This window comes from Adelges cooleyi, unplaced genomic scaffold, assembly GCF_023614345.1.
Source record: "Adelges cooleyi isolate 19-005CV unplaced genomic scaffold, UGA_ACOO_1.1 ACOO_flye_CR_arks_rails_tigmint_CR_PRNA_376, whole genome shotgun sequence".
Classification (NCBI taxonomy): domain Eukaryota; kingdom Metazoa; phylum Arthropoda; class Insecta; order Hemiptera; family Adelgidae; genus Adelges; species Adelges cooleyi.
The window spans coordinates 5,810,522-5,926,838 of NW_026096053.1; the positions used below are offsets into that span (position 1 = coordinate 5,810,522).

At 28.9% G+C, this 116,317-nt stretch overlaps 16 protein-coding genes across 25 annotated transcripts; 6 read left to right on the plus strand and 10 right to left on the minus strand.

Moving 5' to 3' along the window:
• Positions 1–998: 998 nt before the first annotated feature.
• On the minus strand, positions 999–3,371 carry LOC126840547 (N-alpha-acetyltransferase 20). The gene is made up of 6 exons (XM_050576376.1): positions 3,175–3,371; positions 2,343–2,367; positions 1,908–1,998; positions 1,423–1,552; positions 1,213–1,349; positions 999–1,131 (listed from the first exon to the last, which is right to left on the minus strand). Exons 1-6 carry the CDS (start codon positions 3,225–3,227, stop codon positions 1,046–1,048), a joined length of 522 nt encoding a protein of 173 aa, XP_050432333.1. The 5' UTR covers positions 3,228–3,371; the 3' UTR covers positions 999–1,045.
• Positions 3,372–7,319: 3,948 nt separating this feature from the next.
• Positions 7,320–9,788, minus strand: LOC126840433 (ATPase ASNA1 homolog). The gene is made up of 6 exons (XM_050576161.1): positions 9,384–9,788; positions 9,173–9,320; positions 8,962–9,116; positions 8,188–8,443; positions 7,726–7,929; positions 7,320–7,661 (listed from the first exon to the last, which is right to left on the minus strand). Exons 1-6 carry the CDS (start codon positions 9,506–9,508, stop codon positions 7,527–7,529), a joined length of 1,023 nt encoding a protein of 340 aa, XP_050432118.1. The 5' UTR covers positions 9,509–9,788; the 3' UTR covers positions 7,320–7,526.
• A 1,484-nt stretch (positions 9,789–11,272) lies between these two features.
• LOC126841135 (midasin) lies at positions 11,273–36,017 on the plus strand. The gene is made up of 56 exons (XM_050577440.1): positions 11,273–11,445; positions 11,603–11,669; positions 11,927–12,142; positions 12,221–12,440; positions 12,512–12,656; positions 14,170–14,297; positions 14,844–15,137; positions 15,197–15,437; positions 15,530–15,701; positions 15,778–16,102; positions 16,193–16,409; positions 16,478–16,688; positions 16,761–17,220; positions 17,282–17,525; positions 17,601–17,809; positions 19,020–19,305; positions 19,393–19,503; positions 19,580–19,696; positions 19,769–20,083; positions 21,016–21,143; positions 21,230–21,408; positions 21,485–21,664; positions 21,732–21,889; positions 21,955–22,286; positions 22,429–22,626; positions 22,867–23,133; positions 23,200–23,421; positions 23,552–23,677; positions 23,751–23,889; positions 23,959–24,161; positions 24,224–24,435; positions 24,863–25,680; positions 25,760–26,042; positions 26,104–26,262; positions 26,392–26,537; positions 26,610–26,974; positions 27,060–27,244; positions 27,313–27,697; positions 27,776–27,949; positions 28,051–28,251; positions 28,318–28,502; positions 28,576–29,320; positions 29,404–29,630; positions 30,077–30,497; positions 30,558–30,686; positions 30,788–31,176; positions 31,252–31,408; positions 31,472–31,606; positions 31,710–32,519; positions 32,587–32,772; positions 33,021–34,140; positions 34,207–34,397; positions 34,457–34,837; positions 34,907–35,209; positions 35,269–35,658; positions 35,724–36,017. Exons 2-56 carry the CDS (start codon positions 11,620–11,622, stop codon positions 35,892–35,894), a joined length of 14,961 nt encoding a protein of 4,986 aa, XP_050433397.1. The 5' UTR covers positions 11,273–11,445; positions 11,603–11,619; the 3' UTR covers positions 35,895–36,017.
• Positions 36,018–36,516: 499 nt separating this feature from the next.
• Positions 36,517–38,520, plus strand: LOC126840487 (persulfide dioxygenase ETHE1, mitochondrial). Its single transcript, XM_050576255.1, has 6 exons — positions 36,517–37,016; positions 37,081–37,225; positions 37,313–37,498; positions 37,572–37,754; positions 37,936–38,052; positions 38,115–38,520. Exons 1-6 carry the CDS (start codon positions 36,885–36,887, stop codon positions 38,162–38,164), a joined length of 813 nt encoding a protein of 270 aa, XP_050432212.1. The 5' UTR covers positions 36,517–36,884; the 3' UTR covers positions 38,165–38,520.
• Positions 38,521–45,566: 7,046 nt separating this feature from the next.
• On the plus strand, positions 45,567–51,896 carry LOC126840569 (protein lin-28 homolog). The gene is made up of 4 exons (XM_050576417.1): positions 45,567–46,244; positions 50,295–50,527; positions 50,584–50,744; positions 51,305–51,896. The coding sequence occupies exons 1-4, from the start codon at positions 46,193–46,195 to the stop codon at positions 51,615–51,617; spliced, it is 759 nt and encodes a 252-aa protein (XP_050432374.1). The 5' UTR covers positions 45,567–46,192; the 3' UTR covers positions 51,618–51,896.
• LOC126840570 (uncharacterized) lies at positions 51,159–54,503 on the minus strand. The gene is made up of 4 exons (XM_050576418.1): positions 54,325–54,503; positions 54,142–54,262; positions 53,090–53,184; positions 51,159–52,132 (listed from the first exon to the last, which is right to left on the minus strand). The coding sequence occupies exons 1-4, from the start codon at positions 54,407–54,409 to the stop codon at positions 51,942–51,944; spliced, it is 492 nt and encodes a 163-aa protein (XP_050432375.1). The 5' UTR covers positions 54,410–54,503; the 3' UTR covers positions 51,159–51,941.
• A 2,431-nt stretch (positions 54,504–56,934) lies between these two features.
• On the minus strand, positions 56,935–67,872 carry LOC126840213 (DNA repair protein RAD50). Of its 4 annotated transcripts, none has more exons than XM_050575817.1 (22): positions 67,749–67,872; positions 65,522–65,749; positions 65,314–65,442; positions 65,134–65,249; positions 64,815–64,927; positions 64,372–64,714; positions 64,040–64,236; positions 63,726–63,973; positions 63,515–63,654; positions 61,838–61,963; positions 61,680–61,773; positions 61,405–61,614; positions 61,197–61,334; positions 60,979–61,130; positions 60,326–60,902; positions 60,038–60,244; positions 58,932–59,105; positions 58,523–58,850; positions 58,364–58,452; positions 58,159–58,292; positions 57,935–58,063; positions 56,935–57,061 (listed from the first exon to the last, which is right to left on the minus strand). In XM_050575817.1, the coding sequence occupies exons 2-22, from the start codon at positions 65,744–65,746 to the stop codon at positions 57,016–57,018; spliced, it is 3,915 nt and encodes a 1,304-aa protein (XP_050431774.1). In that variant the 5' UTR covers positions 65,747–65,749; positions 67,749–67,872; the 3' UTR covers positions 56,935–57,015. The 4 variants fall into 4 exon arrangements, with proteins under 4 accessions (XP_050431774.1, XP_050431775.1, XP_050431772.1 ...); XM_050575818.1 differs by lacking the exon at positions 67,749–67,872 and adding an exon at positions 67,344–67,492; XM_050575815.1 differs by lacking the exon at positions 67,749–67,872 and adding an exon at positions 66,713–67,332.
• LOC126840215 (acylamino-acid-releasing enzyme-like) lies at positions 67,758–73,455 on the minus strand. Its single transcript, XM_050575819.1, has 13 exons — positions 72,798–73,455; positions 72,502–72,719; positions 72,039–72,202; positions 71,793–71,941; positions 71,454–71,721; positions 71,215–71,363; positions 70,786–70,960; positions 70,458–70,709; positions 70,272–70,400; positions 70,005–70,213; positions 68,296–68,375; positions 67,986–68,201; positions 67,758–67,881 (listed from the first exon to the last, which is right to left on the minus strand). The coding sequence occupies exons 1-13, from the start codon at positions 72,804–72,806 to the stop codon at positions 67,770–67,772; spliced, it is 2,130 nt and encodes a 709-aa protein (XP_050431776.1). The 5' UTR covers positions 72,807–73,455; the 3' UTR covers positions 67,758–67,769.
• Positions 73,456–74,370: 915 nt separating this feature from the next.
• Positions 74,371–86,555, plus strand: LOC126840201 (HIV Tat-specific factor 1). 2 transcript variants are annotated; one of them, XM_050575792.1, is made up of 9 exons: positions 74,371–74,608; positions 75,647–75,895; positions 76,284–76,576; positions 78,263–78,479; positions 78,560–78,765; positions 85,337–85,509; positions 85,592–85,778; positions 85,931–86,067; positions 86,124–86,554. In XM_050575792.1, the coding sequence occupies exons 2-9, from the start codon at positions 75,679–75,681 to the stop codon at positions 86,290–86,292; spliced, it is 1,599 nt and encodes a 532-aa protein (XP_050431749.1). In that variant the 5' UTR covers positions 74,371–74,608; positions 75,647–75,678; the 3' UTR covers positions 86,293–86,554. The 2 variants fall into 2 exon arrangements, with proteins under 2 accessions (XP_050431749.1, XP_050431750.1); XM_050575793.1 differs by lacking the exon at positions 74,371–74,608 and adding an exon at positions 75,192–75,570 and having other exon boundaries at positions 86,124–86,555.
• On the minus strand, positions 79,615–84,761 carry LOC126840202 (killer cell lectin-like receptor subfamily B member 1A). 2 transcript variants are annotated; one of them, XM_050575795.1, is made up of 3 exons: positions 81,804–84,760; positions 81,528–81,740; positions 79,619–80,096 (listed from the first exon to the last, which is right to left on the minus strand). In XM_050575795.1, exons 1-3 carry the CDS (start codon positions 81,859–81,861, stop codon positions 79,843–79,845), a joined length of 525 nt encoding a protein of 174 aa, XP_050431752.1. In that variant the 5' UTR covers positions 81,862–84,760; the 3' UTR covers positions 79,619–79,842. The 2 variants fall into 2 exon arrangements, with proteins under 2 accessions (XP_050431751.1, XP_050431752.1); XM_050575794.1 differs by having other exon boundaries at positions 79,615–80,096; positions 81,528–84,761.
• LOC126840204 (trafficking protein particle complex subunit 3) lies at positions 85,317–87,823 on the minus strand. 2 transcript variants are annotated; one of them, XM_050575797.1, is made up of 5 exons: positions 87,723–87,823; positions 87,576–87,600; positions 86,911–87,105; positions 86,653–86,835; positions 85,317–86,559 (listed from the first exon to the last, which is right to left on the minus strand). In XM_050575797.1, the coding sequence occupies exons 3-5, from the start codon at positions 87,055–87,057 to the stop codon at positions 86,440–86,442; spliced, it is 450 nt and encodes a 149-aa protein (XP_050431754.1). In that variant the 5' UTR covers positions 87,058–87,105; positions 87,576–87,600; positions 87,723–87,823; the 3' UTR covers positions 85,317–86,439. The 2 variants fall into 2 exon arrangements, with proteins under 2 accessions (XP_050431754.1, XP_050431753.1); XM_050575796.1 differs by having other exon boundaries at positions 85,325–86,559; positions 87,576–87,800.
• A 215-nt stretch (positions 87,824–88,038) lies between these two features.
• Positions 88,039–90,048, plus strand: LOC126841048 (peptidyl-prolyl cis-trans isomerase E). Its single transcript, XM_050577275.1, has 2 exons — positions 88,039–88,284; positions 88,382–90,048. The coding sequence occupies exons 1-2, from the start codon at positions 88,156–88,158 to the stop codon at positions 89,147–89,149; spliced, it is 897 nt and encodes a 298-aa protein (XP_050433232.1). The 5' UTR covers positions 88,039–88,155; the 3' UTR covers positions 89,150–90,048.
• On the minus strand, positions 89,440–91,630 carry LOC126841050 (eukaryotic translation initiation factor 4E-like). 3 transcript variants are annotated; one of them, XM_050577278.1, is made up of 5 exons: positions 91,513–91,630; positions 91,234–91,433; positions 90,901–91,063; positions 89,794–89,927; positions 89,440–89,663 (listed from the first exon to the last, which is right to left on the minus strand). In XM_050577278.1, exons 2-5 carry the CDS (start codon positions 91,416–91,418, stop codon positions 89,543–89,545), a joined length of 603 nt encoding a protein of 200 aa, XP_050433235.1. In that variant the 5' UTR covers positions 91,419–91,433; positions 91,513–91,630; the 3' UTR covers positions 89,440–89,542. The 3 variants fall into 3 exon arrangements, with proteins under 3 accessions (XP_050433235.1, XP_050433236.1, XP_050433234.1); XM_050577279.1 differs by having other exon boundaries at positions 91,234–91,421; positions 91,513–91,621; XM_050577277.1 differs by having other exon boundaries at positions 91,234–91,421; positions 91,480–91,605.
• Positions 91,631–91,650: 20 nt separating this feature from the next.
• Positions 91,651–95,874, minus strand: LOC126841049 (eukaryotic translation initiation factor 4E-1A-like). The gene is made up of 5 exons (XM_050577276.1): positions 95,693–95,874; positions 94,290–94,489; positions 93,900–94,077; positions 93,666–93,811; positions 91,651–92,007 (listed from the first exon to the last, which is right to left on the minus strand). Exons 1-5 carry the CDS (start codon positions 95,699–95,701, stop codon positions 91,896–91,898), a joined length of 645 nt encoding a protein of 214 aa, XP_050433233.1. The 5' UTR covers positions 95,702–95,874; the 3' UTR covers positions 91,651–91,895.
• A 148-nt stretch (positions 95,875–96,022) lies between these two features.
• On the plus strand, positions 96,023–105,383 carry LOC126841047 (putative autophagy-related protein 11). 2 transcript variants are annotated; one of them, XM_050577273.1, is made up of 12 exons: positions 96,023–99,295; positions 99,359–99,443; positions 100,460–100,671; positions 100,746–100,871; positions 101,630–101,885; positions 101,952–102,086; positions 102,280–102,449; positions 102,723–102,870; positions 103,382–103,508; positions 103,679–103,743; positions 103,933–104,039; positions 104,870–105,383. In XM_050577273.1, the coding sequence occupies exons 1-12, from the start codon at positions 96,580–96,582 to the stop codon at positions 104,980–104,982; spliced, it is 4,260 nt and encodes a 1,419-aa protein (XP_050433230.1). In that variant the 5' UTR covers positions 96,023–96,579; the 3' UTR covers positions 104,983–105,383. The 2 variants fall into 2 exon arrangements, with proteins under 2 accessions (XP_050433230.1, XP_050433231.1); XM_050577274.1 differs by lacking the exon at positions 103,933–104,039 and having other exon boundaries at positions 104,870–104,997.
• Positions 105,384–107,330: 1,947 nt separating this feature from the next.
• On the minus strand, positions 107,331–113,139 carry LOC126840581 (putative pre-mRNA-splicing factor ATP-dependent RNA helicase PRP1). The gene is made up of 14 exons (XM_050576430.1): positions 112,808–113,139; positions 112,030–112,113; positions 111,806–111,946; positions 111,568–111,744; positions 111,294–111,495; positions 111,048–111,224; positions 110,715–110,969; positions 110,536–110,648; positions 110,318–110,463; positions 109,982–110,173; positions 108,852–108,974; positions 108,301–108,491; positions 108,072–108,234; positions 107,331–107,747 (listed from the first exon to the last, which is right to left on the minus strand). The coding sequence occupies exons 1-14, from the start codon at positions 112,858–112,860 to the stop codon at positions 107,620–107,622; spliced, it is 2,145 nt and encodes a 714-aa protein (XP_050432387.1). The 5' UTR covers positions 112,861–113,139; the 3' UTR covers positions 107,331–107,619.
• Between the last annotated feature and the right edge of the window lie 3,178 nt (positions 113,140–116,317).

The following is a 116,317-nucleotide window of genomic DNA, read 5'->3' on the forward strand; positions in this document are numbered from 1 at the left end:
CTATGACGGTTAATAAGTTTAGTAAAAAAATTTTCTTAATTTCGTTGATTTAACTCTACTACAATACAATATTATCAGATGTATTGAAAATCTACTATTTTAAAGATAAAATAAGTACATTTAATTTTTGCGTTTAGCGTGATTTCTCTGAATTTCTTTCAATTTCTATTGAAGTGCAGAAAATGTATTACAATCCAGTGAAATTTCAAACGAATTTTATATTTAATTTTGTTTTGATAATGTTGAAAGGGCAATATTTTCTAGAAACAAACGATGACAGAATTATTTCATTTTATACTTCAATGAACACACCAATAATTATGATAGTAATATGTTTATTATTCGAGCACTGGGGTGTTTAAAAGTTCTGCTATCCCTCTCGTGCATTATTTGTACCGCTCTCAATCTTGTCTGTGACAATTTGACAATTTTTTTTTTTTGCATTTTTTGTAACTAGATCTAGACAGTCCAGCCAAGTTGACTTCTCACATTTTGATGTGGTGCGTAATTTTTAAAAAACTTATGAGCTCTTTAAAGTAAAATTACTATAATAATTATGTACAATAGTTGTACAATATTATTTATTACTAGTTTATAAATTATTTAAAAAATCATCCAATTATCGTACATTGTTTTCCTTACCGATGCATTAATTAATTCATGCATTTTTTGTTATGTATTTAATAAAAAATAAAACGATTTATGAACAATTTTAAACAAATACATACATTTTTGTAATAAAATTGATCAAGATTTAAAGCAAATTTATTTAATATAAAGTAATTTTTAATATTTAAAATAAACATTATTAAATAAAACCATTTTTAAAAAGAAGCTATTAGATATTATGTTTATCAACTATTAAAATTTAAAAGAAATTTAACTATAATATAAAGAAATAATTTAATTTAATTTAAGCACAAATTAGATAAGATCAATATTGTAGTTTTTAGCAGCTAAATTCACTTTTACCAAAAAAATGGATTAAGCACTCAGAATTTAATCTCAAATTAAAATATATATTTATAGTATACGTATTGACAATCTAATCACAGTCATCTAATCTCACAGGATGTTCTAAGGGTATTATCGACTTTTTTTCTACGTCTCTGGATAGCGCTTTTCTCATATCTGAAAAATACAAATTATCGTTATTAAATTAAATTCAAATATTACAACAAAAAAAATATGAGACAATAAAACAAATTTTACCATATGCATCTTCATCTGGGTCTCCTGAATAGTACTCCAACACGGTACGATAAACTGTATATCCAAGACTCTTGTACATAGATATGGCCACTGTGTTGCTGACTCGAACATAAAGATCAACAAACCACGCGTCTTTCCTAAAATAAAATAATACATATATATAATTATTATTTATTAATTACATTACTTATAAAATAATAACTTTTTTACTTTTCAGATATTTCTTCAAGCCAATTCATTAAGAAGCCAGCTACCCCCAGTCTACGGTATTCTGGAGCGACAGTTAATGCCGTTACATGACCATGCCAGTTGTCGAGTTGTCCTTCAGCTTTGCCCATAACTAAAATAATACAGTTTTAATAAATATTAGCTTTGATGTGGAACGAATACATTATTTAGACCTTCAAACAACTAATAAATAATGAAGAAAAATAAATATTTGTAATTAATATCAAAATAAATTTGTGTAAAGGAATATTGAAGAACAAGTTAATATTTAATTTATTGTTTCATATAGATAGAAAGTAATAGAAGTAATGCCCCTCCGTCCGGTTTATCAGTCGCACTTAAATTAAATGTGACCTTAGGTAAACTTTTCATGTCAGTCACAAACTGTATTATGTGACTGGGGTAAATTTTTACCCCGCGAAACCTATATAAAATAGTAAAAAATTGTACTGCAGTATATTACTTACTATAACCCATTATTTCTCCAGTAGGTGATTCTGCAACTTGGAAGTACTCAGGCCAATGAGCTAAATATTGCATGTAAAAAGGTATTGCATACTATATAGTGAAAACTAAAGTCAAGGAATGGTATTTGATTTTTTTTTTTTAAATATAATTTATTTTACTATAAACTCATATAAAGCCCATATAAACCTGAAGATAGGACGAGCCAATATTAATAGATCTATTCCATGTTAGATTTATGCAACATATTGGGATTTTAGATGTACTTATTGGTTAATATTTTATAGCAAGTCACATTTAAATTAGTATCATATCTCAGAGATTATCAGATATGAAAAATACTTATGCCTCATGGCCAACAAAAAAATCAAAAGTATTATCTTTATTTAAATAACGTTTAAAAAATAATAATAGCAATAATAAAAACAAAAGGATACGGTTTCTGTAAGAGTGTCTAAATTGCTGAAAAAAGAATAAAACATTAATAAAATAACACTAAATTAATAAAAAAATTCAAAAGATCACTTCATATTAGTTTGACTTATATTTAAAACAAAAAAATTCAAAAAAGCAACTAAAACAAGAAAAAAGTGTGAGGTTAAATTGTGTATTATTTTATGTTAAAAACCCTTATTTTTAAAACTAAAATTGATAATTTCATTAAAAGATTAGGCAAATAATGTGAAAATGATAATAATTCAATGATGCTCAGGAAATATGTGCTAAGTCTAAAATTAAAAATTTAAAGTACAAAAATGTATACAGTATAACAACTGATCAAATTGTTGTACGACTTGGATAATTTTAACCAAAAAAAAAAAACCTGATTTTTTTTTTAATCTAGGTATGAAAAACTCATTTTTGATATAAGTAAAACAATTTTTCTGACGAACATCAAATAACATAAAAAATAAACTAAGCATAAGTTGATAAAATATACTCATTTATAATATCGAGGAGAACGAGTGGATAAGATTGTAATGTACAGGGTTATACAGGGTTATGTACAGGGTAATGTACACTGTCATAGCCTTTTTTTATTGTACAAGAAGTCGACTAATGGAAAGGAGCCGCTATCCTCCTCTACCGCGACAGATAAAAGAACTGTCTCAAAAACAAGCAAAATCATCACTGCCTCCTCTTCTGAGGAGACAGCGATGGTCTATTATGGGTAGCTTAAGTTTTAATCAGAAATATTAAGTATATTTTCTTGTAACAAACAAATATAATTATGTAAATAAATATCGAACATTGGCTTCAAATACTTACACATTATTAAATTTAAATAAATCGTCACAACTGAAAGGTCGTAAAGTAGTCATCTTACGATTTTTTTTACAAAATCTTCAATAGACGAAACGATTTTATGTAAGTTATCCGAATGCAAATTGATCACAGAATTACAAGTAATAAGTAAGGCTCGCAGCTTGTAGCCTGTAGGTATATTAAATTATCCAAGGATTGTTATCACCAGACACCAATGTTATCAAAGACCAACTAGTTTTGGTTAGCACAAGAACAATGTGTAGCAACTGTAAAGCAAGAGCATCTTTCATCTTTGCTCATGGTCTTTGAATATTGCTTTGCATTTTAAATTTTGGAGTAAAAATATTTTTGAATCTTGCGAAAAAAAATTGCATTATATTTTACAGTACTTGCATAGTTGCATACAATACACTAATGTATATTTATAGTTCCTAGACTAGATACGGGTTGATAATACAATTTAGTCTCAGCTTTATTAAGCAATTAAAATAATATTAGTACCACCCATTTATGATATAAATTTTGTATAAATAAGTTGACAAGAAACCAACTAAACCTGGTACGTTTCCTTTAATAAATCTATACCAATAACAACAACAGTAGTTAAAAATGTAATTTTACCACATTCGAATGATTTAATGAGAAAATAAATAACTTTTAATATGTTATTAAATTCTCAGCTCAACAAAATATATATTTTTATCACTGAAATTAAATATAGAGGAAAAATGGTAACTCTTATAATAATTTTGAAGACATGTATACATCACAAAAAATTGTTTTCAACTAATTATAATAAACATATGTAAATCAAATTTTATTTCCAATCTCAAAAATTAATATTTGTATTATTATTATTATACAATTGAAAAAATAATTTTTTTTAAAATAATATATTTTTATATTGAAAAGTTATTTACAAACAAATGTTATAGATTTATTTATTGTACACAAACCGTAATTTTTACAAAATAAACTCAGGGTGTTCTTTAAAATACTGAATTAAACACATGATGACGTCTTTTATACCAATTTGTTCAATGTTAGCATTAAAACTTACATATATTGGTATTGTAGTTTTTAAATTTTTCGTCAAAGCAATGGCGATCGACTCAGATTTACTATCTGGATCTGTACTAAAAATAGCATTAGATATTATGTTAGCACTATTTCGTTGCTTCATTGCTAAAGACAGACATGAAAAACTATTATCTTGACCAATTATAATAAAAATACAGTTATTGAAATGAAATATTTGGTTGTATAAATTTACACCCAATATTGTTGAACTATATAACGCAGACTTGATTTTGGGTTGTACATATTGTATTATTGCAACATCTTCAGTATTATTTGAAATATCCATAGTTTTATATTAATTAATCTAAAAAAAAAAAAAAAATTAAATCAAATAAGTTTATAAACATAACAATTTAAAATTGAATAATCAGATCTTGAAAAGTTCATGATATTAAAACTATAACCAAAAAATACACATGTTTATGAGTTACACAAACATAGCACTTCCAGTTTTATTTCACCATTTTTTTTATAAACTAAACAAAATTCGGTTTAACAGGAAATGTAAAATAAGTATTTTTTATAAATAGAACATAACAAAATATAAGGGTCAGTTAAAAACCTTAACTTGGCAATGACTAATTTTAAAATAAAAAAAATAACAAAAACAATTTTTAATATGTTAGTTATGACTAGAACTGAAACGTAGTTGCAAACTTATAAACTATTTGGTCATAAATAATCGAAATTACTATAATGTAAAGTATATGTATATATATATATATATATATATATTTCTTTTTGTTAGACAATAAATTAACATTTTTTTCAAACAGTATGGCAATAACTTATAAGATCTTTTACATAGTTCATTTAAAATCTTAACTTATTAAAAACATAATTTAAAAATTAGTTAATACTAATAATGTTAATATTCATATTTTTTTTAACTCATTAGATGTAAAATTTTTAAAAAAATATGGCATACTAACACTTCGTTGTCAATATATTATATGTAACAAGCTATTATAAAGTTACTTACTTTAATTAGTTGTTTTATATTTTTTTTATTTTTTTAACATTTCCATCAACGACGACTTTATTTATAAAATATATTTTCTTTTAGCATAAGCCTTTTTAATTTTTAAAAATCATTCTCATTCAACAGATTATTCATATGTGAAATGTGAATGAGGATAAGCGATAACACTACAAATAATCAGCTCCGTAACTATTGATAAGAAATTGGTTACCGCAATGATTACCTCGTACATTGATTAAATATACATGAATATACATAAATATACATTATGTATATTTAATCAATGCCTCGTACGTTATGTTGCACTTTGTTAATGGTTGTAGGCATTGATTTTAGAATATTTTAGTATATTCTAAAATCAATGTTGTAGGGTATACCGCCGTTTCGATCAAAACTCTTTAATACAAAATTATGTTGATTACAAAATAGATAACAAACCTTGAATAATTTAAGTTTTAACTACAGAACGACAGGGCCTCAGAGTGAAATATCGATTTTGATTTTTACACTGTTGAAAAACTTGGCCTTTATGAGCAATTGAAATAATAAAACACAGTGCTTAAAAAAAATCCCCATTTCAGCTGTAACGCTCTTAGAACGCATACCGTCCGGCAACATGCCGCTATGTAAATTGTCATATTTTTTCACACAAAAGTCAACTGAAATATTAGGTTCACTTGCCCAAATTGTCTGTAAACAAGAGTCATACCGTTTATATTATTCATATAAATAAATAAATTTACTATTATTTATCTTACAAAAACGTGTTCCTTATACTATAACAATGCTAATCCATTATATTTTTTTAACACAAAATATAGATAAAAAACTGATAGGAATATCATATAACAACGGTTTTGATGAAAGTATACAACCATAATATTATATTACACTACAATTCCTATCAGACTTAATGACAACTTATTTGTTACGGTAGCCTCCCCCCCCCCCCCAATGAAAAATCCTGGGTACGCCACTGAAGACAATAAGGATTAATAAGTGTTGACATTAATAAAAATCAATTACCCAGTCCTAGAAAACGTTAACAGGAAACAGGTAATTATATAGAGGGATATTTTAAAGAAAACAAAAACCTGCATTATTTTTCGGACAACTCACAAAATCCACCTCCCCTCTTAAGGGGGCTTAAGAACTAACTTTTGGTGTAAATTGTAATATAATTATCTTGAATTTGATTTTAATTTGTCGTAAATACGCAAAAATTCACTATTTTTTTGTTTTAACATTTTCTTTGTGAATACATTAGTAACCACGGATTTTAATGTAGTTTTTTTTTATTCACAGGTTTTAGTGTGAATACATTTTTGTGAATAGGTACAATTGTATTAGTATTCACGTATGTGAATACAAATGAGTGAAGTATGAATAAATTCGAATTCGTATTTATAAATAGAATTATGCCCAACTCTGGTTGGAGGGAAATAGGTACTGAGGCAACACAAATAAATTATCATTGACCTTTCCGTATTTTCAATTATAGTATTTGAAAAAATGTAAGCACAAAGTAAATTAAATCACATCATACTTATTAGCACGAACTAAGATACTAGTTAAATACTAAATTATTTTAATGTATTAGAAGTAACATTACACTGATTGATAAATGAGAAGTACGATTATAAAGAACTTCTGTTATAATTCTTCATATTTACTTTAATATTATTCTTTATAATCGTGATAAGATCCATTAAATGTCTGCCATGTTTTTTAGATGATAAGTTTAACCAGTGTTAAATTTTGAATGTTTACCCCCTGATTTAATTATTTGGTTTTTGTAGTGCCAATTTAATTTTGATATATTTGTAAGATATTATAATATTAAATGTAATACCAAAAGAAGTAATTACCAAAATAGTAACTGATTGAGTAACAATAAAAAATATGTTGCGTACATCTCATCTTACACCAGACAATAATATTGTAACCAATATAATTACCCTTTATTGAAATGACAAACAATATAATGTTAAGTATTAAGTGCTTGAACTCTTAAACTCAAGTTTCAGTTAGAACTGTAAAAAATAAACTTATACAATAGGTTTATAAAATAATCATCAGTCCAAAATTAAAGATATTATTTTTTTTATTTACGACTCCAACTTTAATTTGAATGTATTTGTAACAACACGAAAATATATTAATAACTAAATATTTTTTACAGTAAAGATAACAACAATACACCAAAACGATAAGAAAATTAAAAAAAATATATTTTGACATATATTATTGCATTATATCAAAATAAAGGGACAAAATGTTAAAACAATGACTGCTATTTATTCACGTTGAACGCATAATTCGGAGTAACTAGATACTTAGAAAACTCAGAAATATCTTTGACCCCTCTGACTTCTTTATCTAATAGTGGAAGCTTCGTAACGTGGAAGTCGAAATATAGATCATTAATCTGAAAAATTAAATAGTATTATTAGAAAATTTTCAAAATAATTATTTAATATTACAATGTTTACCTGCACAAGGTATGTGCGCTGCAATGCACGTCTAGACGCGCATTTTTTACAATTTGGATCGGAATCTCCATTGTTCATGTACAATTGATTAACGACAATATTATGAGTATCAATTCTGTTCTTAGTTAGCTCTTGTACCAGTCTTTCGGTTTCATACAATGACAAGAATTCAGCAATACACACACACACAAATGTTGTTTGATCCTAAAAATTGAAAACTTTTAATTTTTAAAAATAATTTATATTGTCACCCTAATTCACAATTGATTTAATTCAAACTTTTTAATAGTCAAAACAACTTTTAATGTTAAACACTTAAATATCATTGAGAAGGACGTTTGAAAAAGTTTTTTCAGACTTTTTTCGACACCTTTAATTAGCAAATGACAAGAAACTTTGGCTGTCATTGCAAAACTTTGATTTTTATTTTTTTAAATGAATACAATTTTTTAATGTACTTACTGAATTTTTAAACTGTTGATTTACAGTCTTAATAGTGGCCAATAATTCTTCTAACTTAGCTGATATATTGTCAATATTGATACCTGCACCAAATAGCATTGACATTTGATTCAAATAAGGGCCAACTCTGTTTTTTAGTTCTAATATTTTTCCTAATGCTTGTTCAATCATCAGTGGAAATGTTAGAAGTCTCAGAGTGTGACCAGTTGGAGCTGTATCAAATACGACAACAGAAAAATTCATGTTTTTCACCAACCTATTAATAACAAACATAAATATTATTCTAGTATATCATATTACTTTTACATTTATGTTTTAATTTCAAGTAGAAAATAATCAGTTTTAACTAATAATAACATATAGATTATAAGAACGCTATTTGACTATTTATATCTTTAATTTCCATAGCTTATCCTTATGGATTAACTTGAATCTTATCTTTTACTTTTTGTCCGAATGTTCTTGACCCTTTGACAAGCAATGCTGTTTATATATGTTCTTACCGCACATGTGTTGTTGTTTTCTTTATTTTATAGGTTGTTATTTAATAAACTGACGTTATAATACCTAGGACAAATTATCTTCCTAACTCTGTTATGTATATATATGTCATTGCTCCGAATTCTGTATTCTTAATTCACTCATCAATGAGTTAAAAGGCTAAGAGGTTTTTAGAATGACCCATATATAGTGAATATATACCATTATTCTTATTAACATAATATGTTAGAATAATCTACTAGATATTAAACACTGAATATGCACTAAACTTACTTCATTACTTGGGCATAACTCATGGATTCATCAATACCGGGAAACGCTCCAATAATGTCTTGCATAATGCTTTTACCCAGTTGTACGGTTTCAGAATCATCATTTCCGCTCAATAAGTGCTCCGTTTCCGTATCGTGAACAGATGGATCTACCTCCTAAATCAGAGTAAGAACATCAATAATCCATTTTTCACCTACTTAATTCATCGTACCATTGCGAATAAATTGTTGAATCCATCGACTTTGGTAGGTGCTTTGGTGAATCGTTGTCCAAAAGCATCGGATATATTATGTGCGGGGTCTGTTGAAATGAGAAGAACCGATTCACGCACCTTAGCCAACTGAATGGCTAAACTACAGCTGAAAAATGAAAATAATAATATATCAAACTTTATTTTATTTCTACCGGGTGCTGTTACTTACCTGCAAGTCGTTTTACCGACACCTCCTTTACCGCCAACAAAAATCCATTTTAGTGTCTCTTGGTCGATTACATTTTTAAGGGACGGCTCGAGTTGGTCTTCACTCAAAAGTTCACTATTATCCATGTTTATAGTATACCTATTACCTAAATACTTGGTAGGACTAATTAGCCGATAAGAAATAACAATTATTTTTAAAGCTGTTTCTTATCTAACCATTAAATCTGAAATTGTAGTTATATGTCTTAATTAACTACAACTAGAAGTGTATACAAAGCTTTAAACTACAAAAGCATAATTGAAATTGAATCACACGAAATGGAGTAATCAAAAAGAATAAGTACAGAATTTGAATCCCGATAAAATTATAGTGGCAACTTTAATAATATTATAGATTCATAATAAAAATGTTATACATATCTATTATTTATGGTGACGACGACATTACAAAATTCGGGTTGTCGCCAATTTTACCAAACATCACTTTTTCCTACTAGAAGCTGAGGTACAAATGCAGTTTAGCGCCAAAGCAATATTATTTTGAAAATATAGGTATGTTTATGCTACTTAAAAATATGCATAGAACTTGGAAGACGGAAACTGACTATCAGACTTACTTTATAAGTAAAAACTTTGTTTTTACTGTTTTTTAAATTGTCAATATTTGATATTTTCAACACTATTTTTTTTTCAGTCTACTCGTATTTTTATTTTTTAGTCTGGACTCACAATATATTCTAAACCCCTGAACCGATTTCTTCATGTAGCTAATCTATAGATCACTGATTAGATATCGTACTTAAAGCGTACGCCTACACAAACAATATTATTGCACAGTATTGAAGGTCTAGACTCTAGAATAAACAACAATCTTAATTGACTTAATATCATTGTGCGTGCAGGGGCCGCTTAAAAGGTACTTTAATGAGCGAATCATATTTCATACAATTCGCTCTTTCCCCTTCAATTTTTTTTATATTTTTCAACTAAAACTACTGCGCGCAAAAGCAACAGTTTTGAAAACTCGGAAAATATTGGAAAAGACGATAAAAACTATGAACTTTATCAAGGACCATAATTTATATGAACTATATTTTATAAGAACAATATATTATATCAATGGTTTTACATAACGATCTGCTAAACAGTTTTGTATACTTTTGGTTTGATTTAATTTACGTTATTGTTTAAGTGGACGTCACACACCCGTTATTTTCTTCAAAAAACCAGCCTAGCGGGGATTAATTTTACAAAGACTGTAATCAAAACTAAGAAACCAAATTTTCACATAATATAGACAACATTGTCTGTGCTCTACCATGGCCCTTTTTTTTAAATATTTCGACCAGTTAATGATTAATTAACTAATTAAGCGTCGGTTTTATTAGGTATAACGATAAAATACGGACGCTGGAGCACAGATAATTTTGTCATAATATATAATATGTATGAATTTCTTTCCTTAACTATATATTTTGAAGCCTGAGAAAAATTAATCGGCGTAAAACTCAATTCAACAGACATTTTTTTTTAAATCGCTGTCAAGGATGCTGTGATAGTCTGAAAAATAATTTAACTACCAAAAAAGAGTCCCACTGACTAATAATTACACATCACAGTTTAAACTTAAAGTTAAGATTTTGTAAAAAATTGCCTATACTTTACTTCTTAAAAATGGTCTGTGTGGCGTCCTCCTAACAGTTATACCATAGAGCAGGGTCTTAGAAAATATCTTCTAAGACTGTGCCATAGAGTATTTTTCAGTATAGACATCGTTTCAGAATAATGCTATTTTGATTGCTTAATTTGGGAAACACTGTTGTTGAGGGAAAAATTCTATCATTTCTGGTATTATCATTTAAAGTATTTGGTGATAAGCAGCACGTGTGTTCAGCTTGAATGTTTTTCGATTAAATAATATTCCGTTTTCGGTTTAATGTGCCTTCGATTTAATTTTTTACTAAAAACAAATTGATTGCTATCTATTTCATTGTTAACTATGTGTAATTTTACATTTTGAAATTCTCATAATCATTAATTCATACCAATTTAGATGAATTTGTGTAAGTTATTTTATAATTTATTGTTAGTTGTTAATTCGTGCTTGTGCTAAGTAAACAGTTTTTTTCCGGCAATCATTCAACTTGTTTTTCGTATTTTTACTTGGTTTAATTTTAAATCCAACAATAACTGTATTCTTATGTATCTGTTTTTTACTAGGTATACTAAATTAAAATATGATGGAATCCGAAGATCATACTAAATTTTTCCATGTGGACGAGTTAAGGTAAAGCTGATTATTTTTTATTAATTATGTTTGTTAGGTATCATAAGCATCTAAGCTATTGATATATATAACATTATATTAATATGACGTCAAATAATTACATTGAGTCAAACCAAGATAAATGAAATGATTGACTATTTTTTTTTCTATAGACATTTTTTAAAAAATATTATTGCTTAATCGTCAGTAGCTAATCATAATATAAAATAGTAGGTTTTAAAAGTTTTGCATTACAGCATTTTTTTCAATGATTTCAGATTGATACTCGACTACTATTTTGAACACCCTCCGCCTTGGGCGCAACACGATTCACCACCATCGGTGAAAAAGAAAAAAATGTCTGACAAAGACGTTAAAGTAGCTGAAGAAGTATTACAACTGTTAAACTTAGCTGCTGAACATTTTCGAGATTTATGGAATTGGTCGGAATTTGCCGATCAATTTTTAAATCATCATGATTCATACGTAGTTTGGTAATACCTATTAAATATACTAATAATATTTACTGTAGTTCCTAATTATTTCTGTTAAAACAATATTAACTTTTTTAGGTTGGCATGTCAATGTATGGCTATTGTTTTACAATTGACTGAAGCTGATAAATCGTTGCTTGTCAATCGATTTATGGATTCTAAAACAAATTTGGAACACAACCTTTCATACAATCTGAAATTCAAATTTAACGATAAAAAACACTTACAATCTTATATAACTCAAGAATACGTCACTATTGAAGAAATATCGCTGCCACTAGTTGGTTCTCCTAAAAAGGTTTAATTTAACAAAAATGATAAAATGTTTACAGATAACTTACACGGTATATTTCAATTTTCTCATTTTAGAATAACGAGCTTATACTCGTTAATTCAACAAAAAAGAACTTAAGAAATCTGTCTCTTGCCGTTTCTGCTGGTAAAGTTGTGTGTTTAGTCGGTCCTGTTGGAAGTGGCAAAAGTGTTTTAATACATTATCTAGCAAATATTACCGGTATATCTTTTTTTAAATTTTAAAGTATATTTTATTTAATTAAATAAATACTTTTTATTAATAAAAAAAAGCAATGGGGACTAAGGCCAATGTCTGCAAATTACATTAGTTATATTAGTTTTCAGTATTTACAATAAAATGATTATTTACAATGCTTAGTAAACAAAGAGTTTAAACATTAAATTACGTTTGCATTTGTTTTTATTATTCAGTGATTTTTCCAAAAATGTATTGTTTAAGTTGTGTATGTTAGATTTGAACCAAAAGCTTCCAAGATGTTCAATGGAATCTGGCATATTGCATGTTGATTCTTCATACACTCATTCATAATTTTACATTCAGTCAATAAATGTTTAACTTATATTTGATTGTCTACCACAGGTTTCCCATAAGGGTGGATATTCACCTATTTTAGGTGTTTGTGTTTTTCTCTTGGTTATTGTAGAGAAGACAACCACTTGTGTATATATATGGGACAGTCTGAGTCAAACCACGCGGTCATCGGCCCGACCTCAACATTTTTGGAAATTTTTATCATTTATATTTTAATTATTTATACCCCTAAAATAAAGGTTTTTTAAGTTATTTTTCACAAAAAAATCGTTAAATAATAATGCAATTTTTATCATAAAATCAGACTCAAATCAAATTATTTTGTTTAATAACGGAAATGGACAGAGATTTATTTCTATTTTTTTTTTTCATAATGAAAACTTTTTCTTTTAAAATCTCACAAAAAATGAATAATTTTATTTTTAATTTTATTCGTAAGACACATTTTTTCAATTTTTAGTCGCAAAATTTGCAAAAAATTAAATTCTACAAGAAATTATAAATTTTTTTTTTAATGTTGAAAAAAAATATAGAAATAAATCTCGGAATATTTCCATTATTAGACCAAAAGATTTGATTTGAGTCTCTGATTTTATGATAAAAATTTCATAGTTTTTAAACTGGGCGAAATCGATTTTTTATGAAAAATAACTTAAAAAACCTCTATTTTATAGATAAATATGACCGATAAAAACTTCTAAAAAATTAAGATCTTAAATTAGACCGAAAGAAGTAAAATAAAATAAGATATAAAATAAATGTCCAAAAATGTTGAGGAAGTTGGGATGACCGTGTGGTTTGACTCAGAATGCCCCATGAATATACATTTTCATATATTTTTTGTGTTTTTATTATTTTAGTGCAGGTTCCATTCATATATCAATTTTGTGTGTTTTTATAAAAATAGAGTAACTGAATATATGTTTTATACTGATGTATAATCAGTATATAGTAAGGCCTGTCTAAGACAAAATCGCTTTGGACCATGGAAAAAATACATTTTAAAGATATTTTTCCATGGTTTTTCCAATTCAGAGAGACGGTAAAATAATTTCAAATCGTATAATTTAACTAGTTTATTTAGGGTCCGTCTTTGACAGGTTTTATTGTATTTAGTTTTAAAATTGGTATTTATTACATTGTAACAAAATACTAATCTCAAAAATATTACTTTTGTCAGGACATAATGATGGAAAGTTATTGACCGTTCAACTTGGCGACGAAACCGATTCTAAAATGATGCTTGGTTCTTATCATTGTACTGACATTCCAGGGGAGTTTGTGTGGCAACCAGGCGTCTTGACTAAGGTTTATTAAAGAAAAATATAAACTGTTTAGCAATTTAGGGCTAATTTGAAATTGAACAATAAAAAATATTTTATTTGGGAATAAAATTGTTTGCTACTTGATAATATTTTTAAATTGAATTTTTCAAAGTAGCGAATAAAAAATTATTTATAATTGGTTTTCAATTAAAGATGAAACAAAAGTTAAATCAAGGTCTGGTGATCGAGCAATCTTGGGTTTAATTTCTATCAATATTTATGTTTACCCAAGCTCATTTAAGTTCTAAAGAGCGATAGATATTTCATTAAAAATAATTATGCATTAAAAAAAAAAAAAACAATTTATTTGTAATCAGTAGATATATTGTTTAACCGAATAATTTGAAACAAAATAATCAATCATTTTTGTCTTAAATAATTAAATACCTAATCATGATTAAATAAAAGATACATTTTTATTTATTGTTTTATCTCTATAATAAATTATTTGTGTGATGCCCAATATTTTTGTTAGACTTTTTTTAAATAATTATTTCACCTAAACTTTCGAATTGTTAATTTTTCTCAGGCTGTGACTGAAGGATTATGGCTTTTACTCGAGGATATAGACTCAGCATCCAGCGATTTGGCAGCGGTTCTTGTTTCACTTATAGAAAGTCGTTCATTGACCGTTCCTGGATTTAGAGATAGAATTGTTCCCACCACCGGATTTCAGCTTTTCTTTACTCAACGAATTTTAACTACCGCAAGTGGATACCACCAAAAACATAATATCGCCACTGATTTATTAGGAAAACATTATGTTCAAGTAAACGTCGAACCTTTGAGCAAGAACGAACTTATTGAAGTTGTAGAAATCAAGGTAAAAAAATTGTATTGTAAACACTAGCTAATATTTATTCAATTTTATGAAAATTTCAGTTTCCAGTTTTAAAGTCTGTAGCTGCTAAAATTATAGACGTTTTCTTATTGTTTTCTGCTGGTTTTCATGATAGTGATGATTCTGTAAAAATAAGAAGTATCGGACGATTGACGTCAACTAGAGATTTGATGAAATGGTGTGCAAGAGCTATTAACAATTACAATGTAACATCAAGCGAATCGGCTTTGAAAGTGATTCAAGACGCCATAGATATATTCTGTTGCAGCGCTGTCGATTCAAGTACAAATAACCACTTTTTAAATTATTAGACTTTGTGCAAATGTTGCAACAATCATAGCAATGAATTTAAAATGCTACAAAATATTTTTTAGAAACACGGATTGAGCTGGCATGTCATGTCGCTTCTTTAATTGGTGTAATTAAAACAAAAGCTCAGTATATTTTAAACGAGTATAAACCTACTGTTGTCCTCGATGAAAAATTTTGCATAGCGGGGCGTGTAACATTGCCACGTAGTGGATCGTTTCTTACAGATAACTCCACGTAAGAAATACATTTTTAATGTAATATCGTAAAATTAATTTTCTGTTTTTTAATTAAGTGATACATTTTGTTGTAGATCACATTTTAAATTTGCTTTAACACGTTCTTCATCATGTCTACTTGAACGAGTTGCATGTTGTATTACTGCACAAGAATCGGTGTTGCTCGTCGGTGAAACTGGTACTGGTAAGACGTCAACACTTCAGTTATTGGCTAAGCACACTGGAAACAAATTGATTGTCTTAAATATGAACCAACAAAGTGATAGCGTTGATCTCATCGGTGGGTACAAACCTGTGGAATTAAAGTTCATTATCAAACCTATTCGAGAACAATTTGAAAATCTGTTTCGAGCTGAATTTGATATAGAACAAAACACCAAATTTCTGGGCCACATATCGGTAAAAAAAATTGTTATGGTTCATCAAACATTTTCAATGAATACATTATACAATAATAAATAATACATAATACAAATTATATAACTTTAGACTTGTTTTAACAACCATGAATGGCATAGTTTGATAAAACTGATGAAACATGTAATACAAAAGGCTATTAAAAAAAATACAAAAAATGGCAAACCAGTTGAACGATGGTTAGAACTAAATGAAAAAATTTTACGCTTTGAAACTCAACTTAAACATTGTCATACGGCAATGGCGTTTGCTTATGTTGAAGGAAGTCTAATCCGTGCAGTCAGAGAAGGTAAACAAAACACTTTGTATGTTTATGAATTTTAACGATAATATTTGATATTAATCTATTATTTTAAGGTTATTGGGTTTTGTTGGATGAAATAAATCTTGCATCAGCTGAAACGTTGCAGTGTTTATCGAGCTTACTTGAATCCGATGGTACTATTACTGTAAATGAACGAACTGATACTAGGCCAATAACAAGACATGACAATTTCCGATTAATGGCAGCCATGAATCCGGCTACTGATGTTGGTAAAAAAGACTTGCCGCCGGGCATAAGAAATAGGTATATAAAATAATAAAATAAAAATAGAGGCTGTAATAAATGAACAATTAAAGTATCATTATTAATTTTCAGGTTTACTGAATTTTTTGTCGATGAGCTGACTGAACGTTCTGACTTAATTACAATGACGGCGTGCTACCTTCCGGACTATCCAGCTCAAAAGCTAAACGCGTTGTCCAAATTTTATCTGCTAGCTAAACGTGAAGCGGAAAAGTCCTTAGTCGATGGAACTGGACATAAACCTCATTACAGTCTACGAACTTATTGCCGTGCCTTGGCTATAGCTTCGTCAAATCCCTGTCAATCTGCACCAAGATCGTTGTATGAATCATTCTGTTTGAGTTTTTTAACACAATTGGATAGTGCTTCTCATAAACTAGTAGAGTCATTAATTGCTACGACAATATTCGGTGAAAAGTTAATTCAAGGAGTAATCAATCAACCAATATCTAAACCGGTCAATGGATCTTACGTTCAATTCGAAGGCTATTGGATTCATAAAGGCGACTCCAAACCTTTGGTTGCTAAAAATGTAATACAATATTTTGTTATTTTGATTTGTTGTAAAAAACACTAATTTAAATTTTTTACAGTATATACTGACAGAAAGCGTTAAAAAGAATTTGCGTGATCTTGTCAGAGCCGTTTCTTTAAGCTGCTATCCTGTTTTAATTCAAGGCGATACTTGTGTGGGAAAAACAAGTCTCATCACATACTTGGCTGCTGCGTCTGGAAATGTTTTGGTGCGTATTAATAATCATGAGCACACAGACTTGCAAGAGTATATCGGTTCGTATTCTGCTCAGTCAGTAACGGGTCAATTGATATTTAAAGAAGGTCAGTAATATTGTTAAAAATAGGCTTAAGTAATTTTCCAAAATTCGGATTTTACATGTTATTACTCTTATATAGGTGTACTCGTAGAAGCGATGCGAAAAGGTCACTGGATTGTATTGGACGAATTAAATTTAGCACCCACTGACGTATTAGAGGCTTTGAACCGCGTCTTGGACGATAACCGTGAATTATTTATACCCGAAACACAAACTCTCGTTAAAGCACATCCAGGATTTAGATTATTTGCTACTCAAAATCCTCCAGGATTATACGGAGGTCGTAAAGTATGTATTTAAAGATACATTTTTACTTCCTGATATATAATACATTTTACAATAGTTAATATTCGTTGGGAGCAGACCTGAGAATTTTTAAGTAAAATAACATAATAATTTGAAAAAAAAATTATATATGTAACAAATACAAATTCTACCAACATTAAAAACTTAGCATGACGCTTAAAAGATTGCTCATAGGCCAAACAAAAAAAAACACATTCTTTTCTTCACGGCAAAAATTTTATCTCGCTCCTATTTGCATCAATTGCTAACCCTAATATTTGTCAAATGGTTTTTCCATGATGTTCAATAATTATTATATTATTAAAAATAAATTTAAAATTTACTTTGATACATCAAAGAAGTATTGAAAAATCTGTAAAAATGTTGTTAGCATAAGCTTTTTAGAGTACGGTTAAAATTAGAACGAGTTTTTTCTGAAATAGTTACAGTCTACTTAAAGCCTAAAGTTATAATACATGAAACATGCTTTAGCCTGCTGGCTCCTGAATAGTGATTATTTCTGATCTACAATCTCACGATTTATGACAATAGTATAGTCTTAATTATATGTTCTGGCTAAAACATGTTTGCATGACGACAACGACGACTCACTATTATTGTGATATATATTAATATATTATTATATATATATTACTCTGTGTGTATGAGCGCCGCATCAGAGACGTAATCATGGTTGAAATATACAGGTTAATGCACATCGTCTTGAATTGTTATCTTCAGAAATAAAATGACAATGGGATATCAATTTTATTATACACTTTACTATTACTATATATTTTACTGTGTATTTATGTACTTGATTTTGATTGCCTGCCTGTTATGCTGACATATTTTATTTTATCATTGAATATTTGATGAAGAAGGGGTATATGTGTAATAACCTTGTATATTTCAATCATGGATGTAATGAGTCTTGCAGCATAATATGAGTAGAGGTGCTACTAGAGGTGCTGTAGAGGTGAAGCAAGAGGCACAGAGACCGACCATATCAGAATGATCCGGTGCATTCAAATTAATCTTACTAAACTAGGGCCGATCACGCTATTTTGTGTCATTTTCGAGCTGGGAGTCCAAGGCTAAAGCATGTTGTTCCATGCTAAAAAAAATTGGCCAGCTTTGGTTTCCAATACACAAAATATGAAAAATATAAATTTTAATTAAAAAATAAATTGACTACATACAATTTTTTTAGATATTATCAAGGGCTTTCAAAAATAGATTTATAGAAATGCATTTTGATGAAATTCCTGCTTCTGAATTGGAGACGATATTGTATAAACGCTGCGAGATGCCTCCATCTTACGCAAAAAAAGTAGTTTTAGTTATGAAAGATCTCCAGTCCACTCGTAAAGGTAGTGCGGCATTTGCAGGAAAACATGGATTTATTACGCTAAGAGATTTATTCAGATGGGGGGAGCGTTATCGACTGGCAAATGCTCCAGATAACTACAACTGGAATCAGCATTTAGTGGACGAAGGTAAGAACTACACATTGCTGATTATTATCTAATATTTAAATTTTATAAATGTATAAATAAAAAATATAGAATATTAATATGTTACAGGCTTTTTAGTTTTGGCGTCTAAAGTTAGAAAAACAGAAGAAGAAGAAATAATAATTCAAATTTTAGAAAAACATTTCAAGTGTTCTTTATTATTGGACAGATTATTTACATGTGAGTATTATTTCTTTGTATTAACTATTTTCACGTATATTGATTATTACAATTATATTTTAATTTTTATTAATAGTGACCGACAAATCGTCATACGTTACACGCCACATTCTAGAAAAAATCCAGCGTCCTCCAGTTGGATTTGAACAAATTTTTATGTCAAAAAATATTAGACGAATGGTGGTACTCTGTTGTAAGTAAAATAACATAACATTATTGACCTATTTCATTGCAATAACTGAAAGTCCGTTTATTTATTTTACAGGCAAAGCTATAGAATTTAACGAACCCATTTTATTGGTTGGTGAAACGGGTTGTGGTAAGACGACTGTATGTCAAATGATTGCCGCAATTAGCTGTAAGAAATTATCGACTGTCAACTGCCACCAACACACTGAAAGTTCAGATTTTCTGGGCGGCTTGAGACCCGTGAGAAGCAAAGATAATGAAAATGACCATAGACTTTTTGAATGGGTCGATGGGCCATTAATAAAAGCTATGGTTGATGGACACATGTTTTTGGCTGATGAAATATCTTTGGCCGATGATAGCGTTTTGGAGCGATTTAATTCGTTATTAGGTTGGTATGACCTATATTGGTTTCTTTAACTGGCACATCCATTCCTGGGTATTATTTAATTAAAAACTCAAATAGTAAATAAAATTTAATTATTATACAATAGATTTTTGAACTAATACCCTAGTAATAATTTCAAATACATTTTTATTTGAAAAAATGTATACAACAAATAAAATAAATAAATAACGTAATATACAAATTTTCAGGAATTATTATAACTGAATGTGGTAAAATCATATTCTAATAAATACTTTAATGTTATTATTTTTTTCACAAACAATAAGTGTGTGTTTATTCTATAAATTGTTTTGATTTAAAAAAATGGGTGACTAGATTTTTAAGTTTTGTTTAACCTCCTTGCGCTTGCGCCAGAGATGTTAATAACGCCGTTTTTGAAGAAAAAAAACTTTACATTGAAGTAAGCCTGTTGTAACTTTCTCTATTCTCTAGTTGATAAATTATTAACACAATAGGCAAAAAAAAAATAGTTTCCCATGCCGAGACAAAAAGCGGTGTAAATGTCGCAGCGTGACCGCTAATGGGATTTTCAAAAGCAGGACTGTTTGGAGGTTAAAATATAAAATATACTAAAATATTTTTAAAAGAAACTAAAAAATTACTATTATTTACAAAAATTTATGTCCTATACAAAACTTATCACCTTTTATAAATGACAAAAATAAAAAATCATAATAAGTGAATATCATTAGGTAACAATAATTAATTTTGTAAAAGTTGTATTTTTAAGTGTGTATAGTTATATATTTTTTTGTTTTTCCGAAATAAAAATAAAGTCTGATTACAGATTTTTAAAAATTCTTCAACTATGCTTAAAAAAACAAAATAAAAACATCCCGTTCCCTCTGGGGGAAAAAGCTTATGATATTGTAACTATTAAGACTAATATTCTAATTTTTTTATTTTTTTTAAAGAACCCGAAAGAAAACTTTTACTAAGTGAAAAATTAGGTGATAATAATAGCGATTCGGAGCTTGTAGCGCATACAGGCTTTTGTTTTGTTGGCACTATGAATCCTGGTGGTGACTACGGAAAAAAAGAGGTTTGGTAAAATTTTAAATCATAAAATCGTCTTGTAATAGGTAAGACTTTTTGAACAATATTAAACGAAACACATTTTGTTAACAGTTATCACCAGCTCTTCGAAATCGTCTGACAGAAATTTGGTGTGAAAATTGTTCGGACAACGCCGATTTAATTCAAATAGTTAATGGAAACTTTTTGACATTCCACAGCGCAAGTTTATATTTAAGTGAATCAATGGTACGATTTGTTAACTGGTTAAAAGATACTGATTACATTAGAAAGTAAGTAAACTCTTATATGTTATCACTACTTACTTTTTATAATAATTTAAATAATTTACTTGCATTGGATTTACAGTTATTTAAAACTCAACATTAGTATTAGAGACTATTTGATATGGGTACAGTTTATTGAATCAATGATGGGTCAGTTACCGACAAACAACCCATATTACAACACCTTAAAAGCATTCAGGACTTTTTACAAAGAAGGAGCGATAATGATTTTTTTGGATAAAAAAACGTGTTTAGAACCATCGTAAGTTCTCAAAAAATCTAGAAAAACAATATTTATCTTATAAATTGTTTTACATTTGTTTTAATAGTTATGACGAAGCTATTGACTCTGCTCTACAAGAGTCGTTAAAAGAAAAAAACCAACAATTGGAAATTAAAGAAGATTTATTTGATAATTTGCTTCAGTTTTTCCCATCAAAATGTACACCAAAATTGTTTGGTTGTGACGGATATTACATTCCAAAAGGTAAAATTGTTTTCCAATTATTTCTTTGTGTTTTTTTTAATTGTATTATTTTGTTTTATTTCTAGGTAATTTACCAGAAGTATCAATCCCCGAATTTTCTTTCGAAACTCCTATTACGAAGCAAAATGTCATTCGTTTATTACGATGTATGCAAATTAGCAATCGGGCTATACTTTTAGAAGGTAGTCCGGGTGTTGGGAAAACCAGTCTCGTTCAAGCAATTGCTAAAGCTTCTGGTCATAAACTAATAAGAATTAATCTCTCTGAACAAACAGACGTATCAGACTTATTCGGAGCAGACTTACCGACAGACGGTGGCGATGGTGGTAGTTTCGAATGGAGAGACGGTCCATTTTTGAGAGCGTTAAAAGAAGGCAGTTGGATTCTTTTAGATGAGGTAACCATGAAAGAAACAATAAACTTTAAATACCTAATGTAAAATGTATTAAAGTTTTAAAATAAAATTTATATTAATAATTATTATATTATATATATATATTTTTAGTGTTGTTAATAAAATATACATTTTTTTTGTCTAGTTAAATTTAGCCTCGCAATCTGTTCTTGAAGGGTTGAATGCAGTTCTCGATCACAGAGGTGAATTGTATATTCCAGAACTCGGACGGACATTTTTAATCAAATCGAACGAAACAAGATTATTTGCTTGTCAAAATCCAATGAATGAGGGTGGAGCGAGAAAAGGACTGCCAAAATCATTTTTGAATCGATTTTTGCAGGTAAAAAAGTTACACAATTTATACACTAACTATTTATACATTATGTGTTCAATTCAAATTTGAGCATTATTAAAAATATGCAAGTTAAGAAAGCCCACTTATTAAAGTATAAATTGCCCAAGTTTCATTGTCTCGCTACTCATTGCTATCTTTCATTTCTATTAGTTTTTCTTGTCCTGTACTTACCCTAAAATGTTTTTATTCAAAATTCTAATATTATTAAAATTTTGTTGATTTCAGGTGCATTTAAATGTCCTAGACAGTAGTAACATTGTTAATATAATACAAAAATTAAACATTTCAAATGAAAAGAAAGTACAGTCGTTAAATTTAGATCAAGTAGTTAACTTTACTCTATCATTTAGCCAAAAATATAATATGGACTTGAACTTGAGAGATATATTGCGATGGGTTGAAGTAACAATTAAATTGGATTGTAATATACTAGACCATCTTTCATTAATATATACCAATCGCATGCCCAGTCTAAAATGTCAAGAAGAAGAAGTAAGTTTTTTTTTTAATTCATTAAAAACTTGTTTAGAATTTGTATTTATTATTTTATTTGTTTAGATTTTCAATCGGATGAAAATATTATTAAATGTCGATTGTGAAAAATATGATTACATTAGAGTATTGCCATCTGCGGTTCTATTTAATAGATTTGCAGTACTTCGAAAGCGTACGCTTGGAACCCCAGTTGATCGCAGTAACCAAAATTTAATTCTTAGATCCCACATTCATACGTTAAACTCGTTGGCTGTTTGCGTAAAAATGAAATGGATGCCCATTTTGGTAATTAAAAATGATGCATGTTTTTTTTTCTTTTCATCTACCTACATATTTTTCCCATTGGTTTTAGATGGGAGAGATTCTTATTATAAAATATCTAAATTATCTATTTTATTTTGTTTATAAATTTAAGGTGGGTAGCAGCTGCGGCAAAACTTCAGTCATTAAAACACTCGCTCAATTGTGTGGCCAAGAATTGCGCGTGTTGTCCGTAAACAGTTCCATGGATACTATAGAAATATTAGGTGGATTTGAACAGGTAAAATCAAACAAAAATTGAAATCATATAAAAAAAACTAATATATTTTTATTCTAATACATTGGTGTTCTAGGCTGACTATAATAGACATCTAGAAGAAATAGCAAAACGAGTAGAATACGCAATCTATAATAAAGTTAGCCTACAACTCTTAAAAGGTCAAAGTGATATTTTAATGCTAGCATTGTGGTATGAATTTAAAAGAATGTCAGGTTAGTTTTGAACGTTTCTAAAGCGTTCCAAATACCAAGTTTGAAATTCTGTTCATTGTGTATTTTTAGATGTCCAAAACAACACTGGAACTACTATGGCGTCGGAAACTTTTCTATTTCAAAAGCGGATTTCAGCTTTAGCAAAAATAACCAGTTTGTTGGAGTATTATGACTATTCAAAACAACTTCAACTTCTTGCTGATAGGGTGACCAGTTCCGGTAGCTTAAATGCTGGTGGAAAATTTGAGTGGATCGACAGTTTATTGGTTAAAGTAAATACAGTGTGAATAGTCTATATTAATTTATGCCGTTACAATGATTATATGAATTACAGTGTTTAAAAGACGGTTCGTGGCTGTTGATTGACAATGTAAACTTGTGCAGTCCAGCCGTTCTTGATCGATTAAACGGTTTACTAGAACCAAATGGCTGTTTAGTTTTGGGTGAAAAAGGTATTGGTTCCGATGGAGAAATAACAACTATCAGACCTCATGAAAATTTCAGACTATTCTTAGCTATGGACCCAAAACATGGAACTATATCAAGGTATATGTTGAAACTTATAAGCTATAACTATTTAGAACAAAAAAAAAAAATAAGCATTTTATTCATGTTTATTTTTATTATTTATTATTCAGTTATTTGAGCCGGCGAAAATGAAAGTAGCGTAAGTCACATTTAAGTTGTTTTGAGAAATAGAAGGTTTATGTTTTGTATTTCTATAACTTTGTACTAACGAAATTTTAAGTGGCGTTCTCGCGAACAAAGGCGCAACTTAACTTACTCCATTGACTAAATGGCTCTTTTAAAGTATACTAATATGTCCTAGCGATATTGCAGATTTTTTAAAAATTTGAATTACGTCACTTTCATTCTCACCGGCTCATTTATGAACAATTATTTTTATTCCATTAAAAATATTTTTTTTTTTGTGACTAATTTTTGTATAACGTGTACGTTTATTTGATTGTAGAGCAATGAAAAATCGAGGAGTTGAAATTTACATGCATCCATTGGAAGAACTCAACGAGCATGATATTCATTCGTTGATCAAGTTACAAGGTGTTGACAGTTACTCAATAAGAAGTACAATTATTAAAATTCATCAATTTATTAAAAAATTAGCATCGGGCGTTGTTATTGGCATTAATCATTTACTTCGAACCGCTTATTTAATATCACAAAATTCAAAACGAAATCTGCCAATTTTGGAAATTGTTCGTGAAACATGTACTGATGTTTATGTACGATGTTTGATTGGCAATTTAAAACAAAATGCAATTTTAGAAATTGATAGAATTTTAGAAGAGCATAGCGAAGTGGTTAGTGATGTCTGGTATCCTAATCTAAAAACACTCGATGTTTTGCAATCAGCAAATTTGTGTTATGTAAATCAACTGTGTGATGTTTTAAAACATTATAAGAACTTAAGTGATACTAGCATAGAAGATTTGCTGTTATGCTATTTTGGCCGATCATCGAGTGCAGATATTAGTACTAGATGCAAATGGCTATTGATGAATTTCAATTTTGAATCTGACGTAATTCTTAATTTTGTAAAACAAGTTGAATTTTTACAATTCGATAATTTAACATATTTGCCAAAGAAAGTGGGTGACAATATAGACTGGAATAATTTGCCTTACGACTGTAGATATTTACCAGCCGTCTATTATAATGGAATTAACGCAAATATGCCATGTGCAGAAAACAAAATGCATCTGATGTTGGAACACACATTAAATAAGGCTGTAGATGAGAGTTCTGCTGCATTAAAAAAAAATAAAAAAAGTGAGATTAATATCAAAAAAGTCGTAATTAATTAATTTAATAACTATAAACGTCAATTTAAAAAAACCCCAATTTACAGGAGCTATGATACAAAATGGCGGAATGCTTCACGATTATGCGGTATTGTCGGTCGCTTTTGATGAATTTGTTGATTTCTTTATAAGCGAATGTTCATTACTTATTGATGAAAACAACTATCGGTCATTTAAAGAAATTATATGTTGGACTAGAAGTATCGAGCAGTATATATATACAAATTTGGAAAACAGAGGGGAGTTCCTAACGGTGTTGGTGTATTGCTATTTCAGCGTAATCGTTAATTATTTTGTACCGTTAATGGAATCCATTACAATTGGAGTCAAGTAATGCATTTTTATATTTGCAATTATTTTTCTATAGTATTAATTTAAAATTGCTTGTTAGACATACATACTTGGAAAGATTGAAAACAATGCGAGATGAAGTCCGAAAGAACTATTTGACGCCTAAGCGTCATACAGAGCTCATGAAATGCTATAAACAACAAATTCCATCGCATCAGTGTTGTAAAACTCACGGCGATGAAATTGTCAAGAGACATAAGTTAGTTGATTTTATTTAATCTATTTGTAATAGACAATTTTTTACACACAAAGATTTTCAAGTGAAGATTTGCCTAGATGTTTTAATGCTTATTTTTTTGTGTAATATCTATAGTATTTTTTATTCCAGAAAAAATAAGGACTACATTTCTATAATTAAGTCGAATAACTTAAAGGGATTGATTTCTAAAGAGGCTAAAAACCAAAGACATGAAATTATTCTTATGGCGCATTCCAACTGTGAAACGGTCCAATCGACTACAACTCAATCTATTAGTAAGTTTAATAATAATGAATTTAATATTAATTGTGTAAAATACTAACATGATTTTATTTTTTTTTTCCTAGAACTTGAAAATATTGAAATAAACGATATTGAACTTAACGTTATACCTTTATGGGAATTAATTATCGAACGGAGTTTCCTCACAAATTTAAACCATTTCTTTGATGATAACGATGAGAATAATAGTAACAATGACATGAAGTTTTTTAATTCACTTTTGCAATATTTACCGACTGTATCACCATTATATTGTCATTCATTAAAAAATAGTCAAAGAAGTATTGACTTCCTATTGGAAGCTTTGAAGCATTCGTTCAACTCGGTTGCTGTGAATTATCCAAATAACTTTCTGGAATGGTTACCCAACAACAATGAATTTAGAATAGATGACGAAGAAACTACTATTGAGGAAGTGTGTAAACCTGAGGTACGTTATCCTTAAAAAAAAAATTTTTTTAAATGGTTATTTTATTCATGTACACTGTTTAACCATGTATTTGTATTCATTTAAGGAAACATATTATTCATTCGAACAACCGCTGTTCAGTGTGTTTATAATCAAAATGTTATTGAAAGAAAAAGAACCATACTTTACGTTTGCGCCGATTCCTATTCAGTCCATACAACACACCAATTATAACTTGAAGAGCGTCAAACATTTTATACAGAATAATTCAAAATGGACTACTGAAATTCAGTGAGTTGATAAAATAAATAATTTTCATTATTATATTTTTTACCAATTTGTTTAAACAATTTTTTTAGTTTTAAAAATCTCAAGATTTTGCTTAAACTTGCTGAATTGTTTTTTTCGCCTCTGTTACCTATTGATGATATTACATCTATGGAAGAGCTCTATCTAAGTAGAGATAATGATAAATGCCACAAATCCCTGTGTTACAAAGTTAATTATCACGATACCATGGTTACTGCTGTTTACGAAGCGGCTAATGAGATTGATTACATTAAGAAGAATGTACATCTTTCGGCGACATCAGATGTAGACAATAATTTGAGTAGACAATTGCTATTTAGTGCAGGCCGTTTGTGGGTACTCTCAGGCATGTACTTGCTGGAAGTGTTTTCCGCGTTGAGTCCAGTAGATCCATTACAAAAACTTAAAGTTAAAATTGAATGTTCCGTTTCTGAGGTGTGTTTATTTTTTAAATTTGTATCTACCAAATCCAAAATGATTTTTGCAAATATTACATGGGTTTTTTAATTTTAGAAAATTATGCTAAATGGAAGATTAAACGCTGAAAAAATATTCTCAGAAATGGAAGGTGTTTCTGAACTGTTTCCATTTAAAGAATATTATGTTCAAAGACTTAAAGCTTTGAGCGAAAAAAACACAAATGTAGGCTACAGACCAGAACCTCCTATATACAATGCTATTTTAGAAGTAAGTAAATATTTTATTTTAATCTTATTTAAAACATTCTGATTGGCGCACCATTAAATTTATTTAAAATTAATATTACTTCAATATGATTTTGTTTATAGGAAGTTACTCGTTTTACAAAAATGTATGGTTTAGATGGTAACACGTATAAAATTATAAATTCTGATTTAAAAAATCGTGAATCACTTGTAAATGAAATAGACAACTGGCTGACATCGGTTTCAAGTTTTCATGATCGACTATATGAACATTATGCAGCATACCCGGACATACTTGCCGGAATACTTCTTTCAATAAATCAGGTATATTTCTCAAAGTTAATCTAAAGCCATTCATATTAACCATTTTGTGTCTTTAACATTTATTAGATGAGGTACGGTATGAGAATTTTACGCAACCACTTTAAATGGTCAGTAATGAAAGAGGAACATGTTGCACATAACGAAGAAAAATTATTACAACTTTTTGGTGAATTTCCTCGATTCTGTCCCGACATTATGGAAATGGTCGACATAGACGAAACAGTTTCCATGAATACAAACGACAAATTTAGGCGTGTAACATTACATAATTTGTTTATTATTATTATTATTATTATTATTGTTTATTGTATTTTAATTTTAAAGGTGGTACAAGTTATGTTTGGAAGAGTTGAATAACATGTTTTACCTTAGTGGTCAGCCGTGTGGTTCGGATCAACACATGACAGCTATAAGGAGCGTTGTTGAAAAATTTGTATGTAACTGGAAGCGTCTTCAAGAAGAAGAAGAAAGTAAAAAAATTGAACAAGAAAGTCTGTATAAGCAAAAATCGGACAGTGAAACAATAACCGAAGAGACAGAAATTGCACAAGGTGTTGCACAACAATTTCCGACTACAAAACATACAGATTTTAATGATATTGAAGGTCCAAATACACTTGAAAACACTACTGTCGGGGATAATATTTCTCAAGAGCTTTACAGTCTTACTGATAAAGACATCAATGATATATGTCGATTACATGACCAATTAGTACGACCAGCAGCATTGGCTCATTGGTTATCACCATCCTCGAAAATTGTTGATCAAAACGAAGCGTTCAGCAGAATTCGAAATACTTTCTCCGATCGTTTTTGTATGTTTGGCAAACTTTTATTGTCAAAATTTATGTACTTAGATTGTTCAATGGACAGTAAAATGATTCCATGGATGTTGTTGGCCACTGACATTGCTAGCAATCCAAAACAACGGTTAGATAAAGACTATTACGACTTCTATCGCGATTCCAATGTAGAGTATGCTTTGAAAACTTATGAAGTACTCAAAGAAATAGAAGACAAAATTAAAGGGCTGTTGGAGGAATGGCCAGATCATCCTACATTGCAAACAGTAAGTTGATCAATATTTTCTGTAGGTCATTCGATTAATGTGATTTTTTATTTAATTTATGAAAACTTAACTTTTTTTAACAGATTATAAAAGTTCTAAAGCGCATGATGGGTTTCGATTGGTCCAGTCCAACATGTCGTTTTCTTGTTGGCTTAGAACTTCTTCTAACCAAGCTTCATGAATGGGAAGAAGTTGCTCATCGGGGCATTAGTATGAATGAATTAGTTTTAAAAATATCTTACAGTATCCAAGAATATCGAAATCTTGAGTTGAGCACTTGGAAAGACTGTTTACAGTATTCTCTCAAAAAGTATGTATATAGTTAGTTAAAGTTTATCTTGAGGTGATGCTACATACTCGATTTTAAAAAAAACCTAAATAGTAAATGTTTTACCTCGGAACTAGATGAATGTAAGATACACTATACCAACTTTTCAGAAGAGCATAAAAATGTTAACTGTCTAACATACACTCTTATAAGCCTTATTAGAAAAGAAGAATTTTTAATGGAATTCCAATTGTATGCAAAATCAGATTCTACATGTAAAAACTGTAATAACCTAAAACTTGCCATTTTTGGACTTACGTTCTTTTAGTTCCGAATTACAAGTTATTAAAAAGATTTGTTTGATAATTCAATTCTTAACATCTCATAAGGAAAAGTTACTTAAGTTTTCTGTTGAATGTGTGGTATTGTCTCTTTTTAAAAATAACCATCAATTATCTATTAAATTTTTAATATTTGTTTTTGGAAAGGGTGCAGAATGATTCATCTAAGTGGTGGTTTTATTTGTATTCAATTTTCCAAGCATACATAAACAAGCAAGACAGTTTTCCACAACTTGTATCTGCTTTGCAAAAATTTATGGAGAGTTCAACGTTGGGAGAGTATTCGACAAGATTAGAATTGCTTTACACGTTTCATTGTGATACAATTAATAGAGAAAAATCAAATGAGCAAACTGAACTAAGCAATGCTTCTTGGAACTTGTATAAATATTATTGTCAATTCGAAAAGCGTATTCATACTCGCATTGAAACCCTAACAGCCGAAGTTAAAAAGAAACTACGAGACTTTGTAAAAATCGTTAAGTGGAATGATATCAACTACTGGTCAATCAAAGAAACCGTAACCAAAGTTCAACAAACATTGCACAAGTACACTCGGGAATATGAAGTAAATATATTTTGTATAATTGTAATCAATTAATTGTCTTACCTAATTATTATTTTAAAGGAAATTTTAAAAAATTCTGCATCGTTTGCTATGATGACTCAGTCGACTACTTCCGAGACAAAAGTTGATCCCTATATTCTTCCAACATTTAATATTGATAACTATTTAAATGATTGTGAAATAAATTTGGTAAGAATTATAGTATTATATTTATATAGTTAACATACATTTTTTATCTTTACAAATTGTGTCTAAAAATTGCAAATAATAATATTTCTGTACAATTTCAGGATATATTAGACGGTACAGATATTCTGTTGAATCTTAGCAAATACTCGAAAAAATTAAATACTTTTTCGCGTAAAACAATGACTAATTGTTTCTACCCAAATCACATTACTGAACTGAATGAATTTATAAATGGTATTTTGGAATCGGCTGAAGAATTGCGTGTATTGCAGATTAATTTAGAAGCGCCAAAAGACAAACAAAAATCTCAAGCGAAACAAATTTTACAACAAAAACGTAAAGCGTTATCTGAACTGTTTAAGGCTCTAAAACGCATTGGGTTATCTTTTAAAGCTGGATTAATGGGATGTGAGCAAATAAACAATGCGATTGATTTTGCTCGATTACCGCCGGTGGATCTAAAAGCGGCACTTGATTCGTTATCTCTTACGTAAGATACCATTAGTTAACATTTTTTATACACATCCACTATTTGGTGATTATCTGTATTATATCATTATTTTAGGCCTGCAGATGACGATTTACATTGTGCTTGGTCTGAGAGTGAGTCTTATTTTTTGAAATCTGTATCCCAAATAGCCGCTCTTAAAGTGGCCTCCGAAAAACCTAAGCTGGGTCAACAAGATATGGATCGTGTTAAGGGTTTTACTAACGACCTTATGGTGTGTACTATTTATTTTATCTTTTGTTTTTGGGTTTTAACTTTTAACAACTTTTTTTTTTAGAAAACTACATGGAAAACTAAAAAAATATTGGCTTCTCACGTGGACTCTCTTGTTCAGTTCCGAAGCTTGTTGCATTTATCTGATATTATTACAGATTCTGATAGTGTAGTTTTCAATCCTACTGAAGATCTAAAAGTAATTAGGCTAGATGATACATTAATCATATTTTGAGTTCACTACAAATAATTCAATATATATAACATGATAATAATATTTCCTGATTTATTTTATTTTTTAGTCGCCGATCAATTATGTAGTCAACAGTATTAATATATTGCAACAATTTAAAGTAACCTTACAATGTCGTGATGAAACGACTAATTTGACTACAGCTGACAAGCAGACATCGTTATTCAATTTATTATATTCCGAGAACAATAAGAACAGCGTTCTTAATAATTCTAAGTTACCAGACGATATCTCAAATCTTAATGAAGTCATAGAGTTGGCTCAAAATACTCTTAAAGGATTAGCTGATGAAAAAACAGTTAGAGCAATGAAGTTATGTGATGTAAATTTCATGAGTAACGACCTATACAATAAAGCAGTTAAAATATGTGATCTAATATCCGAATACATAAATAAGTTTTATAATAAAATTTGGATGGTGGAAGACCATTTTGGTAAAATTCAATTCCAACACGAGCTATTTGATTCTAATGCAAGTATCCCTCTTGAACAGTCTTCCTCGTCAAAGGAGGCGGTTAGCCAATTGATAAATTCAATTTTATTATCAGTTGAAAAGCTCTATAAAAAGTATAATAACATTAATGTACTAGAAAACAATGAATCGATGTTACTAAAATGTCAAATTCTCCAGCCATTATTGACTGACTTAGAAGATTGCAACTTGTCCCAAATAAACAAAAAACTAAGAAATGTACTGAAAATGTCTGTTGGTGATAATGTTTTGAGATCATGTCTACCGTTGCTTAAACAATATGCTTTACTTGTACAATATTTTATTGCCCAACAAACGATGACGTACAGAGTTTTATCAAAAATGAGTTTCACTCTCTCCTCATTGTTCACTGATCTTGCTGCAAATGTAAGTAAAATAAAAAAATTGTGTGAAAAATATTAATTTTTATGATTAATAAATTATTTGTCTATAGGGATTTTGTGTACCCGATGAACTGTTAGAAGGAGAAGACGGTACGCAGTCTGACGGTAAAAGTGGTATGGGTCTTACCGAAGGTGAAGGAGCAAAGGATGTATCGGACCAAATAGAAAGTCAAGATCAATTGGAAGATGCAAAAAAAAATTATGATAATGAACCTGAACCAGATAAAGATTTAAAGGTAACGTCAAGAAATATATATCAATCCAGTATTAATTTACTACACTAGTGATAAAAATACGAAATGAATTGCTTTTTTAGTTAATTGACTTTTTGAAGTAATAATATTAATTTAAAGTGATTTATTTAAGATCGATTGTATATAGATTGTAAAAAGTTATATTACGTTGACTATTTACCTATTACAAAGTTTGATGGTTAATTTAGTTCTTATTTTACTACTTAGTATTGATTTTTTTTACTTTTTAGGAGGAAGAAAAAGGCGTAGAAATGTCTGATGACTTTGATGGTAAATTACATGATTTAGAAAAAGAAGAAAATGAAAATAGCAATGATGATGATGATGATGATAATGATGATGATGACAACGAAAATAAAGAAATGGGAGAAACAGGAGAAGGTGCAGAAACTTTGGATGAGAAACTGTGGGGCAGTGATTCTGAAGACGATGAAAATGGCGATGAACAGGAAAATGAAGAATTAAAAGAAGATGACGGTCAAGGAGGAGAGTCACAAGGAGACAAACAAATTGGTGCTAAGAATGATAACGAAAATGGGAAAGGAGAAGATAACGAAAAAGAAGAAATAAACCAAAAAGATAGTAAAAATGATATAAACGAATTAAATGATGATGGTGATGAAGCTGGAGAAGATCATTCAGATCCCCATCATGGAGATTTAGAACCACCACCTGAGCCCGAGCCAATGGATTTGCCAAATGATCTTCAACTCGATGAGGGTGAAATGAATGACAACGATGAAGGAGAAGAAAATCCGTTTGATATAGATGCCATGAAAGAAAATATGGAAAATGCAGCAACCGATGATGAACTTAACGAAGAACCCAAAAAAGATAAAAATGATATGGAAGACACAAGTGATGAAGAAGAAAACGAAAATCAAATTGATGACACTAAAATTGGTGATAATGATGAGGGAGTAGAAGAAAAAAATAGTCCTGATGATGATATGAATAACGACGGTGGTAAAAAAGATGATAATAAAACTGGAGAGGAACCACAAAAAGAGGAAAAAGAAGAACTAAAAAATAATCAAGAAAACGCTAAACCTTCTGATGATGAGCCTAGTAAAGTAGAAGCTCAATCCTCAAATCTGGAAAACGGTGGTTCTAAAGATCAGATTTGTGAAAATGCTGATGGCCAAGACGATAGTGGAGCAAATGAAGAGAACAAAGAAGAAGCAATTGGTCCTGAGCAGCAAGGTATTGGTCGTTCTCAAAAGGAAAGTAGAGATACTAAGCAAGGTCATAGTGCCGATCAAGATAATGGTGCTTCTAGCGAAGAGCCTGGTTTAAAGGAAAAGAAAAGACGGATGAAACCTGGGCAAAAAGATACAAATAGAACTTTAGGTGAGATTAATAATATTTCTGTAATTATTTTTAACTTTTTTGAATTTAATACATTTTTTTTTATAGCTGAAAGTAATGGACCTATGAAAAAAAGGTTGAAAACTGCAGACATTCAGGAAGAAGATGAAGCAGAGGACGACGATATGGATGAAAGCGGTGCAAACAAAATAGAAAATGCCAATAAAAAAGGAGATTTGTTTAAACACGTTAAAGAATCTAAAAAAGATGATGTAGAGACATTAGATGCAGCAATGAATGTTAGTACAGACATTTTTTATCTTTTGTCAAATTATTTTTAATTTAATTTTTTTTTTAGGAACAACTTGAAAACCGACCTATACCTAATAACGAAGACGAAGTCGGTGAAGAACTTAAAGATAATGATATAGAAATGGAAGAAGACATAGAAAAAGAAGAGCCTAAACAAGGTGATGAGTTATTGCCAGAAAAAGTTAAACCTAAGAAAAAAAATAACCAGCCAATTATGAATGAAACTGATGGTTTTGAACATAAAGAAATTAATGATGATGAAGAACAGATTGACATAGAAGGAGATGTTGTTTTGACTCATGGAGTCGAACGAGGAATGGAAACTATGTTTCACACAGCAGAAATAAAAGATGATGAAGAAATATTTGAAATAGAAGTCAAAGACCATAAAGAATTTTTACAAGATCAATACAATAAATGGATGGAGGTAAGTTATATTATGCTTTTTAGAGTATTTTCTCAATGGATATATGTTATATTACATTTGAAAATTTAGGCTGGAAGTAATGATGTTAATATAGACGAAGCTTGGAATAAGTGCATGGAAGCCACATCTGGTTTAGCCCAAGAATTAAGTGAACAACTTCGTTTAGTGTTAGAGCCAAGTAAGGCATCCAGACTTCAAGGCGATTTCAGAACGGGGCGACGCATAAATATGAGACGTGTTATACCTTACATAGCCAGCCAGTTTAGGAAAGATAAAATATGGCTCCGAAGGACTAGACCTTCCAAACGTCAATACCAGATTATCATGGCCGTTGACAACTCTAGTAGTATGATGGATAGTCATGCTAAAGTCGTTAGTATATGCAGTTATTACAATTGTATTATTAATTGTAACTTGAAATTTGTTTTTAGTTGGCATTTGAATCCTTAGCTTTAGTTAGTAAAGCTCTCACCTTAGTGGAAGCTGGAGAATTGGGGGTGATGAGTTTTGGTGAACAAGCCAGAATCGTTCATCCTCTTGGTGAGCCTTTTGCCGATCAAACGGGTGCTAGATTAGTATGTGACTTTACGTTTGATGAACAGAAAACTAAAGTTGGAGAAATGATCGAGTTAGCTACTGCGTCCTTTAAGGACCGGGGTCGATTAGATAACGGGGATCAACCAGCCCAACTATTAGTGATTATGAGTGATGGTCGAGGTATAAAAAGTGAAGGACCTGATGTAGTGAGAAATGCTATTCGGACAGCTAAATTGAATGGTATAATCATTGTATTTATCGTTATAGACAATCCAACCACAAAGGTAAATGTTAAAAAAAAAATCAAAAAATCTATTATGTATTTAATATTTATTATTTGATTTTTCAGGAATCCATTTTAGATGTCAAAATGCCAATATTTGAAAACAATAGTGTACGCATTGAATCGTACATGGATAATTTCCCATTTCCATTCTATGTGATTTTAAGAGACGTTGACAAATTGCCTAGTGTATTAAGTGATGCGCTTAGGGAATGGTTTGAGCTTGTTACAACATAAAGCCATTCGTTTTTCTTACATAAAATTAATTAATAGTTTTACCATGTTTATATATTTCTTGTTTGTTTTATGAATGACTGTTGTTAACGCAATTATTTTTTTTTTTAAATAAAATAACCTTATCATATATATTACGATGAATTTTAACCTTAACCGCTCTTAATTATATTTCCAGTATTCATTTTTTAAGGGTTATGTTAAAACCAGTTAATTAATGAAATTATTTTTTAGGAATAATTTTTGAAAAAGCAATTTTAGGCAATATAGCTATCACTTTTCGTTGTGGTTGTTACAAGTTGTTAGTACTTCTATTATATATAGAGCAATATAATTATTAATTTTATTAGTCTGATGACTATTTGGTATCAATGGTCAAAAATCAAAAACCCTACGATAGGTATATAGATATTTTTTATCTTAAGTTTTGCAAAATCTGGATTTGCATCAACAGGTGACGTTATCATTTTATATATTTACATTTTACTATCAATATTCTTATCAATTGACCAAAATTGTACAATTTATTATTACAATAGAAAAGTTGAACTAAGGTAACAGGATAGAGATACTTTATAGATCTATTCTGTGGTAAGATTATTCTTTAGCAATATTATTACACGATAATAATAACATGCTCATTATTACAGAATACTTTCATTTTGATATTAGTTCAATTAAAAATAATAAACTTATCTGTGATAGTAACTCATAATAATGACATTATATTATTATTACCACGACCAAAACAAATTGTTATTAACTAGATGTTGTTACTTGTTCAGTAAAAAAAAAAAAGTTGGGTACTTTGGATAGTTATTGAATTTTATAGGTTATTGGAATCTGGGTTATCAACTTTTATGTTGGATACGTAAAACATATTTGGTAAAAACTACACAGTTAAAACTAATATAATCATAAATACATCATTCATAAACGTAAGTCTAATCCACATACAAATTAAAAAGTAATCAACAAACTACTAACACAACCATGGTGTTTCTTCGCTATTCGGTCACTGATGTCTTAGGTAAACACTATAATAATTATGGAATTCTCAAATTGCTTAGTTCTAAAATTTCATCGATGAGTAATGCTGTTAAAAACAAGTTCTTATTTCGCCAGGTAAATCATAATAATTAATTATTGATTTTTATTAACATCAATTTTTTTTTTTTTGTGGTATTAGTTGTTCGATAAAGAATCATCAACATACTCTTATATATTGGCTGACAACGATGTGAAAGATGCAATTATTATTGATCCAGTTCTAGAACAAGTCAACCGCGATCATACAGTCATTAAAAGATTAGGTTTAAACCTTTTATACTGTAGTAAGTAAAAATATAAAAAAAAATATCATTAATAATATTGTTATCTGTAAATGTTGTATAAATTAATAAAGTTTTACAATTTTCCAGTTAACACACATGTTCATGCTGATCACGTTACCGGTACAGGCGCTCTTAAAAAACTAATACCGTCATGCCAAAGTGTTATATCTAAGCAAAGTGGTGCCAAAGCAGATATTTACATAAGTTCAGGAGATAAAATTCAGTTTGGCAGTTACGAAATTGAAGTACGTTCGACACCGGGCCACACTAACGGTAATTATCTGAACTAAATTTGTCAACTCAGGTTTCTTTTTATTGTTAACAACTTTACGTTTATTTAAAATAGGATGTGTTACATATATATGTCAAAAAGAAGCAGTATTGTTCACTGGTGATTGTCTATTAATTGGTGCTTGTGGCAGAACAGATTTTCAAGAAGGAAACCCTGAAACATTATATCGTTCTGTTTACGAACAAATTTTCACTTTGCCCAACTACTATAAAGTATATCCTGCTCATGATTATACGGGTAATTCAAAATTGTCTATCTGATAAATTAAAAGCTAAGGTGTTACTTTATGTAAAACTAATCCACTAGACCCATTTTATTCAAATTTGGTTTATCACTCATTTCCAAAAAGGACCTTTTGTGTTACCACAAATGATAAAAACTGATAAATGTATATGACACTTTAATATTTTACTCTTAGGCCAAACCGTTACTACAATCGGCGAAGAAAAGATAAATAATCCACGTCTTACAAAGTCGTTAGATCAATTTATTGAAATAATGAATAATTTGAATTTAGCATATCCAAAAAAAATAGGTGAGTGTTCATGTATGAAAACAATTGCATAATATACTTGAAATAATTAATTATATTTTTAGATGTTGCTATGCCAGCCAACCTCAAGTGTGGTATTCAAGATGAATTGTAAAATATGAACCTTTTAAGCCTATATAGCATGTATTTTATTATTAGCAAAAATAAAATAATATTTAAATTTATTTAATTTATTGTTGTATAATAATAATTTTTTAAATAATTGAATTTAAATTTGTTTAAAATGAATACTCGTTGAGATGTATTAGTCATATTGAAAAAATGTCAGTCTACTTACTGTATAATTACGATGTGTTTATTTAGATGGCAAAATACTTATACTTATTTTTACTCAAAATTGACCTCACAAGATTTATCGAAATTGGTGACCCCATTGATATGACAGTTATTGTGAAATAATGAATTAAACATTGTGTTTCATTAAATAAATATATTTTTAAACAAATTTTATTTGGAATATGTATTAAATGTTACAATAAATGTTTATGAGGTCAGAAACCCTTAATGTAATTTTATTAAGTTTATATACCTTAATTTTTTTAAAAATGCATCTCTTGAAAATCAAGGTTTTTGTCATGCAAGGTACATTTCTTCGAGATCTCTGGAAAAAAAATCTACCAGTTTATTCTTTTACATGTTCCTCTTGCTTTTTTTTTAAGCCCCATGGTAGGAAATAAAAAATGTCCAACAAAATAAATTATAAGCTTTCCTAAAATTAAGCACCATAAATTGAGTTTTTCTTTTATCTTTTTTCCTACAAGCCAGCAGAGATGAAATGTGGCTCTTCAAGACATAAGAATTGTTCAATTCGGTCAAGTAGTTTTTGAGAAATTGATCCACATAACATCCCGAAAACGGCCTCTATTCCAGGACCCTTATCTTAAATAATATCTATACGCTCTATATAAAACCTTAACTATAGTTAGAGTTTAAAAGCTAGTCTTAAATTGTTTAACTCGTTTTTGGTCGTAAAAACTGGTGAAAAATGTCTTACGATACAACCAAAATTATTATTTTTCCTTTCTTACTATTGTCATTTTTTTAACTGTCACAGTTTGTATCAACTGAGACACAGAGCTATTTTAGAGTCTGAGTAACCTATACCTATTACATATAGAGTATAAAATGTATGGTGTTAAATTATATGTCTTTGTGCCATCTCTTTCCTTATTTACTAATAACGATCTTAAACGCTGTCGTCTATCGACTGTTTTGCTGGTAATATTAAGCTTTTACAGAGTTTTACTGCATGGTGCGTATCAATTATGTAGATGATTGCTATCATCTTCAATAAATCCTTGATGAATTTGTCGATACAGCTTAACAGTTAGTTTTGGTGCTGAATGTCGTACCTATTAGCCTAATGTCGTAAGATGATACCTTCCCCAGAGGTCGCTATTCTGTTCAATTTTCCCATACGGTCAACGATGATTTCCTCTGTTCCGCTAATAATAATGTCAGAGATCTTATTGTCACGTTTCTTTTTCCACCCTGCTCATCATAGGAGTGGTCTAAATTATTACTTTTTTTATTGTTTGTTACTGGTACCCTATCAATTTCTTTATTATATTTAAAAATGTGAGTAGGTATAACAATGAGAACACGTCCCGAAAGAATTTTACCAGATTAGAGAATTATTAATTCGTTTGTTCGAATTATTTAACAATGTCTAAAAAAAATTATCATGCATGTTTCTACATTTGGGTCATTTATTGTAAAAGTGGTGTAACTACAATTTTTTTAAATATTATTATATTTGATTAATAAAGTTACATTTAGTCAAAAAAGCTCGTTGTATCAAAATTCAATTACAAAGGGATAATTCACTTTTACAATGAACGAATTTGTTAGGTATGTTTTGTGTCTAATAGAACACTATGATTGGTGTTGTTGCGGCATGTGTTCTCGTGTTCAATGTGTTGGTATACTCGCATTTTTAATGATAAAAATAATTTTAAAAAACTCGCAAGGGTAAGTACCAGTTACAAAAATGTTAAAATTTAGACGACTCTACTGCCTACCGCTAAAATATTAGGTTTTGTTAAAAGAATCTCTTCGAGAGTTCAAAATTTTCATCTTCCCGCTACAAAGGGAATGGAAGTCTTGACTCTTGTCCGTTACATTTTGAGATGATACATGAAATCTTAACATTCTCATTTGTTTTGATATTTTATCAATTTTTTTTTTTTGGTAAAACTCAAATACCTAGTCATCTCCGGTATTAGCAAATGAATCAACTTATTTACGAACTATTGGTCTATATACCTACTGTGTACACGAGTGCCTTCAGTTTCTATTCACCCATATTTGACGATAAAAGTATTTTAAAATCAATAGTTTTCTTAAAATTGTATCAATATTTAAACCTTAAAGTGATATAGGTACCTATGATACAAGCTAAATTCTAGTGTCGCTTGGGTACAAAAAATAAGTAAAAAACACTTTTTTTATTAGCGTTTGTTTCATATTTAAACATAGTTTATTATAAATATCATTATGATAATTTATTCAAAAAACTAAGTATAAAATCTATTAGGTAGACATTTTTAGTATGCGTTATAGCAAAGTTAGGTCAATACCATTATTACATTAGAAACTGCTTTGATGCAAATCTATGTGTAGTAAGAAAGATAAATAGATAACTAGATCAATAAAATCGAGTACAGTAAAAACCAGCACATTGAAATTCAATTTTTCTAAAAAATTTGTCAACCGATGGATGATTTTTTGTCACCGATGGCTCGGAAATGTATCGATACCTTCTTTGTTATTATATTAGAAATTAAAATTTATGTCAGTATACAAATCAAATAGTGTTTCATTGATTAAATATATTATGAGTTTTGTACTTGGTCAGTGATTTGTATTATTCACATTTTCTAGGGCGATACCCATTAGCACTTGGAAAATTGTTTTGACCGTCAACCGAAAGGATGCTGGCTTTTGAACTATTTGGTCCCTAAAAATCAATATGCAACGGTTATCATTTGTTTGCTGGCAACTAAACAAATTTGAAATTGTGTTTTATTTTGTTTACCTTAGTTTGATTTTTTATTTCAGATGCAGTCGGTGAAAAATTTGCGGTTAATTTAGTTGTTAATCAGTTAGATTGTTGATTTGGAAAACTTAGTATGGAACTTTCTTCTGGCCTTCGTGAGAACTAGAAAATGATGACCAGATTTTTTTTTAAAGTTTAGTCCAATTGCAAATCTGTTATTAAAAAATTATTAAATAAACGTTTACTTGCGCTAAAAAGACCAAAATAGTAAATACTGTTTTTACAACTTTGTAGGTGATTAAAACAATTAACAAGACGCGAAAAAAGGAAATTAAAGAACAGACTCAACGAAAAAAATCCCCATGAAAAATAAATTAATGTATTTGTTTTAAAATATTCAAATTTTTTTTCACTACCAAACGAAATAAGTTAATAAATGCGGGTGAGCCGGCATCCACTTGGGAAAAATCATATTATGTACGGGTACTTATTTGCATATACACACGTGTCTTATGTACCTACCAATACTACTGTGCGTGCAAAACATGCGTAAACGTTGCGAATAAATTTGCCGGCATTGCAGAACTGAGCCAACCGAACGGAGCTCCGCCCCTCGCATAAAAAAACCTCTAACTAAATACACACACACATACATTTACTCCTTCCCGCAGATTCAGCCCTTTGTTTTATTTTGTTTTAGGTTGAACCTAATTATCCACGGCGGTATTTTTTATATATTATAATATTAATACTCCTTATTATAATCGTCGTCGACCTAACCAGTGACCGTTTAGGGGAAATCTACCCAGATCAGACGACAAAATATATTATAATACATCATTCTATTACAATTTACCTATTATTATAATTAACTGTAATTTGTTGATTGGCAGATGAAGATACTGCCATCTTCAAATACGGTGAAATGCAGATCACAGTAACTGCAACTTTTGAACACAAAATTATAGCTCGAGTGCTAAAAAATATATTAAACACGTGGATACAATTAAGCATATATTATCAAAAAATACACTTGTTTAAATCTAAGAGGACTTTAATAGTTAATAGTAACAGGAAACAAATGTGTAGACCAGTCGACCACAATCTACAACTCTCAAAAGATAACGGCTAAAATAAAAAATCTACTGTGATTCATTAATAATTTTAATTCAATAATGATTTTTAAATATTTAATGTTCTAAAATAGCAATTAAAAATTCCTTTACTAAAATTTGGTCTTACAGTGTTATTATAAACAAGTTAAATTACATACTAAATAACTTATACTGCCTATGTGTGTTTAAAAATTACAAAAACAATATATTTTTTCTATATAGTTTGATAAATTTGATAAAAATACATATAACAAAAAATAGCTTTATATAAATTAGAACACAAAAATCCGAAGCTTAATAAAAAAATGTAGGTATTTAGCAATTTAAAAGCCTTAATCGTGCAATATATAGGTAGGTATAGTTATTTAATTGAATACACGTGGGGCCTAAATAAAAAATATTCAATGAAATTGTTATAAAAAATAAATAGCTTTTGAATCTCAAATATTCATGTTCAGGCAATTATTTCTGCCACTTTTATAGTCAGTCTGTGAGAACAACCTAACCACTGATTGTGAGTACCTACTGTTGAATGGAAATTTAGATAAGCCGAACCATTGATTAAATAATACAATGTATTAAATATTTAAATGTCATTAATCAATGGCCGAACACTATTTTATTATATAACACCTTTTTTAAGAGAAAAATAAATAAACCTAACAATGAACATGTCTGGAACATATATAAAAAATTAAAAAAAACAATTATTTCGAGTACCTATTCTTAAAATGTTTAAACTTTAACTAAAATACGCGACCAAATCATACATTATTTAAAATAAATAGTAACTCGTCTGACTATACTTTTATTCATCAAAACATAAAACATTTGAATTTATCAGTTTAAATAATTAATTATATTATATAATTTAAAACAACAAATTTAAATAACATCCGACTTAGATAAATACCTACCTATAGTATTAGTGTTATACAATATTTTGACCACAAATAAATTAACAAAACTTATACATTCGAAATAATTAAAATAATCTTTTTATATCAAAGTAACGATTAATACACGTAGGACTTCTGAAGTCAATGAACATACAATTTATAAATTATAAACAATGTGTATCGTTGTTTTTATAAGTATGTAAATGTATAAGTATCGAAATATTGTTTTTTTAGGTTTATCCATCTCAGTTAGACATATGAATGATAAAACGCATAAAATTGCAAAACGGTTTACAAACAATATAAAAAAATAATTTTAAATGTTGGCGCGTGAAGACGAATAGGAAAATTCGTATTCGTATAAATCATTTCTACTGCTAAGACACCACTCGTTGCATCCGTGAACGAATTCGGTTCAAGAATACGAAATTTGTAAACAGACCGTTCTAGTGGTTTCAAGAATAGCCCTCCTGAACGTTTTCAAAGGGTCGATTTGTAAGCGGTCACCCAATATGAGCCATTGTACATTTTTTTGCCGATAATAAATTTGAACAACACACAATTATTTGTGCTCATCTATAATAGATATTATTAAGTGGTAAAGAAAATTAATAGTATTTGGAAAAAATAGTATGAAAAATGTAATTAAATTAACAACAAAAAAAAGCCATGGAAACTTCTGTTCGCGATATTAATTATGCGCGATTTTCTTTTGCTTGCATTGTGAGCTGTTAGTAATTGTGACCTGGTTTTGTCCAATTAAAAAAAAATGTGAATGCGATTTTAGAGTTACAAACTCTAATTACAAAGTTGATTTTTCTAAAGTTGCTGATTTATGATCTAAATGTTGTGTTCTTGCCAGAGTATATGGCACACGTCATACTGTTTATGTGTGTCTTGCATCGAAATGTAAAACTTATTATAATCGACGGAGCTAAGCTAAATATAGTGCTCGCTACTCGTCGTTTTAATAAAACGTATAGTTTGTAATATTACAATAATGAAAATTTTATGATAACTATTTGTAATCAATGCCCAGATCCTAATTCGTTAAAACTACAATTATTTAATAGTGATAGGTAATAATTAATATAACTCGTTTTGGGCAAATTATTTACAAGTAGTTGTTGCGAACAGATCGCAGTCGCAACACTCATTTTAATATAACTGAGACTAACAACGATTTTTTTGAAAAATTAATTTATCAACGGATTACTATAATAAAAACACAATGTGATTAAATATTTAGTTGAAGCAACAGGCAACTGCCAACAATAAATTTAGTTATTAGAACTATATATTTATTGTGTTCTTAAATTAACCATAATTTTTTTAAGTTTTTTTTCCGTATAGAAGCCAAGACGTAAGTGCATTTTCTGGAGAAATTTAGTTATATACCTATATTAACCTCCTACACATTATTTACAAATATTGGAGTTGGAGACTAATTTTTTTTCTGTTACATGAAATAGACGTTTATTAAGTATGTGACATGGATGAATGATGACAATTTTCAAACATCTTTCCTGGACAATTTTTTAAAATGTACTTATAGTGTGCCTATTGGCTTTCCGTGTTCTCGTTTGATAATCACTCAATTTTAATGATTTTTGTTTCTTTGTAAAATCATTAAGACGATTAGAAATTTAATGTATAAAATGCCAAAATAAAACATTTTTCGAGTCCGGAATTCAACTCTTCATGAAATCCAAAAACGTTTGCAACCAGATAATGTACTCCGACAACGTTAACATGGTGGTGTGGTCGATTGTCGGCTCGAGCGACGTTGTTGACGAGCAGGTCATGCTGTTTTTTAATGGTCTTTTGTGGATTTGTTTTTTTTTTCGTTGACGGATGGAAAAATGAGGGTTTGGGTTTCAAAAATTCTTGCTATTGCAAGCTGCATCGACAACGCGCGTTTTACCGGTACTGCGCTGCCGATAAGAGAACCGCGAAGAGAGGGGCAAAGACATCCGTTCGTATGCTCCACCGGTACTCGATTGAGCTAGAGAGCCGCGCGTAAGACATGAATTAATAATAATAATAATAATTATTATTATTATTATTATTATTATTACTATTGTTGTTGTTATTGCTATTATAGCGTCCCGTATATTCGGTCGGGGCGGCGAGACGCACACGCGCATACTAATAAAATAAAATAACGTAGAAGTGCATCATCAAAACGTTGTATATGTTTTATGATTATTATGTATAAGGACAACGCGGACGCCGCCGTCTATTTTTTGAGAGCCGTGCACTGGTCCGGTGTGACGGCCGCTGCCGCTGCACCGGTGTGGCGTGTACGCGCGCGATGGGAGTGTTTGACGAGATACGTGCGCATGCGCCGTGCCGTTCATTCTTCGGTTGGGGGATCTCAGAATGGGAAAAATGCCCCGTCCCTCAACGCGGCTTACGCACTATTTACGCATCGCACGCACGCAAACGCAACCCCGGCGGCCACATTCGGCGTTACACGACAACGTGTAGGCCATCCGACTCGCACGGTTTCCCATATGAAAATACAATATTTATATAATATTATTATACTTACATTGTTGTTGTTATAATGTAAATTTTTGATGTTTGATTAAAAAGTGTTTTTTTTAAACAATTTTGAATTAGTTATTATTATTTTATTTGTATACTTACATTACAAATACATATTTATATATATATATATATATATATATATTTTTTTTTTTTTTTGACGCATACATATAATAATATATGGTATGTGCGTGCATAGAAAATTGCAGTTGTAGAAGAGTGAGTTTTTGAATTTGGCGCGTGCGTTGTATTCCGACATTTTTATTTGTTTGTTTATTTTCTCCAACGAAAACATTTCGTTTCTCAGTGTTTATTTATTTTTATTTAATTGTAACATTTGCGGTATTATATTTTTATGTACTATCGTTATTTGATTTTCGTTTGGCGTGTCCATTTATAATATTATTCATCACAAGTTTATGGTTTTTGGATTTTGGATTTTATTATTTAGTTTTTTAAATTAAATATTATAAAACTTACTGACGTTAAATCCGATAGTCCTTAAATAATCTTATTTATTTTATTCTTTATCTACAACTGCTCACACGGCAAACGACATCATGAGTAAAGCTCAGACGGAAAGCGAACCTTTGTCGATTCCTTCGAACGGAGGTAAGTGTAGCACAACTATACAAATTATATTATGAAATTGTTTTTCTTACCTGTACACAATTTATTCTTCACTACCGTATAGAGCCTTTGTAGCTGATAAAATATTATCATAGGCGTATACTTGACTGCCTATCATCAAGGCCCATAAAGAAACTATTTATAGGCCATGTTTATATTCGTTTTTTTTCAACGTCCAAAGTGTATTGAAAAGAAATTATTACAGTTCTTTCCGGTCTATCTTATCGCAATTATGTCAATATTTAATTACAAATAAAAACCCTATCATTCAACTAAATACATTTATAATTTATGTATATATTATTTCTATTGTTGTTTATACATGCAATTCGTTATCGTTATGATGTAAATAAGGTTCATTCATTAATTAAAATTTAAATATATTATAAATAGTATATATACTAAAACAAAAAATGGTATTATATTATTATACCTATTATCGGTTGACGTGTAAGAAAAAAATATTATTTTGTTTTTCCAAAAAAAAAACGGAAATTAAACGACAAACAACTGTAGCGCGAGAACTACCTGCGAACAGGTTAGTAGTCTTAATAATAATATTATTATTGTCAAACTTGTTTACCTATATAGTTGTTGTACACCTACTACACGGTCTAGATGTGGAATTATAGATATACATATAGACTAGATACGCCGAAGAAGGGGTGGGAAAGCGGGTTGGGAGGTGGGGATTCACGCAACAACTCCGCCTCCTCTTTACCCACGTGGGTCTGAAACCGACGTGACGTTTTGTCTGCAGTCGTTATCGAATTGCGTTGTGCATATTTTTCATATTTTCCCTCCCTTAAAATGTTATTATTAAATAAATAGTATTAAATGTATCATTATTGTTTATACTCTATACTATTGCAAAATTTACCTAGGTTACGTTAATATTGTTAAAATGTACTAGTAAATTCCATATGCCTACTCAAAATAAAAAAAAGTTGTAAACCACCATAAAATTTGTTCGATTAACTAATTTGTATTTCATTATTTTACCCTTCTCGACTGTTCTCTCGAGTTAAGTTTATAAAATGATAACCAGTTTAACAATATTAACATTATAACAGGCCGAGTTGAACTTAGGCGTTAAGCCAAATTGACGAAAACAACCGTCGCTGGCTGAGAAACGTTCGGCTTTCAGTAGTCAGGAGATGCGTATTTTCCACAAGTTTTCGATTTCAATGAATTTATTACTTTTTTTTTTTTTTTTAAGTGTAAACGCAATTAAAATTTAAATCGTTTCAACGTAGGTTGCATACGTAGATTACATTTCTAATGTAATCGTGTTTGTTTTTTTATCGTTATCATTATTATATACGTGTTTTTTAATAATAATAATTTCTATAAACTTTTATTGTGAATATATATTACTAATGCGTAATACTTCTGACACAGATAAAATAATAATAACCTAACCATGTTTATTACTATGATTTCGCGTGCCATTTTTTAAACTGTTAAATTCACAGATTCACTGTTTTGACGAATAATACAATATTGTGTGTATAGAATTTTTTTCCTTTCGGCTTTCTGAGAATTTTACATTGTTTCCTAAAATCGTAGTCGCATTTGATATCATCCAAAACTTAGGAAATATAGCGTTGATTTCGTTTATCAGGTATTGGTGTATACACAGATGAAGATGTACACATTTCAATATTTTATATTATACAAAATCACAGGCATGGCCGAGGGTGGGTTAGGTATAATATAATATAATATTATATTAATGCATAATATGCTGTTAAACGAGCGAGAAGTATTCATAACGTAGAGAGGAAGAGAGAGAGCAGTATAATATTATATAGAAAAGCGTCCGTTCGAATGTAGCTCATATCTAAAACCGTCGTTTGTGTCGCAGCTGGCGTTTGTATATACAAAAATATGTTTTTACCGTATACTATACTGAGGGTTTGGTTTCGCTTAAAATATATTAGGGTAGAAACTCGGGATTGAACAGGTAAACGAAACGGCGAATTACAGATGTTTTTTTTTTGTGTGTGAATGTATCGAGATTCCGAGATACACTGTCATGTTGCCACATGTTGCTATTATTTAAGAATATAAATATAACACTATTAAGCAATACACAAATAATATACATGTAAGGTACTAAGGTAAAACAAGAAAAATCACTTTTTTTTCATTTTTAGAAAACTATTTTTACAAGTGTTTAAAAATGTAGCACGTTAAAACGAATTTTTGACACCAAAATTGCCATTTTTCTCTTATAAATCGGATTATTTATTCAACGGGCTACCGTGAGGACGTGATACTACTATTTATTAAGGAGTTAGGTGTAGGCAATTTTTTGCAAAATCTTAATTTAAAGCTTAAACTATAATGTATAATTAATAGTATAGTAATTAGGACTCTTTTTTTTGGTAGTTAATTTATTTTTCGGACTGACACAGCATCATTGACATCAATTTTAAATATTTATAAACACAGAATGCGTTTTCTAGGTTCATGGTTGTTTTAGAGCAAAAATACCATTTACAAAATCAATAAATAACAACATTTTAAAGACAACTTCTTATCCGAATTTGAAATTAATAACGAGAAAAACATGTTACACCTATTTAAAAAAAGTAAAAAAGCGATTTTAAATGTTAAATATTAGGTTTTCAAAAAAAAAAAAATATATATATATATGTATATGACATTGTCTCTAAAATCTTGTGATATTTCTTATTTTTGCTCTAAAATCATCACGGAGCAAGTAAAACGCATTCTCCATAGGTATGTTTTGTCGCTGAAAAATTGGGTGTATTATATCCTCTTAATTATTGTAGAGACGTTTGTTCAGGATAAAAAGTACCTATTATGCACAATGCACCACCGATCGAAATAATTCGTTAGTGGTCACGACCTTGGAGTTTGTGTACGTGAATAAATAATATGTAGGTTAAATACACTTGGTCACGACTCGCATGATGTATAATATGGTGTTTTTCAAAGGCGTCGAGGTGTTTTTTTTTGGTAATAGCTTCTGCTCACGGTTTATATTGATCTAATAATTTTCAAAAGTAACACCGCGAGATCGATCTATTTCAAAAAATGCTTTAGGGTTACCCCAATGGCACCCCTATATTATATATTATCCTTATATCTATATATAATATCCCTTTAGATCGGTATTGTTCTTATAACCGGATCTCTGTACATTCGTCGAAAATCCGTAACTTGTGATTCATCGGATACAAAGAACAATTAATGTATTCTGTTTTTGAAAATAACAATTAAAAAAAAATATAATTAAGCAATAACATTTTAAAATAAACGTTAATTTTTCACTGAAATATTATAATTTTAAATTCTAAATACGATTTGGTCGTAGCTGAGAGGGTTACCGCGGCAGTGCTTCCACGCACTAGCTAGCCGTGGTCCGTGAATTTATAATTTTATTCACACGATTCCGTATATTTGTATACTCACGTGACCTCCCTTTTACGTATTTATTTAATTACTAAAACACATCTAGCCATTGGTTGAGGGGTGAGGGAGGGTGAGCACTGCCCATTCGCACGGCTGCCGCAGTTCTAAATACATATTCACGTGAATATTATTATTGATAGGTACACGTGACCAAACCTGGGTATTATTTAACTCATTTTTTATTTGATAAAAAATTAATATCTAATCAATTTTTGTGTAAAAAGTATTTAATACAACAGGTTATCTGAAAAATTCAAATAAAATTGTTTTTCATTCAAAACATTTTACATTTTTGTTTCTTTACGATAATACATATATATATATATATATATAATAATTTTTTTCACGTTACAACTAAAAAACGGTAGTGCTTCAACGATTTAAAACTATACTCCAAATTTTAAATTAATTAATTTAATGGTTTTTTTTTACTTTTTGGGGAAATAAATAATATAATACATTTTGGCGAATCCCCATCGACCAGTAGTCTTACTAAAAAGTTTAGTCCCCCCCCCCTGAAATGGTGACTCCGTTCCGCCTATGACCTCGCATGTCAAATATAAACGTTAGATATATTTATTATTGTAGTTCACGCGGAAAACGAAAACGAAACACAGATTATTGACAAAACCGACAACAAGACCAAATCAGATAAAAACGACGCTGACACGCAATCGTCGAGCGATGGCGAAAACCCAGGACCTACCTCGGGCGAATTGCCAGAAGGCGTCCGCAGAGGAGTTTGCAAATGGTTCAATTCGAAAAAAGGATTTGGGTTCGTGACGCCGGACGACGGCGGCAAAGACGTTTTCGTCCATCAAGTAAGCAATCAATTTACCGTTAATGATCAGACATAATTCAATTTTAATACTTTCAGAGAGTAATTAAAAAAGAAGGGTTCAGGTCGCTCAGAGAGAACGAGCACGTAGAGTTCACTTGTCATGAATCGGACAAGGGCTTAGAAGCCACTCTAGTCACTGGACCGGGTGGTACGCATTGCAAAGGTTCGAAAAAAGCCTATCCTCCTAAAAGACTGAGGTAACGTACATTTTGTATACATATATAAAAAAGGGTTCTTATTTATAAATTTCGGATATTTTTTTGGGAAATAGTTTTATTTTATGCTGTTGGGTAAAAAAAGTATTCATATAGAGTTGGGGTCAGTTAGATAATTGTATGAATAGTAGAAAAATTACTTAAATAATTTTTTAACTATTCTATATTTTTAGTTCTATTAAATTCCAGTAACTATTTGAATAAATCTTTCAATTTAAGGTCTAAATAATATTTTTTAAATCAATTTAACCAATACATTTTAACTCAACACAAATTATGTTAAATTTGTATTATTTACGTAATGATCTATATTTTTCTTATCTTAATAGTTATTAGTTAATACATATTTGAGTAAAGTATTTTAAATACATTTACAGTGTAAAAAAGTGACGTAGAATTATAAAATTATTATCGATTTAAAATCATCTCAAGGGTCCCATATTTATATGAAAATGTTTTTTAAAGATATCTGGGGAACGATATCCTTGTTCTTGTTGTCACGTAGAATTTTGAATTTTTTTAAATAATTATTCTTGAACTAGATGTTACAATTGCGGAGATTTTGCAAACCATATAGCAGCCAAATGCACTGAAGGACCAATGCCGAAGCGTTGTCACAGTTGCAAGGCCACGGACCATCTTATAGCCGACTGTCCTTTCGGGCAGACCAAAGAAGCCGCCAGTAAGACGAACAAGACGTCCTCTCGTAAGAAGTCTGATAGACAACAAAAACTAAAGTCTAAATCGAAATCAGACGACGACGACGGCGGCGCTGACTGTGACTTGTCGGTCGATTCGGCCAACAAACATCACAACGGAGATGAGAATAATGAAAAACAAGAAAAAACTGTATGAGTACAAAACTAAATACAACTAAAAACAAGAAGAAAAACAAACGAATATAATTTATAATAATAATTAACTTAACTTGCATGGAGATAATATTTTTTTTTTATTAATGGCGTTTTATAATATTCTTAGAAAAGACTTTATATATACCATTTTGTAAACTATTTTTTTTCTAATATTTAATTTAATTTAATTTGATTTGTTTGTTTGTTTATTTTTTTTTGTAAGACAACAAAGTCAACACTGAATTTTTTATATCTTATTTGTGTCAACACTATAGACATTAATATACTTTTGTAGGCGTGTTGGCGCGTTCAACCCTTTTCTATTTTACCGGAACGATCTCCTTTTAGCCGGTTTTGCGATCAGTAATTTTTCCTTGCTGGGTTTCACTACTACGTTCACTTCGTTCCGACAACAACACCCGTACAAACCGCAAACCACTATACATCCAGCACCGATTCCCATCAGAATTATTACTTGAGTGTGCATCGTGCCTAATACAAAATCCTCTGCCTTACCTGTTGATAACATTAAGACTCCATTTTAAACAAATCATAGTTTAATCTGTGTAAATGTATACAATTATATAGTCATGGTTGCGAAGGGACAGAACCTTTTCGATAATGTATTTATAAATAACTACAAAAATCTTAAAAAATTATTTGATGAAAAAATCAAAAATAATTTTTTTGATGAGTACAAAAAGTAAAAAAAGGTTCACTTTGATAATAGTTATAGTTCAAACATGGCTAGAGAAAAACTAAGTAAATAAAAAGTACTTAATTTTTAAGTATTAAAAGTATCTAGCTCGGTTAAATTTAATGTTGTTTTAATTTTTAAATCGATAAAAAGGTACTTCAGTAAATTAAAAGGTTTTTAACAAATAATCAAATACAAATTTTAATGTATAAATCGTCAGCCTAGTAGCAAAGGGCGTACCTAAAAAACAGCAAATTTTACACTAGTAGGAAAAAATTTAATTTATTCAATTTATTTCAATAAAATTAATTACTGTTTATCACACATTTCATGGAAGAAAATCATGAAATATTAGCATTATTATACCAGCCGACGCACATTTTATTTTTATTTTTAAATGGTGTAGGACCTACACTGTAGGTAATAACTAATAAACCGAAATTTGGTTTTTTTTTATGTTGCACCATTTATCAACTAGGATGGTGAAATAAGAAATGTATAGATATTCCAAGGAAACTTGCGTGTTGTTTCTTCAACGTTTAGTTAAAATGAAAAAATTTCTGAAGAAAAAAAATGTTTTTATTTGAAAAAATAAAATTAGTCTTGAAAAAAACGTGTTTTATTACTAGTTATGATATGATATGCTTTTTATGTATTAATAATATAAGCCTAGTGTCTGCTAGTGTCAGTTGTTTCCGTAAACTTACACGATAAAGTATATTATTATACATCTACATTAATGAAATTAGATAAATGAATAAATTTAAAAAAATTACTTGTTGCCGGTGTTGTAACTGCGGCTTTTAACCATACTTCTAGATCTGTTTTATTTAGAGCGCACTCCCTGATGACTTCTTCCCAGTAATGAAATCTGTAGAACAATTTTTTAAGTGTTTAGACGATTGTGAGTTATAAAAATTTTGTTTAGGTACTATTTATAATTAATGAAAAATGTATTTTTGCAGGGGCGAATCTAGAAATATAAAAGGAGGGAGGGGCTAGAACAAAAAAAATTACCTTAAATACATATAAGCAGTTAAAGTTTACATAGTAAAATAAATACAACTTCTAATACATTATATTAGAAAAAATAAACTTTTAATGCATAAAATTAAGTACCTACAGGCTATATAAGAGGTGGGGGTGCTTTAATTCCAATAATCCTCTTTCCTCAATCTGCCTCTGTTTTTATGTAATAGAATCGAAATTCTGGATTGCTAATGGAACCTTCAAAGTATATCCAATTATATTTCAACATCATGATGAGGAATCGCTCTTCATAAGTACTGTCACACTTATGATTTAAAAATAAATATGTTTTTGATGGCATCTTATTACTAGTAGATAATATGTAGCATTTATGAGGCGAAACTTAAGTTAAATGAAAATGTTTTTAGTTGACTTTTGAGTTTCAATTTTTTTTTTACATTTTTCCTTTTACGAGGTATGAATTCAAAAAATACTGGAAATACTTATTTTAATTTCACAAATTTATTAATAAAAAGGTTGGGCATTAATGAGTTAAAAAGTTAAAGTTTATTTATTAAAAACGTATTGCATACATTATGAAGTAAACGATTCCAATTTAAAAAAAAAAAACTATGAAATATATTTAAACACATTCATTTTTTTATTATTTTAGAGGGAAAATGATCGTTTTTTTAAAAGTAGGAGGGGGGTCTTAAAGAAGGGTGGGGTCCAAAATTGTTTTTCCACTGCGAATAATGTTTAAGCACGCGTATAAAAATACTTGTAACTAGTGCAAATTGCACTGAGTACCTAATTAATTATCTTAAATTCTTAGGACTGTTTACAATTAGCAACTTACTTAGAGCATTGACACTTGGCGATTTCCGGCGGACAATACATTCGAACATCTTGACAGTCGTCGTCGTTGTGACACGAAGTGTTAAATAAACTTCTTAGGACTATATTGTTTGTAGGGCTCTCTGCGAAATCTGACTTTCAGACAATTGTGAGAGGGGAAAAAACAAAAGATAGTCACACTTACCAACAGTGGATTCTTCGGTGTTAGTGGAAAAAATTGTGTACATTAATCTCAACAATACACAACAGGTCGTCGTAGTATTGTTCATGGTAACGGCTGTATGCTTAGATGTTAAACTAATAACGCAAAAATGTTCACTGAGCTCTAGGCAGGTAATATGATGTGTGCAGGTTTTACATTAATGAAATTCATTAAAGTTGTAATTATAATGGAGTAATACAGCGATAAACACGAAATGTGTCCGCAAAAACGAAATAGATGCAAGATAATAATCCAATTCCACATAATATTATTATATAGGTATAATATTAAAATATCTGGTGGGTAGAGAAGCGGTCGGTTATTTATTTAGATATTTAGACAAATGACAGTATCGCGTGTGTTATTATATTTCGGTGCAATAATTGCTTATTTTAACTTAAAATTTTAAAGCGTAGGCATTTTCGTAGATGATAGGCGAGGTTGTTTGGTAATACGCCATTACGAATATTAATACAATGTTATGATTTTACTCTGCGCCGTATATATCTACTCGGAAATGTAATCGACGTACATGCACAATTTCGTAATTAATTATGATAAAAGAACTGTTCATTATACTTATCACTTGTAAGTACAAGTGTACCATGATACATAGGCATAGAAAAACCTAGTGATATCCCGAAGGACAAAATGAAAAAGTCCTCGAGGATCCCTTAAAGAGGCTCAACAAGTTTATCCAGTGGGTTTACTCGTTTAGAACTCTACAAGAGGAACACAAAACTTTCCTATTTTCCTCTGGTTCATAATATTGTAAAGACAAGGAGTCTTGAACGATTCCTAATACCTATAACACGAGGATTGCTTAGACGGAAAATTAAAATAATAGAATTCCTTCAAGCATAATATGCATGTGTCATATGGTGTGTAGTCAGGGTTGCCAGCCGACCGGTTTTTTAATACCTAGGTCGGCTGCCGGTTTTGCATCAAACCGGCCATATAAAAAGGCCGGTTATTTTATTTTTCATAAATAAATGTATGTTGTCAATGATTTATCATTATACTTTTCTACCAAGTTGTTAATGCAATAACCTTTTTTGTTGTCATATGGTAGTACTGCACGACTGCCCAGTGCCGAGCTGCCGACTGACAGCAGCTGATTCCAGACGTACATGTCCATTATTCATAAATAATATTTGATAATGACAAAATAATAATGATTAGGTATACATTTTATTTGTATGATAATAATTTTGTTATTTCTAAATGTTATAACCAATGTAAGTTAAAAATATTTTATATTTAATATATAACATTTATTTAAAGCCGGTTATTTTAAATTTGATAGTTGGCAACCCTGTGTGTAGTTATTATGATAGTTATTTCCCATAGTAATATATGGGAAATAACCATCATTGCCAAGGAGTCTTGAAAGAGTGAAAGAGATCCAACCTAAGCTCATTCTTAAAACGGCGTATACCTTACTATAATGCTTTAACAATGTATACTGTATAACTTTGAAAGTAGATATCTTAAGACAGGTTGGTAGGAAAGAAAATAAACGATGACACACAATGTAACAATTTTTAACAATGTACACCGTTTTCTAAGCTCTTGTCTAGAACAGAGGTTTGAGTGCACATCGGTTTGTAGGCTTATACGGCGCATATCATTGCGCAATGTACACTGCCAGTTTCCGCCCAACGCCAAAATCATAAAAGGTAGCGTCGAGTCCCTAGACACTAAATATTCTGAAGACGAATATCGCTAGAATCGTGTTACTTTGATACTCGCATTAATTATTAAAATTTGTGTGTTGAGGAGAATAGAAACACAAAAAAGCAAACCGTCTGAGAAGTTGATGAAAGTCACTTTTATTGCATATTGCAGCCAAGGTCGAATGAGTAGGTAATAAAATATCACATTTTACCTTAACAACTTAACAAGGTAGAGAGATCACAGTAGATGGATTTAAAAGTAGAGGTAAACCGAATAATAAAATTCCCGAGGTCGCTGCTGTGACGGGAACCAAATTAGTAGATTGAGAAATCTTATACAACTAAACACACCTGGAGGAACTAGTCATAAGAATCATCAAGGGGCATAAACACAAATCGTGTAAGAAGAGAAGAGTTGTCAGTCTGAACTGAAGTGGCGGTGAATCAAAGCCTATTAGCGATATGGTCAACAGTTTTCGGAACCACCGAGGAGTTGTACTCTGGCCCAGCAAAATCGATCGTTTCAGAAGATCATCCATTTATGGATCACAAAGTAATGCGATTGGAACACTGCATCGACCCATAGACCCAATATTCATCACGACGGATTATTTGCTCTGACGACGGTAGTATTCAAAAAGGACCTATTAAGGAGATCTAATCACTGTCTACAATTAACATAATTACGAAAATTATAATGACATCAATAAGAAAAAATAAACATGAAATAATTTATACACAAAGCCAAGTTCTTTATAAAGTTAATTATGATATAAATTTTTTTTTTGCAAATACACAAAACTTTTAGTATAAATCAAACATTTGATTTTAAGTTAAAAAAAAAAATGTATAAAACAGTATTTTAACTTATATTGATAGTTATCAAATATAAGAAAAAAATATATTTTAACTAGAATAATTCACTTTTAAAAGGTATAAATAATAAAACAAAATAAACATTTTTTTATAAAAAATATCAAGTTATCTTTGACAAGTTTTACGATAAGTATGCAATTTCTTTTTCTTGTACAATTGACATACCCCTGCAAAAACATGAATTAATTAATTACTAAGATACCGTCAAGTATAGTGGTAATGAACAGATTTAAATATTATAGTTCATTAATCATTTTCAATAAGTAGTAGAATAAGCGTTTTTTTTCGGCATTTACTATAGTATGTCATTATATCGTTCATGGTCGTATTAAGGAATTATTTAGACAATTTTTTATCTAAATAATTATTTAAAAGAATATTTTGATTTGAATGATCGAATCATTTTTTTTATTTAAATAAAACATCTTAAATTTGGCTGAATAAAAAATGTTTTCGAAGATTATAAAATTATAGGCGGTCTCCCCCTGAATTTGAGCTGTGGCGCCCTTGGTTATACTTATATTAGGTAATAACAATGAATATATAATGCTAAGAAAAACAATAAAACCATTATTCATTTGTATTGTTATCTAAAATAAGTTATAACCCCTGTTTATATCAGAGTTTAGGAAAGAATCAGGTTTGTCATTTTTTTTCTGTTTTTTAACTAAAATACAAAGAACTGGAGAAAATTTATATTTTCAAGATAAATTAACAAAAATAGTAACAGTTCCTTAAAAACTATTTTTTCCAGATTCTCTCGTCATATTTGATAATATTTTGTGTATATAGCCATACACATTTATTTATTATTCTGTATGTTTAAAATTATTTTTAATGACTAGACACCGATCTAGCATGCCCAAATGTTTAACGACAAAATCTCCATATTTGATTTTTAAATGGGCTATTGAACAATTCTTAAAATTTTTTTAGATTTCATACATTTAACAGTTAACACACATAATTTTCTACCAGGCCATTCTGAATAAACTTGCATTGAATTAAAAATGTCTCTTCTTAACACAGATTATACTTACTTGGGACTTCTTTTTACATTATAGAATTTATCAACCTTGTCACTAGCTGATAGCTTGCGCAAGAAATTTGGATCGTGTGTAATAATAATTAATTGAAAAGATCGTTGACAACTACGCCGAGCCACTATACTACAATTTTTAAAAAAAATAATAGCATATTTACATAAATTGTTACAATTTTAAATAAAATGTGTATGTATTTGATTTGAGTCTAATTGACATACTGCGATAACGAATCAGCCAAGTTTGTTATGTTCGGTTCATCTAAATTTGTCGTAGGTTCATCCAGAGCAAGTATACCACAGTTTTTACTGAACGTTTCGGCTAAAGCCATTCTTATAATCAAACATGCTAAAACCTAAACAAAATTTCATAGATTTACATTGATCAAAGCAAAATGTATATAAATATAAGAAAATAAACTATTACCTTTTGACCAGCACTACATCGGCCGCGCATGTCTAATTCAGTACCATTTTTCCATTGTACAACTCGATAATTGTGAATTCTTCTTTTGGCTAAAATTTAGTAAAATGTTGAAAACAAATTTTAAAATGTAAGAAGTCATTCATAGTAATTTATTTTTACTTGTTTCGGTTTGTATTGGTTTGACATTGTCATCGGAAGTTTTAATTTCAATGTAATCTATGTCATTGCCATTGTAGATATTTGCCCATAACTCTTTAATAATAGCGTTGATACTTTGCATGCGACCTTTATGAAACATTTGCAAAGTAGCATCGAGAGCTCTCCAATACTTTTCTAAATCTTTTTCCACTTTATTTAATACTTCAAAGTGTACCAATTCGTGCAAGTAATTTTTCTCTGCATCTTTGTAATCAGGATTCATTAGTTCGTTCATGATCTTCGTTATACCAGTATTTAACTCTAACTGCCTACCTCTAGAAACGTTTTTCTAAAAAAAAAAAAATTAATTTTATTTAGAATTATATTTACATTATGGTAAACATATAATTTATGTAAAATAATTACAAACCTGAGTGTGTAAACTTTCTATTTTTTGTACCACTTTTTTCTTTTCTTTTAATAAAATATTTATGTCGGTGTCTCCAATAAGTGTTTTTAAATTTTGTATTTCATTTATACATTCAATTTCTTCTTTCATTTTATTCCTAAGCTTTTTATTGTTTTCCAAATCAAATTTTTGCATCTACACAGAAAATATTTATTATATATTAAGTACGAAAAGAACAGTTTTTCTAGGTTTTCTTCATGTTGTTAATCTGCATTTTCTATAATATATAGGGTTATAATATCTAAGGAAGGTTTATGTTAGTGGTAAAAACATTAATCAATTTTTAAATAATCTGATAATAATTTTTTAAATAATAGATTAACTTATCAATTTAAAATTAATTTTCTACTATTTAATAACTTATAGATAATTTTGAAATTGATGAACAATAAAGTACCAGGTGAGGACAATTTTAATCCTAAGTTAATACTTGTGGAATGGAATATTCTGGAATTACACATAATGATTTCAGACATATGGAAACATGAACAGGGAAAAAAAATAGAATACCGCAGTTATAGGCAGAGATTTAAAATGGGGGACTCAAAAAAAGTGGAGAATTACCAGGGCATCTCTATTTCTTCCTACTAGTCAAGGTTCAAAAGTTATCTTATCAAGAATAGAAAATATATAGAACCAATATGAAACTCATAGGTGACTATCATTAGTGTAGGTGGTGATAAAAGGCTAGTCTAAACCGAACAAATATTCACCCTTAGATAAAGCATTGAACATTTTTACGAGTATGACAAAGACCTGCACAACGTATTCATTGATTTCCAACAAGCCTGTGTCAGCATTGATAGAAACTGGTTATGGTCAGCAATTAATAATTTTAGAATTCCCAACAAATCAGTCAGCCTAAAAGGATTTGCAGTCCTAACACATTATGTATAGTACGGGACCATGGTGAAAAATTAAAGAATGCCCCTATCTACCATTCTCGGCTCCACATTGAAGTTTTAAGTATTTTTATAAGCACAATAATAGTAAAACTTAATATTATGTACTTTATATGGTGTTAAAACATAAACTAATAAATACTTTTTTTTAAATATTGATAATACCTTTTGATTGGTGTTAAACTCTTTAATAAAATCTATTTTTTTCTGAATTTGCAACTGAACATTGCTGTAATCCTGTTTTTCTTTTTTTAGTTTTTCCATCAAGTCATTAATATCCTGAATGCGTTGTGAATAATAGTTTTTCTTGTAATCATCAATTGATATTTGCAAGCGCTTAATATTATCAAAGTTTTGTTCTAGCATTTTTATCTAAAAAAAAAATTAAATAAATACTTTTAAGTAAACAAGTACAAAATATTATACAACAGCAGTTGTTTAGCAAGTAATTACTTTTTTTCCATCTTGTTCGATTTGTAAAATGTGTTTTTTCTTTGTTTGTTCTAATTTGCTGGCATATAAAATTAGATTACTTTTAATCGGTTCAAGAGCACTCCTGGCCTCGTTTAACTCAACGTTTAGTGTCGTTTCGAGAGATTGTAGATCGATTAACTTCTCCATTAAGCCTTTTTCAGCTTGAACACTACTTTTTATTTTTAATTCTTCAGTTGTAACCATGTTTTTCTTTTGTTGAAGCTCGTGTAAGTTTTCATTATATTTAACTAACACCGAACCGTTGTTCTCTATGTTTTTACAAACAGCAGACAATGTAGACCTGATGGAGCTTTGTTCAGATAACGCTTCATGGAGATTTCTACTGGATCCCGATTTACTAATCTTTGCTACTAACAATTGTTCTTTTTCTTCTAGACGAGCAGTCTCATTGATATAATTATCAATCAATGTTATGTCCGATTGAATAACTTTAGCATTAGATTCATCAGTTTCTAGTTTGACATTATTTTCAGACACCACCGTGAGTTCTTCCCGACATTTTTTTAAATTAAACTCGATACTTTCTAGTTCTTTTCTAAAATTCGAAACGTAAATGACTTATTGAATAAAAACATATCAAAAGATAATATTACATACAATATATTACTTACTTAAGATTGGGTATTTCAGTTTCTTTTAAAACAGAAATCCGAGTGCAAACAGGCATCATTTGTTGTAATTTTGACTGCTTTTCTAAATATATTTCCAACTGACCAACTGTGTTATCCAACTCATCAGGAATTTGTTGGACTCTCATGTTCAGCTGTAAAGCTTTAATAGTTGTAGACATTTGTGTTTTAAATAGTTGTAATTTTTAGATAGTTCTTACATCATTTATCAGTTCAGTAACATCATCAACTGATCCAAAGCCTCGATGACACAACGGACAACATGGTTTTTCAGCTTGAAGTTTTGCTATATACCGTTTAAATAAGTGGCCTGAAGTTGATACAGAACCTTTGAGATCCTTGAAAATAAATATTTTTAAGCAATTACAGAACAAAATACGGTCAAATGAAGAATAATAAAGTATTTACTTGCAACTCTTCTACTTTTTCATTGACTTCTTTTAAAATTGTATCATAATCTTGCCCTTGACACATTTCATACGCGGCATTTTCATCGTCAGAAAGCATCCTCTGTTTTGTACGTATGTTCTCTACTTTATGCTTGTGGTTAGCTTCTAAAGTCGTCAACTTTTTTTGTATTTCAGTAATAGATTTTCGGTTGGATTTTATTGTGCTAGTCTTTAATAAAGTTTAAACATTCATAATGGTAAACTTAATGGAGTTAAAGCAAGTTTAAAACATACCAATTTTTCCAAAGCCGAATTGAATTCATATTTTAGGTTGCTCTTTGGTATAAACCCGAGTAGGTTTACAAGAACATGATTCACTTTGTTTTTACTAAAAAAATAGATTCGTACAAATTAGTTACTAGACCTTTTTAAAGTTACCATATAAAACTTACAGTATCTGAAGTTTATTTTCGATTCCAGATTTATTTGACCTTATAGTATTAAGTTCTGCTTGTTCAATACTCAAAAGTTGCAAAGTTTGTACTTCCTTATCAATATCTTTTTGTTTTGCTTCCAAACTATAATACGTTTTTCAAAAATATTATTGTCAATAAATAATTTCTAAATGCATGATTTGCAGTAGGGAAGTGTGGTCTTATAGGTGGGGAGATAATAAAAAAAAATATTGTATAAAAATTGTTAAAAATATTTGATATTAGTATTAATTGATGGTTAACAGGCAACCGGCCATAATATCTGGCATAAACCTGATTGTTCAGAAAAGCCATAAAGCCAGTTTTCCTAATTTAATAGTTAAACTTGAGCTATGTATATTAGCTTACTTTTAATTGTAAACGAAAGAAAATTGCTAATACATTCATACAATAACGTATAAGTTTGATTTCTTTTTTTATAAATTATTTTTTTATTTTATTATTTAGGTCATTTAGTATTTCCCAAACTAATCATAATATCAACAAAATAAATAATTGTTGCAACATGACCAATAAACAATTATTTTATTTTTCTGGTTTTTTTACTATTTTCATATACTACCAGTTACAAGTTTTTCCTGCCAAATTTAATGTTTTTGTCTTTAAATTATTCTTTAGTACCATAATGGCCTAACTAATCATATTTTTGGGTGTATAACAATTGAATTATTTCACTAAAAAATTAGTAAAAAAAAAAAAATGTAATTTAAACAATCACACTTTTTTAATGGGTACCATTTTAGTACATAAACGAGTCAAAATTGTACTATACAACAATTTGTTCTATTTTATTAATATTATTAATCTAACTATTTTTGCTGGGAAAGTATTAATGAAATCTTTACTAAATTAAATGATCAAAAATAGTTTTTATTGCTCAAACTAAATTTTTTTTTTAAAGTGTAGTTTTAGAGGGTAACTTTTAAAAGTTGATAGCAACTGCTCACATATTTGATTTAACTTTTAATGTAGAATAATGTTATAAATATAATGATTACTTTTAATAGTTAAATTAAATATATTGGTTGCTATTTCACTTTTTAAATTTACCCTCAAAACCATAATTTTAAAATAATATTTTTGACTTGAACAATAAACCCTATTATTCATAATTTAAAAGAATAACAATTTCATTAGCTGAAATAATGTTATGATGCATAAATCTGTTGTAAAGTAGAATGGTGAGTACCCTGCATATTGTCGTTGCCGCGAAAAAACCTCCTATGTGCTAAAACCCAATAATTGTTCAGGAGACATTAAAACGTGTAAAACGATTTATAGTAGGTTTTTCATTTAATCTACAGTGGAGATGGCACGTTAGAGATTTTATCATACGATAGCTTATTTTTTTCTGTATCCAGGGATACCAAAATCTCAAAATCGTAAAATTGGTACATAAAAGGTTTTTTTATGGAAACGACAATATATTTAAGCATTTAGAAAAAGATTTGGAGAAATAGGTTATTTTTTGCCATATTGCGATGCTTTCAATTTTTCCATCTAGTTTTTAGTTTCAAAGTATTTATTTATATAGACTGTAAAACTTATATAGAGCTGTCAATTATAATTAATAAATAATGAGTAACATATTCATTATTTATTAATATAAAATTAGCTGTGATTTAATGAGATTACCTAGTTTTTTCATTATGCTTTTCTTCGATGCATTTTTTAATATTATTTACATCCAATGATCTATTTAGCTCTTCTAGTTTTTTGTCAATTTCCACCATTTCATTCTTTAAAACACCTAATCTATTAGCTGAATGTTTTACCTGCAAACAAAAATTAGTTAAGATCATTTAATTTTTTGAATACACTTAATTTACAGTATTGTTATAGGTACTTCTTCAACGGCTTCTTTGGTATTTTTAATGTCAACTCCAGTTTCTTTAATTTGCTTTTCTTTCATATGGATTTCATGTTCTAATTTTGCTTTTCTCTCTCTCGTTTCATCGATTTGCAATTGTAACTCATGCTCAACTTGCCTGTATTGATTTTGAGTTGATTCCAGAACATTATTCATGTTCTTTAAAGAATTTGTAATCTTATCAATTACTTGAGTTTGGGTAGATTCTGATACTTTATCATTTACTAAAGTATTATAATAATATGTTTTAACATTTCATTCTAATTAGCATTGCAAATAAATATACTCACAATCAATATTCAAATCTTGAGCTAGTTTAGTCAGATTTTGATTTTGATTTTGTATATTACTCATATGTTGTTTCTCTTCATTCAAATACTGTCCTCGTTTGATTTCTTGTTTATTTATTTTTACTTGAAGATTATTTTCATTGTATGATGCTTCCTGTTTTTCATTTTCTAATTCCTGTTTTTCCCTTTCTTTTTGACTAATTGTAAGATAATAGCAAATAAAAAAATATTCATTAGTTTTTTTTAAAAAAAAAAGTGATATTTGATTAGATTTAATTACGGTTGTTTCTATTTAATATTTAACTATAAATAGTATAGGTATAAAAACTCACATCAAGTTATTATCGAAATTAGATAATTCTTCTTCGAGCTGTTGATCATTTCCTTTGAACTCGGATTTAATTTCATTTTTTAAACCTATTTGAGCTTCTTGTATATACATTAATTGTTGTTCAAAGCATTTTAATCCACCTTGATGTATTGACAATTGACTTTCAAAGTTAGAAATTTCTTTAATTCTAGTATCCAAAGGAATACATTCTTCTTCTATTTTGGCAATGTCATTGCGTATAATCTCCAATTTCGTTTTCCTGTCATCTAAGGTAGCCTTTTTATCACGCGCTTCATCTCGAATTTTCTTTTTGAATTGAATATTATTTTTACTTATTTTTTGGTCTGTAACATAAAATATATTTGATCAATACAATTGTTGATAAAAATTACTTTTTTATTAAGATACAAAAACCATTTTAAATTGATACTGTTTATATATTACCTTCATGAACAGTCTTAATTTCTCTACGGATCTGATCAATACATTTATCATATTTTCCAACATCAAATATCGAATCAAATTTTTCTTTCAATTTCTTGTCTTCGTCAAGAGGCCTGTACAAAAACATTTCATTCAACTATGTATTTAATATACACTATATCTAAAATTGAAAGATTAATATGCTAAACATACAATATAGGCTTTATGAACCGTTAGACAGCTAGTGGTGTTTAAGGATGACACCAGACAATACATTTATTGTGCAACAGAGAATTAAAAATATATAACCAATTTTTTTAAATAAGATTTAATAATTTACCAATTTGAATCTTCCTGGTGACAAAAAATTACATCTTTTAAAATTGGTTTAGAAACTCCTAAATATGTACACATTATTTCATCAATATCTGCACACTTATGAGACGCAGACTTTCCCTAAATAATTACAAATCATGTATACATTATAAACATTAGTGAATTATTTTGCTTTGTGTCATACATTTATAGAAATAGTTTGATCTAAGGTTTTGGTAGTGACTTTCTGCTTTTGAGTAGATTCTAAAGTCTTTGATACAACCACTGATGAATTCTTTGTGTCATTAAAGTACAATTTTACTTGACCTTTTACCTAGAAAATAAAGTTTATCGAGTATAGATAAATTTTTCAATTCTTAATTTTATACATTAAAGTTAAATTAAAATAATACAGTCACATGGTCTGAGAGTTTAGGATCCCACACAAAACCACCATTCTTTGTATTTTTTGGTTGATCGGAACATGTAGCATATTTGAGACATTCAATGATTGTAGTTTTTCCACAACCATTTTCACCCAAAATCAAAGTTAACGGCTTTTGGAATTCAATAGTCTGCCTTTCATCCGGATGGTAACTCCTAATGCCTTGAATTGATATTTTATTCAAAGTAGACATGTTCTAAAAATACAATACAAAATGAACTGATTAATCCTAGTTTATAATAGTAAAATAAATACATAACCGACTTATAAATAACTATTTTAACTAATTTGATGTGTTGATGCAGATATTTGTTCTTATTACATTCATGAAAAAGATCATAGAGATACCAAAAACTTGTAGGTTATATGTATAATGTATATGTATTACCTATATTTATAATGTAAATAAAATACATTAACATAATATTTGGTTTATATAATGTCAATAGCTGTAATAAGATGGTTTGAAAGCAGACAAATTTAAGATGCAGGAATGCTTTTCCTTACATTAAGTACCATGCTGAAAATCTTACTTCAACCACTAATTACTTTTTGAACTTACTATAAATTACTTTTGTCAAATAGATTGCCTGAGATAATATTTAGCTTACTCTATTGATAATTAAATTTAAGAATGATCTACCATAAAAATAAAAAAATCATGTACCTAATAGTTTCAATAATAAAAAAATACGTTTTCGTATTTACAAATTTAAAACCATTTCTCTCAGATTATTGATTTTATTACAATACACCTAAAAATGTTTATTCGTCATAATAATTACACAGTTTTATTAACATTTTTAGGCGATAATAATCAGTAAGAATATGGAGTGATTTTGTAATATACTCACCTAAAATATATTTTTCATCAAATGTATAAATTAAAACTTGAATAATAGCTAATAATATTAATTATACTATATTATGTGTATTAACAAGGAGGCGTTACACTTTTGGCATAGGTTTTAAGCAACAAACAATTAATAAACTTAATTAAATAATTAAAAAATTCACATATTTGAATAAACGTTCCCTATCAAGTGCATAGAAAGAAGAAACATTACAATTTAAAGGATCAATTAGTAAATAGTAAATACCAAACCTTAATTGGCAATTTTACATATGGAAAAGGTAAATTTTACAATTACGACATTACCGATAATCGATTATCAGTAATCACCGGTTGAGTGTTCACACTCCACATAGCCGGGCGGCTAGATCAACGGTTCACCCAAGGCTTAAATATACTAGGTTCTTGCATCTCTACCACATCTCTAACGAAAATGTTGATGATAAAAGTAAAATGGCAGCGTAAAGGTCAGCCAATCAAATTAATTTATTTTATAAAGGTATTATCACAGAATCTGTGGAATTACACGATTAATGGTCTTTAATCGTGGTTACACAGAATAATTATCTCCAGCGGCGTTTGCCGTTTATGGTAACAGCCGGTTTATTTTTGAATTAGTTATTATTAAATGAGTAGAAGTCAATAACTCAAAAGGTATATTATTTGGTGCGAGTACCACATATGTTTAAGTATAACCCTATTTAGCATTGAAGGGAACTCTTTCGAACGCTTATTCCCTCCAATATACGAGCCTACTCTTTGAAACTTTCGAGTTTTTATTTTACATAAAGCGTGTATCTTCTTGGAGTCAAGGAACGGATATAATAAAAATATATCGACTGCTTAATCAAAAAGGTGGGAATTAAATTAGTTATTTTGTAATTATAAGATTCTTTAGAGCCATCGTCATAATAAATCGAAACTTAACATTGCTTACTCTGACCCCACACCACCGATTTTACTTCATAAACACATGGCTTAAAAAGTATGTCCGAATTAGAATAATTCCATGTAAACTAATAAACAATAGTAAAGAAATAAAATAATATACAATTTAAATAAACTCTCAACCACAAAAAGAATACTGTGTAGTGTATACTATCATCAGCGCATACAACAGACTGATACTATTTATAACAAATATAATTTATGATGAGATAATAAAACACAATGAATTCTAAATCCACTATTTATATTAATAACCTGCAAACTTATTTTTATTAATAAAACAGTAAACTTTTTTTTTAATAACAAAAATATAGGTACATTTATCTACTATCATGAATATATGATTTTAGATTTTATCATAGTACAAAAGTTGAATAACAGATAAGACTCTTACACTGTATGAATTACGAGTCCATTACATAGATTCATCGCTAGTATATTTAATAAACCATAGTGCAGTATTAATGGAACTATCCATATCTGCTGATACTGTACTTAAAGGATGGCAATCATTGTACATTAATATCCTGAAAATTTAGTTAAACGAATATAATTAAAATAATTAATGAATAATAGCATTGATCATAATCAATGTTAATAGGCATCCCATTAAAAAAAAAATCAAGTTTACTTGGTGGTAACTCCGTGTTTCTTAATAAGATGATGATAAGCAATACCCTGTGATGAAGGCACCCGTAAATCTTTATTACCGAGCAATAATAAAGTAGGTGCCTTGACTTTATGAGCATATCTTAATGGAGAACTTTCAGCCATTTTAACCATAATTTCTTTAGATTTATCAAAGTTATCAACATAAAAGTAGTCAAACCCCACTTCAGTAATGGTCCTGTAAAAGCAAATTATGATTTGATTTTTATAAAATTCAATAAACCCAGTTGGAAAAGACAAGCTCGTGTTCAAAGTAAATATAATTTTCTTACCAATCAGGAATGTCGGAAGTAATAAAGAGTGATAGAAAATCAATAGCAGGATTTCGAGTTGATACAGCTTTAAATTTATTCTGAAACAATACGGTTTGTAATAAAAAATCTGCTAAATTTAAACATACCAATCATTTATACCTGAAGTTATAAACAGAAACTATATCAGTAACAGGATTCAGAGCACTGACTGCATTGAATTTGGATTGTAACACAAGTATTCTTATAGAATATTTTAATATAACAATAATGAAACTCTTTAAATATTGATAAATCAGATCAAAAAAATATTTACTGTATCAAAATCATTTAATTTTTTTTAACAGATTTCAAAGAAGGTTATTAATTCTACCTGTATGTATTTTTAAGTTATGTTCACGCATAACTTTGAAACGGAAAGACATATCTGGACAATTTTTTTGTATGCAAACTTGGGTTTTCTAATTAGTCCCATTACAACTTAAATTCAAATAATTTTATCTAATTAATAGTAATTAACTCTAATTAACCTTTTTTTTTAAACGCTTTTTTGTTTCAAAAGTGATTTATTAAATTATTTTAATATTTAAAAAGGATTCGTTTAATTTTTAAATCTGTACATTCATATTATGTAAATTGTTTTAATTCATATGTTTGATATTAAATTGTACTTTAATGCGTTATTAATAGTTATATAATAATAATGCATATGGCGTATTGACCGGGAGTGGCTATGGCTAACTTTATGCCAGTTCGGTCACCGGGTTGCATGGCATTTCAGCCATGCATCCGGGGTTGATAGTGTGGGTCGCCGCTAAAAATCCCGGGTGGTCACCCGGGTGATCAAGCAGCAACGGACACAGCTTAACCTCAAGTGCCATGCGGCACCTGAGATGTCCACTGCGCCACACCTCCCGGATTAATAGTTATAAAATATATATAACAATAAAAAATTATAAAATTAATTATTTCATTCTTTTTGAGCACTTTTATTATTTTTTTTTATTTTGAAGTCATTAAAAAAAATATTAATTTTTTTAAATAACCGTTTAACTTAAAATCACTATTTAGAGCCGAGGTTGTGGTGTTTTTTGAACAAAAACTTAAATTATGTAAAGTGGTTTCATTTTGACGCTTTTTTTTTTGAAAGAGGAAGACTTCCTACACAGCAGGGGTTGGGCTTTTATTTTTTAAATTAATTAATAATTGTTAAAATAAAAGTTTGAATATTATAACTAGTTTTAGTGTGTTATCAACTCAATTATTTATTTCAGTTGTTTTTTAAAAATCTAAGTTCAATCCTCACAATTTTTCCTCTTTTAAACAAAAATGTGTCAATATTGATCATTCTATAAGCTGTAAGCAGCCATTGTTTTTTTCATAAAATCATTTTCCATCACTAAAATACGGGGTACGGTGTGGCACAGTGGATACCGCAGCTGCCGCAAGGCACCTGAGGTTAAGCTGCAACCGGTACCGCTTGATCCCGGATGGGTGACCACCCGGGTTTTTAGCGGCAAACCACACCAATAGGCCGACCGGTGAGGACCAAGTTAGCTATAATCCCGGTCAATAAGTCCACACGACATTATTATTTTTATCACTAAAATAGCTATTACTCATGGAAAAATTGTATATGTCACTAATAGTCACAACCGCGGACCCTTATTAGCCCTTAATTGGCTAAATGCTTAATAATACATGGTGGAATTCTATAAAATTACAATTACCGGGTATTGTCCACTTAAATGTGTGACTAAAAAACCACCATGTGATCCGCCAAAAAGTACTAGTTTTCTATTAGACCATGAAGGGTTTGATTCTACCGCATTATAAACATCTTTAACATCTGCATCACCAACATGACCTAATAATGATTCTACATAATCTTGACCCAATCCAGTAGATCCTCTGAAGTTAATAAATAATACCGCGAAACCTAAACAAATTATGTTATATACAATTTTAAAATCATGTTGTAAATATTTTTTAACTACCAATTTGAACAAAAAATGCAGCATCTGCTATGTAAGAATCCAATGACTGAGCATGTGGACCACCATGAGGCCATACAATTAATGGACAGTCACTATTTTTTGGACCATAATAAATTGTAGTTGGTTTACCTGAAAATTATTCAAATTAGTAGAAAATTGTGTACTCAAAGGTATAAGTAATCTCACTATATAATGTAAACCCATGTTCAACGACAAATTTATCACTATTTGGAAGACTACGCGAAGGTGATATTTCATTTACAGTTACTTGATTGAAATCATAAATTCCATCACTAGTATTTATCCTGGCTAAAAATAATTGGCCAGGTTTATTGAGTGATGATTTGTAACAAACTATAACGTCATTACATACATCAATTACGCTCAACGAATCTTGAAAAGGGTTTACTATAGGTAGAAAACTGATAGCTTTTGTTTCTATAAAGTAAAAATAATAAATTAGCTACAAGTACAAATTAAGAACCATGAATTACAATTGAATATAAATTAGTACCACTATCAATTGCAAATGTATGTATTGAACCACCCTGAGGTGTACTCAGCAAAATAGTTTTATCATCATTCAACCAACACCTTTGTGGAAATGCCTGATTATATAGCCCATAGAATGGCACTTGTTTTCTATTGATTTCCAATGTTTTATTAACAATATCAACAAGTGTAATAATCTAAAATAAACAGAGTTAATAATGTTAAAGAAATATTTGTAAAAATTGCATAAACAATAGTGTAGTAGTAGGGTGTACACTGTAACTCCCACTTTTGTACACAGGTATGTGCTATATTTATAACAAAATTCGCCTGCCACAGATAGAGGCACAATTTTAGTTACGAGTACTCAAATACATAGATATTTGGGAGATGAGTGCACAGCATATACTCTTACGACTACAACACAGCACATACAAGATAATAATATTACTTTCTTCGTTAACCAATTATAGCACATTAGCTTAAAACATGAATGATGTGGACCCCCTGCTTGGTGTTCTAGCCAAATAAGTTTAGTACCACTAACATTAAATCTAGGAGATTTTACTGATATTTTTTCTGAAGTCGAACTCAATACAGCTAGAAGTTACAAAATTGAGTTAAATTAATAAACGGTAAACTATAAGTAAATTTTAATATACAACTGAGAATGACTTTTAATAAACTTACTATAATTGCCACTTAATGTCAAAGAAAATATTTGGCTACTTCTATTAGTGCAATATAAAAGACCGAGTTTGCGTGGTGTAGTTAAATACCCAACAGCGACAACTCCACTACCATCAGGAATCCAAGTAGCTGCAGCAGGATTGATATCTTCAGGAATATTTGGAAAAACATTAAACTCATCTTTGCTTATATCACAAACCACAAGAACCGGAGAAACTTTACCAACCAGCTGTTCACCCCAATCTTGCCTCCATTCATATTCTTTACCCTAGAATTAATGAGCTGTTAACACATATTCTTAATTATAATTATAAATTTAAATATAAACTATAGTTTTACTGGAGTAGGGCTATCATTTGGTTCAATATTTAAACCTTTGGAAGAAATCGATTTTTGTTTAAAAAATGGTTCTGATTTTGGGACTTTTTTTTCAGCAATGTACATAATTTTAGTTTCATCGGGTGACCATTGTAATGTTCCAAATTCAGCTAAAAAAAATAATACATATTTTATCTTATACTCAATATTTATTATTAGAATATAAAGAAATTGTAATTTATAGTAAAAATCAGAAATTATACAAACCATCAGCATAAACTTTTCCATGAATATCTAAAGCAGTTAAGTCATAATTTTTAATTAAAGAAAAGTTTGACCAAACTTCTAAGTACTGTTTATTTTCCTTTCCTGAATCAATTTCTCTAATTATGCAGTAGTATTTGTTTGAATTGGAATATGCACTTAATAACCTAAAAAAACATAAAAGTTTTTAATTTAGTTAAAATTGTAAATGACAAAATCATAAAATATCTATACAAATAATATCCATTCAAAAATGGTAAAACACAAAATCTAAAGTAAATTATCTATAGTAAATAGGTCATATAATATATCTGCTGCAAAAATTACCAATATATTATTTCAGTAAAGAAGTTTCTGGTAATAACTCTGGTAGAGAAATACAATTGAGATATTTTATAATGCTACGGTTTATGTAAACACTGTTCTTTAACATTATTTTTTGATGAATATTATTTCTTTTACATACTCATTAGTAATATCACTAGGCGGTGATGTTGGTATAAAAGTCTTGTAATCGGATATAACTGTTTGCCGGTATTTAGTCGTTGTTAATCTCTCTAAAACTCGTTGTGTCCAAATTGATTGAACACTAACAGAAGAGGTTGTTGGACAATCAAGTATTCTAGCAGATATTAACGCTGGATATTGAGTGGCAATACGATATGCAGCAACTACTTTATCCAACTTAAACAGTAATACAATTGTTATAATTTACAATATAAATATACTACCCACCTAGTAATTGTATATTCATTTTCTTACCTGTGCCATTTTCCAAATTTCAAATTGTACTTTATTATGTTACCTATTTTTTATACTAGTATTATACTGTATAATATAAAATATCTAAATATTGTAAGTGCGACATAAACACAATAATAATAAGATAAAATTATAACAAGTGAATAGATAAGTATAAGTAGGTAATAGATATGAAGAAGTGAAACTCGACAAAATATAAATACACAATTTATGGTACCTCCGATTAAATTATCTTTTTTTTTTTTTTTTTTTTTTTTTTCCACATGCACCCATAGAACACTGGCTGATTAAATTATCTAGTAATAAAAAATATTTAATACACTTTAGTCTATTTTTTTTTATATATAGAAACAAGTCATAAAAGTATTAACAGTCCATACTCCATAGACCCTTCACTATTAGCAAGTATACCTGTATGCTATGACTATATGCATATTAATAATCGGTGGTTTATTAAGATAAGATAAATTAGACACCTCCATACCTTCCATACCTCCAACTTTGTATACAACTGTTTGACACCTCCAACAAAAAAGGTCGTAACCACAGATTTAAAAAAAAAATGTTTTTGTTTTTAACTGATAACACTCGTTTTCTGTATAACCGGCAAAAAAGGTAGAACTCGAATCGACCAAAGAGGTTCTGAATAACACAATTGAGTTACAGTCGTTGCCAGATAACTTGGCACAGCTGCAGCGGCGCAAAAACGCTAAGCCAAGGGCTCTCAGTATTTTATGTTGTTTTTTTTGTCTATTATGCTTAGTCGAAACATAGTTGATAGTTTATTTTTATAAAATGTATAATAATAATAGTAGTAACAACAAACTCCCCCAAACTAGTCTTTTCCTCGACCGTCCGTCGGTCATAGACAAATTATATACTAAGCTAAAACGAGCGTACTTCGGCCGTGACAGTTCTTTATTTTTGTTGTTACTACTATTATTATTATACATTTTATAAAAATAAACTATCAACTATGTTTCGACTAAGCATAATAGACAAAAAAAACAACATAAAATGAGTTGGGGGTAGTTCTTCCAAAAAATGATAACGCGTGATAAGAAAAAAATGTTACATAACCTATAAAATGTGTAATACTACAGATAGTACCAACATCGATTTTACCAAAAACCCGCCAAGAGACTGTACTAGCTTTTTCGCCGGTTTTACAGAAAAACGAGTGTTATCAGCTTAAACAATTTTTTTTTTAAATCTTAGTTACGGCCACAGATAAGATAATTTACTACCTAAATCTGTGGTTACGACCTTTTTCGTTGGAGGTGTCGAATTAGGTATATACCATAGACCTATAAAAAAATCTCTATAGGTCTATGGTATATACCAAAGTAAACGTGCACCATTTGGTTTTATATAATCTGTGGTTTGGTGGAGAAACATGATAACCGCAAAATCTCTACCAGCGGCACGATGTCTTCTCTACATCATGACCAGCGGCCATGTTGCAAAAATTGATAACGCAAATTGCTGACATTCCATTTATTTTATCATGGTACATCTCGTATCACAGTCAGGTAACAACAATATCACAGAATACAACATTGTTTTTCTTAAGACTTAAGAGATAAGAATATGATTTCTACAATATAAATTCGTAAGGTGGTAAAGTTTTAAACTTTTAGTCTGTTTTTAAAAACTTTTACTATTTATGCTATGCTAAATGCGTGTTAAACGTTTGTCGAAAAACCGCCTTGATTCTAATGTTGAGTTCGATTTTTGATTTCGATTCGAAATCAGAGTTTTCCAAGTTATAATAACTGGGAATGGATTTTGAGTCCTACTTTGTCTAAACGGTATAGTATTTATTAAAAAGAAACAAATTTACTTACCTTATACCTTTTTTAAAAAATGTTGTTTACATTAATGTTGTTTTCCGATGTTTTTTTTATTTGTACGCTAGTATACAGTGTGCAAGATGCCCACTTACTACCCACCAGTCACATGGAGCTTTGCGGCGATCAGCAATTTTCATTTTAAAATTATGTCTGAACAATAATTATGTTTTAAGTAAAACTCGTATTTATTATTTCTGAATTAGATGTAATTTTTTAAAGTATTATCAAAAAAAAAAAGATTTTAAAGGGAGAATGAATGAAGACATCGCTGCACTGACTGCCATGGTTGTCCTGTCATAGTATACTCACATTCTTGCACAGTAGTAAATCCCAAAATTTTAGAAGCAATAACTGTTGAATTAGGAGAGTCCTTAGTGTGGATTTCTGATTGCACATTTAGAATTAGCACAAAAATACAACCATTTTATATGATAGGGTTTCTAGAAAAGAAAAGTTTTATCATTAAAACTGTGAAATAATTTTACTAAACACCTTTTTAAACATTTTTTTTGCTAAATTACAGTGTTTTTTTGCTGATTTTGAACTTTAAATTGGTATCTGCGGACTACTAATTCAAAAGTCAGCCTACACAGTTAAAATTTGCATATAACATATTTGTTGAATTCATCGTTACCAGGTTTGGTAACAATAAATAAACCTAAATTGGCAAAAAAATAAACTGTTGATTTTTATCTACTGATTTATTATAATTAACATAAAAAACCACAAAGAGCAAGCAAATGAGAATAGCTGTGCAAAGAACTACTGTTTTATCAACAGCGTCACGACCACCACAGTGTGGTATAACGGTACACTCGCATAATTTTCCAACAATAATTCTTAAAGTTGAGGTCGCTATACCTTTAGAACTAGAAAAGTCAATGAATTTCTTCAGATACTCTAAAAATCTTTTAAAAAAGGTGTCTAGTGAATTAAAATAATACCAAAATTGTTGTTTCGTGACATACATTAATGATTGTCTATTATTTATTTTAGATTAATCTAGCTGTAAATGATAACTATTTAAAATGGAGACAACATCTACTTCAGAAGAGCCTAAATCTATTGAAAGAACTGACAGCAGTAACTATAAATATGTTGATAATGTATGCATCTATACAGAGCCGAATTCTAAAAAAGAATACACATGGGATAAAGAAAAAAATACATGGATAGAAAATGGCTTTGAAAATTATGAATTTGATGATATTCATAAGACGTACACATACACTGATAAACAAACAAGTAATACAAAAAATCGGTATATGGCTAGTTTACCGGAACTCTCGATTTCATATACTGATAAAAAATTTGTAAAAGTTCATTTAAACTTCTGAACCAGTTATAAGTTCAATGTATGCACACATTATAACAAACCTAGTGAATTAAAAAAAAAAAAAAAACCTGAAAAATCAGAGTTGGAGAAAATAAACTTCTTTCTGTTATATAGAGAATAAAATATAAATAATTATAAAAAAAAAAAATACTTTACAACTATAGTTAAATAATTATTACCTTATTAAATTAATATAATCTAGTTGGCAATTACTATTTTTAATGCGTTTTTTTTTTAAAATATTATTTTCCCTTGCTTCGCAAATCAATAATATATTTTTCGTGCTTAATATTATAGATACTACTTATTTGTGGAATCTAAAGGATAATAAATGGGAGGTCAAAAATAAAGAAACTATTAGTCTTGTTGAAGAAAAAGCAGATGAAAATGTCGATGAAGAATTTGATGATGATGAGGAGGACGACGATGATGGTTTTGATGGTAGAAAAGAGAAAAAACGACGCACAGTAAAACGTCAAGATATGAGTAAAGGAAAGTATGGTCACGATGGTAATACACAAACATATACAGACCCAGCGGACGGCACTGTTTATATCTGGGACAAAGAAAAAAATGCTTGGTTCCCTAAGGTATAAAATAAATTAGTAATTTTTAATATTTAACCTACCTTAATAATAGTAACAACTTATAATCGCTTAGGTTGACTCGTTTTAACATTAGAAACATGAAATGCTCTTAAAAAATTGGCGCCTAAGTGGAAGTACAACGCATGACATTTTGAATTAGTCAAATGCTCTCTCAAATAAACTTCCAAACCACTCCCTTAATCTGTGAACTTGACCTCTTCTAGTGCATCTGTTTTATACTTGTAAAGCTTAGGCTTAAATCGACTCTACCACCCCTGATGCAAATTTTTTTTTAATCAATTTGTTTTTTAATGCTAAAAACGATGGTACAAACAAAAATTTGCGGAAGCGCTTACTTTTGAAGTTACAGCTACTTGAAGCTAGAGAATTACCGTTGCCCCAGACGCTTCCAGAGTAGTATCAGGTTAGTTTTTTTTTATTCTCTTTATAGGATTTTTTGGTATAAATGCACTTTTCTACCCATAAATACCCCTTATTTTATTTGCCATGGTGCTTTTACGCTGATTTCGAATCTGAAATGAAAAATCGAACTCAACATTGGAATCAAGGCGGTTTTTTTTGACAAACGTTTAACACGCATTTAGCATAGCATAAATAGTAAAAGTTTTTAAAAACAGACTAAAATTTTAAAACTTTACCACCTTACGAATTTATATTGTAGAAATCATATTCTTATCTCTTAAGTCTTCTAGACTCTTCCAGTTCAAAAGTTACAAAAGCTACAGAACTTTAATCCTGTGAGCTCCTCCTAGTCTGTAGCCTGCAAACCTAGGATATTTTTAGTTTAGCGTAGCGATCGAGTGCCAAAATATTCGGCGACCTATTTTACAAGATTTTTCATAGCAAGTCGAAAGGTTAGGTTATCTTCTGTCTACACTACCTGCCCTCGTTGCTCTAATTAACTTATATGTTTCAATTTGTTGTCCACAATTTAAAAATTAACGTTTTTATCGTAATTAATCAACTGGTTAAACCGATTGTTAAGTTGGCAATATAACTATATTCTTGTGGTTATTATAAACTACAGTTAATAACAATTCTTAGTGTAATTAATTAGTGTCACTCGACCAACAACTCAAAAACTAGACCCAATTTTTAGACCACTGTTTTTCAAAGACTTATATGAGCGCATCTACATGGTATTATCTGTATATACATACGGGTTTACAGACAAAAAAATCGAAAATTAAAATAATGATTTTCATTAATTGTTTTGCACACAACTCGAAAATTATTTTCGTATAATATAATATGGTATCATCGTTTTTAAAACTTTCATTTACATGGGTATAAAAAAAAAATACGAAAATTTCTAACCTAACAGGATGGCGCCGATGACGGCGAGGGTAGCTCCGCGGGCGTCTGGCGCAACGGTAATTCTCTAACTTCATGTAGCTGTAACTTCAAAAGTAAGCGTTTCCATAAATTTTTGTTTGTACTATCGTTTTCAGCATTAAAAAACAAATCGATTAAAAAAACGAAATTCGTGTCTGGGGTGGTAAAGTCGATTTGTTCCATAACTTTTTCTCTTAACACATATATTCCCTACAGCCCTTGAAAAAAAATATAGGTTAAATTAATACAAATTATAGTTAAATTTCAATAAATATTAGTCAGGGTTAAAATGCTTAATTTTATTATTTATTCAGAAATTGAAAACAATTTCAGATCGATGATGATTTTTTGGCCCATTATCAACTAAGTTATGGATTTGGTTCAAGTAATGTTAACACTGTTGAACAGAAAAATTATTCTCAAACAAACAGTCTAGAGTGTCCAAATATAGGAAATCAAGCAAAACTAAATTCTAATGATAAAGTTAAAACAGTTGAAGAGGATAAAACTGAAGCAGTAAAACAAAAACTACCACAATCTACTGAACCTAGTAAAATGCATTTCTTGACTAGTTTTTGGTTAAACTACATAATTTCTGGTTTTACATTTCATTATTTTGTTTAATTTTAGATTGGTTTGAAGTTGATGAAGAACATAATACAAAAGTTTATGTTTCTAATTTGCCTTTGGATATATCTGAACAAGAGTTTATCGATTTGATGCAAAAGTGTGGCTTGGTCATGAAAGATTTAGATACTGGTCGAATGAAAGTTAAGTTATATACAGAACGAGGTACAGACATCCTTAAAGGTGATGCTCTTTGTACTTATATCAAGGTAATAAAACAGTGTTATGTGTTACTTAATAAAAGTGCTTTGATAATATAAGTGTTTGGTTATATTATAATTTTTATTATGCTAATGACATAACCGAGAGTTAGAACTCAAAACACTTATTCCCTAAACCAAATAATATAACACTCAACTCTCAATTGCTTGCTTTTTGACCTTTTACATAATTTAATAGCAGTGTCGTTAAGATGATTTTTAGGTGTTCAGATTATTGATATTATAGCTTTATAGTGGACAATTGTTCCATTTTTTATTAATTGTTCACTACTTGTTTGAAGGGGGGATAAATGTTCCGAAGTGTAACAAATAAAAAGTAGTATTAGATGGAGTTTGAGGTGTTAATGAGAAATAATATTGGAACAAATGCAAATGTATTAAAACAAAAATCAACTACATCTAATAAAAGTTTAAAAGTATATGTCAAAATGGATAAGAGAGTGAGCTTGTTGTGCTATTAGATAATGAAAAAATAGATTTGTCTCTAATAATATATCTCTGTTTTCATATTATATGTATTTTATACTATGAAATGTCCTAAAAATAATTTCATGCAAGTAGTGGTTTAGTTTTACATGTTATAATAAGTGAGTAATAGATATCATTAGATATAGCCATGTCATTATGGCCTAGTGTCCATTACCAAGTGTAAAGTGGTTACATCTGCAACTAATTTGAGCGCTTTTCAAAGAATATTTTAAAACGGTTTGCATTTCAAGATCGCTTAATTTCAATAAAATTATATAGTTTGTGAAAAATAGTGAACTATATTTACTTATAAAATTAATTTTAGTACCTTATTTTGTAATATAATTATTAGTTCACTTTCACAAGTTTCAAAACAATAAATTAAAAGTTATTACAAAATTTGTAAGTTAAAATTAACTCTAAATTTATAATATATAAAAGTAAAACTACACTTTAAATGTTAGTTAATATTACAATTAAGACAAAAATCATAGTTTACCTATTATAACACAAACATTTATAGAATTTATATTCTACTAGAGGTTAATAATGTTTATTAGATTATCTCACATTGAAATTTGTACTAATGTTTATTGTTTATTGTATGTCATTTGCGCATTCGGGCTGAAGTTTTGATTCACAGATGAAAAAATTTTTTTCTAAACAACTATGTGCAACCCATTTGGATTTTATGTTTGGATCAAGAGTCGTGCATTGCCAATGGCTGTTTGAAATATCATTGAACTCGATTGACATATGAAGTTGATTGGGACTGATCTTACGACCAGAATTCGCCCATTTCCACTCGTATTGGCCCCAGTCGTAAATCCCACCTATCCATCTCTCTTCATCTGAAAAGTACAATATATATATATATATACCGAGTAATTATTTTAACGCACTGTACTAAATTTTTCATAAAGTAATCGCAATTTTTTTCTTTTTGAAAACATTTTTGTTTATATTATTTGACAATATAAAATAGTATTTAAATTGTTATCATATATTTTCATTTGAAACTATTGAAACTTAAATGGTTACGTATGTATTAAATTTACTATTTAAATTAAGAATAAATTGTTGAAAATGATGACTGGTTGATAACCAGTATTGAATAGTTATTTTTAGAGTTATTAATGATTGAAATCTAGAACAGGAGGAAGGGTGGAGTGCAGTATTATTTTCATTTGCGCCCATTACTCACCGCACTCCACCTCCCATCATACATTTATAACTTTTATACTTTAAAAGTAATAACTTAAAACTGGTTATCTATACTAGTCAAAATTGTCAATAATTAAATTAAATACTTATGTTACTATTTAAGCTTCATAAATTGATAAAGATCTGGAAAATACTAAAAAAGATAAAAAAAATTAATACAGTCTAATATTGTAAAATAACATAAACAAACATATTTTCAAAAAAAAAACAACAAAAAAATGCAATATTTTATGAGAAAACTATTCTAGGGCGTTAAAAGAATCACCCAGTAAAAATGATTTTAGATTTGAATGGATACATTTTATTTTATTAAGGAAAAGGTTGAAATGCTTGTAATTTTGTAAATTAAATTTATTTACAAACCTCTATCAATTAGTTTTGAAAATCATTTTTTATAATTTATACAATACATATTGGTAATACTAATGTATTAAATTAAAATTTTTTCTAATTAAATCTAGTGCATTCAGTTAAATTTTAACTAACCTAGTTCAGTAAGTGTTCCAGAGTAATACATTTGGATTAATCGTTAAAATAATTTCATACTCTTTATTTAAAATAAATTAAGATAATTTAATACAATTTTACTAAAAAATATTTATACCTACTTAGTCTAGACTGAGTACTTCATAGTACTTAATAATTCACATTTAAATTGCTCTGGGATTGTCATCAGGAGAATAACACAAACAAAATATAATTGAATACATTTTTTTTTTATAAATAAATTACGAAAATGTAGATAACCCTTTAAAAAAATAAGTATAATATTATAATATATGTTTTTTTTTTAAGAATCATAGTACGGAAAAAAAATTTGAATTTGATGGATAAAACTTGATTTAAAACCCTAACTCAAAGTTTTGTTTGAGTATAATTATAGTCGTTTTTTTAGTTGAAGGCAAAATCATTTTTTTATTTTTACATTACAAAGCTACAATTTTACTTAATCACATATTCAAAAGTTAAACCCATCTGATTAGTCTGATTTTTTTTCAGCGAACATTTTGTCAACAATCTTAATACTAATAGCTTGTTATTCAACATTTTTTTTTTACTTTTTTCTTTGAATTTCAAAAATTTTCTTATATTAAAATCATTCCATCGCTTGGCGAGTACAGACAGTTTGCTTCCTTTTGTCAAGTATTTGCATTCAAAATAAGCCTCTTGCCATGTTAACTTTGTGTCACCCAAGTAGTAACACTCACTACCAAATCGTATAAAGTTTGACGGGCATTTATATACCAGTTTGGATTCACAACTGTATGACACTAAAAGTAAAAATGTAAAAATAATTTTTTTTATTAAGTTATTTCCCGAGAATTGAAGCTTACCATAAAGTAAAATAAAAGTGTTAAAGAGAAATAATACGGTTAATGTGGTTTTATCCATGTTGATAAACTAAAATATAAATATTTAAGCAAAGTAAAAAAAATAATCGCCGATGAGAGCTTGAACAGTTCTGCTGTGCTACTAAGTGCTCGCGAGTTGTAACTATAGTCCATGGGCCGTTCTCTAATTTGTTCTGTTTTTTTTTTATTTGCAATTCAGCCTTCGGTTAGGTTTACCAATTCAATCATAATACATCACTTTGTGTCATTATTATTCTTATAAATTCCGTAAATAAGGAAAAAAGTTCATGGATATTTTTTTCGTTACATAAAAAAATAAACCAATTTAAACAATGAATGTTGTTGATATACAGTAGAAGTAGTATTAATGTTGTTTGGAACAGTTGGCATACAAATTATTCTATACTTATTGCAGATTTTTTTTTAGTTATACATTTTTTTTAACTTATAACTTGGGCCTTGGGGAAATAAATGTTAATGTATACAAATAAATGCTTAAATATTTGCAACGACGTATGCAAGTTATAAGTTCATAAATAAATGAAACATTAGTATACAGTAGTGATGGAAATCCGGATTTTTCAAAAAAACGCTTTTTAAGTCATTTGAAAATCATATAATTGTTAAATACTATTACAATATAAAGATGTGTACCTAAGTACAATTTGTTGATAAATTTTTTTTTTTAAAAACTCTTAACTTTGTCTATAAAATGCTTTCGGATTTCGGATTCTGGATTTTCGGATTTCAACAAATCCGAAACTCAAAAACCGTTTATCTCTTTGGTGTTTTGTTTTATTTTCACATATTTATCAAAAAATTGTTACTTAGATATAGATCTTTATATTGTAAAATAATTTAACACTTATATGATTTTTAAGTAGCTTAAATAGCGTTTTTTTGTGAAAATCCGGATTTTCCGATTCCCATCACTAGTATACAGTGTGTACTTCGTTTTTTATAAATTTAACAAACACAATTTAAACTCTGGCCAGTGAGTTCGAGCTTAAGGTTGAGGAAAGGGTTTCGGCTGTCAAGTTATATATTCATTCGATGTAAGTCGATTTAAAGAAAACAATAAGACAATGTTTGGATTGTCATCACTCATAACCTATAGCTATAAATTGAAAAGTCTTGATTTTTTTTTTTAAAGCCTTCTCAATTTTAGCGTAGGGATACATGTATGTTTTCAATTTTGACAGTTCTAAAGCCAAACAGTTTTTAAAAATTCGTTAGATAAAGGGTTGAAGTGGTATCTTTCGTACCTATGCTAAACTCACTTTCTTTATTATTTCGGCATAATAGGCATTTATAGGGTTATAAGTTATAACTTTTATCAAACAAAAAAAATCCACTTGCTAATGTGAAGAATTTAACGAATTTCCTTCTATATTTTAAACTAATAGTTACTCGAGACCTGCCTAGTATGAGTGTAATGAAAATTAATGCGATTTCACCACTTAATTAAATAAAAAATCCATTTTTTTAAAAATAGCATGTTTTCTAAAATTTTGCTGTGGCTATATTAGCTACACTTTTAATAACTAACGAATTTTAAGTTTTTAGATAAATATAACATTTTACATTAGTTTTATCAAAAGATAAGCCTTATCATGTTTATTTAATTGAAAATATGAGTTAAAACGCAAATATATTTTTCTTCTTTTTTTAAAGTATAATTCATTTTTGGGGATATTTAAATTTTAAAGGAATAAAATAAGCCATATGTAAAATATGTGATAATATTTAAGAGTTTAAAAAGACCATAATTTTCTTAATAGTTATTTTATTGTGTACGTTGCGGGTATACGCCCTTCCTGGATTTTTTGGACAAAATTCATTTATTTCCTGTTCGCTCATACATTAACATTTGTATTCACCACACCTGTTTTGCATTAAATGAGGGATTGACTGTTCAGTATTTCATGTACTAATCTTTGTAGTTCAATGTATACCTCCAATCTCTAATAGCTATTATTATAATTTATAATAATAAATAATAGTACATCAATGGTGTCTTAAAATATATATATTCATAAATGAAATATAATACAATATATAAAGATAGTAATATACGGGTGTACGAGAAACAAATATCGCGCTCTACGGGATGGTACTACATAGAGCGCTTTAAGAATTCGGTTTTTGAAATTTTTTTAATGTCAAAAACTCAACTTTTACAAGGTTTATTTATAAAATCTCCATCAAAAATATAAATAAACCATACCGTGGGATTTTCCAACAAATTTTCTTATAAAAAGAGGGGGGAGTGATGGTACGGTATTTATTTAAAATATAATGTTGTAGTACTACAAATTCTGTACTTATGCTTAGAAATACGTTTACAACAAAAATACATGAATAATCGTGAACTGAACACAACTGCATCTTGCATTTAATAGCAGGCGATAAAATAATAACGATTTGAGTTGTACCCATAACGATATCCTACATAAAAAAGAACCGTCCAATAAACATTTTGAATTTGAAATGGGTATATTTTATCTTTTAGAAACTGTTTTCTCATCGATCGGCTGGGCCAACAAGCCTATATATATGTGTGTACATTGTACATGTATATTATGATACATATGTACATAAATTAATATGTGCTTATGTAATTTCGAAAAGCTGTAATAACGATACATCATCATGAGTATTAGCGCAATGACATCACTAACATAATATAAGAATAACAGATTCTTTCGAGCTGACCTCATATCTCGCCATGTTTTCAATGTCATCAGATTCGGTGAGATTCGAATACCTTCCAAGTCATTGGATATAAAAAATCAAAATTCTTATTTTGAATAAAAACAATTTTTTGATGATTTTGGATTTTTAGTTTATGAATATCCTGTCAAAAGGATAACACAAAAAACTATTAAATAAACTATAAAAAAAAAATATATATATAAACTATAAATATAATTAACTATAAATAAAACAAAAATATATGTTAAAAATGATTTAGGTGTCATTCTTATATACAAACTTGCATAAAATGACTGTTCCGTTGTTTAGTGTTATTCTACTTTTAGATATTTGTTCTATGATTTATGGCGACAGTATGATAAAAAATTACTTTCTGACGTAGAACCTATTAAACGGATTTTAAAATGTTTTTCTTTTATGGACAGCCTAACATACGACATTCTCTATGGGACTAGAAGGCCGAATTTTGGACAAGTTATTAGAAAATTAAAACTAAAATCAAATTTAGTAAAAAAAACTGTAAAAAGTAAAAATGAATTTTATACTTTTATATTAAAAACAAAATCGGTTTTAGCACCTTACACCTGTAAGGTAAGCTTCGTAAAAAAAAAATTAAATCGATTTGATAGGCACTTTGGAAAGTTTTAATTAATGTAGTTATAAAAAAATATATATCATAGTATTATCGCTATTATTGATGTTGATATTTAACTAATTCCTTATATTATTTATTTATATTTTTTATTATAAATAATGATCATTTGACAATTTTATTTTTTTCCTATTCTTTTTTTTTTTAGAGGGAATCTGTAGACTTGGCGTTGAAGTTACTTGATGGTTACAAATTACGTGATAAGGAAATTCACGTTGAACTAGCAAAGTTCACAATGCGTGGTGAAAAATATAACCCTGCGTTGAAACCAAAAAAAAAGAAAAGAAAAGATAAAGAAAAAATGAAAAAAATTCAAGAAAAGTATATATTTGTTTCCCAATATTCTATACTGCTAACATTTTTTTAATTTGGTACAACAACGGTTTTTATACTTTTTGTTTAGGTTATTTGACTGGAGACCAGATAAAATGAGAGGAGAGCGAGGAAAAAACGAGAGTATTGTGATTGTAAAAAATTTATTTGAGAAGGAAACATTCGATAATGATGTCGCATTACTTTTAGAATACCAAAAAGATCTCAGAGAAGAATGCTCAAAGTGTGGTGTTGTAAAAAAAGTAATAGTATACGATGTGAGTAATGTTCCAAATTTATTTATCATAATATATTACATATATTAGCATTTATTACAAATATCATTATTATAATATTTAAAATCAATGATATTAGGTATATTTTTTTCTATTGCAAATGTTTTAATACTTTTATTTATTAATATTTTTAGAGGCATCCGGATGGTGTGGCGCAAATTAATTTTAAAGAACCTGATGCGGCAGACGCTTGTGTTCAATTATTAAACAACCGATGGTTTGGACAAAGACAAATAACTGCAGAGATATGGGATGGAAAAACAAAATATAAGTTAGTTTTTCCCAATAGTACATTTTTTTTTTTTTATACAATTTTTTTTATTTTAGAGTCATTGAAACACCTGATGAAACAGAAGAGCGGCTGAAGAAATGGGAAACGTATTTACTTTCAACAGGTAATACTGAAACAAACGATGCTCACGAATCAGATGATGATTCAGTGAAAACAAAAAGTGATGGAGAAAGTGATGACGAAGTTCAACCAGTTTCTGTTTAACTTTTAAAATTAATATAACATAATTATTCTTTTTAATATAAATTATAATATATTAATGAGAATAACAAATTTTTTTTTTTTAAAGATAAAAAATTAATAATAAATATATTTCACAGTATGTATTAGAGATTATAATATAGATTTTAGTTAGTCCTCGCCAGCAGGTATAGCATCTTCAAGTCTTTTATTGAACTTAATTCTAAGTTCAGTAGCTAAATCTCCTTTAAGTTGGTCTTGTGCAAACCAACATGATACATCCATTTGTACCTTAAGATATTAATGTATTTCAATTAATAATTGTTATTTATTATTATTATTATTTATGGTAATTAATAATATAAAGTTAATTTGTTATTTTACCATTTCACAAGATCCTCTTAATGCACCACACAAAACATTGCTATATTTGAGATTTTGGTAGTTATCTGGCAGTTCGACAAACTCGGTAAGTGGGTTTGAGTCAAACGTCAAAGAAAATTCATCGCCTGCAGCGCTCCAATTGGTCAAAGCTGGGGTTATACCCAAATACATTTTAAACGCATACTATAATCATTAAAAATAACATAAATATATGTTATTGATATTTTAGCAAAGTCTTTAATATAACAGTTAAGAAACCTGAATTTTATCAGCAGTTTCTCGTAAATCATTGCACCTTGCAGAATTAGTACGCGCTAAAAAGTCTTCGACCATACGCACACCAATGTTGTAACCCATTCGATCTAGTTGTTTGTTGACATCCTCAACATTTTCGTAATCCTTCATTAATTGAGATACGATGGCTCCATAAGTTAATGTAAATAATTCGGAGTTCTATTACAATATTTAAAGTCAAACAATTATTGGTTATTGTATTATTTCTAAAAGAGCAGCTAATTTCATTGGCCTAAGTAAAGCTACACTATTTTATTAATTTTGAGTAGAAAAAAGTTGTTCTGTCATTCGAAGGAAAACCCATGAGCAAAGTGTACATAAACTGTTTAACTTATCTTATCTAAATCATAAAAAAAATACTATCAACACTATAACCATTCCCATCAGATTGACTTAACATTTTAGAAAAGTTAAGCATATAATTTTAATATTGTTAAAACTACAATTGATTTTTAAGCTTAACTAGGGAGAACAGCATTATGGGTAGAAATACTTATGCTAGTTTGCCCGAAATTTCAAAAAAGGTTAAATAATTAAAAAACGAGCCCATTAAATTCAACAATTTTATTCGTGTAATCCAGTTAATATTTTTTTTCTGTAAATTGAGAAATACAACAGTCGTTACTTACAACTTTCTTGACGTCCAATCTAGTACTTTGACGAGACATTTTTGGATGAATATATTTTACAGTATGAAATAAAAAAAAATTTTTATTTAAAATTCAAGAAATGATGTTAGTTTAAACCTTTAGAAGTTGTTAAATGTTATTACTCACATCGAATTTCCAACATCTCTAATTCGACATAAATAACACAATCTCTTCAAATTGTGAATACTGATTACCGAATATCGGTTTAGTGATCATGATAGTAAATGGGCATGTTAGTAAATTATGTTATCAATCAATAATCATAAAATGGTTAGGTTAGGTTAACCAATGAATTACTGACAGTCTGCTATATAATATATATATCCCTATAAAGGTATTTTTCGTTATGGGTCTATGGTCTGCTATAAGTTATCAGATTTTTCATGGAAAAATCAAACATTAACTCGTACTTTTTATAGTACCAAGTCGTATCAATGTTAAAGAACAACATATTTGTATATAAAAATACCGGGTAAAACTTGTTCGATATAATATTATGTTTACGTTTTTTAACGTTAATTTTACATTCATATCTTTTTACATTTGACAATATTTAAATATGAACGATTCCGACACTTACAAGTCGTATTTGAAACGTACCGTGTACATAGGGGGTTTAGCTGAAGAAGTGGATGACAAAGTTTTGAGATCTGCATTCATCCCTTTTGGCGATATTGTTGATGTTCAGGTGAATACTAAAAATTGTAGATAATTTTGGTAGTGTTATTAAAAGAAAAATTATAACTGTTAACTCAATTGATAACATTAACTTAAATCAATTTTAGATTCCATTGGACTACGAGTCTGAGAAACACCGGGGTTTTGCATTTGTGGAGTTCGAACAGCCGGAAGATGCACTGGACGCTATTGACAATATGAACGAGTCTGAAATATTTGGCCGGACTATACGTGTTAACTTAGCCAAACCGCAGAAAATTAACAGAGGTTCAACCAGACCTGTATGGTCTGAAGACGATTGGCTAGTTCAGTATGCCGGTAAAACTTTGGAGCCTAAGGTGGACAAGAAAATTGAAGACGATAAAAGTAAAGACGAAGTAAAGAATCCTCAAGTTTACTTAGATATTAAAATTGGCAAAAAAGATGCTGGTCGAATTATCATTATGTTACGAGCTGACATTGTACCACGTACTGCAGAAAATTTCCGTTGTTTATGTACACATGAAAAAGGATTTGGCTTTCAGAACACGACATTTCATCGTATAATTCCTAATTTTATGTGTCAAGGTGGCGACATTACCAACAATAATGGTACAGGAGGCCTTTCTATTTACGGAAAGAAATTTGATGATGAAAATTTTAATCTCAAACATACAGGACCCGGAGTATTATCTATGGCCAATTCTGGCCCAAATACAAATAGCTCTCAATTTTTTCTTTGTACTGCACGAACAGAATGGTTAGATGATAAACACGTTGTATTTGGTAACATAATAAGTGGTATTGATGTAATGAAGAAAATAGAAAAATGTGGTACAAAAGCGGGTCTGCCGACTGAAAAAGTAATTATTGGTTCATGCGGGCAATTAGCATAATAACAATCTTAGTATAAATAAGTCGTGCAACTTTTTTTTTTAAATTTTTAATACAAATACTTTTTTATGTAAAATTTTTGTTGAAAATAATATGAGTACAGTAGTATTCAATGTTTATTGTGTTTACTCACAAACCTCTTATTTTCAACATCCTATTTTAGTTAAAATAGCACGTACACCTATTTTACATGTATGACTGTACTTAAAATGCATACATAGGCAACACTTAAAAAAGCTAAATTTCATTTCAGAACAAAGGTTATAATTATTAATTTTACTTTTATTGTAAAAAATTTTAATTTTATGTGTATCGTAATCATTGTTTTTCACAATTTGTTTAAAGTTAAAGTCTTCCTTAAGAAGACTTTTTTTTTATAAATTTAGTTAAACAATTCAAAGTGTCATTTGTCTAGGAATAGTGATAAACGGAGTTGACTTTTTTTTTGTCGATGTATCGCTGTGTTTTTCAAAAACTATTCTTTCTTTAACATTCAAATAATCTTTGAGTTTGGACCTGGAAACATATTCATATTTATTTAGAGAATGTATCTTAGGTTTCATCAAGACTAAAACTCATTACAAGATAATAGGTAAATGTCAAATTCCATCATGTTATAAAATTATTATGTACTCAAGTAATTTACCCTATATCATTAACAACACTTGGTTCACATGTAGAAATCCAAATTGACAATTTACTATATTGACGTCTATTGTAAACAATGCCACATATATTATCATTATATGGTTCATACATTCCTCCAATCATGCTCATTAACTATACAAAAGTAAAATAAAAATTAGTATTATTACAAATACGACATTTTATAAAATGTAAAGTCTATAAAATCCTTAATAATAAATATAAACTTGCTGACACAATTTTATTTAAAATACCAATGACTAAAATGTTATAAACGAAAGTACTCATTAAACATACATTTTGAATACTTTGCTTTATATTTTACTTAATTTTTCAGTAAGCTACACACAATAGAAAAAAGAACCAGTATAGTGGGGTCGGGTATAATAGGAACAGAGCATATTGGGGAGGGAGAGGTCACATATCTATAGGAATTATTTTAACTGAAAGTGATAAAATATACACTACAATACATGTATGTAGATACATATAAAAGCATAACCAATTATGTATTTAAAATTGTAATTTTAGTATTAGGTTGGAAGCGATTAGGGTTGATGGTCTGGTTATAATAGTTTGTTGTCACTTAAACAAATATATATTGTAATTAACAATATAATTATAATTTGCAGCTCTTAAATTCTATTTCTAACTTTTACCTAATTTTTTTTTAAAAGCCAAAAACTTACATGTCAAAGATAAAGTTTGAAAAACAATTTAATTTCTTTTCCGGCTTTTCCTAGTTTTGGAGGTGAAGGAATCTACTTTTGGCCAAAGAAAGCACCTATCGCATATGATTTCAAATTGATAAAGTTGCTGCTCGAGTAAATCTAACCACAAAAAACAACTTTTTATGACTTCGTACAAAAAAAAAAAACTAAAACCAATACCTTCTCAGCTTTTGCATTGAAGCTAAAACTACCCATATTTTAAAAATTCAAATCTTGAAAAGGGTCTAGATTAATTAAGAAATTAAATCAAAGAAACCTATTTTGATCAGTATAATAATTACAAAAAAAAAAAATTTTAAATAATAAAATGTTTAAATGGATATTATCTACATAGAAACCTTATACTTAAATATTTAAAATAAAAAACAAGCAATTACCAAATCCATCCAATACTGATCCAACATACCGTTGTCCTTTATCAGCCAACGTCCACCATTCTTATTAGATTTGTCTTCCCACATTGGTTTTATATCGGTTTTAAATACAGAATAATCACAACCAATTTTGAGTGTACTCGGCATTTTGATATGATTAAAGATGCTGTGAACGACGACTAAAAGTCAAGCTTTACATTAAGGAGTAATGTATTTGATGATTTTAGTAAAAGTATGAATTGTTGATTTTACGATGCATCGTTTAAACGTAAAATATTTTATTTGTAATAGCTTTCAATATAATAGTATGATCTAAGCAAATAAAATCATATTTACCTCCAAAACTTTTCAACACTATCGAATTCACACAAACCATTTAAATTGTCAATCCAATCGAGCGGTGCGACAGTGTTGAATTTCCAGTACCACAACTTCCAAGAATCTCTCAACAAATGGACATCAATATTACTGTTTTCCGTCATTTCCGCATTTATTTTATTGTTATTACATAGATTTTTCATTACCTATGAATATTTCTGTTAAAACGAAAATATTTTGGAAATGTTCAACACGGAAACTTACGGACAATAAATATAACTAGGTACTTATACTAACTTTCGATAGTTAGTGTTGAGCGAAATTTTATAGAACGGCAATTATTCTTCGAACCTCCAACCTAATTTCTAAAATCTAACTGATTTCCGATTACCGCATGGAAAATAATGATACAAAGAAAAAAATAAGCAACAAAAGTAGAGTGGGGAAACCAGATTTTATTATTGTATATACAAAGACATTTTGTCATCCATGCGGACAGTATATAATATAATAATAATATGTATGCAATTTTAACAAAAATAAACATTTATCACAAATGATAAGCCCCATGTATTTTTATCAATTCAGCATTACGCGTAAAACGCATCACAATATTAACTGTACAAGTATTGTTTTGAAGTACATATTATTTCATTATTATATAGATTTTTTTTTTAAGTTTATAAAGTAAAAGCTGGTTTTGTAAACGATCCTTGTTTGGTCGCCGTATCCGCGTGAGACTCGTACACTAACTTTTCGTTATTTGAACCCAATACTTCTTTAATTTTTTTCCTATAATTAAAAAAATCATAATTGGTTAACAAGTTTAAAATGAACAGTCCACATTATTTGCAAAATTTATCATCTCATTAACGTAATAAATTAAATCTATTTTAGTTTTCATTTTACAATTTTGCTATTTAAAAATTAACAAGCATAGTAGAGGCCCCATTACCAAAATTTAGTAAACGAGTAAGGCATGGATTTGATGCATTTCTCCGCCTTAAAGAGCAACACAGAGTTGGGAAATAATTTGGACTATAAATCAGATTTTTTTTCTCATTTGCCTGTTTCTGCTAGTTAATCAAAAAAAAAAAAAAAATGATTTAGAATTTGCTCACCCCCGTTTTTATGTGGTGTCAGAAACATACCAGATTATTAGATTGGCATTTTATAAATATAATTTCTTTGTTTTTTAATTATCGAAAATGTATTTTAATAGAGGTACAATACCACCCTAAAAAAAAAGTCCTTTGGTACCGAAATAAAATACATTTTTGTCTTTTCAGTACAACATACACACAAAGCATTTGGCACCATACAAAAATTCTAGCTTGTACAGTTTTCATCTGAACCCGATTTAGACAGGTTTTACTGTATTTTTTAGTGTCCTGAACATGAAAATTGCTTAACACTTCCATTGCGGAATACGCTAATTTACCTTGTAAATCGACGTCATCCGCAGAAAACGTGTGTTAAATAACAAAATTGTTTTCAGTTTACTAATGATAAATTATATTTTATTATGAAATAAGAAGAATGAAATTATGAATCATAATCTCTGCAATGTTATATATTTAAGTTAACAATAATGAATATAACCCTTCTAGACGACTAGTCCCAAAAGCAAATTTGTCAAGAAGCCTTCTCATGATGGCAGTGTTAGGCCCATAGAGTAATCTAGAGAAGCCATTCCTTATATCGCCTTAAGAGTATGGTTACATCACTCTATGAAAAGGCCTACAAGACTTTTTATGCTAAATGATGATGAATTAAAATAATAATAAACTGATAAAAAGTCATTCAAAAATTAAGAATAAATATTATATAAGACTGTAGATTTGATTTTATCACTATAACCTTATAAATATAGGAAAGGAATCATTAAGGGCAAGTAGTTTTCGAGAAAAATAAATATCTAAAACCCTTAAAGATGGCCTCAGTGTTTGTTAAGAGGGTTTTCCTTTGAACAATTTAATATTTTTCCTTAAAAAAAAAACTGTTCAACCTAAAACTAGGATTTTAACTTGTACTTCTGTTAACTATAAAAATAAATAAATACTTAATACAGAAGTTAATGATATTAAAATTAATTTTTCATAAGAGAATCACAAAATAGAATTGAGGTAATAGCAAAATTAAAAACAATCACATACACAAGTGGACATTTGGGCCTTAATTTGAGACCAGAAAAATTAAATTATCCTAAACAAATTTTTTTTTTTAATACACCTATGCTGTGATCCTTGGATCATAAATTATTGTAAGTACTTAATAAACACATAATAAAATAAGTCTGTATTTGATGATCTAATAAATTGGTGCGTTTTTACAAATATTTGTTTTTCTTTTGCTATGACTTTCTTTAATTACAAACAACCGAGTTTTCTGCACTTCTATACTTTCTTTCTAAGATTAGGCTTTTTTCTATGTTATAACTAATTGCATACCCTATTGCCATAATGTTATCAGCATTGTCTTTCGATGCATTGTTAGTCCATACAGCTATTTTTGTTCCTTTTTGTCGTACATTTACTATAGCTCCATTAATTTCACGACTCTGTTCGTTGTAAACTTCACCAATTATACTCATTATCTAAAATTATTGAATTTGAATCAAATTAATATTACAAAAATGTTTAAATAGAATAAAGCTAAAGTAAAATGAACTTGAATTTCCATACAATATTTTTCCAGTAATCATCTACATATGGGTTCGATTTCGCCGATGGTAACTGCATGAGCCAACGACCTCCTTTGCTATTTCTATCATCTTCCCACATAGGTTTAATTCCATTCTTGAAATAGTTGTAATCACAGTTCAAAGATAGTTGACTTGGAGGTTTAATGTGATTGTACAAACTAAAATATTTGTATATATAAAACAAATGTATTATTGTAACAAGTAATATTTCCTAAAAATTAATATTTAGCACATTAAAATTAAATTAATAATACTAAGTATAAAAGTATCACTGCAATAGTAAACTTTTTTAATACACTTTAATAATAATTTTATTTAATATCTAGTAAAATTATCCATGATTTGTTTTTATGAATTATTAATCAATTACCACCAAAAATCTTCGACCGTATCAAAACTGGCTACTTCACGAACATTATCTTCCCAAACTTTACTTCTGTTTTCATAAAACCATAATGTCCATTTGTTTTCCAATGGATGTTTCACAACTAATTCAGTAGATGGAACATCTGGTACAGTCTGATCATTTTCTGCTTTTGGAAATTCACTTGTTTGATTTACTGGTTCTCCCTAAACAATTGTACAAATATATATAAAGCCGCGTATAGACTAGTGAGCTGACCCTATCGCGAGCCCGTCCCAATTCGGCCTGGTTCGCGTCAAAAAACCCGTCATTAGATGGATTTTTCCGAGCGGTTCGGCTTGCTGGTTTGGCAGGTGTATGCGCAGCTTAACACATTAGATTGTAAACTAATATTCATTTTATAATTTTCTTTCCTTTCAGCATACACGCTTAACATTTATCCTTGTATCAGTCGCGCGAATTTCAGTCACACTTAAATTAAGTGTGACTTATTTAAAATTTCTCGTCAGTCACACAAAAATTATTTTGTGACTAGAGTAAATTGTTACTCCGTGTGACCGTTGAAAAGTTAAAAAAATATTAGAATATTTAGTTTAAAAAATAAACATAACAAGTACAATGAAAATTCTCTAAGACAAGCCTATAATAAACCAAAACCTGTATAAGCCATTTGTGTATTGTCCAGCCTAAGTACTATATGTATATAATCTGGTCATTTTAAGAAGACACCCAGGTGGCAGACCAAAAGTCTTCCGCCTTTTTGTAGGTTATATCTGTATGTACAGTAGGTGGTGCCAACTCTGACAATATTACGGGGTGGAAACCGGTCGCTGCCAATGCAATGAGGTATCTTCTTAAAGTGATCAAAGTATATTTTACTGAGAAGTGAATAACTGATTAGTATAGTACTTTATTTTGGTCCCGTACAATTCCGTACAAGTTTTACTGTATTGAATAAATAAGAAAGGTATCTTATTCTGAAGTATTTACATTGATAGTTTTACAAATAACATGTTTACAAAAATGATAACTGGTACTATTTTTATAATAACAATAAATATGTTTACAATTCGATTAATACAAGTTTCCCCAAACGGAAAATGTTTCTTTTTTCAAATAACAATAATTTAATAAATATTTGGCTACCCAAATGAAGACATATAGCAAATCATATAAAAACGCCTTAAACTAAAATGAGTTCTGGGGCAACTGCACCTACAGTAGATACGACGTGGTATCAAATTCAAATAGTCGGCAACCATATACGTGATGTAAGTAAATAGAAACTTGTAATCGGATTTCTAATTAATGAAAAAAGTTATTTTATTTATATACTTTTTTTTTATCATAGCCTTAAAAATAAATATTTTAATAAAGTTATACATTAGGCTGTTTAACTTTATTCTTACCTCAACCATACTGGACAAAAATGTTCTTAGTTTGTTAATCTAAATTATATTAAAAAATAAGAAAAGTTTTTACTATAAACTATTCTAATATATTGTAACATAAACGTTTTAAACGAACGCAAAGTTCTCGGGAAAGATTGATTTTGGAATAAAATAAATCACATTTATGTGGATTGTGGAAGTTGGAACATAATTGTTTATGATAACACACCATACATTCATACAGTTTGTCTGTATTTCAGATGAAAAATTTCTCATAGTGATAAATGATAATGTTTAAAATGGAGTCACTGGGCAATTTGTAAACCATGAAGAAATCTTTATGTTGTAGTTTGTAAACACACATCTCAGCGAATCGGCAATCCGCTATCGATAGTCGGCGATATAAAATATATTTTATAATTTATGCTTAAATCTTAATACTCAAGTGTAATATGTGTTAAGTCACTTAAGACTTGATTCTTATGATAGTAAATAGTAATATGCAATTCTATGATTTCTGTGATGATCATAATAATACTATAAATCACTGAAAAAAAATCCATGTTAAAAGTGTTAAGTAGTGATACACTATCGTTTTTATTTAAAACAAGCTTCGTAGGAGTATAAACGGGAGATTATTTCTGTCGTCACGTTCGTCATTGGATTTAAAAAGTTTTGGTCTTGGACTTCAATCTATATTGATTTCAAGTAATTTAAACCTGTAGTTGACTCGATTATTTTGTAATTGCTGTAAGACCTAAATATTATGTCAAAACGTTTTCGTTTTAAGTATTACATTATTCAAGCTACATTAGTGAAGCGCTATAAGATTTGAATAATTTATTTTTCAATAATTGGATACTTGTGTATTAAAAAAACGTAAAAAAAAAAAACAAATCTTTATCATGGATGAAGATAAAAATGGAGTTCTCGAACCATCTGATAAACGTAAAATTGACGATGACATTGTTAATTCTAAACCCAACACTAAAAGAATCAAACTAGTGCGACCTGTGTTTTCTGCTCTGTCTAAACCAGCTGCTACATCAAATGAAACGGCCAAACCTAATGTAGACTTGTCTGAATCTTGTAAAACAACCATTTCAACAGAAAAGCCTTCACAGTTAACCGTAGCTGCAGAATCAAACGACATAACTGTCTCCTCGATCCAACCTGAATCTAACAAATCATCAGATACGAATGAAGTCACTTTGATTGAAGACGAAAAAATTAAGTATGATAAGGATTTAGAAGATTTAAAAGGATTTAGTGACGAAACGAAAAAACAATTAGAGCAATTAAAGAAAACAATTTTTAAAATTGAAGATGATGGCTCATCTTCAGAAAATGATGGTCAACCAAAACGTCCAAGATTAAAACGACCTACATTTATTTTATCAACCACTGAAAAAAAGGAACCTTGTGATGACATCAATGAGAGTAAAACTGAAATTATTTCTAACCCCATCACGGCAAGTAGTAAGGAAATAGAAAAAACTTCAATTAAAGGTTCAAATGATGAAAAAATAAAAGAAATAAATAATGACAAACTATCAAATTCAATAACAGCTAATGAAGTAAATGTAAACAATTTATCAGAAAAATTTTGTATGACTGAATCAAAACCTGTTGTGGACAATGAAATGCATCCAGAAACAGTAATCTTGAGTAATGTCAAAGAACATACAGACGCCAAAAATAATCAAGTAAGTACTGATGCCGAAAGGGATATCAAGAAAGTAGATGAAATAGTTGATAAAGTAAAAATATATGATAAAAAAATTGAAGTTGAATGTATCAATGATACAGTTGAGGATGAACTTCCAAAAGAAAAGAAAAAATTAGTTGAAGTAGTTAAAAAAAATATTGTTAAGATTGAAGCATCTAATCAAGTTACACACGAAAATGTAGACTGCGATGAAAAGTTAAATGAAATAATTGACGAGGAAATTTCAGAACAAAAAGATATTACTTTCAAGACGGGTGAAAAAAATAAAATTGATAAGATAGTTAGTAATATGGAAGAAGAAGATGAAAATGAGTGTGAAATCACACATATTGAAAATAATCATCAAGAAAAACATATATTTACTACAGAAGATAAGGTTTCAGACGATACAACTCATTTACTAAATGTTTCCAATGATATAATAGAAAAGCAAGAAGTTACACAATCTTCTATTAAGGATGAAAATAAATGCAAAATTAATAAAAATAATTTACTAACAAAACAAACTGAAATAAATATGAAGATGGAAGTAGAAGAACAGTGCGAGGAAAATAAATCGGAGCTTTATATGACATCTGACATTCTTAAAGCAGCTCTTACATCAAAAAAGTTACTTGAGCCAGTACAAAATACATCTAAAGTTTGCGATATAAAGTTTGAAGAAGAACTCAAGACAGTCAAAAATGATAACTCTGACATTTTGCCAAAAATTGGTGAAGAAGCTATTATTAATAAAATTGAAATCAGCCTTACTAATATAACAAAATCACAACCTTTGAATCTAAATATTTTGCCAGTCGCACATATAAACAATAAGGCATCAAGTTCTAGTTCTTTAAATGAAATTGACAAAAATAGTGAACCTCCAAAATGGGGCTCAGCTAAAATGAATGAAGTGGAAAAGTTTTTAAACGATTCAAATGTTACTATAACACCAATTTCTACATCTCCAGAGAAGCCTAAACTCAATAAAATAACATTAAAATTACCTAAAGTTGGAAATCCAGAGATTAAGTCTGACAATAAAGTTCGTCCAGATGTGAAATCTGAACTATTAAAAAAAATTACCAATAAACAAATATCTGTTGGGGATAGTCCATTGAAAAATGCTCTTTCTCAACCCTCAAAGCCTTTTAGTGATTTTGCCACTATAAAACCTTCTTCTAAGCCCAGTGCTGAAGAAATTGCATTATTAGAACAACAGATTTTAAACACTCCCAAAAAAAGAGGAAGACCATCAAAATTGCTTGCCCAACAAAAACAACTTTTGTTGCAGTATCAGATGCAACAACAACACACTCCTGAAGGAATTGAAGATGTGAAAAGAAACGAAGATGATAATGTATTTCATGTACCTTTGTTTGATATGGATACTATGAGTAGTGGTAATATGTTTGATTCGTTTGAAGCTTCAACTCCAAAACGAGGTAAAAGTAACATTAGAGGCAGGGGTAGAGGTAGAGGTCGAGGAGGCCGTGAACGACGGGGACGAGAAGAAACTGATATTGATAATCAGTCAAATCGGCATCAAGTAGAAATTGAAGAAAACATTTTTAGTGAAGAAATGATTCAAGACGAAGAAACTAAACAAGTAGCCAAGATGGAAGCTGAACGTGTTCGCAAGGAAGAAGAACGTGAGAGAAAACTTGAGGCAAGAAAAAGGAAATTAAAAGAGCGAAATGATTTATTAAAAGAAAAAAAGTTAAGAAAAAAAAGAAAAGCTGAAGAAAGAAGACTTCAGTGGCATGAAAAAAAGAGATTGATGCAAGAAGAAAAAGCAAGACAAGCAGAAATGAAAAAGTCTTTGCCACCTCCCCAGAACTTTGATGATGAAACACGTATGAGTGCTGATATCAGTTTGACACAGACACCGTCTAGAAATTTTATAATGGGTAGATTATATTTATAATTTTTTTTAGTTTTATAATATATGCTTGAAATAATATAATTTTTAGGAGAAGATGATCTGTCTATAAGTGGTACTACAAATGATAGTATTCGATTGAAAAAAGGAAGAATGGAAGTCATTGATCTTGAAAGGTAAAAATTAGAAAATATTTACAGAACTCATTTAACTTCAAAAATTAAATAATGGTAACAATCATAGACCTTGAACGCCTCAGTTGAGCCTAAAACAATTTGTATTCCTGTATTCACATTGGGCTCTTTAAAATTTGTTTACAAATTGTGTAAAAAAACTTAAATTATGTGCTTTGCATCACCTAAAAGTATCCTTTTAAACTTAAAAAAAGTTTTTTTTAAGACATTTGTTGTTTTTTAACACATTATGAAGTTAGAAAATAGTATAAGAAAATATGCCTCATTAAAATTCAGTAGTAAACAAATTCTGGTCTCCTTCTAACATGTCATCAACATGAACAACAAGCTAAAAATAAGTGCGCAATTGAATAAATATTTAAACAAAATGAATTTCCTTTATGTATTAATATTTAATATTTTTAGTTACTAGTCACTTTGAAGGAAAAATGCCGTAAGTAAGAAATTATATGTTACTTATTATTAATTTATTAACATCAAATATCTTCTATCATAATTTAATAAAAACATTTATTCATAAACATTAAAACTTTAAAAACGTCCAAATAATTTTATTTACATAGTTTTTATTATCATATATAGCATACTAAGAACTCTGTTTCTCCAATCAACATTTTACAGTTTTCTTGTGTAGTCTTTTAATGATGTCTTACTTCCCCGATATTACCCATTTATTTAATGGTTGTACCATTTAAAAAATATTTGTATTAAGCAATAATTTACATAATTTTTGCAGTACAAAATGTATAATACTTTTGAAAAGCAATTTTTTGTTTTTGCATTGCGGCATTTTTCATAGTTAAAATTTTATCACTTACAGTTGATAGTACTACAAACAACTTTTAAATCAACTTTAATAATGATAACTGGTGACAATTTAACAATCCGCTAATTGTAAATGGCCCGTATAATTCTAAAAACTACCTTACTTATATTTTTACTTTTTTGAATAAAAAAAAATATATATATATTTATTAAATTGTCTGTATATTTTATAGTAATAAAACATTGACTGTTGATCAAATTGCCGAATACCAATGGCCTTTAGAAGGTGGAGAGTTGTGCATGATTCAAGAACAGATATCTAATTTCTTGGGTGTAAAATCGTTTAAAAGAAAATACCCATTACTTAAACGTAGAAACGTGGAAGCCGAGGAAAGAACATTTCTATGTGATAGTGGACTTGTTGCAGAAACTCTCTGCGATTTAGGTACTTTATAATGACTAATCTAATTTGATATTTTAACATTATTTAACTTGTTAACTTTTAATTTTTTGTTAAAGGTTTAACAGTTTTATACAGTTCTGAAGTACTAGACGTTATGTACGTTGATTTTCCAGAAAAATACGAAGAATTACGGGAATACATGAGAGTAAAACACGCTAAAGAACTATCTAATCGACAAAAAGGTATTCGTCTATTTATTTTGATTTAGATGAGGAGCTGAAAAAATATTGGTTTAACAATAATGTATTTATAATTTTTTTTTTTTTTTGTATCTGGACCCACAATAATTTTATTAACTACTGAACCAATTTCTTCATGTTTATTTAAGCAAGATTATAGATCAGAAATTGTAATCAAAAGTTATTCTTAAAGTCAAAAATGAAATAGTTTGCAGAAAAATACATTTTAATAATACAAGACACCTTGTTTTTGGAAATTACCATATTTTTGCGAGTTTTTTTTATATTTTTGTTAGTTACTTAAAAATATATATTATTTTCCTATAAACTTTTTATTTATTTTTATTAATAACGTTTTTATGATAAATTAGTCATCCTAACCTACAGATTTATTCTTTTTATTTTGTAAGTGATCCATCGTAAGTATTCCAATAAACTAGTCAGTAGATATTATCCAATTAAAAAAAATTGAATGAAATACACAAGTATTTTACCTACAATTTTCTTTCAAAAAACATATCTTCATTTTTATTTATTAAGGAATACCCAAAAAAAATTAGGCAACTTGGTTATAAATACTTTTATTGTTGAGGAAGTTATCATCTACAATTTTGCATCGATGAGCTTATTTAAAAGTGATTCTATCACTTTTATTTATAATAATTCTCAACGACTTGTGACCTCTTCATCCCTACTATTCTTGGCTTAATTAATACTGTTTGTGTTTAAATATTATTTACCTTTTTAATTTTCAAATTCAGCATTAGTGTCTTTTAATATATCGACTGCTGATGGATCAAAATTGGATTTACGTGATCGAGCAATGGAGGCTGCAGCCAACTGGAATGCCAATTTTAATAAGTCCCGTTCAGAATCAAGAAAATGCACAATGGATATGCAATCTTTTATTGTACATTATCCAAAAAATAAATGTAAAAAGATGGCCAAACCAAAACAAAAAATTGGCGATTATCCTTTGGCATTACTACCTGGACAATTCTGTGACTACTACGCCACGTAAGTATTTAATAATGTAACAACTATTAATTGGTTAAACTTCTGATATTATGATTCAAATTTTAGGTATTCTAATCAAGAACTACGTTATTTACCAATAAACACAGTTATGTATGGTCCTCTAAAGGTAGTGGACAAAGATTTTCCTATATCTTTGAGCAGTCAGTCGGAATCAGATGACAGTTCATCAGACGACTCAAGGTATATTTTAAGAAATTTTGTTTTTATATCCAAAGACCTATTTATACTATGACGGACATCACAAAAAAACCATAAAAACTATTGAAAAAGATAATAACGCGTATTATGACTAGCAATGCTATCCAAAACAAGACCAATACTAACATAAATGTTTGCTATAAGTTAAAAACTAATTTTGCATTTCTACCAACAGTGACAGTGATGAATCAGTTGACGTGAACAATAAATTGACAAAGAACGATTATGAAATGGGACCAAGCGATAGAAAAGGAGCAGAATGTAAGCTATGTATTGGCAATTCCGAAAAGAATAGTAAAGGAACCACCGAACCATTAATTCATTGCTCGAAATGTTTATCGATATGTAAGATGTTATACAAAAGTTAAGAGTTGGGCATTATTCAAATAATTTTTTTTTTTTTTGGCTGGAGCGATAACTCAATGTTAAAGTCAATTCTCATGACATTATTTAATATTCGATTATTTATGACAAATATTATTTATTATTTGCTGAAATAAACAATTATATAAAAAAAAAAATGTATTATTATATTTAAATTTTGCCAAACACTGATGACAGTTATACTAAACCTAAACAAAAGTACTGATAAAAACTAAACTTATTTCAATTGTTTAGATCATCCAACATGCTTGGAAATGTCTTTGGAAATGATACCACATATAAAACGCTACAATTGGCAGTGCAACGATTGTAAGTCTTGTGCTCAGTGCAAAGAGGCAGCAGATGAAGATAAAATGCTGTTCTGTGACCTTTGTGATAGAGGGTAAGTTTTACAGAATGGACCACAGTTTATGTGCAGACCTCACAACAAATCAATTTTTAAAAAATTGATTCCTAAAGTTGACTAATTATCGTGTTAATATTTAGCTAATTTATCAGACCTAACTTTTTTTTTGTTACATCATGACTAATGAAATACCAAAACATTTAACTGGGTACAATTTAGGGTGAAATAATCCTGAGTATGTTACAAAATTAATAATTTATAGTTACTAATCTACACAAAGTTTTCTAGCCAGGCTAACCTTTTGTGACTCAATTTGTTATTTTTTGGTTAATTATTTTTAATTTTCAAAAGCTTAATTTTGAATATATAATATGTGGTTTCAACAAATATTTGGAATTGTTTGTGTTCTTATTAATTATAAATTCAAATAAAATTAGGTTACTATTTGGTCACGTTAATTTATCAATGTTACTAAATTTACATTTATTTTATTATATTACCGTTATAATGCCTGTTTAGGTTGTTGACTGTTAAATTTTTTTTATAGGTATCATATATATTGTGTTGGACTTCGTAAAGTTCCAGAAGGTAGATGGCATTGTCAAGAATGTGCTATGTGCAGCTCGTGTGGCATTACCGATCCCGGTCCAGGAGATTCTAAATGGTTTTATGAGGTAAATTTTTCTTCTCTAGAAAACCTATTTCTTTGGAACTACAAAGAATCAACATTATTTACAATAATCACGGCCCATGGGGGGAGGAGACTATAGCTCTAATAATCCTTGGCTATGTCAGTACTTCTTTGTTTGAACATTATGAAATTATAATTTATTTGTCTTGTTAGTTTAAGAAGGTAGAGAAAAGTGGAACGAAGATGTACAGCCGCACATTATGTACTCCTTGTTCCAGGTAAGTTGATACTGAACATTTTTGCTTACATAATACAATTTTTTTTTTAATAAATATTTTGTATTTAATATTTCTGGTGTACATACAGTTGACCAGTGTTGTTTTTTTAAACAATTATTTTTAACACTAATGTTTTAATCAAAAATAATATCAAATATTATCATTTGCGTGTTGTGGTATGTTGGTCAGGTTGTGGAAAAAAGGCCATTACTGCCCTAACTGCATGCGTTGCTATTCTATGAAAAACATCGAAAGCATGACACAATGTAACAGTTGCGATAGATACTTACACACAGGTATAATAATTGCTTTTCTCTAATAAATATATATATATATATATATATTTCTATAGTTTTTAATTTTTTTATATAATTTCATATATTTTTTTCACGTCTTTGTTATTTTGGTTACAGTTGTATATTTATTTGTTTCGACTCATTGTATTGTATTTAATTTTGATTTAAAAGATCTTCTTATAATATTATAAGAAGGTTAATTTAATAACATAATATTTCATATACTTTTTTAAACGGTTCAAGTTAAAATACAATATATTATTCATAATAGTTATGTTATTGTAAAATAACTCATCATACTCTTAAATTTTTTTTATAATTAATGAGTTTGACATCATTTAAATTGTTAAAATCAGACAAAATATATAGCTTACTTTATGTTTAATATTATTTCTTTAAAGAAAATAATAGTTAATTCATGACTAAACTTGTTTTATCACAAAATGTTGATATTGCTAATTTTTCTTACAACACACATAAGGCAAAGAAAAAAGTTATTTAGACTTTCACTATAAAAAAAAAGTATGAAATATACATTTTTCAATATATTATTGTTATTTATATTTTTTTAATATTTCATAATTTTATACACAATTTCCACTGGACTTTTTTATTTGCATACAATTGCTTAGTATGCAATATTTATTGTAAAAAATGTATACACATTTTATAAGTTAGATATTAATAGATATAATAAGTAAGGTGTAAATATTTTACTAAAACATTTTATTATGTGAATCCCCGGCATGTTATTTTTTGTATTTTGGCAATTTCCTCATTTTTTTGTAGCATGTGTACAGTTTTATTTAACGGCATAATATTTATTTTAGAATGTATCAACAAAAATGATTTAAGCAGCCAAGAAGTATACTGCACCTTGTGTGAAGAAAAAGCTGTGTCCAGGCTCCTCACTACCGTGCCTAGATCTTTAATTAAAGTCTGAAAAAAGTCATAGTTTGTTAAGCTTAATTATACATGCGTGAAAGTATTATATGAATTAAACTAAATTTTATGAATTTAAAACGCATGCATCTAACTATCTTTTGCTTTTTTTTTAACTTATAACCCTCAATTTTTATATACTTATTATTGCATTATATATATTTTTTTTTTCACATTTTATGAACAATAAATATTTGTTTGTATTATGTAATCAATGCACATTAAAATTATCAATCGGACATAAAATAATTGTAAAAGTTATATTTTCATTAGTTAATATAATAAAAATAGAATTTAAAATTGTAAACAAATTTGTAATTTCATTTTTTGTTTTTTAAGCATGAACTTTGTAGAATATTTGTAGAAAAATGTATCGGTTTTAATAAAAATATTCTTAGCGAATTCTTAAGCTATTAGTTTAAATTTGCCTCGAGTTATCAATTGGCTAATTCTATAAAAACGACCAGATTTATTTATTTTCACCATCTATCAACTGTTGATGGTGGTACATGAAAATTTATATTAAATAACGTCTATATTCATAAAGGACTCTAGAGGTAGAATTTATTTTATGGACAAATTTACAAATAGAACACGGACTTACACTGGGTTCGTTCGGTTTTTATCGAGAGTCCAGACACATCTGTCCTAATTTTTTTTTTTTTTTTCGTTTGTTAAAAATGGAATACGAAGTTGTCGAAGGGTTTCGTAAGAATAGTAAGCTGCACCATATTAACGATGGCTTTTTAAATAATTAATGAAATCTATTTTTAGATCGCTTATCGGATCACTGGTTCGGTCTGTGCAATGTAATAAAAATGGTGTGTTTTGACTGAAAAACCCGACCGCATTTGCTCCTTAATAAAAGACGTTTATTATGAAACGCTATATGAGCAATAATAGTCTATTCTGTGGTAAAACAATTAAAATTTGTTATTCAAAGCCTACTACTCAAAACAAATCTTAAAAAATTGAAACATTCATGTGGTATGGTGTACCCCGTACCTATCAAAAGAAATTATTCAAATTAATTTATAATGTAATACGTAAAACGGACAATTTTTAAGTATCTTAATTAATGAGGGGAAGTCATGTTAAAAACAGTTCCCCCTCATTGGTTCTGTATTTAAAAAAAAAAAAAAGTATCTTCATTAAAATGTCAATAAAAAGTTTATGCTTAAATATGGGACCGTGGTGATTATCTAAATGTCGAAGATTAAATAACGGCATTATTGCAAACATTTAATATAATTATTTACATTTTCTATGTTGGAGCTAAGAAAATATTTTGATCCATCTGTCGGCATTATTAAATTTGTATAGGTGCTATATAGAGAAATAACCTATTTTTAATTAAAACCACAATTACCTATAAAATGTATAAATATAATTACTATTTACTATGAAAAATTAAAAACAAAAAAGTATACATTTAAGTAGTAAGAGATGAACATTGTAATACATCTATTCATTTACAGACTAACCTTTATAGTATAATTAGTATATATTATAAATAATATTCAGTACTTAAGTAATGATTATATTTAGTTTTATTACGGTTCAAGCGGATAAAAATCTTTAACTAATCAAACAATTATCAAATTTTTTCTACAAAAATTAAACGTACATTTTGCTCGCATACTGGATAGATTAGATTAGGTTAAGGAAGGTTTTCATCTCCATTGGTCAGTCACACGACTGCTGCAGTTATAAGATTTTTTTTAAGTTTCTAAGACTCGCCTATGTATTTTTCTGTAAAAATTTATTTAGGTGGATCACATTAAGAACTTTTCGTGCAACAAAGTTGACATTCATCGTTTATTTCAAAGCTACATTCCCTATCCAAGAATGTCAACATATTATAAATTATATTTATAGGATTTATAATGGTTTAAATTCTATATCCCTTATATATGATAATACATATCTGTGCTACATAGACAATTACTTTATAATATAATAGATTGACAATTGACACAGATAACTTTAAATTAAATATAACTAGCTCACTTTTCACAAAATATTTAGATAACATGAATACAATTTTTTTTTATGGTTGTTACAAAAAACTGTCTAATTCAAATGTACTTGTAAATAGATACAAAATAAAAATACTTGGGCGTTTGTAAAAATAATAAGTAAAACCAATAACGTTTCTTGTTCTTATAAAGTATTTTTATATAAACTTTAATGATGTTTAAGAGTGCAAGAAACATAACATACTTCAAAATAATATTTTTTTATTCATAAGTCTTGATTTATTTTATTAACATAATTTCATTTATCAAAATTATTGATCAATACATAAAAATATAATTATTAGCCTATAAAATGATCAATAATAGTATTTCAATTCATTTTATAAAGAAAAATACCTATACATTATATTTGGTGATATTATTTCGTTAAACTTTGTTCTACACAATTTAACTGTATGTGCTATTTATACAAAACAAACCGACAAAAAATTATTTAAAAATAATTTACAACTATTACATGAGGAATTTTTAAACTTATCTTTTACTATAAAGAAACAAAGATCGATTATTATTCTACATATTATATATATATATAACAATTATAATAAGCAATGGAATAATCAAGAAGAAAATATCTTTTAATATTATTACCTAGCTTATTAGTAACCTTCTTGCCACTGCTTGGTATCCAACCTCGCTTGAATTATTTCCAATTGTCTTTTTGCTTCACATTGTGGGAAGTTCTGTAGATCATAATATTGTGGTGCATACTTCAATAACCATTCCGCTAAAACAAAAAACATGATAATAACACTATTAACACAACCTTGGGTTACTTCCAATTGTGTACTTTGGCTAGACTGCCATCGTTTCGGAATACTTGCACATTCCATCTTCAGAGCTGCGGTTTGTTGTTGCTCCTATCAATTACAACATCCGTATGGAACGTGCAAGTATTCCGCAACGTTAAAACCTCGGCCAAGTTACTCAAGTCACTCAAGGGAGTAACGGCAAATTGAATACATAGTGTAAAAACATTACACCACTCAAGTTTTGATGATAATAACATTTTTTAATTCAATCAAATATTTCTTTTTTAAACTAAACTTACGTTTAACTTCGCTCACTGTTCTAATGTAATTTTTGGTAGTTAGTACAAACTCATTATAAATGACCCATTCTGGCTTGTGACCCAACACTGTTGATGGATGCAACTGAACTGTTTGATTATCTTTAATAGTTAAATAATGGCCAGTTCTTTCCAAATGTGCAACCTTGGAACAATCATATTATAAAAGGTCAGTAAATAGAATATTTGTAATTTATACTTAACAACATACTTGCATAAAGAACCCAGTCGTAAGTGATTTGCGAATATTCAAGTAATAATCTTTAGAAGTAAACTCTGTGGACGTCCGTTTTAAATTAAATCGATCCATAATTCTCGATAGCTGTTGCCGTACATTATCAGCAGACTTTAACGATCGGTAGTTTATAAAATTATCGTAACACCATTGAGGGTCTTCATTACCTGTTGAATTAATTTGATTTATGCAAATCACAGTATAATAAAATTACATAACACATTTATATATATTTATATAAATATATTTCAGTGTTTATATTTAACACATTGGAGACGGCTGCCGTGTTTAGCGCAGCATGTAACAATGATATAAAAATATCAATCCTCTCCAGTATAAAAAAATTAGACCAATGTGTTAATATCTACTTTAGTAGTCTGCTGCTGTCTGTCAATTCATATTTTAGTTATTATTTACCTGACAGTTCTACACAGTAGATGTCAATGGTAAATACTCTAATGATAGTCGTTGAAAAACATCAGTTCAATTGATCAATAAAAATAATATAAAACAGTGTTACAACTTACTTTGTTTGAATGCATGATAGATGTTCAGCAACGTAAGATGATCACCGTCTATATGAGCAAATCTCATTTTTGCGTCGTCGGATGCTTTCTTTGCTTCAGAAGGTCGTACAAAACACTGAGGGACTAAACAAGACAATCGGGGGAGGCAGGCCAGACGGGTATGCCCGGATAAGGCCATTGTACCTCGTTAAATAACCAGCAACATACACCTATGTAACTAACCTTATGTTAAAAACCCTTCTTGTTACAATTTGGCATTATATAATGAAATTTTTTTTAAAACTGTTTTTGATATATAAAATATTAAAAAGTCTAAAAGAAAAATAATGGAAGACATTCTATACAAACTGAAATATTTGTAAAATGTTAAAATAGTCTACACACAATTAAAAACTTTTAAAAAAAATGTTAAATGCATAACTTGTAAAATATTATAAAAAAAAATCGATAAAAATTGTGAGCAGAGCTTTTTTGAAGAAGGGTAATCTTCAGAGAATTTTGCAAACTATTAATTTTTCATAAATTAATTAGGTATGTTTGTTGTGTTTTTTTAAATAATAAATTAAAAAATACCGTTACATACATATATAAATCAGACCATTCTTAAAATATAGGTTTAGATATTTATAAGATGTTACTGTTGTAAAATGTAATCTTGTAATTCGGATACGTACAAATTACAAAATTATTCTAAAGATTAAGCACTTGATTAGGCATAATTAAACAGCACAAAATTATAAGCTTATAGCCAAAAATCACTCTATACATTTTAATTAAAAAAATATTTAAACCATAATGCCAAAGAGTTTTAGTAGGGTTTTTTACATTATACTTCAAACACAGAACTTAAATAATATAAGCCTAAAAAATGTTTTTCTTTTTAGGATTCTGATATATCTATCTAAGTTTTTTTTTAACCCTTAAGTGCACACTAAGCAATACTGTGTACAGCATTTTCCTACCATTTTTGCACTAAGGGTACAAAACATACTGTTCAAGGTTGCATGATTTAAATTATTATAAAATGTAAGACATATTCAAACAGCTAATAGTAGTTGACACTGATAAATGAAATATATGAATATTTACTACTAAGTTTCTATAAATAAAATAAAAATTATGGAACTCACCTGACAGCATAGCTGTGATTGAAAGAATTTCATTGGAACAACTTAGTGAACAAGAAGCGATTAACATCTTGGCTAATTGTGGATCAAGAGGGAATTCGGCCATAATGTTTCCCAAATCAGTGAGATTACCATCATCATCCAAAGCAGATAAATAGTTTAAAAGCTCCAAAGCTCTCATTAAAGTTTCAGGAGCTAAAAATAAAAACAAAATATAAAAATAACTTATATGATAAAAATCTTAATATTTATCTCTTTTCTTTTAGAATTTGAATTCAATAGCAAATATAAAAGAAATAATGTTTTCAAGTAATTAAAAAAGTAGATTCAAATTATTACCAGGAGGATCCATAAAATCAAAATGAACCAAATCGTCAATACCAAGTTTCTTTAATTGCAGCACGACTGAGCCCAAATTTGATCGCAATATCTCAGGGTAAGTATTTTCCTGCATTTCATTTTTATATGCCTTTTCTGTGTACAGTCTATATTCAAGGGTTTTTAAATTAAGACAAAATAATGAGATAAAAAAAAAACTTTCACAACAAATTTAGCACCTGAAACATTTTCCTGCTCTTGTACGTCCAGCACGACCAGCTCTTTGTTGAGCGGACGCTTTACTTATTGGAGATACAAGTAATGATTCAACACGAATTCGTGGATTATATACCTAATCAATAAAAGTTAATTAGATTGAAATAATATAATTAAAATTATCAATAATAGTAAATTAAACCTTTTGTTTGGCAAAACCAGGATCTATGACAAATACCACTCCATCAATAGTCAAAGAAGTTTCAGCAATATTAGTAGAAACTACCACTTTCCGTCCGATAGCTCCATTTGGTTTATTAGGAGGAGCAGACTCGAAAATTCTTTGCTGCAGATTAGGTGGAAGTGTTGAGTACAGTGGGATGCATTTTAATTCTCCAACGTCTGGTCCCAAATTGTCAATTTCTTTTTTAATTCTTTTACACGCTTCTTCAATTTCCTACAAGATGTAAGATTTACCTACATTACAACTTGAATTGCAACCATTATATTTTAATACTTAAAAATGTTCTTTTACCTCCTGACCAGTGAGAAACAGTAAAATATCGCCGGCGACTTCTTCACACATATGGATTTGAATAACAGTACGAATTGCTGCTTCTAAATAATCTCTTTCTGGTTCTGGGGTGTAAAAAATTTCTACAGGAAATGTACGGCCAGGAACATTCATAAGGGGCGCATTATCAAAATATTGCTATAAATTATAATAATAAAATTAAATAAAACAAAGGGAAATAGTTAGTCATATGAATAAAATTATTACTTGAAATTTTCCAGCATCCAATGTAGCAGACATAATAACTAATTTTAGGTCTTTACGCTGCTTGATCACTTCTTTAAGCACACCCATCAAAATATCTGTTGCTAAGGTTCTTTCATGAGCTTCATCCAACATAATGACTTGATAGGTTTCCAACATTGGATCAGACATACCTTCACGTAGCAACATACCATCAGTCATATATCTAATGAAATTAAAAAAAAAAAATAAGTTAACGATAATATTTGTTTGAAGAATTCTAATTTTTTATTATTACTTTAAGAGGGTTCTAGCTGAAGAACAATCTTCAAATCGTATACTGTAACCAACTTCAGAACCAAGACAAACATCCATTTCTTCAGACACACGTTGAGCAACTGACATAGCAGCCACTCTTCTAGGTTGAGTACATGCTACACCTTTACGACCACAAGTCGATGAGTACTCCACACACCTAGAAAATTAAAATTTTAAAAATATGTTAACTAACAAAAATATATCTATACAATTTTTACCATTGAGGAATTTGAGTAGTTTTTCCAGAACCAGTTTCACCAACTAATACAATACATTGATTGTTTTTTAATAAACTCATAAACTCTTCTTTGTATTCAAAAACAGGTAACTGTATTCTTTTTTTGTGAAGCTCAAAATACCTGTAATATTATAATTATTTATGTCACATTATTATTACTTTTAGATAATTATATTATCTTAATTAATTAGTATCAATACTCACTTTGGAGTAAATGGTAAGCTTGTATATGGATTTGTTTGCAGCTGAGCTGATGTACTTGGTTTGATATACACTTGACCTTCGGCCCTGTAAAATATTACATTATAAATTGTTAAATTTTAAATAATTTAGCAATGCATAATAAGCCAAAGGTAGCTTAAAATTCATAATAATTTATTTGTAACATAATAAAGCCCTAAAGGCCAAACAGGCTTCTAAAAGGAAGGTTTTTTTTTAAATAATTTAGACACCAGTAAGAGTGGATAGTCTGTCGCTAGAGAATGTTAGAAAGCAACTTATTTTCAACAGTACTTATAATAACAGGGTTAACCAAATTTGAGTGATTTTGGAGCTAAGGATGAAACAACCATTCTCTGAAGAATTGTTTCATGCTAAATCTTAATTTCTTCTCAGAATTGCTCCAGCACGTCTAGTTTCTGAGAAAAGAAATTGTTTAATTGTGAACAATATTGAAACATGACATTTCCAAATGAAAAATAAGAACCATGCAGCCTAGTGCATTAATCTTGGTACGAGCATACAGTTTGATTCTCTCAAATAGCAACTACCCGAGAGCATAAAAAACCATGATTAATTGGTAGGAATTTAGAACTAAAATGTAGTATCCCACTACGTAAATTCTCAAATTATCAAATTTAGATCCATTCATTACCGTATAAAGTAAAGGAGACTTATAGAACATCCATTTCTAATAAAAATAACTCATTATAAACAACAGTACCAAACAATAAAATAAATTAATGTCAAAGATCATTCTTACTTTTTATTTTTAGTGATGTAAGGGTCAATAATATCAAGACGTCGTTTAGACATGACGTTTTTTTTTGTTGCCTAGATTTGATCAAGCACGTGATTTGTTTAACTTCACTGTTATGTAAATGCGTTGTTTGATTTGACAATGCTCCTTAGTCATAAACATCAAAACTTAAACGTTTTCATTACATTGATAATAATATTATTTCAAATCTTGTTCAAGCCGGTACTAAGTAACGCACTTTTAAGTAAAAGGTACCCCGTTCTTACACCTAGTAATTACTTACAAAATACTATACAATACCAAAACTTGAGTAAAATATAAATGGAAGACGCAAGTGAAGCCTCGTGAGATATTAAATATTAGATAATGCGAGATTTACAGTATAGCAAACAAAACATTAATTCCCTTTATGATCCGAATATTTTATTTATTTTGGTTTTGACGAAACTGATTATCGCGGCGTCCTAGATAACAGTTATCTGTTACAAGCACGATGTATCTTCTCTACATCGCCGTTACAAGTATTAGGCTGTAATATGCCTAATATTGTTTACAGTTATCTTTTTACTTTTATATTATATTTTTTGGGAATATATATATAATTTATCTGTGCCTACTATATAATACATTATATCATAGTGAATTTAGATAATATCATGTATATTATGTCTCAAATCTTTAAAATAAAAATATGTTATTTATTTGCATTTACATAAAAAGATGCCTCGTTGTAAACAGCATTCAAACTAACAATAAGAAGCGTTGGGTTTCCAAATTACTAAACGTAATATTGGGTCTGTTAATAATTTAATAATTGGCGCATGAAACACTTGGTTGCGACATGGGATATCTTGTGTATGTGTGAGCAAATTTGTGGTTTTTTATTTAAAATTACGATTATTTTTCGCTGAATTAAGCGAACATCAGGAAATCAAACATCAAAAAAAGTAACTAAAATGGAAAAATATGAAATTGTAACTTTTGCATAGGATGCTTTTTCTTATGGGAGACAGTTTATTGAATAGTATTTTTCGTTATAATTCTTAATAGTTTTACTATTAGAAATTCAGATATGTTCGTATTTTCTCGTCATCAGTGTTGCCGATGCCTAATTGATCGGTATTTTAGAATACTAAAGACACTTGATTAACAAAATAGTACCTATGTGAAAAATATATTTATTACCGTGAGTACCTAATTAATAACGGCGCTCATTAACTTTATCGTGAGTCAGCTGTCAGGCCGTCACAAATTTATCAATTTTATTGTGTAAGCACAGAAAACTATGAGTACTAAAATCGGCAATCAAAGCCTAGGAGTCAAACTCGGTGTGTACCAATATTGTTACTCAAAGCCTCTAAAAAATATATGTTTAAAAACCTTAAGCCTAGGATACAAACCATATGAGTGCCAAATTCGGTACTTATGGAATCAAATTTTTTAAAAGAGATACATTGATGTCGGCTATTTTAAGGCGTACAGCGTACTTAGTAACAAATATTTCTATTTTGTTTACTATGAGTTATTTATATAGTTAAGTGATTACTATCGTCATAGAATTCATAAGAAATAGCAAATTATATTAATCACACATTTTATAATGTTTTTCCTTACGCATAAAATTGTTATTCTTAAAATCTTAAATACTACTCAAATGATGTAATATTCACAACTCAAAATTATTCATTCGCATTTTTAAACTCGATTGTTTATTTTAAAAAGTGAAATAAAAATATTTTTTAGGCGTTTTCTTTGCACAAAGTAACCCAACTACATCATCGAAAGTGTAATAGATGCCTAACATTGATCGTTCATAAATTATTTATAATCAATGATGCCTAGTTAAAAAAATATATGGTAACAGCGCCAAATAAAAACATTCCTAAAAATATATTTACAAACCTATAATTTTTCATTGTTTTCAAAAAGACACTATGTATTATGTGAGTATAATATTTCTATGAGAGTATGAGTCATGAGATAATTCACCTATAAAAATTAACATAATATTATCGTCCAACTCATAACCACGGACTTATCACCTTGAGAAGATTTCATTAGAAAAAATCAACTCAATTTTTTTGAGCAATGATATAAAAGAGCATATTACTTACTTTGGATAACTTAAAAATTCTAGTTGAAATATATTTTAAAGTAATAAAAATAACAACAAATCTATAGGTATATCGTACAGATGAACAGATCGCTACTAAAATTTAAAACTGTAGGTATTGAATTTTCTTTAAATTACTGGAGGATATTTAATAAAAAAAATGAATTAATAATTGATTAAACAAATATATTTAAATTATAAATTCATCAGATTTATCTACAAGATTTTTGATTTTTGGATGACTTTTGCAGTTGACTTTATCACCAAGAAAATAATTATTATTTATTTAGAAAATTCATAAGACTACATAATATACAATACTAAAAAGACTATACAATATACTTGAAAACCCATAAGACTATAATAACAAAATCAGTTTGAATGTAGCGCTTAGATATACTAGCTTTATAATTTATTTAAAAAAATTACAAACTTAGATAACTAAACTTAGTTTAGATAAACAACTAAACTGGATTTTCTTTGTATAATTGCTAATTAGCCATCTATATAATGGCTGTACTGTAAAATGCATTTTTACACTTTTTTTTTATATTTTTCTAGTATTATGAATTATGAATTATTTATTGAAAAATAAAACAATGAGGTCACTGTTGAAGTTTTAGGTGTAACATAATATGATGTGAGCTAATTATTAAAGTTGATCAAAAATCACGACTAACGACAACCAAACGAAGTATTTGACCGACGAAAGTTTGTTTTCAAAACTTTTAACCTTTTAATTAAAACCTATCTACTCAAAAAAAAAATAATACAATACGACATCTGTTCACTAGGCAATGCAGCGATGAACGTTCCATCCAACCTACCTATAAAAATATTGTGAACGAGTCGTGACGGCTAGGAAAGGGAATCGGGTCATTACCTCAGCCATTCTCGATACTTCCTACATCCCATCTAGGTCAGTAAATAGGAATGCCGAATGCATTATATATAATTAAATGAACAGTATAGCATTATTTTTTGCTTTAATCTTAGGTTTATACTACCTGAAATTATCTACAATAGCGGCGTTGTCAAAAGTATACTCAAATATCTTACGTTTAATTTGTTTACTTTTTGTTTTGTTATTATCTACATAAAATCACGAAGAACAAACTAATTTTTAAATTAAATAATATGAAATGTATAGAGGTTATCTGTTAACGTCGAAGATTATAATTTTCGATTAAATATTACTTCTATTATAAAAATAATTATACTAATGTTAATATTTTTAACCCAAATTGAAATCCAAAAAAAAAAAAATTAGTTACATTAAAAAAAATAATGTTATAGCATCAGGCTATTTATTTGTCTATCTTTGAACAACATATCTTCATGTTAATAAATTACCAACTATACTTGTAAAATACTACTACTTACTATTTTCAATAATTGTT

Coding starts and splice junctions, on each gene's coding strand:
- LOC126840215 (XM_050575819.1), bottom strand. Junction 70,214..70,271: donor TGCATTTTTTGTTCAAATTG/GTAGTTAAAAAA, acceptor TAATTTGTTTAG/GTTTCGCGGTATTATTTATT. Junction 68,376..70,004: donor ATTTAAGTGGACAATACCCG/GTAATTGTAATT, acceptor GTATTGTTTCAG/AATAAATTTAAAGCTGTATC.
- LOC126840204 (XM_050575796.1), bottom strand. CDS start 87,614: ATGTCTCGTCAAAGTACTAGATTGGACGTCAAGAAAGTT. Junction 87,106..87,575: donor GATTGGACGTCAAGAAAGTT/GTAAGTAACGAC, acceptor ATATTGTAATAG/AACTCCGAATTATTTACATT. Junction 86,836..86,910: donor AAACTGCTGATAAAATTCAG/GTTTCTTAACTG, acceptor TAATGATTATAG/TATGCGTTTAAAATGTATTT.
- LOC126840569 (XM_050576417.1), top strand. CDS start 46,193: ATGAGTAAAGCTCAGACGGAAAGCGAACCTTTGTCGATTCCTTCGAAC. Junction 46,245..50,294: donor GTCGATTCCTTCGAACGGAG/GTAAGTGTAGCA, acceptor TTATTATTGTAG/TTCACGCGGAAAACGAAAAC. Junction 50,528..50,583: donor AAGACGTTTTCGTCCATCAA/GTAAGCAATCAA, acceptor TAATACTTTCAG/AGAGTAATTAAAAAAGAAGG.
- LOC126840570 (XM_050576418.1), bottom strand. CDS start 54,409: ATGAACAATACTACGACGACCTGTTGTGTATTGTTGAGATTAATGTAC. Junction 54,263..54,324: donor CACCGAAGAATCCACTGTTG/GTAAGTGTGACT, acceptor CAGATTTCGCAG/AGAGCCCTACAAACAATATA. Junction 52,133..53,089: donor AGTTACAACACCGGCAACAA/GTAATTTTTTTA, acceptor TGTTATCAACAG/GTAAGGCAGAGGATTTTGTA.
- LOC126840433 (XM_050576161.1), bottom strand. CDS start 9,508: ATGGATAATAGTGAACTTTTGAGTGAAGACCAACTCGAGCCGTCCCTT. Junction 9,321..9,383: donor GTCGGTAAAACGACTTGCAG/GTAAGTAACAGC, acceptor TTCATTTTTCAG/CTGTAGTTTAGCCATTCAGT. Junction 8,444..8,961: donor AGTTATGCCCAAGTAATGAA/GTAAGTTTAGTG, acceptor TGTTATTAATAG/GTTGGTGAAAAACATGAATT.
- LOC126840581 (XM_050576430.1), bottom strand. CDS start 112,860: ATGTCTAAACGACGTCTTGATATTATTGACCCTTACATCACTAAAAAT. Junction 108,235..108,300: donor CGACTGGGTTCTTTATGCAA/GTATGTTGTTAA, acceptor GATTGTTCCAAG/GTTGCACATTTGGAAAGAAC. Junction 107,748..108,071: donor AACAGTGAGCGAAGTTAAAC/GTAAGTTTAGTT, acceptor TTTTTGTTTTAG/CGGAATGGTTATTGAAGTAT.
- LOC126840547 (XM_050576376.1), bottom strand. CDS start 3,227: ATGACTACTTTACGACCTTTCAGTTGTGACGATTTATTTAAATTTAAT. Junction 2,368..3,174: donor TTATTTAAATTTAATAATGT/GTAAGTATTTGA, acceptor TTCTTTTTTCAG/CAATTTAGACACTCTTACAG. Junction 1,553..1,907: donor TGGAGAAATAATGGGTTATA/GTAAGTAATATA, acceptor GTATTATTTTAG/TTATGGGCAAAGCTGAAGGA.
- LOC126841049 (XM_050577276.1), bottom strand. Junction 93,812..93,899: donor ATGATTACTGGAAAAATATT/GTATGGAAATTC, acceptor CAATAATTTTAG/ATAATGAGTATAATTGGTGA. Junction 92,008..93,665: donor GATAACATTATGGCAATAGG/GTATGCAATTAG, acceptor TTTTAATTATAG/GAAAAAAATTAAAGAAGTAT.
- LOC126840202 (XM_050575794.1), bottom strand. CDS start 81,861: ATGGATAAAACCACATTAACCGTATTATTTCTCTTTAACACTTTTATT. Junction 80,097..81,527: donor TTTGAAATTCAAAGAAAAAA/GTAAAAAAAAAA, acceptor TGTACTTTTCAG/ATGAAGAGAGATGGATAGGT.
- LOC126841050 (XM_050577278.1), bottom strand. CDS start 91,418: ATGAAAAATCTATGTAATAACAATAAAATAAATGCGGAAATGACGGAA. Junction 91,064..91,233: donor AGTGTTGAAAAGTTTTGGAG/GTAAATATGATT, acceptor CGTCGTTCACAG/CATCTTTAATCATATCAAAA. Junction 89,664..89,793: donor AGTGTTGTTAATGATATAGG/GTAAATTACTTG, acceptor ATATGTTTCCAG/GTCCAAACTCAAAGATTATT.
- LOC126840213 (XM_050575815.1), bottom strand. CDS start 66,760: ATGTGGAGTGTGAACACTCAACCGGTGATTACTGATAATCGATTATCG. Junction 65,443..65,521: donor AACTCTCAGACCATGTGACT/GTATTATTTTAA, acceptor TTTATTTTCTAG/GTAAAAGGTCAAGTAAAATT. Junction 61,335..61,404: donor AAAAAGTAGAAGAGTTGCAA/GTAAATACTTTA, acceptor TTTATTTTCAAG/GATCTCAAAGGTTCTGTATC.
- LOC126840201 (XM_050575792.1), top strand. CDS start 75,679: ATGGAGACAACATCTACTTCAGAAGAGCCTAAATCTATTGAAAGAACT. Junction 85,779..85,930: donor AAAAAGTAATAGTATACGAT/GTGAGTAATGTT, acceptor TAATATTTTTAG/AGGCATCCGGATGGTGTGGC. Junction 86,068..86,123: donor GATGGAAAAACAAAATATAA/GTTAGTTTTTCC, acceptor TTTTTATTTTAG/AGTCATTGAAACACCTGATG.
- LOC126840487 (XM_050576255.1), top strand. CDS start 36,885: ATGGTGTTTCTTCGCTATTCGGTCACTGATGTCTTAGGTAAACACTAT. Junction 37,226..37,312: donor TTTAAACCTTTTATACTGTA/GTAAGTAAAAAT, acceptor ACAATTTTCCAG/TTAACACACATGTTCATGCT. Junction 38,053..38,114: donor AGCATATCCAAAAAAAATAG/GTGAGTGTTCAT, acceptor TTATATTTTTAG/ATGTTGCTATGCCAGCCAAC.
- LOC126841135 (XM_050577440.1), top strand. CDS start 11,620: ATGATGGAATCCGAAGATCATACTAAATTTTTCCATGTGGACGAGTTA. Junction 27,698..27,775: donor TTGAATGTTCCGTTTCTGAG/GTGTGTTTATTT, acceptor TTTTAATTTTAG/AAAATTATGCTAAATGGAAG. Junction 35,210..35,268: donor TGGATAGTCATGCTAAAGTC/GTTAGTATATGC, acceptor ATTTGTTTTTAG/TTGGCATTTGAATCCTTAGC.
- LOC126841048 (XM_050577275.1), top strand. CDS start 88,156: ATGAACGATTCCGACACTTACAAGTCGTATTTGAAACGTACCGTGTAC. Junction 88,285..88,381: donor GCGATATTGTTGATGTTCAG/GTGAATACTAAA, acceptor AATCAATTTTAG/ATTCCATTGGACTACGAGTC.
- LOC126841047 (XM_050577273.1), top strand. CDS start 96,580: ATGGATGAAGATAAAAATGGAGTTCTCGAACCATCTGATAAACGTAAA. Junction 99,444..100,459: donor GAAGTCATTGATCTTGAAAG/GTAAAAATTAGA, acceptor TATATTTTATAG/TAATAAAACATTGACTGTTG. Junction 100,872..101,629: donor ACTATCTAATCGACAAAAAG/GTATTCGTCTAT, acceptor TTTCAAATTCAG/CATTAGTGTCTTTTAATATA.